The sequence below is a fragment of the Scyliorhinus torazame genome, chromosome 12 (genome assembly GCF_047496885.1).
Source record: "Scyliorhinus torazame isolate Kashiwa2021f chromosome 12, sScyTor2.1, whole genome shotgun sequence".
Taxonomy (NCBI): Eukaryota; Metazoa; Chordata; class Chondrichthyes; order Carcharhiniformes; family Scyliorhinidae; genus Scyliorhinus; species Scyliorhinus torazame.
In genome coordinates, this window is record NC_092718.1 from 78,956,822 (window position 1) to 79,083,478 (window position 126,657).

At 52.4% G+C, this 126,657-nt stretch overlaps 1 protein-coding gene and 1 long non-coding RNA gene across 3 annotated transcripts; one reads left to right on the plus strand and one right to left on the minus strand.

The window, feature by feature from the left end:
- Positions 1-8,188: 8,188 nt before the first annotated feature.
- On the minus strand, positions 8,189-119,929 carry LOC140386504 (high affinity cGMP-specific 3',5'-cyclic phosphodiesterase 9A-like). 2 transcript variants are annotated; one of them, XM_072468897.1, is made up of 17 exons: positions 119,585-119,927; positions 87,356-87,426; positions 85,924-86,001; positions 82,953-82,993; positions 77,843-77,897; positions 76,327-76,397; positions 75,308-75,365; positions 73,168-73,249; positions 45,310-45,384; positions 44,801-44,887; positions 32,400-32,504; positions 31,094-31,176; positions 29,926-30,082; positions 28,738-28,851; positions 20,096-20,200; positions 17,680-17,808; positions 8,189-9,203 (listed from the first exon to the last, which is right to left on the minus strand). In XM_072468897.1, the coding sequence occupies exons 1-17, from the start codon at positions 119,651-119,653 to the stop codon at positions 9,069-9,071; spliced, it is 1,515 nt and encodes a 504-aa protein (XP_072324998.1). In that variant the 5' UTR covers positions 119,654-119,927; the 3' UTR covers positions 8,189-9,068. The 2 variants fall into 2 exon arrangements, with proteins under 2 accessions (XP_072324998.1, XP_072324999.1); XM_072468898.1 differs by lacking the exon at positions 20,096-20,200 and having other exon boundaries at positions 119,585-119,929.
- Positions 9,067-21,264, plus strand: LOC140386505 (uncharacterized). The gene is made up of 2 exons (XR_011933627.1): positions 9,067-9,223; positions 20,376-21,264. It is a non-coding gene; the product is annotated as an uncharacterized lncRNA (long non-coding RNA).
- Positions 119,930-126,657: the final 6,728 nt, after the last annotated feature.

Sequence of the window (126,657 nt, forward strand, 5' to 3'; positions counted from 1 at the left end):
ATTTTGGTTTCTTGGATTTTGTGTCACGTGAGAATACCTTTAAGAAATGGGTGTTTTTATTGAATAGCTGTAGTGGGTGTACCTTTAAGAAATGGGTGTTTATTAGATAGCTGCAGTGATGTCAGAGAGTGGGTGGAGCTAGGCTGTCTGTCTGCATTTACTTTCGCTTTGGCTGTTTTGCTATAGGGTGTGTTTTAGTTTCGTTTTGAGAGCTGGATAGCTGCAGGCAAAGCAAACAGCTGTATGAGGATCTCTCTCTGCAAACTAAAGACTGTCTACAGATCAATTGGACGATTTCAAAGTGCTGACTGCTCTCAGTAATGAATTTAAACCTGATCTGTGTTCAAAAGGGTCTTTTGTCTAATGGATGTTAATAAGGAAAGATTAAGGTTTACTTATAGAATCTTGTATCTGAGGGGATTTATTGGTGTTGATAGTTGTTAAGATGTTTCCTGTGGGTTTATAAAGTGTTAACTGGTTTCATAAATAAACATTGTTTTAATTTAAATGTACTTTAATGCTCTGTTGCACCACTCCTGTAAAGTAGGCCCGGGTGCTCCCCATAACCACAATCTATTAAAAGTTGTGGGTCAGGTAAACTCCATGATACACTTGGGGTTCTCTAAACCCTGACCCATAACATTTGTTATTGAATTGGAACAGCTAAGGGGGAATTCATTAAGTATTATGCATAGACTACTGTAGCTGTGAGATGTCTTTATGTTTGTAATTGATAAAAATTCTTGCTGTGTTCATATATATATATATGTATGTTAACTACATTCTTAGAATAAACCTTGTTTTGATTAAAGTGTCTCGGAAGTCTGATGAATCACACCTGCAGTGAAGGCTCTTGTGTTCATCCCAGCCAAATTCAACATAAAGGTTGTAGGTCACGTGAACTTCATAATATACTTTGGAGTTTCTAAGCCCCGCCCATAACAATAGTCAGTTACATTTTCTGTCCATTTAATTCCAATACAGCATATAATAAAAGATTACTTGCGGTGACTGTAGTTTATTGGTCTCAACCAAGTACCTTGGCAATTTTAAATAAAATCGAATTTGACCTATGTTACGACTCTTGTTCAAGTGGGACTAGAATTAACCGCACACTAGCCATCACACATCAAATACTCCCAGGACAGTTACTACATTGAGTTAGATGCAGAGTAAAGCTCTCTCTACACTGTCCCCAACAAATACTCCCAGGACAGGTACAGCACGGGGTTAGATACAGAGTAAAGCTCCCTCTACGCTGTCCCCATCAAACAGTCCCAGGACAGGTATAACACGGGGTTAGATACAGAGTAAAGCTCCCTCTACACTGTCCCCATCAAATACACCCAGGATAGGTTGAGCTTTGGGTGAGATACAGAGTAAAGCTCCCTCTACACTGTCCCCATCAAACACGCCCAGGACCGGTACAACATGGGGTAAGATACAGAGAAAAGCTCCCTCTACACTGTCCCCATCAAACACACCTCGGACAGGTTCAGCACGGGATTAGGTACAGAGTAAAGCTCCTTCTACAGGGACTGAGTTGTAAAGATTGCGATAGGTTCTTGGGAATCAATAGCTTTTTGCTATGGCAGAGTTTTTAAATCCATGTGTTGCAATCAAATAATATAAGAGCAGGACAGCAATGGGACATCGGCTCCTCTTGCAAATTCAGGAAGGAGATATTTACAGAGCTCTAAAGAAGGATATGGAGACCCGGAACTGTGCACAGTGCTCCAAGTATGATCTAACCAAGGGATATGGAGACCGGAACTGTGCACAGTGCTCCAAGCGTGTTTAATCTGAGGGATATGGAGACCGGAACTGTGCACAGTGCTCCAAGTGTGATCTAACTGAGGGATATGGAGACCGGAACTGTGCACAGTGCTCCAAGTGTGGTCTAACTGATGGATATGGAGACAGGAATCGTGCCCAGTGCTCCAAGTGTGGTCTAACCAATGGAAATGGAGACAGGAACTGTGTACAGTGCTCCAAGTGTGGCCTAACCAAGGGAACTGGAGACAGGAACTGTGCACAGTCTCCAAGTGTGGACTAAACGAGGAAACTGGAGACAGGAACTGTGCACAGTGCTCCCAGTGTGGTCCAACCAAGGAAAATTGAGACCAAAACTGTACACAGTTTCTGCAGATGTTACACTCAATTTCCCTGCTAGACAATTTGAGAAATGCTCGCAGCTGTGTCGAATTTGGTAATTTTCCTGATTAAACGATCATTTTACTCCTCGTGATCTGGGTCTCTGTATCCACAGATCGCTCTGTCCCTCCAGCTCACACACAAATCTCTTTTATCAAAGCCACCGTACGCTTCCCACCTGGGCACTCTGTTTTCTGCCCTCCCCTAATCGATGGGCTAGTGTGCGGTCAATACCCGCCCCAAGTGCCCCAGAGTCACAACATACATGAATCAACCAATAAGCCTTATAAAAATACCCAAGGTCTTTGGCCCTTGCTTGTAATAATCGCAGTCACCAGGGGCGTCATTCTCCGCCGGCGGGAGTCTCCGTTTTGTCGGTGCCCGGGGGTTTCCCGACGGCGTGGGGCTGCCCCACAATGGGAAACCCCATTGACCGGCCGGTGTTACGGAGACTCCCGCCGGCGGGTCGGGGCAGAAATGTGGTGGGGTGGGATGGAGAATTTCGCTCCAGGTTTGTAAATGTAAATACAATTACGGTTTATTTGTAACAAGAACTATAATAAATTATGCAATAATTACAAGTGGTGAACGAGAATACTAATTTAACTTGCCCCCACCCTCTACACACACACACACACACACACACACAAGACAGACAAACACAGGTGTGCAAAGGGATGAAGAAAAGCCTAAGTGGTGGGAATATAGGGCGGGATTCTCCGAAGCCCCACAAGGCCAGAGAATGGCTGGGGGGGCGGCATGAATCCCACCCTACCGCCCCGACGTCGGCTGCCGGATTCTCCTGCGGTGGTTTTTCAGCGGGGGCGGGAATCGCGTCGCGCTGGTCAGGGGCCGAGTGGCTGCCCGTTTTTGGCCAGTCTCGCTGGCGTAAATCAAACAAGGTCCTTGTCGGCAGGACTTGGCTCTGCGGAGTCCTCGGGATGGGAGGGGGGCGTGCGGGGGGGGGACCTGGCCCCGGGGGGTGGGGTGGGGGGGGTGCCTACACGGTGGTCTGGCCCGCGATCGGGGCCCACCGACCTGCGGGCGGGCCAGTGCCATGGGGGCACTCTTTCCCTCTGTGCCGGCCGCTGTAATGGTCCGCCATGGCTGGCGCGGAGAAGAACCCCCCTGTGCTTGCGCTGGGATAACGCCAGAACACGCTGGCGCTCCCGCGCATGCGCCAAATCGCGCCGGCTGGCGGAGGCCCTTCGGCGCCAACCCCACTGATGCCGGCCTAGCCCCTGAAGGTGCAGAAGATTCCGCACCTTCCGGGCGGCCCGACGTCGGAGTAGTTCACACCACTCCTCGCCGCCGGTACGGCCCGCCCCACCGGATAGCGGAGAATCCCGGCCATAGTCTTTCCACAGGATTCTCCAATGGCAAGATTCTCCTTTGTGCCGGCAACGCACCCATGCCTACGTGCTTCGCAGTGGAGTGGGGTGGCCACAATACGAAATCCCATTGGCAGGAATGGAGAATCCTGCTTTTGCGAGGGCATGAGAATCCCCCACTTTGTTCCAGATGATGGTCCTTAATAGACTTTTCTTCGCATCAAACAAGCAGATTACAGTCTTTGGGTTACAAACCGTAATGATCTTCTTTGTCGATCAATTCATTCATTAAGGTTTAAACGTACAGCACTCACAAGTTTGTGGTTTGTTATCAGTCCTCATTAGTCGAAGGAACTCAGCCCCCACAGGCTTTCTGAAGAGAGAATCAGCGTTTACACTGGCCTTCCGGAGAGAGTAAGCGGGATATTTTTCTCACCCTTTATCGGAACCAAAGCTGAAACCAAAGTCAAGCCTTGGGACTCTTGAAAACATCCCAGTGGAATGGGATCCAATCACCACCTGTCAACCATGCTTGACAAATCTACTAGAATTCTTTAAAGATGTACCTCGTAGACTTGGCCATGGAGAACTGGTGGATGTGGTTTATTGAGACTATCAGAAGACTTTCGACATGATCTCACATAGCAGATAACTATGTATAGTTAAAACACATGGGATAATGGGTAATGTCTTGAGATGGATAGAAAGCTGGTTAGCAAAAGGTTGGAATAAATGGGTCTTTTTCTGATTGGCAGGTAATGACTAGTGGGGTACCGGAGGGATCTGTGCTGGGACCCCAACTGTTCACATTACATAGTAATGATTTGGACGAGGAAATTAAATGTATTATCTCCAAACTTGCAAATGATACAAAGTTGGGTGGGAGGGTGAGCTGTGAGGAGGATGCAGAGATGCTTCAGCGGGATTTGAACAGGCTGAGTGAGTGGGTATATGTGTGGCAGATGCTGTATAATGTGGATAAATGTGAGGTTGTCTGCTTTGGTAGCAAAGCTAGGAAGGCAGATTATTATTGAAATGGGTGTAAATTGAGAGAGGTGGATACTCAACGAGACCTTAGTGTCCTCTTGCATCAGTCACTGAAAGTAAGTGCACAGGTACAACAAGCAGTAAAGAGGGCAAATGGTATTTTGGTCTTCATAGCGAGAGGATTTGAGTATAGGAATAGGGATGCTTTACTGAAATTGTATAGGGCATTGTTGAGGCCACACCTGGAGTATTGTGTGTAGTTTTGGTGTCCTTATCTGAGCAAGGATGGTCTTGCTATGGAGTCTTCCTCAAAAAGACATACCTGAGGGAGAAGGACCGACTGTGGGTAAAAAGGGCTGGGTGAGACAGACATACAATTCGTGCTATGGGACAAGAGGTGGGAATTAGCCATATTGCTTCATAAGAGGAATGCATTCATAGTGAAGAGGATGGTTGTGGACCCAGGGGGACGATATGTCATGGTCAGCGGTGTCCTGGATGGGAAACCAGTGGTCCTTGTTAATGTGTAAACTCCCAACTGGGATGACACAGAGTTTACAATGAAAACTATGGCAGAAATCCCCGACATAGACACACACCGACTGATCATGGAGAAAGACTTCAACCATGTAGAGAACCCATGGAGAGACAAACCAAACACCATATCGGGGAAGACCTCAGATATGGTAAAAGAACTGAACACATTTATGGAGCAGATGGGCGCAGTTGACCCATGGAGGGTCACACATCCAGAGGAGAAGGAGTTCTCCTTCTTCTCTCAGGTACACCAGGTATACTTGCGCATCAACTTATTTGTAGTGGGGATAGGGGAGCTTCCAGATATCATAAGAGCGGAATACTCCGCGATCGTAATCTCCAATCACGCTCCACACCACATGGATTTTGGTTGGAGACGGGTTGTGCCCAATGCCCCCCCCCCATGGATGTTGGACACAGCCCTCCTTGCCGACAAGGACTTTTGCGAGAAAATATCACAGGCCATAGACGGGTATATTACCAACAACCAGAACAGGGAAGTCTTACCCTCCATGTTGAAAGGTGTGATTAGGGGTGAGTATATTGCCTATAAAGTACGCAGAGACAGGCTAGAGAGGATGGCTAGGCAACAACAGGTCGGCTCCATACTGGAGGTGGACCAGCGATATTCTGAGGCCCCAACTGTCGAGCTTCTGATGGAGAGAAAAAAGTTACAAATGGACTTTGAACTACTCTCCACTAGGAAGACAATACACCAGCTCCACCAGATACAGGGGAACCTTTATATACATGGAGACAAAGCCTGTTGGCTCACCAGCTGAGAAGGCAGAGAGCCACGAGGGAAATGGCCCAGATTAGGGAGAACAACAGCAGACTAGTAATCGAGCCAGAAAAGGCCAATGAAGCATTTGATGCCTTCTACCAGGGATTGTACATCTCCGAGCTCCCCGAAGAGGAGTTCCTCATTGGACTGGATATGCCAGTCGTGGGGGAGAATAGAAAACGGGGGCTGGAAGTACCATTTGAACTGGCAGAAGTCATAGAGAGCAAGAACTCCTTGCAGGCGGGGAAGGGAAGACCAGGCCGATTCCCAGCAGACTTCTATAAAACATTTGCGGCAGCTCTGGTCTCGAACTTGTGTGAGATGTTCACAAACTTGTTACCAAGGGGCACACTGCCACCAATGGTAGCACAAGCCTCAATCTCGCTGAGACCCAAAGAAAGACAAAGACCCGACTGAATGCATGTCTCACATGCCCATTTCGCGGCTCAATGTAGACGCAATAATGCTGGCCAAGTTTCTGGCTAGGCGACTGGAGAACTCCGTACCAGACATGGTCGCAGAGGATCAGACAGACTTGCAGCTAACATCCAAAATCAGGTGCCTGGAGAACGTGATAATGACCCCCCCCCCCCCCCCCCCCCCCCCACCCGGGAGAAAACACATGGGGCGATCCTCTCCTGGATGCAGGAAAGGCTTTCGGATAGACATGCCTCATAGTACTGGAGCGGTTTGGGGTCAGACCAGGTTTCACCATGTGGGTGAAAACTCCTGTACAACACTCCAACAGTGAGCTTGCGGACCAACACCACCAGCTCTCAATATTTCCAGCTGCACAGGGGACACAAGGCAGGGATGCCTGCTGTCCCCACTCCTCCTTGCCCTGACAATCAAAGCACTGGCGATCGCCCAAAGAACGGCGAAAATTTGGAAGGGGATCCAGAGAGGGGACAGAGAGGGGTGGCTGGAGACCCCACGGATTCCCCCAAAAGTTCAGCAGAGAAAAATAAATTTTGGCCTGACCGAAATGTGCACCATTGCCCCCATTTGCAGCAATCACATAGAACATACAGTGCAGAAGGAGGCCATTCGACCCATCGGGTCTGCACCGGCCCACTTCAGCCCACACTTCCACCCTATCCCCGTAGCCCAATAACCCCCCATAACCGTTTTGCTCACTAAGGGCAATTTAGCATGGCCAATCCACCTGACCTGCACGTCTTTGGATTATTCACAGATTTGCAGCAGTTACAATGGGTGTCATCTTTAAAAGATGGAGACAGGACGGGAGAGGGGTCACTGACAGTTAGGAACTTCGACACGTATGGCAAACTAGCAACGTTAGAGGAGCTGTCGGCGAGGCTGCAACTGCCCAAAGGGAATGAACTACAACATTTACAAATCAAAAACGTCCTCCGTAAAGAAGCAATAACATACCCACGGATGCCGGGACACTCACTAATAGAGGAGCTGTTGGACCTGGGTGACTTAGGAATGGAGAACTGCAGGGATCTGTATGGACGATTGTTTGAAGAGGCACACTCCCCACTGGACAAGACAAGGAAAAAAATGGAAGGAAGAACTAGGGACAGAAATAAGGTGCGGACTCTGGAGCGAACGGCAAACTCCACCTCCGCATGTGCAAGACTAAGCCCAATGCAACTGAAAGTGGTGCACAGAGCATCTAACCAGAACCCCACTGAGCAGGAGATGGAGGACACATGTGAACGGTGCCAAGGCGGCCCGGCCAACCACACCCACATGTTCTGGGTATGTCCCTGACGTGCTGTGTTCTGGACAGCCTTGAGTTACAGGTGTCGCATCACCTGTAATGTCAATGTCCAAGGTTGTGGGGGTGAGAGTGGAGCCAAGCCAGAAAGTGGCGGTCTTCGGGGCCAGAATACTTCATGTGCAGGGGGGACTGATGCCCTTGCCTTTTCCACGCTAATCACCCACCGGAGAATCCTGCTCGGTTGGCGGTCAGCAGCACCACCCAAAGCTGCAGACTGGCTGTCCGACCTGTCAGAATTTCTACCAATAGGGAAAATCAAATTCGCCATCCGGGGGTTGGAAGAGGGCTACCACAAGACGTGAAAGCCACTGACCAACTTGTTCCAAGACCTGTTTGTAGCCAACAGAGCTGTAGGGCTGGGGTTGGGGGTGTGTGTGTGGGGGGGGGAGGGGGGGGGGGGGGGAGCACAGGCGAGCCACTGACAGCAAAGATACAGGAGAGGTAAGGGGGAGGGGGGTAAAAACACACAAGAAGATCGTGAAACACAAGGGGCACAGCCAACAGGGTGGCAGACCCAAGGGCAAAAGGAGGAGCAGAGGGAGTAGGAACAAGCTAGGGCCAACAGCTGGCAGGGCAGCAGAGGCAGACCGACCAAATAAGGACCACGGCCACCGAAGGAAGCTGAAGCAGGAAAATGCAAATATGTACAGCAAACTTCGCCTGTTTGTACTCAGGCTGACTTTTTAATTTTCTCTCTTGTATAAACCAGAACTACATCCTGATTGCCTTTGTAAAATACTACACCATATCATGGAATTTACCGTGCAGAAAGAGGCCATTCGGCCCATCGAGTCTGCACCAGCTCTACTAAACCCACGCCTACACCCTACCCCCATTAACCCAGTAACCCAACCTCACCTTTTGGACACTAAGGGGCAATTCAGCATGACCAATCCACCTACCCTGCACATCTTTGGACTGTGGAAGGAAACCGGAGCACCCGGAGGAAACCCACGCAGACACGGGGAGAATGTGCAAACTCCAGACACACAGTCAACCGAGGCCGAAATTGAACCTGGGTCTGTGGAGTTGTGAGGCAGCAGTGCTAACCGCTGTGCCACAGTGCTGCCCAATGCGGATATGACACCTGTAACTCAACATTCAAATAAAAATATGCAATATGAAATGTGAAAATCAATAAAAATATATGTTTTTAAATAATGAATGGTGGAGCAGGTTCGAAGGGCCGAATGGCCTCCTCCTGATTCTATTTTCGATGAATGTTTCTATGTACAGGGCAGATCACAGCCTTTTGGGCTAATTCATTGACCACCAGTCAAATCAATCAAACCGAGTCCCAACCCCATCTCTCTGTCACTGATGCCAGCCAGTCTGCAGCTTCTAGTTTAAACCAGCTCAGCCGTCCGGATTCTTCCTGCTTGATTTAAAGATGCAGGCTTCCTGCCTTAAAGACAGAGGTCCAATAATCGTCCATGGATCAAAAATGTAAAGGCAAAAATAAAAGAAAGGGGCAATAATGTAAGTAACAGGAAGGACCCTGACAGACAATTTACTGGATTGAGAATCACGCCACTCTAGTCCGTGGGCTGAAGTCCGTCATTACTTCATTCATGGCGTCTTCGGATTGCTTCAGTTCCTCATATCGATCTCTGGATTCCCTCAAAGGTTGAAGCATCACCTCATTGAGCTGTGTGAATAACTGAAATGAAAAAACAGCAGGTGGGTTAGTCATCATTTCCACCCCCCCCCCCCACTTTGATATTCCTCTCGGAAACCAGGAGCATATCGAACCACATCGGGATAAAAAAGCATTGCAAACCTTCCATCGCCTTCTGCGAGCACATTTTCCAGGAAACTGCGACCACGACTCGCATCAGATATATTCGGGACAGGCGCAAAAACTCAGGCAGAGAGGGGGCATTTTAAGAGCGTCTAGTAGGAGGAGAGACAGAGAGAGTGGGGGTGGGGGGGGGGGGGGGGGGGGGGGGGGGGGGGGGGGGGGGGGGGGGGGGGGGGGAAGAAGCGAAAGAGACAACGGGAGAGAAAGAGATATAGACAGCAAGAGTGGGAGGCGGAGAGGCTTAAGCAGCAAATACCAGAGCTGAGGGCCCCCCCAGGCAGCTGGGAACACGGCCGTCAATTATGGAGCAATGGGAATTGGGGGGATGGTCAAGAGGCCGGAATTGGAAGAGCGCAGAGATCTCAGAGGGTTGTGGAGCCTGGAGGAGGTTAAAGAGATAGGGAGGGTTTAGGGCTAACCCTCTGACAGTGCAGCACTCCTTTAGTACCAACTCTCTGACAGTATGGCGCTTCCCTCAGTACTAACCCTCTAACAATGCAGCACTCCCTTTGTCCTAACCCTCTGACAGTGCAGAACTTCTTTAGTACTCACCCTCGGAGTGTGCAGTGCCCCCGAAGTACTTGGTGGTGTTGCAGGAGGTTGAGAATTTTCTCCCGCATTGAGTGGGCTTTTGGGGGTTGAAAGTGCCTAAATTTGAGCTTCTAGGAGGTGAGCCACCTTTCGTGCATCAGCTCAGCACATACCCATCACCGGAAGTCCCACTGGGCGCACTCCCTCAGTACTGCCTCTCCCGCTGATATATGGATCCATGCAGCGCTTTTGTTTTTATTCATTCATGGACCTGGATGTTGCAGGCTGTGCCAGCATTTATTGCTCATCCGTAATTGCCCTTGAGGCGACAGTTAAGAGTCAACCACAATGCTGTGGGTCTGGAGTCTTGGGCGAAATTCTCCGTTATCGGCGGAAACTCCGCCGATCGGCGCAAAAAACGGCGCAAATCCCACTTGCGTCACGTCATAAAAATGGGCCGATAGTCTGCGGCCCGAAATGGGCTAGCAGCGACGTAACGGGATCCGCGCTTGCGCAGTGGTTCACGCCGTGCAGCGTCATACGCGCTGCACGGCGTGACGGCTCATAAGGCCGCGCAGCTCCCCCCCCCACCCGACCGGAACAGCCGACCGCAACACCCGACTTGATGGCCGGCCGTCGCTCAGCCCCCGAGGTTCGAGTCACGCGATGTGGAGGCGCTCCTGGATGCGGTGGAGCAGAGGAGGGACGCCCTGTATCCCGGGCACGGCCGCAGAGTTGCCCCACGCCACAGCCGGCGTCTGTGGAGGGAGGTGGCAGAGGCCGTCACCCCGCTGTGGCCCTGACACCACGGACAGGCACCCCAGTGCCACAAGAAGGTGAACGACCTCGTCAGAGCAGGCAGGGTGAGCGTCCCCCATATCCCCCATATCCCCTCCTCCCCCAAATCCCCCCCCTCCCCCATATCCCCCATATCCCCCCCTCCCCCATATCCCCCATATTCCCCCCTCCCCCATATCCCCCCCTCCCCCATATCCCCCATATTCCCCCCCTCCCCCATATCCCCATATCCCCCCTCCCCCATATCCCCCCCTCCCCCATATCCCCCCCTCCCACATATCCACCCTCCCCCATATCCCCCCTCCCCCATATCCCCCATATCCCCCCTCCCCCATATCCCCCCCTCCCCCATATCCCCCCTCCCCCATATCCCCCATATTCCCCCCCTCCCCCATATCCCCCCTCCCCCATATCCCCCCCTCCCCCATATCCCCCATATCCCCCCTCCCCCATATCCCCCCTCCCCCATATCCCCCCCCTCCCACATATCCACCCTCCCCCATATCCCCCCCTCCCCCATATCCCCCCCCATATCCCCCCCTCCCCCATATCCCCCCCCTCCCCCATATCCCCCCTCCCCCATATCCCCCATATTCCCCCCTCCCCCCATATCCCCCCCTCCCCCATATCCCCCTCCCCCATATCCCCATATCCCCCCTCCCCCATATCCCCCCTCCCACATATCCCCCATATCCCCCCTCCCCCATATCCCCCATATCCCCCCCTCCCCCATATCCCCCCTCCCCCATATCCCCCCTCCCACATATCCCCCATATTCCCCCCTCCCCCATATCCCCCCTCCCCCATATCCCCCATATCCCCCCTCCCCCATATCCCCCATATCCCCCCCTCCCCCATATCCCCCATATCCCCCCTCCCCCATATCCCCCCTCCCCCATATCCCCCATATCCCCAAGTGAATCCAGCCCTAACCTTAACCTCTGCAATGCACGCGCAACCGATGGCGTGCATTCATATACCTGCCTAACACTGTTGCCTTTTACCCCCTGCCACCACCCCCCCCCCCCCCCCCCCCCAGGAGAAGCGCGCACACAACAATAGGGAGCATGTGAGGACTGGAGGAGGGCCCCGCTGATGAGAGGCCACTGACCGTACACGAGGAAAGGGCCCTGGAACTGGCTGGCGGACCTGACGACCGGGAGGTTGCTGATGCAGAGGTCGGGGCCCCACGAGCAAGTGAGCCACCAACAGCCCGTCCCCATATCCCCCCTCCCCTATATCCCCCTCTCCCCGTATCACCTGATCACTGCCTGATGTCTAACCATGCATGCTTCATTGTGTATCGCAGGACCAAACGTCCAGGCACCCATCCCCGCAGATGCAGACCGCCCGCAGGATGCCCCTCGGAGACCACGGAGACGGAGAGACCCGAACCCTCCAGCATGCGACGCCCGCAGGATGCCCCTCGGGAGACCACGGGAGACGGAGAGACCCGAACCCTCCAGCATGCGACGCCCGCAGGATGCCCCTCGGAGACCACGGGAGACGGAGAGACCTGGAGCAACAGGGAGACGACACCCCCGTCACGTGCGGGAGCGACCACCCAGCGATGAGGGGGGCAGCCACAGGCCCCCGTCACATCCGAGCCAGGACACCACTACCCAGGACACCACTATCCAGGACACCCCTACCCGGGACACCCACTACCCGGGACAGCACTACCCGGGACAGCACTACCCCGGGACAGCACTACCCAGGACACCCCTACCCGGGAAGACGAAATACCGGACAGTGACTCAGAGTGGATGGGTGGAGACGAACCCCCACCCCCAAAGTGCCATGGACTCAGAGTGGGACGAAGAGCACGACACAACGCCACTGCTGTCACCAACACCCTCCACCATCGCAGAAACACTCACCACGGTTGGGCACTTTAGTGATGAGGCGTCTGGTACACTCACTGGTGCGCACAACACAGCCGTCCCGGTACAGCAGGTGGAGGTAGGAGCAGCAGAGGGACCGGGCGGTCGGAGGGCAGCCCAGGCCAAGCGAACATCTGCCGCCCAGATGGATCCCGGGTTCCTGCAGTTACCACACCCACACATAGATCCGATGCAACCACCGACACGGAGACGAGCGAATAGGGTGACGGGTGGCTTGCGGCGGCTGCGGTCGCAGGTGGAGGAGTCCACCCGCGTCCAGGAGCTGGGAGTGGTCCCGGTCATGCGTGCCACCCAGGCTGACACCGCACGGGTGGCGTCCGCGGTGGAGGCAATGGGTGCGACGGTGTCAGACATGGGGAACGGTTTGCGAGGCCTGGGGCCTTCCGTGCAGGCGGCGTCTGTGGCCCAGGAAATGGCTGCCCTCTCACAGGAGGCCATGAGCCAGTGCCAGCGCCAGATGGCAGAGGCGCTCAACGCCATAGCCCAGTCTCAGCAGGCCATGGCCCAGTCTCAGCAGGCCATAGCCCAGTCTCTGCAGGCCATGGCCCAGTCTCTGCAGGCCATGGCCCAGTCTCAGCAGGCCATCGCTGAGGGCATCGGCGCCAGTGGCCATGTGCGAGCTGGCGTCGCACTGTCGCAGACAGGGTTCGACAACCCCCTGGGCTCCATGGCTGCAAACCTGCAGACCCCTGTCGATACCAGCACGGGCCTCCAGGACTGGCAGCGCCAGATGTCGGGGGCGCGTCGGATGGCCAGTCCGTTCGCATCCCCCACCCATGTAGAGGCCTGGGGGCCATCGGGCACCCCGAGGGAGGAGGAGGTGGTGTGGTCCATCCCGGCTCCCTCTGTAGGGGAGGTCCCGGTACACCGCGACACCTCGGACTCCCCCCCTTCCGTCCCAGGTGCATCGGGTGGGCAACGGGCAGGACAGGCTGGCAGCTCGCCATCCCAGTCGCCCGGGCCGCAGCCTGGCCCATCTAGGCCAGGACGCCCCAGGAAACGGCCGCCAAAGGGATCCAGTGTCAGAGGGCAGGAATCACAGGAGTCCACCTCCAGTTCTGCTGTACCGTCTGGGGAACCACGTAGACGTAGTCAAAGGGCCCGTAAGGCCAAACAATTAGACACTGAGTAAGTTGGCACGGGTGCAGGGCACAGATGAGTTTTAGGCGCTAGGGCACGTGCATGAACTCCTTTGGTTATTAAAGTCAATGTTACACCTACCGAAGCTGCCTTTATGCTCTGTCCAAAGTGTGCGGGGGTGTCATGTACGTTGAGCGCAAGTGTGTGTGTGAGGGGTGGTCTTACCTCAGCCCCAGGTGAGTCTGCCCCCTTCCCCCTGGGCCGCCATCAACATCCCCCGGGCAGAGGACGGGACCGTGCGCTGCAGTATCACAGCCGCATGCAGGGATGGTCCGGGTGGATGGTGGTACTGTGGCCATGGGTCAGACATAGTCCAACGATGTAGAGCCAGGAGCTCATCGGAGGCGGGCTGTCATCATTCTCCATGGCCTGCGATAGACACGCGTCCACCCGCAACTGGGTGAGCCCGGCCCGTTGTGCCGCGGGTGGATCGGCAATTGGGAGTGGGGGGGTGGTGTGCATGCGGGTGGGGTGTGTGGGGTTGGGGAGGGGGGTGATGGTGCTGGGTGGATGGATGGGTGGGGGGTGTGGGTGGTCGGCTGTTGTCATGGTGTGCGGTCTGTGGCCATACTACCCGATTCCCACGCCCATCTAGTCAGTGAAGCGGGCGTCTATCAGTCTGTCCCGTGCCCGCTGGGCCAGCCGGTAACGGTGGACAGCCACCCGTCTGTGTCTACCCCGTCTGCCCTGACCATTGCCCCCATCCCCCTCATCTGGGGAGGACTGGGCCTCTTCCTGCTGCTCCTCCACTCCGCCCTCCTCTGCCTGCGGCACATCGCCCCTCTGCTGGGCTATGTTGTGCAGGACGCAGCACACCACAATGATGCGGCCGACCCTATCTGACCGATACTGGAGGGCGCCCCCAGAGAGGTCCAGGCACCTGAAACGCATCTTCAGCACGCCAAAGCACCTCTCGATCACTCCCCTTGTCGCTACATGGGCATCATTGTAGCGGTTCTCCGCCTCATTGCGTGGCCTCCGTATAGGCGTCATCAGCCACGATCGCAATGGGTAGCCCCTGTCGCCCAGCAACCAGCCCCTCAGCCGGGGATGGCGTCCCTCGTACATGCCGGGGATGGATGACCGCGACAACACGAATGAGTCGTGTACACTGCCTGGGTAACGGGCGCAGACGTGCAGGATCATCATGCGGTGGTCGCAGACCACCTGTACGTTCATCGAATAGGTCCCCTTCCTATTAGTGAACACGGCCCTGTTATCTGCAGGTGGCCGCACGGCGACGTGCATCCCATCGATCGCGCCCTGGACCATGGGGAACCCGGCAATGGCAGAGAAGCCCACGGCCCGGGCATCTTGGCTGGCCCGGTCCACGGGGAAGCGGATGTAGCGGTGCGCCATGGCATAAAGGGCATCTGTCACTGCCCGGATGCACCGATGCACCGATGTCTGCGATATGCCGGACAGGTCCCCACTCGGTGCCTGGAATGACCCCGTTGCATAAAAGTTCAGGGCCACCGTAACCTTGACGGACACGGGGAGAGGGTGTCCCCCGCCAGTGCCACGCGGTGACAGGTGTGCCAGCAGGTGGCAGATGTGTGCCACGGTTTCCCGGCTCATCCGGAGTCTCCTCCTGCATTCCCGGTCCGTGAGGTCCTGGTATGACTGCCGGGGCCGGTACACACGGGGCGCCCTCGGGTGCCTCCGTTGCCGTGGGGCCGCGACGTCCTCCTCCCCCTCCTCGTCCTGTCGGTCAGGTGTCCCTCCAGCCTGGGCGGCTGCCGCCTGCCCCTCTGCGGCAGCCTGCGCCGCCTCTCTGGCACGCTCCTCCTCCTCCTCCTCCTCCTCCTCCTCCTCATCCAGGGCAACATAGACATGAGCGGCTGCCACCACGGCGGCCAACATCGCTGGATGATCTGAAAACATGACGACCTGGTGGGGGGGAGGGGAACGACGACATGTCATCATTGCCCATATCCCCTCCTCCCCCCAGCCAGGTGGCATGGACCGCATGGGTCCAACTGTTGGAGGCTGGCACCTGGCCAGGTGGACCAACTCATTTGCCCTCCCATCACCCACCCCGGCACGGACCCCCCCCCCCCCAACCTCCACCCCGGCACGGACCCCCTCCACAACCCCCAACCTCCACCCCGGCACGGACCCCCCCCCCCCAACCTCCACCCCGGCACGGACCCCCTCCACAACCCCCAACCTCCACCCCGGCACGGACCCCCTCCACAACCTCCACCCCGGCACGGACCCCCTCCACAACCCCCAACCTCCACCCCAGCACGGACCCCCCCCCCCCAACCTCCACCCCGGCACGGACCCCCTCCACAACCCCCAACCTCCACCCCGGCACGGACCCCCTCCACAACCCCCAACCTCCACCCCGGCACGGACCCCCTCCACAACCTCCACCCCGGCACGGACCCCCTCCACAACCCCCAACCTCCACCCCAGCACGGACCCCCCCCCCCCAACCTCCACCCCGGCACGGACCCCCTCCACAACCCCCAACCTCCACCCCGGCACGGACCCCCTCCACAACCCCCAACCTCCACCCCGGCACGGACCCCCTCCACAACCCCCAACCTCCACCCCAGCACGGACCCCCCCCCCCCCAACCTCCACCCCGGCACGGACCCCCCTCCACAACCCCCAACCTCCACCCCGGCACGGACCCCCTCCACAACCTCCACCCCGGCACGGACCCCCTCCCGGCACTCCCCCGGAGCCCAGCCTACTCTAACCACCCCCCCCCCCCCCCGCCGCACACACACACAAGCCGAGACACACCTCTTCTCAGGCAATCAGTCTGCGGCCACGCCATTTCCTGCCCAGAGCCAACCCCCCAGGCCGTCACTCACCTCCTCGCTGGTCGGCGTGAGCCTGGAGCACCGGGTCACGCCGATGAAAAGGAGGTTTGATTGACGTCGACGTGAACGGTCATCACGTCGACGGGACTTCGGCCCATCCGGAAGGGAGAATATCGGCAGGCCGAAAATCGGCTGCCTTGCGCAGGCCCGTGACATTCTCCGCGGCAGCGGCGCCATTAACGCCCCGCCGACTTTTCTCCCTTCGGAGACTTCGGCGGGGGCGGGGGCGGGATTCACGGCGGCCAACGGCCATTCTCCGACCCGGCGGGGGGTCGGAGAATGACGCCCCTTATGTAGGCCGGAAGAGGCAAGGACAACTGGGGCGAGATTCTCCGACCCTCCGCCGGGTCGGAGAATCGCCGGGGGCTGGCGTGAATCCCGCCCCCGCCGGTTGCCGAAGTCTCCGGCACCGGATATTCGGCGGGGGCGGGAATCACGGCGCGCCGGTTGGCGGACCTCCCCGCTCGATTCTCCGGTCCGGATGGGCCGAAATCCCGCCGATAAATTGCCTGTCCCGCCGGCGTAAATTAAATTACCTACCTTACCGGCGGGACAATGCGGCGCGGGCGGGCTCCGGGGTCCTGGGGGGGGCGCGGGGCGATCTGACCCCGGGGGGTGCCCCCACGGTGGCCTGGCCCGCAATCGGGGCCCACCGATCCGCGGGCGGGCCTGTGCCGTGGGGGCACTCTTTCCCTTCCGCCTCCGCCACGGTCTCCACCATGGCGGAGGTGGAAGAGACTCCCTCCACTGCGCATGCGTGGGAAACTGTCAGCGGCCGCTGACGCTCCCACGCATGCGCCGCCCGGAGATGTCATTTCCGCGCCAGCTGGCGGGGCAACAAAGGCCGTTTCCGCCAGCTGGCGGGGCGGAAATTCCTCCGGCGTCGGCCTAGCCCCTCAATGTTGGGGCTCGGCCCCCAAAGATGCGGAGCATTCCGCACCTTTGGGGCGGCGCGATGCCTGTCTGATTGGCGCCGTTTTGGGTGCCAGTCGGCGGACATCACGCCGTTTCCGGAGAATTTCGCCCCTTATTTCCTTCACTAAAGGAAATTAGTGAACCAGATGGGTTTCTACGACAATCGACAATGGTTTCATGGTCATCATTGGACCTGTTTTCATTATTTACCTTTACCATTGCTTCGAACATGGGAATTAGAATCAATTGGATGAATCCAATTTGTATTTTCGGTTTGGTCACGATGTCTCTGTCCATGAATGTGGACACGGGCAGACCCTCAGATTTCTCTCTCTCACTCTGTAGAAAAAGCACATAAATTACCATAAAGAAGAAGTAATAGTGTGATGGAGCTGTGTTACTGACCCTCTGAGTGCAAGATTCAACTTTCTTTAAACCCTCCTTTCCTATGTCCAATCAATACTGACCACCCGACATTGCTGCACTCCCTCAGCACTGAACCTCCCGACATTCACAGTTGCTAGCACTGTTGTTTCACAGTGCCAGGGTCCCAGGTTCGATTCCCGGCTTGGGTCACTGTCTGCGTGGAGTCTGTACATTCTCCCCTTGTCCGCATGGTTTTCCTCAAACAAGTCCTGAAAGATGTGCTGTTGAGTCAATTGGACATTCTGAATTCTCCCTCAGTGCACCCGAATAGGCGACTGGGGGATTTTCGCCGTATCCTCATTGCAATGTTAATGTAAGCCTACTTGTTACAATGATACAGATTATTATTATATTATTGTTGTAGTACTCCCTCAGTACTGACCTTCTGACAGATGCAGTACTCCCTCAGCACTGACCCTCTGACAGATGCCAAGCTCCTTCAGTAATGACCCTCTGACAATGCAGCACTCCCTCAGCACTGCCCCTCTGACAGTGCAGCACTCCCTCAGTACTGACCGTGTGACAGTGCAGCACTCCCTCAGTACTGACCTTCTGACAGATGCAGTACTCCCTCAGCACTGACCCTCTGACAGATGCCAAGCTCCTTCAGTAATGACCCTCTGACAATGCAGCACTCCCTCAGCACTGCCCCTCTGACAGTGCAGCACTCCCTCAGTACTGACCCTCTGACAGTGCAGCATTCCCTCAGTACTGACCTTCTGACAGTGCAGCACTCCCTCCGTACTGACACTCTGACAGTGCAGCTCTCCCTCAGTACTGACCTTCTGACAGTGTAGCACTCCCTCAGTACTGACCTTCTGACAGTGCAGCACTCCCTCAGTGCTGACCCTCTGACAGATGCAGTACTCCCTCAGCACTGACCCTCTGACAGATGCCAAGCTCCTTCAGTAATGACCCTCTGACAATGCAGCACTCCCTCAGAACTGCCCCTCTGACAGTGCAGCACTCCCTCAGCACTGACCCTCTGACAGTGCAGCATTCCCTCAGTACTGACCTTCTGACAATGCAACATTCCCTCAGCACTGACCCTCTGACAGATGCCAATCTCCTTCAGTAATGACCCTCTGAGACAATTGGACATTCTGAATTCTTCCTTAGTGTACCCGAATAGGCGCCGGAATGTGGACACTGGGGGATTTGCGCCGTATCCTCATTGCAATGTTAATGTAAGCCTACTTGTGACAATGATACAGATTATTATTATATTATTGTTGTAGTACTCCCTCAGCACTGACCTTCTGACAGTGTAGCACTCCCTCAGTACTGACCCTCCCACAGTGCAGCACTCCCTCAGTACTGACCCTCTGACAGATGCCAAGCTCCTTCAGTACTGTCACTGGCGAGTAATTGCTTTGATCATGAAGCTCAAATCCCTGAAATGAGAATCAAACCTACAGCCTTCTGACTCTCAGGTTATGGGCTGTCTGTCTAGAAAAGGACTAATGGGTCCTGTCTCACTCCCTGCCACAAACTGCCTCCTTCCCTGTACAATGCAGCTTTGAAACAGCATACACGATACCTGCTCAACCAGAGTCATCACTTAGTTAGAAATACAAGCAAAGATGGTACCTCTCTCTCAGCAAATCGCAACATTTGTACATACCTCTTATAGTTTTGCTTGGTCAATTCCATAGAATTCCTCCAGCACAGAAGGAGGCCATTCGGCCCATCAAGTCTGCACCAACCCTTTGAAAGAGCATGCTCCCTGGGTCCACTCTCCTGCCCTAATTCCTATAAACCATGTAACCCCACCTAACCGGCACATCTTTGGCCTGTGGGGGGAAACCAGAGAACCCGAAGTAAACCCACGCAGACACGGGAAGAATGTGCAGACTCACACAGACAGTCACCCGAGGCCAGAATCAAACCCGGGTCCCTGGTGCAGTGAGGCAACTGTGTGAACTACTAGGCCACCATGCGGCTGTTCCGTGTTTATTTATGTGAGTCTGGTAACTGATCTATGCTCACTGCGCTTGACTGCTTCAGCCTAGTTAATGGTTCCCTGCAAAGGAAGCAGAGAAGCTGCTCTAAGCCGGGCTGCAGCAGGTTGAGATAGCTGCTATTTTGTGACTGGCGAGACATTTCAAAACTCTTCTCAACACAAACGCTTCGACACTTTGAAAGCCCTCTCATCACTGACCTGTGAGCCAAATGCATAAAATAGACAACGTCCCCATACCTGCATAAAATACTCCTGCAGGAGGCAGTCCACCCAGGGTTCCGAAACCTCCATCGGCCTCACCTCATTTGAGATATCGCAGCATTTTATCAGCATCTGTTTCAACTGATGAAGAAATCTCAGTCAGAGGCGGTGAAGGAGTGACCTTGTAAGATGGAAGTGGAAACATGTTGAGCATCGCGGTCACTGTGTGTGTGTGTGTGGGGGGGGGGGGGGGGATTTGGAGATTGTTCTCTGTAGTGCCACGAGCCTGAGTCTTGATGGCTGTGTTTCCTGCCAGGTCCCAGTACATCTGCACAGAGCTGGAGAGGAACCTGTGATCCGAGGCAGGGAAATCAGTGATGGTAGTGGTCCATGTAGTCACTGAGGGCACAGACAGGACAGGTAAAGAGCTTCTGCTTCGGGAGAACGAGTGAGATAAATGCTGGAATTCCGGATGTATTGTATTATTGGGATTTGGCACATTAAGGGTTAAAAGTCTGGGTTAGAGTGTATTTGACTGCTGCAGTCATGTTTCAAAAGAATCCTAGTTTGAAAGACAACAAAGGTTTTGGGAGCTAGAGGTGCAATTAAACCACCATAAAAACTTTGGTCGAATGCAGTTTTATTTGGATTAAGGGGATTCCCTGTGGAGTTAATTTGACTTCAGCTTTGTAAGATGATGTCATTAATGGGTGGAGCTAAGTTATCAGGCATTTTGCAGAAAGCAGTTCTGATCTGAATGAAGCTGTGACCAGATGTCAAACAGTCTTGTTCCCACTGCAGTTCTGTTAAGAGATTGACAGTCTTCAAAGCAGTGCAGACTTATCTGAGAACAAAGCAGAGCTGAAACAAGCTGAGAAACATCATCTGAAGACATACAGCCAGAGTCTCTGCATGGGTCTGGCAGGAGTCAGATCTTTTTTTTAAAGCAGTGGAACAAGAATGAACTCTCTTTCTCAAAGAACATCTCAGTACAGTGGGTATTCCTGCGTGCTAAAGGTACTGAAAGTGGATTGAGAGCTGAGGTGGATTCTTGTTGTTTGAGCGGGAATAAAAGCAGCAGTTAGGGTTATTATATTCACTGTATTGACCAGCATTGTCTAAGGGATAATTGTAAGATATTTTCTGGTGTGGTGTTCAAGATTTCAATATTCTGACGGTAATAAAGTTTTTTTGAATAAACCATATCCCTAAATTTTTTGTGCAATTACTCCCAAATCGAGGTATCCTTTCCTCATTGTCTTACAAAATCAAAATAAAATAGTAGGGTTTCTGTTCAATATCCTAGCCACTGTTGTGGGCTAGTCTGGGATCATAATAATGAGGAGCTGGACATTAATAGGCAGAACCTCAAATGTAATCATCTCTGGATTTTATTATTTGTTCACGGGATGAGGGCGTCGCCAGCCAGCCCAGCATTTATTGCCCATTCCTAATTGCCCTTTGACCTGAGCGTCTTGCTCGACCGTTCCAGAGGAGCAGGTAGGAGTCAACCCCATCCCAATGGAGTCACATGTAGGTCAGACCAGGACAAGGGTGGCAGATTTCTCTCCATCTTTTGAATTCTTATTGAATTGAAATTTCACCTACTGACAAGGTGGGATTCGAAACTGGGTCCCCAGGGGTTAAAAAGAAAAAATGCTGGAAAAATACTCAGCAGCTCTGACAGCGTCTGTGGAGACAGAATACAGAGTTGACGTTTGGAGTCCGCATGACTCTTCTTCAGAGCTGAAGAGAGGGGGAGGAATGTGATGGATTGCAAAAAGGGGTGGAGCTGTTGGAGAAGAGGTGAAGGTCATCTGATGAGCTGCTCGCTCTGATGAACTGCTCGTGGGAGCTTGGGGAGGTTGAAACAAAGATGTGAGGGTCACGAGACAGCAGGCACGTTATTGGGAGTGTGAAGGGCTGGAGTAGGTGCCGATAGTGGCATACAGGAAAGATGATAGATTGTGTTGATGGGAGAACCAAAGTCCTTACTCAGTGAAAGCAAAACTAAAGAACAAGTGACGGATATCCCAGTGGGGGAGGGGAGGGAGGTGGCGCGGGTTTCGGTTTGGAGCAAAAGATGTTTTGGATAATCGCAGTATTATCCTGGCTCTCAGGTTTACTAGTCTAGCGACCACTCCAATATGCCATCGTCACCCCCACAAGGAGCCATGAGCCGTGAGCAAATTGGATTCGGGTAAGTAAGATTAGAGAGAAGAACGCGCGGCTCAAAGGTCGTTGTGGGATTCAATTTTGGGGCGATGACACTGGGGAAAGGAGGGAGCAGTACAGGTGGGACATTCCACACTTGAACCCGTGCTGGGGTTGCTCTTCCAATGCGTCATAAAACTAGGGAAGTAGAGAGGGCTTTAAACCAACTAGAGGAGTTAAGTGATTACGTAGGGGAAGATGGAGTAAATCAAAGGGAAACGACGAGGCAATAGTTCAAGGTAGTATTAATTCCATTCCATTACGACTCTCTTCCCGCACCTAGTGGCACACTAAGGCAGACTTTTGCCTGTCCCCATAGCCGGTTGTTTGCCGGAACTGGTCACTAGCCTGTTGCCAAGAGCTTAAAACTTGAGGGGGCTCCCTCCCCACCCCCCCCCCCCCCCCCCCCCACATCAAACATAACTAAACAAGAGTCTCTCCTGCCATCACCACCAGCCAAAGGCATGTTTGGAAGGATTTTGCAGGTTGACACACTCAACCTGTTTTGCCTCGTTTCGAATGCACCTTCCCTTGGCCACCAAGCCCTGGGGTGGGACTCGAACCCGGAGTTTCGTGGCTTAGAGGTAGCCCACCAGACCTCCTATTGTGGCAATAAAGGTAATGATAATTGGAGGGCAACTGGAAGGGAGAGTGATTGCAAACCTAAGAGCGAGCCAACAAACAGGGTCAACGTTTACAAAAGCGGGGAGGAGTGGCACATTGGTATGCTCACTGGGCTAATAATCCCCAGACCCAGAGTAAATGCTCTGGAGACCCTGGGCTTAAATCCCACCATGGCAGATGGTGAAGTTTGAATCTTGGAAAAGAAATCTGGAATTAAAAGTCTAACGATGACCATGAAACTGTTGCCGATTGTCGTAAAATAACATCTGGTACACTGAAACCCTCTTTCGGGAATCTGCCGTCTTCACCTTGGTCTGGCCTAAATGTGACTCCAGACCCACAGCACTGTAGTTGACTCTTCATTGCCCCTCTGGAATGGGAAATACTGAATTAAGGGCCCTAAACCACAGGATTCACAGTGGAACAGGTGAAATATCAACTGAAACAGAAAATGATATGCATGACCTGATATCCGTTACAGAGGCAGGTCTACAAGGAAACAAAAATTAGGACCTGAGTATCCAAAGGTACGTGACACTCAGGAAGGACAGGAAGCTGAGAAAAGGTGGTGGGGTAGCTCTGTTAATTAAAGGCAGCATTAGTGCAGCAATGAGAGATGACTTTCTCTCTGAAGATCAAGACACAGAATTAGTTTGGGTGGAACTAAGAAATGGCAAATGGGCAAAAACCATGGGAGTTGTTTATCGGCACAGCAGTGATAATGTAAATCATTGTGTATATATCAGGGAATTAGAGGTGTTTGCAAAAAAGGGTAATGCAATATTCGTGGGGCATTTAAATCTACATGTAGACTGGGTAAATCTAATCACTACTAACATAATGGTGGACAAATTCTTGGAATGTACACAAAATGGTTTTATAGAGCGATATGTTGTGGAACAGGCTATTTCAGATCTAGTAGGTTGAGGACTAATTAATATTCTTCTTGGAAAGGAGCTTTTAGGAAAGAGTGACTATAATATGTAAGTGTGAGGGGGAGGCCTCTCATCCAGAGTCTTGAACCTATACAAAGGAAATTACGAAGACATGAGGGGAAAATTGGGCATGGTAGACTGGGGAGTATTGTTAAAAGACATGATGGTAGACAGGCGAAGGCTAACATTCGAAAGAACAAATACATAGTTTGGAAAGAAAATATATTAGAGTGCAAAAACATTGCAAAGAGAGTGGTCCAACCATGGCTAACAAAATAAATCAAGGATTGTATTCGATCATAGGGAGGGGTGTAGAAAGTTGCCAAAAGAAATGCTGAGCCTGAGAATTGTGAGTTGTGCAAAAGGAACAATGCAAGATATTATTATTGGTAAAATCGGAATGATACGAGAGAAATTGATGGAACTTTGAATAGAGAAATCCCTTGAACCCAATGATCGACATCTCAGAGAAAGAGATTGCTATGGAGGTAGTTGGTGATCATCTTCCAAAATTCTATAGACTCTAGAATGGTTGCTGAAGATTGGAAGGTAGCAAATGTCATGCCACTATTTAAGAAGGGAGAGAGAGAGAAAAGGGGGAAGTATGGAGCTTTTAACCTCACACCAGTAGTAGGAAAGGTGCTAGAGTTTATTCTAAAGGATGTGATAACTAGGCACATAGGAAATAATGGTTGGATTGGGCTGAATCAACATGGGTTTATGAAAAGGGAAGTCATGTTCAAGAAATCTGCTGGGGATTTCTAAGGGAGCAACCAGCAGAATAGATAAGGGAGGACCAGTGGATGTGATGTATTTAGATTTTCAGAAAGCTTTTAATAATGTTTCAGACAAGAGGTTCGTGAACAAAATCAGAGCACATGGGATTGGGGGAATTGTGGATACTGTGGTTGAGAATTGGTCAACGGGGAGAAATCAGAGAGCGGGAGGAAATGGATAATTTTCAAGGTGGCACGGGGTCAGTGCTTGGGCCCCAACTATTCATGATATATCAATGGTTTTGATGTGGGGATTAAATGTAATATTTCCAAGTTCGCGGATGATAAAAGACGAGGTGGGAGTGTGAGATGTGAAAGGCCGAAAGACACTTCAATGGGACTTGCAGAGGCTTAGAGAGTGGGCAAAAAATATTTGCTGATGGAATCCAATCCACTTTGTTAAGAAAAACAGAAATACAGAGTACTTCTTAAATAGGGAGAGGCTGGGAAGTGTTGAAGTTCAAAAGGATCTGGGTGCTCTTGTTCATGCGTCACTGACAACTAACATGCAGATGCAGCGAGTAATCAGGAAGGCAAATGGCACTTTGGTCTTGATTACAGGCAGGTTTGAGTATAGGAGTAACGGAATATTATTGCAATTCAATAGAGTTTTCGTAAGATTGCACCTGGAGCATCGTGCACAGTTTTGGTCCCCTGGCCAAAGGAAAGATATACTTACCACCGAGTGAGCAAAATGAAAGTTAACCGGACAAAACTCTTTGAGGGCTCGACAGGGTAGATTCAGGAAAGGTGTTTCCCCTTGGCTGAGGGGGGAGGCGTCGAGAGTCAAGGGACACAGTCGCAGAATAACAGGCACATCATTTAGGATTGAGATGGGGAGGCATTTCTTCACCCAGAAGGTGGTGAATCTTTGCAATTCACTGACCTAAAGGGGGTTGCAGAGGCGCAGAACGCGAGTATGTTGGAGACTGAGATCGGAGGGTTTCCACAGATTAAAAACACCGATGGGTATGCGGACAGTACAGGAAAACGGTGTGGAAGTAGAGGACCAGGCATGATGTGATTGGATAGATAGTCAGGGAGGAGACTCGAGGGGCTGAATGGCTGACTCATAGAATCATAGATGTTTACAGCATGGAAACAGGCCCTTCGGCCCAACCAGTCCATGCCGCCCAGTTTTTACCATTAAGCTAGTCCCAGTTGCCCGCACTTGGCCCATAACCCTCTATACCCATCTTACCCATGTAACCATCTAAATGCTTTTTGAAAGACACAATTGTACCCGCTTCTACTACTACCTCTGGCAGCCCATTCCAGACACTCACTACCCTCTGAGTGAAGAAATTGCCCCTCTGGGCCCTTCTGAATCTCTCCCCTCTCACCTTAAACCTATGCCCTCTAGTTTTAGACTCCCCTACCTTTGGGAAAAGATGTTGACTATCTACCTTATCTATGCCCCTCATTATTTTATAGACCTCTATAAGATCACCCCTAAGCCTCCTACGCTCCAGGGAAAAAAGTCCCAGTCTATCCAGCCTCTCCTTATAACTCAAACCATCAAGTCCCGGCAACATCCTAGTAAATCTTTTCTGCACTCTTTCTAGTTTAATAATATCCTTTCTATAATAGGGTGACCAGAACTGCACACAGTATTCCAAGTGTGGCCGTACCAATGTCTTGTACAACTTCAACAAGACGTCCCAACTCCTATATTCAATGTTCTGACCAATGAAACCAAGCATGCCGAATGCCTTCTTCACCACCCTGTCCACCTGCGACTCCACCTTCAAGGAGCTATGAACCTGTACTCCTAGATCTCTTTGTTCTATAACTCTCCCCAACGCCATACCATTAACTGAGTAGGTCCTGGCCTGATTCGATCTGCCAAAATGCATCACCTCACATTTATCTAAATTAAACTCCATCTGCCATTCGTCGGCCCACTGGCCTAATTGATCAAGATCCCGTTGCAATCCTAGATAACCTTCTTCACTATCCACTGTGCCACCAATCTTGGTGTCATCTGCAAACTTACTAACCATGCCTCCTAAATTCTCATCCAAATCATTAATATAAATCACAAATAACAGTGGACCCAGCACCGATCCCTGAGGCACACCACTGGTCACAGGCCTCCAGTTTGAAAAACAACCCTCTACAACCACCCTCTGCCTTCTGTTGTCCAGCCAATTTTGAATCCAATTGGCAACCTCACCCTGGATCCCGTGAGCTTTAACCTTCTGCAACAACCTACCATGCGGTACCTTGTCAAAGGCTTTGCTAAAGTCCATGTAGACAACGTCTACTGCACTGCCCTCATCTACCTTCTTGGTCACTCCCTCAAAAAACTCAATCAAATTTGTGAGACATGATTTTCCACGCACAAAGCCATGCTGACTGCCCCGAATCAGTCCTTGCCTCTCTAAATGCTTGTAGATCCTGTCTCTCAGAATACCTTCTAGCAACTTACCTACTACAGACGTTAGGCTCCCGGTCTGTAGTTCCCAGGCTTTTCCCTGCTGCCCTTCTTAAACAAGGGCACAACATTCGCCACTCTCCAATCTTCAGGCACCTCACCTGTGGCTGCCGATGATTCAAATATCTCGGTTAGGGGACCCGCAATTTCCTCCCTAGCCTCCCACAACATCCTGGGATACATTTCATCAGGTCCCGGGGATTTATCTACCTTGATGCGCTTTAAGACTTCCAGCACCTCCTCCTCTGTAATATGCACACTTCTCAAGACATCACTATTTATTTCCCTTAGTTTCCTAACCTCCATGCCTTTCTCCACCGTGAATACCGATGAGAAATATTCATTCAGGATCTCACCCAACTCTTGTGGCTCTGCACATAGATGCCCTTGTTGATCCTTAAGAGGCCCTACTCTGTCCCTAGTTACTCTTTTCCCCTTTATGTATCTGTAGAATCTCTTTGGATTCTCCCTTGCATTATTTGCCAAAGCAATTTCATGTCCCCTTTTTGCCCTCCTGATTTCCCTCTTAACTCTATTTCGACAATCTCTATACTCTTCAAGGGATCTACTTAATCCCAGTTGCTTATGTACGTCATATGCCTCCTTCTTCTTTTTGACCAGAGTCTCAATATCTCGAGTCATCCAGGGTTCCCTACTTCTACCAGCCTTGCCCTTCACTCTAAAGGGAATGTGCTTACCCTGCACCCTGGTTAACACATTTTTAAAAGCCTCCCATTTACCAGCCGTCCCTTTGTCTGCCAATAGTCTCCCCCAATCTACCTCTGCAAGTTCCTGTCTGATACCATCAAAATTGGCCTTGCCCCAATTAAGAATTTTAACTCTTGGGCCAGACCTATCATTCTCCATAGCTATCTTAAAACTAATGGAATTATGGTCACTTGTCCCAAAGTGATCCCTCACTAGCACTTCTATCACTTGCCCTTCCTTATTTCCCAAGACGAGGTCAAGTTTTGCCCCCTCTCTAGTCGGTCCATCCACATACTGAATGAGAAATTCCTCCTGAATACACTCAACAAATTTCCCTTCATCCAAGCCCCTAATGCTATGGCTGTCCCAGTCAATGTTGGGAAAGTTAAAGTCCCCTACTACTACCACCCTATTATACTTGCAGCTATCTGTAATCTCCTTACATATTTGCTCCTCAATTTCCCGCTGACTATTTGGGGGCCTGTAGTACAGTCCTACCAAGGTGATCTCTCCCTTCTTATTTTTCAGTTCCACCCATATAGACTCAGTGGGCGAACCCTCGGATATATCCCCTCTAAGTACTGCCGTGATGTTCTCCCTAATCAAAAACGCCACTCCCCCTCCTCTCTTACCTCCTGTTCTATCCTTTCTATAGCATCTGTACCCCGGAACATTGAGCTGCCAGTCCTGCCCCTCCCTTAGCCATGTTTCAGTCATAGCTATAATATCCCAGTCCCATGTGCCCGTCCATGCCCTGAGTTCATCCGCTTTGCCCGTCAGGCCCCTTGCATTGAAATAAATGCAGTTTAATGTAGACCTCCTGGTCCTTTTTCTCACATTATTATGTTGCAGGCGAGCAGATTTGTGAAACAACAAGAGGTTATTGTTTGAGGTTCAGATGGATGACAGGTGATCCAAATAAAAAGGACAAAATTCTCAGCGGGTTGGACAGGCTCAATGCCAGGAGGCTGCAGCCTCACTTACTGATCGGAGATGATCCCTGTTCTCGTAATCAAAGTTGTCGACACACTGAGTGAATTCCTGCATGATTCCCCCATGAATGGCCATGTCCGTTGCCAGAATCAGCTCAATCATTCCCTAGATCAGGAGAGAGAGCCAGGTATCAGTTGACTCATCACATAAACAGAGAGTCAGAATACGATAAGAGGGTTTGATATGTCAGTGAACTCGGTGGTGTTACACTCAGGTAAAGAGGAACTTTTCCCGTGTCACGGGCTCAAGGGCCTGAATGAGTCTGCACCTATTCCTCTGTACCAGGCTCGAGGGGGTTGAATGGACAATCTCCTGTTCCTCTGTAACAGGCTCGAGTGGCCTGAATGGGCCTCCTCCTGTTCCTCAGTAACAGGCTCGACGGGGTTGAATGGGCCTCCTCCTGTTCCTGTATAACAGGCTCAAGAGGGTTGAAGGGTCTTCCTCCTGTTTCTGTGCAACAGGCTGTAGGAGACTGAAGGGACCTCCACCCGCTCCTGTGGAACAGGCTCAAGGGGACTGAATGTACCTCCTCCTGTATGACACACTCAAGTGGGCTGTATAGGCCTCCTCCTGTGCCTGTGTAACAGGTTCAAGAGGGCTATAGGGTCCTCCTCCTTTTCCTGTGTAACAGGCTCGAGGGGACTGAAGGGGCCTCCATCTATACCTTTGAAACAGGCTCGGTCCTGCTCCTGTTCCTGTATAACAGGCTCCAGGCGGCTGAAGGGGCCTCCTCCTGGTCTTGTCTAACAGGCGCAAGGGGACTAAAGTGGCCTCGACCTGTTCACGCTTAATAAATTGTAGCGCACAAAGACTCCATGAGACGAATAGAGTGAAGTCGATGAGGCTTTATTAAGCGTGTCTGTTCCCCAGCAGCTCGATAGTAAACTGGCCTGCGGGGGAAGACTCCGGCTTCTTATACTCCGCCTTCAGGGCGGAGCTTGAGGTCAACGGCAACCAGGACCCGGGATCTGTCAGACAATGACATTAGGGCTTCCAGTCCCACATGACCCCCAATACATACTACCACACTGTGTAACAGGCTCGAGGGTGCTGAATGGCACCTCCGTCTGTGTCTTTCTTCTCTAAGCATGTTTTTTAGGACAGGCTGTTGGTAAACTGTGACAATAAGAAGTGTCCTCCATCACCACCTCGAAATCTTATGAATGAACCCCGACTTACCTCCCGAATCTGTCTGAAGAGCTCAGTGTCTGTGTTTCCAAAGATGTTACTCTCTGGGTTGGAGAGGATTTGAAAGGCGACAGCACAGTGATGGTTCTCCAGTGGGGAAATGTTGTTGTAGCGAATTGCGAGTTCAGTGTGGGCGTTAATTTGGTATCTGTCCGAGAGAGTGAACGGTGTTTTAGTGCTGAGTTAATTTCTCTGTATTATAGAAGCATTGAAATATAGAAAATAAGACCAGGAGTTGGCCATTCGGCCCTTCGAGCCTGCGCCAACATTCAATATGATCATGGCCAATCCTCTCTCTCAACACCATACTTGCCGCACTCTCCCCATACACATTGACACCTTTATCTATCTTTCTTCAATATATTCAGTGACTTGGCCTCCACATTCACTGGTAGAGAATTCCACAGTTCATCACTGTCTGAGTGAAGAGATTTCTGCTGAGACTGTGACCTCTTGTTCCAGACCGACTCCCGCCCGCCAGAAGAAACATCACCCCAGCATCTGGTCTCCCCAACCCTGTCAGAATTTAATACGTTTCAATTCGATCCCCTCTCATTCTTCTAAACTCCAGTGAAAATAGTCCCAGTTGACCCAATCTCTCCTCATACGGCAATCCTGCCATCTCAGGAATCAGTCTGGTGAACAATTGCTTCACTCTCTCATGAATAGTGTTTTTGGATATCATACCGTCTTTAAGAACATATCAGCAGAAAATATAAGCCATGCGAGCAGCTCCATTCAACCCCCACAGACCTGAAACACAGCAACAGGAGGAGGCCCATTCAGCCCCCTTGAGCCTGTTACTCTGGAACAGGAGGAGGCCCATTCAGCCTCTTTGTGCCTGCACTCCCAGTCAAGAAAATTACGTACTGACCCTCTGACAGTGCTGCACTCTCTCAGTACTGACCTTCTGACAGTGCAGCACTCCCTCAGTACTGACCCTCTGACAGTGCAGCACTCCCTCAGTACTGACCCTCTGACAGTGCGGCACTCCCTCAGTACTGACCCTCTGACAGAGCAGCACTCCCTCAGTACTGAAGAGCGGTGGGAATCAACTACATTCAGAAGACCAGAGTATCCCCCTTGACTTTGCCTCAGCATTCCAGGTTATGGCATCAGCCTCTGCTCGCACATCGGAACGCCACAGAATTGAACTCACGTGTTGTTGTAGCCGGGATGGTCCAGGTCGTGACACACCGCTGCCGTCATCAGGACTGCGATGTCCGCCATGCTAAGCAGGTCCTGCAAACAGAGAACCAAATGTCAACTTTTGCAAACGGCTATACTGAACTCGAGGACGACTGAAACAGGAGACGTGTTGCCCGCTTTGTTCTATCTTCCTCTCCCCAGGAAGATTCATGTGGGCTGTACGACCCAAAGGCTGGCAGAGATCATGAACACCACGCCCCTTTGACCTTCCTGCAATGGCCAGTATTGGCCGTATCCGCACCCTCTCCAACTAGCCCATGCCCGTATGTCAGATGTGGTTCCGTGATCGGACAGCACTCACTGAACAATACCGAGTGTGCTCAGAAATACACCAACATCCAGTTTTAGATTATCGCAGTGTGGCTCACTTGCACTTCAGAACACAATAAAATAAGAACTAGCAGCAACAGTTGGCCATTCAGCCCCTCAAGCCCACTCCGCCTTTCAGTATTATTGTGGCTGATCTCTTCTCGGCCTCAACTTCACTGTCCTGCCCGTTCTCCATAACCCTTCTACCCATTACTAACTAAAAATTTGTCTATCTCTTCCTTCAATTTACTCAATGTCCCGGCATCCACCGCACTCTGGGGTAGTGAATTCCACAGATTCATGACCCTTTGAGAGAAGTAATTTCTCCTCATCTCTGTTTTAAATCTGCTGCCCCTTATCCTAAAACTATGACCCCTCATTCTAGATTGCCCCACATGAGGAAGCATCCGTTCTATGTCTACTTTATCCATACCTTTTTTTATCTTATATACCTCAATTAATTCTCCTCTCATTCTTTTAAACTCAAGAGAGTATAGGCCTAAACTGCTCAATCTCCCATCACAAGACAAACTCGCTAGAAACCACAAATATTCCAACGCAGGGACCCACTCCACTGCAAGGAAAAGGAATTTGCCCAGGCATTGTGCCATTTTGAATTCGACAAAAACGTGAGGATGGGGGTCAGTAATTCCTTGGGTGTATTCTCCACGGCAACGTCTCGGCCAATCAGCCAACTTGGCAACAACTCGGCATCCTTTTCTTGGGCAGCGTGCTCCCGTAGAAATGAGGCGTTCTTGCGTTCGTCCCGATGAGGAAAACATTCGACAAATATACCTCTTTATGCAGCGTGACAGCAATCAGCTTTGTTGCACTTGTTGAGGTGCGCAGCTCAGCTGGCTCCCCCCCGCCCCCTGATAGTCTCAGCTTTACTGGGCTGAAATGACAGCACGGGACCATCACCTCTCACCTGACCCTGCCCGACTCACCTTCAGGTTGCACAGGTGGATCATCCCATGCATCATCTGCGTCACACAGAAACAGTGTCTGAAATTGTGAAACGGGTTGTCCCTGTAATTCTCCTGGATGCACAACTGCAGGAGAAAGAAAGACAAGATTGAGTCTGCAGGATGGGAAGCAGGCCATTTGGCCCATCTGCTCTATGCTAATTTACCTGGTCCACATGAATGTCTTCCCCACTGTAGAGGAAACAATACTTCATACTTTCATAGAAGTGAATTATTTTAGCAAGCAGTTGAATAAGAATTGCCAGAATCTTAAGTGAATTATGTGAAATGACGTGCATTTGTGAACAATAGAAATTTCATGACATCAGTTAGACGTGATGGTCAGCATGGTAGCACAAGTGGATAGCACTGTGGCTTCACAGCGCCAAGGTCCCAGCTTCGATTCCCCGCTGGTTCATTGTCTGTGCGGAGTCTGTGCGTGTCTGCATGGGTTTCCTCCGGGTGCTCCGGTTTCCTCCCACAGTCCACAGACATGCAGGTTAGGTGGATTGGCTATGTTAATTTGCCCTTAGTGTCCAAAAAGGTGAGGAGGGGTTATTGGGTTACAGGGATCGGGTGGAAGTGAGGGCTTAAGTGGGTCGGTGCAGACTCGATTGCCTGAAACGCCTCCTTCTGCACTGTATGTTCTATTAAAAAAAAGTGGATGTCTGGAGATAATGGTTGAGTCTACGAAGGCATAAATTTACACCAAGCAGGAATCAGTTTAAACACGACGAGAACCGAATGTACCACTCCTCTAAGATTTGACAAGCATCAAAGCATTTTTTACCAATGCTTATCATTGAAACATCAAATAAAATGTAACCAACACGGCTGTGAGAAGGGTAATAAATATCCTGGATCGCGAACAGCCAGCATCATTTCCAGCTCTCAGGGTTACTTCAGTCGATGGGAATGACTGAATGCAGGAACTGAACAGGGGATCAAAGTTACTGAGAGCACCCAGAGATAAGAAGAGAGGTTGTCAAGGGGGCCACGAAGGTCTGAACAACCGGAACGGAAAATCCAGAAGCAAGGGGCAAGATTCTCCGACCCCCCACCGGGTCGAAGAATCGCCGTGGGCCGTCGTGAATTCCGCCCCCGCCACCCGCCGTATTCTCCGAAGGGAGAAAGGTCGGCGGGGCGTCAATCGCTCCGCACGCCTCGGAGAAGAGCACGGGTGAGCAAGGATAATCCCTGGAACTACAGGCCGGTGAGCCTTACTTCAGTGGTAGGGAAATTACTGGAGAGAATTCTTCGAGACAGGATCTACTCCCATTTGGAAGCAAATGGACGTATTAGTGAGAGGCAGCACGGTTTTGTGAAGAGGAGGTCGTGTCTCACTAACTTGATAAGAGTTTTTCGAGGCAGTCACTAAGATGATTGATGCAGGTAGGGCAGTAGATGTTGTCTATATGGACTTCAGTAAGGCCTTTGACAAGGTCCCTCATGGTAGACTAGTACAAAAGGTGAAGTCACACGGGATCAGGGGTGAGCTGGCAAGGTGGATACAGAACTGGCTAGGCCATAGAAGGCAGAGAGTAGCAATGGAGGGATGCTTTTCTAATTGGAGGGCTGTGACCAGTGGTGTTCCACAGGGATCAGTGCTGGGACCTTTGCTCTTTGTAGTATATATAAATGATTTGGAGAAAAATGTAACTGGTCTGATTAGTAAGTTTGCAGACGACACAAAGGTTGGTGGAATTGCGGATAGCGATGAGGACTGTCGGAGGATACAGCAGGATTTAGATTGTCTGGAGACTTGGGCGGAGAGATGGCAGATGGAGTTTAATCCGGACAAATGTGAGGTAATGCATTTTGGAAGGTCTAATGCAAGTAGGGAATATACAGTGAATGGTAGAACCCTCAAGAGTATTGAAAGTCAAAGAGATCTATGAGTACAGGTCCACAGGTCATTGAAAGGGGCAACACAGGTGGAGAAGGTAGTCAAGAAGGCATACGGCATGCTTGCCTTCATTGGCCGGGGCATTGAGTATAGGAATTGGCAAGTCATGTTGCAGCTGTATAGAACCTTAGTTAGGCCACACTTGGAGTATAGTGTTCAATTCTGGTCGCCAGACTACCAGAAGGATGTGGAGGCTTTAGAGAGGGTGCAGAAGAGATTTACCAGAATGTTGCCTGGTATGGAGGGCATTAGCTATGAGGAGCGGTTGAATAAACTTGGTTTGTTCTCACTGGAACGAAGGAGGTTGAGGGGAGAACTGATAGAGGTATACAAAAGTATGAGGGGCATAGACAGAGTGGATAGTCAGAGGCTTTTCCCCAGGGTAGAGGGGTCAATTACTAGGGGGCATAGGTTTAAGGTGAGAGGGGCAAGGTTTAGAGTAGATGTACGAGGCAAGTTTTTTACACAGAGGGTAGTGGGTGCCTGGAACTCGCTACCGGAGGAGGTAGTGGAAGCAGGGACGATAGGGACATTTAAGGGGCATCTTGACAAATATATGAATAGGATGGGAATAGAAGGATACGGACCCAGGAAGTGTAGAAGATTGTAGTTTAGTCGGGCAGTATGGTCGGCACGGGCTTGGAGGGCCGAAGGGCCTGTTCCTGTGCTGTACATTTCTTTGTTCTTTGTTCTTTGTTGGCGTGAGGCAATGGATTTCGGGGCTGCCGATATTCACCCTTCCGGATGGGCCGAAGTCCCGCCGACGTGACCACGGGTCACGTCGGCGTAAATCAAACCACCTTTCAATCGGCGTTAACCTGTGCTCAAGGTTTACGCCGGCCAGCGTGGAGGTGGGTGACGGCCTGGGGGGTTGGCCGCTGGAGAGGCGATGGCGTAGCCGCAGTCTGAATGTGTGGGTAGAGGTATGTGTAGGGTTGTGTGTGTGTGTGTGGCGGGGGGGTGGTTAGAGTGGGCTGGGCTCCGGGGGAGTGCCGGGAGGGGGGTTGAGTGCCGGGGAGGGGGAATGAGTGCCGGGGACGGGAGGATGACTGCCGGGGAGGGGGACGGGGTCCGTACCAGGGAGGGGGACGGGGGGACGGGATCCGTGCTGGGGAGGGGGACGGGGGACGGGGGTCCGTGCCGGGGAGAGGGACGGGGGGACGGGGTCCATGCCGGGGAGGGGGACGGGGTCCGTGCCGGGGAGGGGGACGGGGTCCGTGCCGGGGAGAGGGACGGGGGGACGGGGTCCGTGCCGGGGATGGGGGGACGGGGTCCATGCCGGGAAGGGGGATGGGGGGACAGGGTCCATGCCAGGGAGGGGGATGGGGGGACGGGGTCCGTGCTGGGGAGGGGGAGGGGGACGGGGGGGTGGGTCCGTGCCGGGGAGGGGGACGGGGTCCGTGCCGGGGAGGGGGATGGGGGGACGGGGTCCGTGCCGGGGGGGACGGGGTCCGTGCCGGGGAGGGGGATGGGGTCCGTGCCGGGGAGGGGGATGGGGTCCGTGCCGGGGGGGACGGGGTCCGTGCCGGGGAGGGGGATGGGGGGACGGGGTCCGTGCCGGGGAGGGGGATGGGGGGACGGGGTCCGTGCCGGGGAGGGGGATGGGGGGACGGGGTCCGTGCCGGGGAGAGGGACGGGAGGGACGGGGTCCGTGCTGGGGAGGGGGGGGGGTGGTCCGTGCCGGGGAGGGGGTGGGGGGAAGGGGTCCATGCCGGGGAGGGGTATGGGGGGACTGGGTCCGTGCCGGGGAGGGGGATGGGGGACGGGGGTCCGTGCCGGGGAGGGGGGTGCGAGGGCAAGTGAGTTGGTCCACCTGGCCAGGTGCCAGCCTCCAACAGTCGGACCCATGCGGTCCATGCCACCTGGCTCGGGGGAGGAGGGGGTATGGGCAATGATGACATGTCGTCGTTCCCCCCCCCACAGGCCGTCATGTTTTCCGGTAATCCAGCGATGTTGGCCGCCGTGGCGGCAGCCGCTAATGTCCATGTTGCCCTGGATGAGGAGGAGGAGGAGGAGCGTGCCAGAGAGGCGGCGCAGGCTGCCGCAGAGGGGCAGGCGGCAGCCGACCAGGCTGGAAGGACACCTGACCGTCAGGACGACGAGGGGGAGGAGGACGCCGCGGCCCCACGGCAACGGAGGCACCCGAGGGCGCCCCGTGTGTACCGGACCCGGCTGTCATACCAGGACCTCATGGACCGGGAATGCAGGAGGAGACTCCGGATGATCCGGGAAACCGTGGCACACATCTGCCACCTGCTGGCACACCTGTCACCGCGTGGCACTGGTGGGGGACACCCTCTCCCCGTTTCCGTCAAGGTTACGGTGGCCCTGAACTTTTATGCAACGGTGTCATTCCAGGCACCGAGTGGGGACCTGTCCGGCATATCGCAGACATCGGTGCACCGGTGCATCCGGGCAGTGACAGACGCCCTATATGCCATGGCGCACAGCTACATCCGCTTCCCTGTGGACCGGGCCAGCCAAGATGCCCGGGCCGTGGGCTTCTCTGCCGTGGCCGGGTTCCCCATGGTCCAGGGCGGATTGATGGGATGCACGTCGCCGTGCGGCCACCTGCAGATAACAGGGCCGTGTTCACCAATAGGAAGGGGACCTATTCGCTGAACATACAGGTAGTCTGCGACCACCGCATGATGATCCTGCACGTCTGCGCCCGGTACCCGGGCAGTGTACACAACTCATACATGTTGTCGCGGTCATACATCCACGGCATGTACGAGGGACGCCATCCCCGGCTGAGGGGCTGGTTGCTGGGCGACAGGGGCTACCCATTGCGATCGTGGCTGATGACGCCTATACGGAGGCCACGCAATGAGGCGGAGAACCGCTACAATGATGCCCATGTAGCGACAAGGGGTGCTTTGACGTGCTGAAGATGCGTTTCAGGTGCCTGGATCTCTCTGGGGGCGCCCTCCAGTATCGGCCAGATAGGGTCGGCCGCATCATTGTGGTGTGCTGCGTCCTGCACAATATAGCCCAGCAGAGGGGCGATGTTCCGCAGGCAGAGGACGGCGGAGTGGAGGAGCAGCAGGAAGAGGCGCAGTCCTCCCCAGATGAGGGGGATGGGGTAATGGTCAGGGCAGACGGGCTAGACACGGGCGGGTGGCTGTCCACCGTTACCGGCTGGGCCAGCGGGCACGGGACAGGCTGATAGCCGCCCGCTTCACTGACGAGATGGGCGTGGGAATCGGGTAGTATGGCCACAGACCGCACACCATGGCAACACCCGACCACCCACACCCCCCACCCATCCACCCACCCAGCACCCTCACACCCCTCCCCAAACCCACCCACCCCACCCGCATGCACATCACCCCCCCATTGCCGATCCATCCGCGGCACAACGGCCGGGCTCACACAGTTGCCGGTGGACGCGTGTCTATTGCAGGCCATGGAGGATGATGACAACCCGCCCTGCGATGAGCTCCTGGCTCCACATCGTTGGACTATGTCTGATCCATGGCCACAGTACTACCATCCACCCGGACCATCCCTGCATGCGGCTGTGACACTGCAGCGCACGGTCCCATCCTCTGCCCGGGGGGATGTTGATGGTGGCCCAGGGGGAAGGGGGCAGACTCACCTGGGGCTGAGGTAAGACCACCCCTCACACACACACTTGCGCTCAACGTACATGACACCCCCGCACGCTTTGGACAGAGCACAAAGGCAGCTTCTGTAGGTGTAACATTGACTTTAATAACGAACGGAGTTCATGCACGTGCCCTAGCCCCTAAAACTCATCTGTGCCCTGCACCCGTGCCAACTTACTCAGTGTCTAATTGTTTGGCCTTACGGGCCCTTTGACTACGTCTACGTGATTCCCCAGACGGGACAGCAGAACTGGAGGTGGACTCCTGTGATTCCTGCCCTCTGACACGGGATCCCTTTGGCGGCCGTTTCCTGGGGCGTCCTGGCCTAGATGGGCCAGGCTGCGGCCCGGGCGACTGGGATGGCGAGCTGCCAGCCTGTCCTGCCCGTTGCCCACCCGATGCACCTGGGACGGAAGGGGGGGAGTCCGAGGTGTTGAGGTGTTCTGGGACCTCCCCTACAATGGGATCCGGAACAGGCCCCAGCAACTCCTCCTCCCTCGGAGTGCCCAATGGCCCCCAGGCCTCTACATGGGTGGGGGATGCGAACGGACTGGCCATCCGACGCCCCCCCGACATCTGGCGCTGCCAGTCCTGGAGGACAATGCTGGTATCGACAAGGATCTGCAGGTTTGCAGCCATGGAGCTCAGGGAGTTGGCCATCCCTGTCTGTGTCTGGGCGACGCCGGCTAGCACATGGGCAATGGCGTCGATGCCCTCAGCGATGGCCTGCTGAGACTGGGCCATGGCCTGCTGAGACTGGGCCATGGCGTTGAGCGCCTCTGCCATCTGCCGCTGGCGCTGGCTCATGGCCTCCTGTGAGAGGGCAGCCATGTCCTGGGCCACAGATGCCGCCTGCACGGAAAGCCCCATGTCTGACACCGTCGCACCCATTGCCTCCACCGCGGACGCCACCCGTGCGGTGTTGGCCTGGGTGGCACGCATGACCGACACCACTGCCAGCTCCTGGACGCGGGTGGACTCCTCCACCTGCGACTGCAGCCGCCGCAAGCCGGCCGTCACCCTCTTCGCTCGTCTCATGTTCGGTGGTTGCATCGGACCTTTGGGTGGGTGTAGTAACTCCAGGAACCCAGGATCCATCTGGGTGGCAGACGTTCGCTTGGGCTGGGCTGCCCTCCGACCGCCCGGCCCCTCTGCTGCTCCTACCTCCGCCTGCTGTACAGGGACGGCTGTGTTGTGCGCACCAGTGAGTGTACCAGACGCCTCATCCCTAAAGTGCCCAACCGAGGTGAGTGTTTCTGCGATGGTGGAGGATGTTGGTGACAGCAGTGGCGTTGTGTCGTGCGCATCGTCCGACTCTGAGTCCATGGCACTTTGGGCTGGCGGTTCGTCTCCGCCCATCCAATCTGTGTCACTGTTCTGTATTTCAGTTTCCTGGGTAGTGGTGTCCTGGGTAGTGGTGCCCTGGGTAGGGTGTCCTGGGTAGGGGTGTCCTGGGTAGGGGTGTCCTGGGTTGTGGTTTCATGGCTCGGCTGTGACGGGGGCCTGTGGTTGCCCCTCTCGTCGCTGGGTGGCACACGCCTGCGTCGTCGCACCCGCACAAGACAGGGGCATCGTCTCCCTGTTGCTCCAGGGCTCTCCGTCTCCCATGGTCTCCGAGGGGCATCGTGCGGGCGTCGCATGCCAGAGGGTCCGGGTCTCTCCACCTCCAGTGGTCTCCGAGGGGCATCCTGCGGGCGTCGCATGCCAGAGGGTCCGGGTCTCTCCATCTCCAGTGGTCTCCGAGGGGCATCATGCGGGCAGTCTGCATCTGCGGGGATGGGTGCCTCGACGTTTGCTCCTGCGATACACAATGAAGCATGCATGGTTAGTCACGCAGGCAGTGATCAGGTGATCTGGGGGAGGGGGATATGGGGGAGGGGGGATATGGGGAGGGGGGATATGGGGGAGGTGGGATATGGGGGATATGGGGGAGGGGGGATATGTGGGATATGGGGAGGGGGGATATCGGGGAGGGGGATATGGGGGAGGGGGATATGGAGGCGGGGAGATATGGGGAGGGGGATATGGGGGATATGGGGAGGGGGAGATGGGGGAGAGGGGATATGGGGGAGGGGGGATATGGGGGATATGGATATCGGGCAGGGGGGGAGGCTCACCCTGCCTGCTCTGACGAGGTCGTTCACCTTCTTGTGGCACTGGGTGCCTGTCCGTGGTGTCAGGGCCACAGCGGTGACGGCCTCTGCCACTTCCCTCCACAGACGCCGGCTGTGGCGTGGGGCGACTCTGCAGCTGTGTCCGGGATACAGGGCCTCCCTCCTCTGCTCCACTGCGTCCAGGAGCGCCTCCACATCCCGTGACTGGAACCTTGGGGCTGAGCGGCGGGCGGCCATCCGGTCGGGTGTTCCTGTCGGGTGGGGGGGGAGCAGCGAGTCCTGATGAGCCGTCACGCCGCGACGCCGCACGGCGTGAACCACGTGAGCCAGCGCGGGTCCCGTCACGTCGCTGCTAGCCCATTCCGGGCCGGAGACTTTGCGACGTTTGGGGCGGCGTGATGCAGGTGGGATTTGCACCGTTTTTGGCGCCATTCGGCGACATCGCGCCAATAACAGAGAATTTTGCCCAAGATCTTTTTTACTTGTTGCAAAGACAGTTATGTTATCTTTTGAAGCAAAATAAAGTAATTTAAAAATTAACCGGAACCTGAAACAGTGGTTATTACAAAAATATCGATAAGTCGACTATACTTTCTCAGCAAGGCGGGACCCAGGATCAAAGCTACTGAGTGGTAAGTAGATAAAATCTTCTTTGAAGATATAGGTTAGACCGGGGATTATCATAGATTATCATAGAATTTACAGTGCAGAAGGAGGCCATTCGGCCCATCGAGTCTGCACCGGCTCTTAGATTGAGCACCTACCCAAGGTCAACACTGCCACCCCATTCCCATAACCCCACCCAACATTAAGGGCAATTTTGGACACTAAGGGCGATTTATCATGGCCAATCCACCTAACCTGCACATCTTTGGACTGTGGGAGGAAACCGGGGCACCCGGAGGAAACCCACGCACACGCGGGGAGGATGTGCGGACTCCGCACAGACAGTGACCCAAGCCGGAATCGAACCTGGGACCCTGGAGCTGTGAAGCAATTGTGCTATCCACAAGGCTACCGTGCTGCCTAGACAAGGCTACCGTGCTGCCCAGGGGATAGCTTGAAACATTAGTTTGACCCGAATAGCACCTACTTAAGTCTGCAAAGGAGTCAAGGAGTGAAAATCCTTGTGCACTATTTAGAAGATCATTTTTGACCCTTTTTGCTCTTGGGGGAGATTTCTAAGAATAGTGGTGATTTAACTTCACCACCCCCCTTTTCATCTCTCCCCATCACCATATCTCTACTTCTCTCTTCCTCATGTGTTTATCCAGCTACCCCTTTAAATACATCAACACTATTCACCTCAACCACTCCCTATGGGAGTGAGTCTAACATTCTCCCCAATTCCTGTGGGAGTGAGTCCCACATTCTCCCTCCTTCCTGTGGGAGTGAGATCCACATTCTCCCCACTCTCTGTGTGAGCGAATCCCACATTCTAACCATTCCCTGTGGGAGTGAGACCCACATTCTCCCCATTCTCTGTGTGAGCAAATCCCACATTCAAACCACTCCCTGTGGGAGTGAGTACCACATTCTCCTCACTCCCTATGGGAGCAAGTTCCACATTCTCCCCACTCCCCATAACCTCCTCCAGCCCCTACAGCCCACCCTATCTCTGTAACCTCCTCCAGCCCCTACAACCCTCCCTATATCTGTAACCTCCTCTAGCCCTTACAACACTCTTTATCTCTGTAACCTCCTCTAGCCCCTACAGTTCTCCCTATCTCTGAAACGTCCTCCAGCCCCTACAACCCTCCCTATCAATGTAACTTTCTCCAGCCCCTGCAACCCACACTATCTCTGTATCCTCCTCCAGCCCCCCATATCTCTCTGAGATCTCTGCACTCCTCCAATTCTGGCCTCCTGAGCATCGCCCCATTCCCATCGGTTTCCCATTGGCGACTGTGCCTTCAGTTGACTTGGGGGGGGGGGGGGGCCTAAACCTCTCTGCCTCTCTCTCTCTATATATATATCTCCCCTCCTTTATTATTCTGCGTAAAACATTACGTCTTTGACTGACATTTTGATCACCTGTCACTAATATCCCCTCATGTTTCTCGATGCCAATTTATTTTGATAATCGCTCCTCTGAAGAACTTGGCATGTTTTGATATGCTGTAGGTGCTATTTCAATGAAGGTTGTTGTTATACATGAACAAAGAGAGAGAGAAAGTAAGGGGAAATGGAAACATGATTGGGGGATAGCGAGAAAAAACAGAGTCAACAGACACAGAGAGCAAAACTAGAGAGATAAAGGAATGGAGAGAGAGAAAATGGAGAGGGTATACTTGGGGAGAGAGTTGGATGAACGCGAGGGAGGGAACTCAGGAAAAAGAGAGGCGGTGAAGCAAGGAGTAATATGCCTCTTACAAACTAGCCAGCCTTTCAGAGTTAGGGTCAGGGTTTAATTTAAGGTTAGGATTGCAGTTCAGGTCCAGGGTTAATGTTTTACTGTTGGTTTTAGTGTTAGAGTTAGAGACTTCAAATTCGAGTTTTAGGGTTAGGACCTTAGGGTTAAGTTTTTGTGTTTAAGGTTTGGGATTGCAGTTTAGGATTAGGATTAATGTTTTAGAGTTAGGGTTTTAGTGTTAGAGTTAGAGACATAGAATTCAAATTTTAGGGTTAGGATTTTCGAGTTAGGGTTTTATGTTTAAGGTTTGGGTTAGAGTTAGAGATTTAGTGTTAGGGTTAGTGTTAGGCATGGATTTAGGGTTTTGGGGATTAAGATTTTCGGGTTAGGGTGAGAGTTAGGATTAGGGCTATAGGTTTGTGTTCGGGTTTTAGGGTTCGGACTATGGTTTTACGGTGATGGCTGAAAGGTTTTTGGGTTAGGGTTAGAGATTTCTGGTTAGGTTTAGCATTAAGGGTTTATGGTTAAAGTAGGCTCTTTGGGGTAGGGTAAAGGTAACTGGTTTGCATTTCAGTGTTAGGGTGAGTGTTAGGGTTAAGGTTAGAGTTAGGTCTAGAGTGAGCAGTTAGGGTTAGGGTTGTGCCTTCAGGGGTAGGATGTAATGTTAGAGTTAGAGTTTTAGAGTTAGAGTTGGAGTTGTTGGTTTCGGGGTTGAGTTTTAGAATTAGGTTTAGGGTTCGGATTTTAGGGTCAGGAGTAGACTAGGGTGAGTGTTATGGCTGAGGTTCGGGTCACCTTTAGGGTAATGTTTAGAATTAGTGTTTGTGTTGGGTTTGGGGTAACTGATTTATACCAGCCAGCATTTCAGGATTAGTGTTAGGTATTGGGTTTTACGGTTAAGGTTAGAGTTAGGGTTATGGTTAGTGCCAGGGCTAGTGTTCAGATTAGAGTTAGGGTTACTGTTTTATGGTTTGTGGTGGTTTAGGGTTAGGATTAGGGTTAGATTTTACAATTAGGGTTAGAGTTAGAGATATAGGATTTTGGTTACGGTTCTTGGACTCGGCTAAGTGTTCGGGTCAGGCTAACTAATATGTACTAGTCAGCATTTCAGAGTTAGAGTCAGGGTTAGGGTTAGGGTTAAGCTTTTATGGTTCGGGGTGGTTTAAGGTTTCTGGGTTTGTGTTAAGGTAAGGGTTAGGTTTTGGGTTTTAAAGTTAATGTTAGATATAGGGATATAGGGTTTGGGTTACGGTTTTAGGGTTTGGGAAAGTGTTCGGGTTAGGGTTACTGTTACGTACCAGCAAGTGATGTTAGAATTACTGGTAGATAGCTGATGAAGGAACTAAACTCCGAAAACTTGTGATTCCAAATACACATGTTGGACTTGAACCTGGTGTTGTAAGACTTCTTACTGTGCCAGCAAGTGTTTCAGGATTAGGTTCAGGATTACTGTTAGTGTTAGTGTTAGGGTTAGGGTGAGAGTTCACTTCCGGGTAAGGGTTAAGGTTCCTGATGTGTACCAGCCAGTGTTTCAGTGTTCGGGTTAGAGTGAGGGTTAGGGTTAGATTTAAGGTAAGGGATGGTATTACTAATATGTACCAGCCAGCATTTCAGGGTTAGAGTTAGGGTGAGGGTTTGGCCTCTGGTTAAGGTTAGAGTCAGTGTTAGGGTTCAGATTAGCATAGGGTTAGATTGAGGGTTCATTTTAGGATTAAGGTTACTGATTTGCACTAGCCAGCATTTAAGGTTTAGGGTTCGTTTCAGAGTCAGGATCAGCATTAGACTTCAGGTTAGGTTTTGGATTAGGGTTAGGGTTAGGGTTAGGGTTAGGGTTAGGTTCAGGGTTAATGTCATGTGTAGGGTTAGGTTTTACAGTTCGGGTTAGAGTTAGGGTTAGGGTTAGGGTCAGGGTTAATGTCATGTGTAGGGTTAGGTTTTACAGTTCGGGTTAGAGTTAGGTTTAGGTTCGGGCCAGCGTTAGTATTGGGCTCAGGGTTAGGTTTAGGGTTTTAAAGTTAGGGTTAGGGGCAGGGTTAGTATAGGTTTGGGGTTAGGTTTAAGTTTTTGCAGTTTGGGTTAGGTTTAGGGTTTATGGTTAGGATTGGGGTTGGGGTTTGGCTTAAGGTCAGAGTTTGTGTTAGGCTTCGGACTAAGTCAAGGGTTAGGGTTAGCGTTTTAGGGTTAGGGGCAGGTTGAGTGTTAGGAGTAGGATTTTTCCAGTTAAGGTTAGGGTCAGGGTTCGGTTTAGGTTAGGGTTAAGGGTAGGGTTAGTGTTAGTGTTAAGCTTAGGGTTAGGCTTAGGACCTCACAGTTAGGGTTAGAATTACTGGTATATACCAGCCTGCATTTCAGGGTGATGGCGTTAATGTTTGGTTAGGATTAGAGTTACTGATACGTACCAGCCAGCGTTTTAGGGTGATGCTGTTGATGTTGAACTCCTGGACCAGTCCAAGGTCGTGGTACATGTATTCAATGCAACTGAGCATCTGTGGGAGAGAAGGATAAAAATGTTAGTGCCTATCCATGATCCTTCAATGGGTGATACATCCCATTAGAAGGCACTAATGACTGATTCCTGGGATGTAGGGATTGTCCCACGAGGCGAGATTGAGGAGAATGAGTCGATATTCTCTGGAATTTAGACAAATGAGGGGGGATCTCATTGAAACGTCTCAAATTCTCAGAGGGTTTGAAAGGCTCAATGCTGAGAGGCTGTTTCCCACCTAACTCTCACTGTCTGCCCTCGGGGCACGGGCTGGGGAGTCTAGAACCAATTCTACACCAATTAGCATTGAAAACCCTGCTTTGTTTAGGTCCCATTTTAGTAGAGGTTCTGAGCTAAGCGGGTGCATCAACTTTTACAGTGATAGATCTCACTTTGTGAAGCAGGTGTTGTCTTACCCCTTACCTCATTAGGAGCCCATTGCCAGATATCAAATGTTGGTTGCTTGAGGGCTTCGATCGTTTCCTCCGACAGGGTATACTGTGGAAAAGATGGATCTCAGATCAATACACAAGAGGCGCCTGTCAGGTCAAATCTATTCTGACCCCCAGTAAAAGGAAGACAGTGCAATGCTACCTCAGTACTGACCCTCCAACAGAGCAGCACTCCCTCAGCACTGACCCCCTGACAGTGCAGCACTCTCTCAGTACTGACCCTCCAACACAGCAGCACTCCCTCAGTACTGACCCGCCGACAGAGCAGCACTCCATCAGTACTGACCCTCGGACAGTGCAGTACTCCCTCAGTACTGATACTCTGAATGTGCAGCACTCCCTCTGTACTGACCCTCTGACAGTGCAGCATCCCCTCAGTACTGACCCTCTGAAAGTGCATCACTTCCTCAGGACTAATCCTCTGACAATACAGCACTCCCTCAGTACTGACCCTCTGACAGTGCAGCACTCCCGCCGTACTGACCCTCTGACAATGCAGCACTCCCTCAGTACTGATCATAGAACATAGAACATAGAACATAGAAAATACAGCACAGAACAGGCCCTTCGGCCCACGATGTTGTGCCGAACCTTTGTCCTAGATTAATCATAGATTATCATTGAATTTACAGTGCAGAAGGAGGCCATTCGGCCCTTTGAGTCTGCACCAGCTCTTGGAAAGAGCACCCTACCCAAACTCAACACCTTCACCCAACACCAAGGGCAATTTGGACATTAAGGGCAATTTATCATTGGCCAATTCACCTAACCTGCACATCTTTGGATTGTGGGAGGAAACCGGAGCACCCGGAGGAAACCCACGCAGACACGGGGAGGACGTGCAGACTCCGCACAGTCAGTGACCCAAGCCGGAATCGAACCTGGGACCCTGGAGCTGTGAAGCAATTGTGCTATCCACAATGCTACCGTGCTGCCCTTGAGAACAAATAAATCTACACTATATCATTTAACCGTAATCCATGTACCTATCCAATAGCTGCTTGAAGGTCCCTAATGTTTCCGACTCAACTACTTCCACAGGCAGTGCATTCCATGCCCCCACTACTCTCTGGGTAAAGAACCTACCTCTGATATCCCTCCTATATCTTCCACCTTTCACCTTAAATTTATGTCCCCTTGTAATGGTTTGTTCCACCCGGGGAAAAAGTCTCTGACTGTCTACTCTATCTATTCCCCTGATCATCTTATAAACCTCTATCAAGTCGCCCCTCATCCTTCTCCGTTCTAATGAGAAAAGGCCTAGCACCCTCAACCTTTCCTCGTAAGACCTACTCTCCATTCCAGGCAACATCCTGGTAAATCTTCTTTGCACCTTTTCCAAAGCTTCCACATCCTTCCTAAAATGAGGCGACCAGAACTGTACACAGTACTCCAAATGTGGCCTTACCAAAGTTTTGTACAGCTGCATCATCACCTCACGGCTCTTAAATTCAATCCCTCTGTTAATGAACGCGAGCACACCATAGGCCTTCTTCACAGCTCTATCCACTTGAGTGGCAACTTTCAAAGATGTATGAACATAGACCCCAAGATCTCTCTGCTCCTCCACATTGCCAAGAACTCTACCGTTAACCCTGTATTCCGCATTCATATTTGTCCTTCCAAAATGGACAACCTCACACTTTTCAGGGTTAAACTCCATCTGCCACTTCTCAGCCCAGCTCTGCATCCTATCTATGTCTCTTTGCAGCCGACAACAGCCCTCCTTACTATCCACAACTCCACCAATCTTCGTATCATCTGCAAATTTACTGACCCACCCTTCAACTCCCTCATCCAAGTCATTAATGAAAATCACAAACAGCAGAGGACCCAGAACTGATCCCTGCGGTACACCACTGGTAACTGGGATCCAGGCTGAATATTTGCCATCCACCACCACTCTCTGACTTCTATCGGTTAGCCAGTTTGTTATCCAACTGGCCAAATTTCCCACTATCCCATGCCTCCTTACTTTCTGCATAAGCCTACCATGGGGAACGTTATCAAATGCCTTACTAAAATCCATGTACACTACATCCACTGCTTTACCTTCATCCACATGCTTGGTCACCTCCTCAAAGAATTCAATAAGATTTGTAAGGCAAGACCTACCCCTCACAAATCCGTGCTGACTATCCCTAATCAAGCAGTGTCTTTCCAGATGCTCAGAAATCCTATCCTTCAGTACCCTTTCCATTACTTTGCCTACCACCGAAGTAAGACTAACTGGCCTGTAATTCCCAGGGTTATCCCTAGTCCCTTTTTTGAACAGGGGCACGACATTCGCCACTCTCCAATCCCCTGGTACCACCCCTGTTGACAGTGAGGACGAAAAGATCATTGCCAACGGCTCTGCAATTTCATCTCTTGCTTCCCATAGAATCCTTGGATATATCCCGTCAGGCCCGGGGGACTTGTCTATCCTCAAGTTTTTCAAAATGCCCAACACATCTTCCTTCCTAACAAGTATTTCCTCGAGCTTACCAATCTGTTTCACACTGTCCTCTCCAACAATATCGCCCCTCTCATTTGTAAATACAGAAGAAAAGTACTCGTTCAAGACCTCTCCTATCTCTTCAGACTCAATACACAATCTCCCGCTACTGTCCTTGATCGGACCTACCCTCGCTCTAGTCATTCTCATATTTCTCACATATGTGTAAAAGGCCTTGGGGTTTTCCTTGATCCTACCCGCCAAAGATCCTCTGACAGTGCAGCACTCCCTCAGTACTGATCCTCTGACAGTGCAGCACTCCCTCAGTACTGACCCTCCAACAGTGCAGCACTCCCTCAGCACTGACCCTCCAACAGTGCAGCACTCCCTCAGCACTGACCCTCTGAAAAGTGCAGCACTCACTCAATATTGACCCTCTGACAGTACTGACCCTCGAGTCTGCACCAACACATGAACAACACCTGACCTACCTACCTAATCTACCACCACGTGGTCCATAGGCTTGAATGTTATGCCGTGCCAAGTGCTCATCCAGATACTTTTTAAAGGATGTGAGGCAACCCAGTTCTACCTCGCTCCCAGCCATGCATTCCAGGCCGTCACCACCATTTGGGTAAAAAGGATTTCTCTTGTATCCCCCCTAAAATCCCTGCCTCTCACCTTGAACTTGTAACCCCTCATAACTGACCCTTCAACTAAGGGGAACAGCTGTTCCCTCTGCACCCTGTCCATGCCCCTCATCATTTTGTACACATCAATCAGGTCACCCCTCAGTCTTCCTTGCTCCAGAGAAAACAACACAAGCCTACCCAACCTCTCTTCATAACTTAACTGTTCCACCCCAGGCAACATCCTGGTGAATCGCCTCCTGTTGCTGCTAACTTTAGCCTTAGTTTAATTGCTCTGTTCTATCACCTTTGCTCTTGAGTCGCCAGGTATCTTTCTGATACCACCACGTGGTTCAGGTCCGAGTAATGATCAATAATCCAACACACCGCTTAGTAAGAGTTAAATCAACGCACATTTATTATATACAGTAATCAATACTCATGCATAAATTCTACGTCTAAGCTACTTCCTACAACTAACAGGCCAATACTTAACTTGGAAATGGCCCAGCAGGTGAGGGAAACGAATGGCCTTTCGTTTGGGTTCTGAGCCTGCGGGATTCGAAGCTGGTACAGATCGATAGCTAGGAGCGCCTATCTCGTAGCGAGCGTTGAAGTAAGACTTACGATATGAGCGGCTGTTGCAGAAGGCTAGCAGAAAGGTCGCAGGAGGGTGGCAGAAGGGGTAGCAGAAGGGTCGATTTGAACTTGGACTCTATTCTTATAGTCCCCAGGGGCTTCCCGCCTTTCGGGGCGGACCCTGTACCTGGTTCCAAGTGATTGGACTTTGTCCCAATCACTTGGTTCGATATTCTCCAATGCTGGAGCGATTCCTTGATCGATGGGCGGTCTTGGGGTGATCGTTCACCTCCCTTTGTGTAGGCTCCTGTTGGCGCCAAAGAGTCTGGGTTGGCTTTGTGTGCCTAAATTGTTGCACATTGTTCCCGGGGATTGCTCATTAGTATTCAGATGGCTGGTGTTTTGTTGTGCTGATGGCTGCAGGTATCGATCTTGTCTGGCCTTCCCAGAGGTGAATACACAGTTTACCTGCAGCTGCTTGTTTTAGTCCTGTTGGCTGATTTTCTCATCAGCCTTTTCCATTCGCCATTTTAAATCGGGGTTAGCCATTCTAAATCGGGAGTTAGCCATTTTAGCTGGCTACACACTCTCCTTGTGATCCTAACGTGAAGCGTGAAGGATCACATCACTATGTTGCTTTCCATTCCCTGACCTGGGGGGGGTCGGGGGTCTGGTCGTAACCGAACATAGGGGATCTGATCTTATATACCGGGGTTCGAGCGTGGTAGGCTCTCCTTCTCCATTTCCGTAGACGCATAGTCTGCACGATGCAGCAGAGTAACGCCAATGCTAGTAGTGTTTTGATCACATAGGACAGGGAGTACCAGGTTATGAACCTGGCACACCAAGATGGTGTGGTATCGCTGGTGACTGGGCTCTGGGTACTGCGGGAAAGTGAAACATTAATGGCTGGGGGTCTTGAAGTCATGGGGTTCGTGTTCACGCGCAACCAAATGTCCAATAGCACAAGGGCGATCCACTTGAAGGAAGTCCTCATGGCTGTTCTCTTTCCTTTTCTTTCTTTGTTTTCTCCGGTCCTGGAGCTTCTGGAGTTCTGTAGAAAGAAGCATAGTGTCTGTAACAATCTTTGTTTAATATCTGGTACGCTAGTGTGTCTGTCCTGTAGTGCCAATTACTCCCTTTATAATTGGTCACTATGTGTGACTCCCTCATTTTTTTTTCAAAAAAACAAATTTTAGGACACGGCACACTTCCCAATAATGAACCAGTGCTGATTTACCATCCAAATGTTCCAGGATGTAAATAGCAGATGGCCGGAAACCTAAAGGTTACCTAAACAAAACAAAACTTTTTGAACTGAAAAATACCAAAATGAGGTGCGTATGGGCCACGACGGGTACGATTTGGATGGAGTCGCCGAGTAGGACGGCTACCAATGCCGTGTCTCTCCTACCCGAGCGTAATTGACCAGAGGGGGGGTTCCCAGGCAGGGCGGGTCTCAAGCTGTTTCTCCATTGCCTGAGCAACCGACAAGGATGGGCAAAAATGTAGTCATCGTGGTGGGGCTGCCGTAGTGGTTCTATCCTTCGAACCAGAAGGGCAGTTACGAACAGGCGCCTGGTTGCGTAACCAGTCTCTGCAGACAAGTCCCCAGAGGTTTCAGCCGAACTGGTGTCTGGCAATGGTGAGTCTCTGTAGGCAAGTCCTCAGAGGTTTCAGCCGAATAGGCGTGGGGCAGTGAGAAAAAAATTCTCCTGTCGGACATACAACATTTAAGAAACGTACACACAACATAAAACAGTCTGCAGGTTCCATCAGAAAGGACACCACGTCTCCCAAGCGGTTCCTTTTAAAACATCATCTGGACACCTCAGTTCTCGGTTGTGAACAGGGTCGCAAAGGGGTTGTCGGTTTGGGAGTCAGACCCAAGGTCGTCCTCTTCTCCCGGGTGCCAAACTCTGGAGTGGATTAGGGCTGAAAGGGCTGCATGGTGTGAGGTGGGGTCGCTCTCGTGGTTGCGGACGAGTCAGTATGAGTTGTCATGGTGCCAGTAATTGGTGTCTAGTTTTGTGGGGACAAAATCGGGGTCGTCAGTGTGGTTCGGTGGTCAGTGGTGGAGCTTGTTCAGGAAAGTGATCATGAAGGGATCACTTGGATCGTAGTCGGAGTCGCTGGGTGTGGGTCCTGTTGCATGGGGATAGGAGGGAGGCGTGCTGTGGCTATCGTCCGAGTCACAGTCGCTGTCTCTGCTGCTGCAGTCTGAGGGCGTTCCGGGGCGGAGTGTATATTTCGGGGATGGAGTCGAGGTCGAGTCCGTGGCTGGGCTGGACGTGGTGGGGGTTGGTAGGGTTACGTTGGCTGTGGGCGGGGTGCTGCATCGAGCATGACGTGGTGTGCTTGGTTCGACTGTGTTCCATATGCCTTCAGCTGGTTAATATGAAACCACGCATTCTTACCATTGGGGTACTTTATTTTATAAACGGAAGGGCTTACTTTATCCACAATGGAATACGGACCCGAGTATTTTGGTGACAGGAATGTGCTGGGGTTATATACAGAAAGCATCACTTGCTGTCCGATACTATACTCAGTCGCATGCACTGTCTTGTCGAAACAAGCCTTGCTCTGTTTCTTTCTGGAGCCCAATTTTACTGCGGCTGCTAGCTGAGCCATTTTAACATTTGCAACTAATTGCTCCATGGCTTTCTCGTGTGTGAGGGCCGTGACTTTGGAGCTGGTCAGGTCCAAGCCGAACAAATATTCTGTGCCTTTCATGGGGCGTCCGGTCATGAGGGTGTGTGGGGTGTAACCTGTGGAAGTAAAAATAGTGTTACACAAAAACATCAGCGCAAAAGGGAGGACTGAGTCCCAAGTGGTGTTGTTCTGCTGGACCATTTTTCTGAGGGTGGATTTTAGGGTCCGATTCATGCGCTCCGCGATACCACTCGACTGTGGGTGGTATGCTATGTGGAATTTTTGGGTGATGCCAAATATCGTGAGGACGTTCTGCATGACACGTCCCGTAAAATGGGAACCTTGGTCAGATTCAATACTGCGGGGGTGTCCCCATCTTGTAAAGATGTGGTGGGTCAAAATCTTGGCTGTGGTTTTTGCAGTGTTTGTGCGGGCTGGGAATGCTTCCACCCATTTGGTAAATGTGTCAATTACCACAAGTACATATTTATAGCCATTCCTGCAAGGGGGCAATGGTCCTATAAAATCGATCTGGAGGTTAGTCCAGGGGCCATTAACGGGTCGGGTGTGGCTGAGTTGGGCCTTCTTGGCATATCTGTCCGGATTATTCTGGGCACAGATAAGACAATTTTCCATGTAATGGTTTACATCTTCCTTTAAATTCGGCCACCAACAAAGCTGCTTGAGATGGGCTGTAGTGGGATTGATTCCCTGATGTCCATGACCGTCATGGAATAAACAAATCAATTGATTCCTTTCCTGTTCAGGAACCACATAAACGGTGTCTTTTAACAGAACACCGTCATGTGTGGTCAGTGTATTTCTAAACCTCTCGTAGGATGCTGGATACTTCCCTTTTAAAATCTCCGTGAGATTGCTGTCCTGCTTCTGGGCTTCCACTAGATCCTCGATCTTTGTCTGTGAGACCTGAACTGCACTCACTGGCGCGCTTTCGGGGGGTGTCCAAAAATACCCATGTCTGGAACCTGCTTTAGCCAGTGCATCGGCTCTTACATTTCCAGGGGGGGAGGAACTATGGTGGCTGCGGACTTTGATGATCCCAAAAGTCCTGTTCTGGGCTCTTTCTAAAATATGACGGAGCAATGGGGCTGAGGGGAGGGGTTTTCCGTCTGCGGAAACAAATTCTCTTGCTTCCCACAGGGGCAGAAATTCCATAAGGCTGTTACAGACATAGAGGCTGTCCGAGTATATATCTGCTGGGCTGGGGAAGGAATCAGGGTGTTTCACTATATACGCAATGGTCGCGAGCTCTGCTGCCTGCGCGCCTAGTGTCCGGGTAGTTTTAACGATATTTCCTCGAGGGCGTGTCCCTGCGCGTCCTCGACATATATACCGCAACCTGTTATGCGCTTGTGGTGTGGAGAGATAATCTCACATTCATGGGGGGTTCCGGGGTACTGTAAATTGTCGGCTAAATAGGTGTGTGTCTTTGTCCTTTTAACAGTGATGTCCCGTCCCTGCAAGGGAAGGGTCCATCTAGCTGCTCGAATCTGACTAACTGTACCGTCCTTGAGTCGTCCGTCCAGTAAAAGTTGGGTGGGGGTGTGTTCTGTGAGAATTGTGATGGGGTTCAGTCCGGTAATGTACGAAAAATACTGGACTGCCCCAAATACTGCGAGCAGGTGCCTCTTACAGGCTGAAATTCCGTGCTCTACAGCATCTAAAAGTCTGTAGGCGTAAGCTACGGGCCTTAACTGGTCGTGCCGTTCCTGGAGGAGCACGGCTGAAAGGGTGCGGTCTGTGGTCGCTGTGGTGTTGGGTGTTCTAACACACAGAAGAGCCAACACAGTTGCATATGGTACAACGCTTGTTTATTTAAACTCACTATTTACAACTTGGTCTTTGCACTCTGCACGTGGGGGGCTCCCTGCTTGTGGTGTTTCAACAGCTCTTTCATGCTTCCTTCTCCCCAGACCTACTGACCTCCAGGTGTCGTGCTCGTGCTTTTTATGTGGTTGGTGTTCTTGTCTGTGATTGGTTGTGGTGTTGTGTACTCTGATTTGCCTGTTAGTGTGTCCATCATGATGTGTGTGTTTGAATATCATGACATCCCCCCTTTTTACAAAGATATGTGCCTACGTGGTAATAAATATGATCGTGACGTGAGTGCATCTAAGAGTGTGTGTGTGTCGTGTGCAGCATGTGTCTATGACGGAACTATGTACATGGGGCGATGTCGAGTGCGTCACATGAATCCAGTTGTACCATAACATAACAGAAATGCGAACGAGAGAAGAAGAAAAAAAATTTTGAACAGTTGTCCAGTCAGACGACATCTGGAACGATAAACAACAACAGGTTATCATGTAAAATTGTCCAACTTATTAAACATATGAACTGTATTATAAGTCCATTCTAATGGGTTTGCGACGAATTCGGGTTGACCGCCTTAAGGGTGGATCAAGAACCACCGGCTGCTGTGCAGGCATGGCCATGGGTGGCGATGGAAAGGGCGTGATGTGCGGCAGCTCCACAAAGTCATCCTCGGAAGCCTGTTGAGGATCTGGCGTGTTGTGTGGCTGTGAACGTGGAAGTCGGCGAAGGGCGCGCCGATTGCGGCGACGCACGGAACCATCCGGCATGCGAACCAGGAACGAGCGGGGAGCCACTTGTCGGAGGACTTCGGCCGGTGCTGACCAGCCACCATACGGTTGATGGACGCGTACTTTGTCTCCGGAGGACAGGGGGGGCAGGTCCGTCGCTCGTGTGTCGTACCGACCTTTCTGGCGATCACGCTGCAGTTGCATGTCCCGAAGAACCGCCTCATGGTCTGTTGTCGGTGCCAGGACGGAAGGTACCGTCGTCCTGAGGGAGCGACCCATTAGTAGCTGCGCTGGCGAGAGGCCCGTGGATAACGGGGCCGATCGATAGGCCAGCAAGGCAAGGTTAAAGTCCGATCCGGCATCAGCCGCCTTGCACAGGAGCCGCTTTGCGATGTGGACACCCTTTTCAGCCTTCCCGTTCGATTGTGGATGCAGAGGGCTGGATGTCACATGAGTGAAACCATATGCTGCGGCAAAGGACGACCATTCACGGCTGGCAAAACAAGGTCCATTGTCTGACATGACAGTCCTTGGAATGCCATGGCGAGCAAACGTTTCCTTGCAGGCCCCAATGACTGCGGACGACGTCAGATCATGGAGAGGCATGACTTCCGGGTAGTTTGAGAAGTAGTCTATAATAACAATGTAATCTCTGCCGAGCGCGTGAAATAGGTCAACACCCACCTTCGCCCAGGGGGACGTCACCATCTCGTGTGGTAGAAGTGTTTCCGGAGGTTGCGCCGGCTGAAACCTCTGACAGGTTGTGCAGTTGAGCACCATGTTGGCTATGTCTTCATTAATACCCGGCCAATATACCGCCGCCCGGGCCCTTCGTCTGCATTTTTCGACACCCAAGTGGCCTTCGTGTAGTTGACGAAGAATCATCTGGCGCACACTGTGTGGAATGACGATCCTATGCGATTTCATAAGGACCCCGTCTATATTGGTGAGATCATCTCGCACATTATAAAACTGGGGGCACTGCCCTTTTAGCCACCCTTCCGTCATGTGGCGCATCACTCGCTGCAGCAGAGGGTCAGTCGCCGTCTCTGCGCGTATGTGGGCCAGACAAGGATCATCAGCTGGCATATTTGCTGCTGTCAGAGTCACGTGTGCCTCAATTTGACGCACGAACCCCTCCGCATCTGGTGGTGTGCTCACTGCTCGGGAAAGAGTGTCCGCCACTATGAGTTCCTTCCCCGGAGTGTAGATCAGTTCAAAATCGTACCTCCTGAGTTTGAGTAAGATGCGCTGGAGGCGAGGAGTCATGTCGTTCAGGTCTTTGTTAATGATGTTGACCAGGGGGCGGTGGTCAGTTTCGACCGTGAATCGTGGCAGGCCATACACATAGTCGTGGAACTTGTCCAGTCCAGTTAACAAGCCCAGGCATTCTTTTTCGATTTGCGCGTAGCGCTGTTCGGTAGGGGTCATGGCTCGTGAGGCATACGCAACCGGGGCCCATGATGACGTGCTGTCTTTTTGCAGGAGTACCGCTCCAATACCAGATTGGCTGGCGTCTGTTGAGATCTTTGTAGGGCGAGTCGCGTCAAAGAAGGCCAGCACTGGTGCCGTGACCAGTTTGTGCTTGAGCTCCTCCCATTCCTGCTGATGCGACTGGTGCCAGTTGAATTCCGTCGATTTTTTTACGAGATGGCGCATGTTTGTTGTATGAGAAGCCAGGTTGGGAATGAACTTCCCAAGGAAGTTGACCATGCCCAGGAATCTTAAGACAGCCTTCTTGTCAGCCGGTCGTGGCATGGCTGTGATGGCGCTAACCTTGTCTGCATCGGGACGGACCCCGGACCTTGAGATGTGGTCCCCGAGGAATTTCAGCTCCGTCTGGCCGAAAGCACACTTCGCACGGTTGAGACGCAGGCCATTTTGCCGTATGCGGGTGAAGACACGTCGAAGACGATGCATGTGTTCCTGCGGAGTGGTGGACCAAATGATGATATCGTCCACATATACACGTACCCCTTCGATGCCTTCCATCATCTGCTCCATAATGCGGTGGAATACTTCAGATGCCGAAATGATGCCGAATGGCATCCGGTTGTAGCAGAATCTGCCAAAAGGGGTGTTGAATGTGCATAGTCTTCGGCTGGCCGGGTCCAGTTGGATCTGCCAGAATCCTTTGGACGCATCCAATTTAGTGAATATGTTGGCTCGCGCCATCTCGCTGGTGAGGTCTTCTCGTTTCGGGATGGGATAGTGTTCCCGCATGATGTTGTTGTTCAGATCTTTTGGATCTATACATATACGGAGCTCGCCAGAGGGCTTCTTTACACAGACCATGGAGCTGACCCATGGCGTGGGCTCCGTGACCTTGGATAGGACCCCTTGGTCCTGAAGAATCTGCAGTTGTGCCTTGAGGCGGTCTTTGAGAGGCGCAGGAACCCTGCGAGGTGCGTGAACGACAGGGATGGCGTCCGGTCTGAGTCGAATCTTGTACGTGTGTGGCAATGTCCCCATGCCTTCAAAAACCTCCTGGTTGTGAGCGAGGAGGGAATGGAGATTCGCGTGGAACTCAGCATCCGGGAAGTCGGATATCTCATCTGGAGAGAGAGACATGATGCGCTGTACCAGGTGAAGGACCTTACACGCTTGTGCGCCCAGTAACGAGTCCTTTGATGAGCCCACAACTTCGAAGGGGAGTGTGGCCGTGTACCTCTTGTGAGTCACCTGTAGCTGGCAAGATCCTACGGACGGGATAACGTTCCCGTTATAGTCAACCATCTTAAGCCGGGATGGTGTGATGAGTGGTTTGACCTTCATGGCCTGGACTGCAGAGTAAGCAATCAGGTTGGCGGATGCGCCGGTGTCCAGACGGAAGGCGACGCGCGATCGGTTGACCGTCAGGGTGGCACACCACTCATCGTCTGGATTGATGGCATTGACCTTGTTGACATCAATGACGGCAACTCTGAAGTCATCCTGGTCATCTGCATCACTTAACTGGAAGTCTTGATGCGTGGGCTGGACGGTCCTGACTCGTGTGCGAGGTTGTCGAGGATGCGCCGGATCCATGGGTTGAGCCGCACGACAGCGGGCTGCGTAGTGGCCTATCATGGCACATCTGTTGCACTGTTGGTATTTTGCAGGACATTGCCCTTTTAAGTGTAGACCTCCACACTTGCTGCACGTCATGACGTCACGGCGTTCGTTGCGCCACTGCGCATGCGCAGTGCGATCTTGCGGTGGGCGCGCCTGCGCAGTGCGTCCCTCGTTGTGGCCGTTATTCTTGGCGCGCACCTGCGCGGGAGACCGCGAAAAGCGCGGGAAGCGGCCGCTGTCGTCCGGGCCGTGGGGCGGGAAGAAATCGACGGCCTGGATGCGTTCAACGTCGTGGGCGGCCTGGCTTGCCGATTCGACGGCTGGGGACCCCCTCCGTGCCAACTCGGACGCCTGAAATCGGGCAAAACGGCAGGCAGCATTCTCATGGAGGACACAGGCTTCCACAGCAGACGCTAAGGTGAGGCTCTTTATTTTAAGAAGCTGCTGGCGTAGGCCACTGGAGGCAACGCCAAAAACAATCTGGTCCCTGATCATGGACTCTGTGGTGGTGCCGTAACCGCAGGACTGCGCCAGAATCCGGAGGTGCGTCAAAAAGGGTTGAAAAAGCTCCTCCTTACCTTGCAGGCGTTGCTGAAAGATGTATCTTTCGAAAGTTTCGTTTACTTCAGTTTGAAAGTGCTGGTCCATTTTGAGGATGACCGTGTCATATTTGGCCTGGTTTTCGCCTTCCTCGAACACCAGTGAATTAAAGACATCATTTGGGTGGGGGCCTGCGTAGAAGAGGAGCATTGCAATCTTCGAATCATCCGAGACATTCTGTTTTTCGGTGGCACGGATGTACAGGTCAAATCGCTGCCTGTAGAGCTTCCAGTTGGTGCCTAGGTTCCCCGTGACTTGCATCGGCTGCGGTTTGCCGGTGTGGTCCATGTCCAGAATGGCAGGTTGGTAGGCAGGTATCGATCCACTCCTGTACCATGTGGTGTTGGGTGTTCTAACACACAGAAGAGCCAACACAGTTGCATATGGTACAACGCTTGTTTATTTAAACTCACTATTTACAACTTGGTCTTTGCACTCTGCACGTGGGGGGCTCCCTGCTTGTGGTGTTTCAACAGCTCTTTCATGCTTCCTTCTCCCCAGACCTACTGACCTCCAGGTGTCGTGCTCGTGCTTTTTATGTGGTTGGTGTTCTTGTCTGTGATTGGTTGTGGTGTTGTGTACTCTGATTTGCCTGTTAGTGTGTCCATCATGATGTGTGTGTTTGAATATCATGACAGTCGCTACCTCTATGGCGTAAGGGGAAAGTGGGTCTGGACCTTGTAGTGCGGGGGCTACTATGAGTGCCTGTTTTAAAGAGTCCACAGCATCCGTATGCTGCGGAAGCCATTCCCAGGGGGCTCCCTTCTTTAGGAGGTCTGAGAGGGGTGCTGTCTTGCTGGCGAAACCGTCAATGTGGTTTCGGTAGTAGCCAACCAGTCCTAAAAACGACTGGAGGGCTGAAACGTTCTGGGGAAGGGGCAATTTAGCAATCGAGTCAATCCTTTTATGCTCGATCTCACGTTTACCGTGCGTGATAACTGTTCCCAAATATATCACCTTTTCTTCCAAAATCTGGGCCTTTTTGGGGTTGACTTTACAACCAATTGAGTGTAATAGTTCAGGAGTTCAGACAGAAGCTTAATGTGCTCTTCCTTGGTGTCTGTCTGCAGTAGTAGGTCGTCTATGTACTGAACCAGACATTCGGGGCGAGAGAATTTGGCTAATCCATTTGCCAGCTGTCGGTGGAAAATGGAGGGGGAGTTGTGGAATCCTTGTGGCAGGCATGTCCACATGTACTGCTGTGCTTTAAAGGTGAAGGCAAATTTGTACTGGCACGCCTTTGCCAATGGAATGGACCAGAATCCATTACTGACGTCCAAAACCGTAAAGAATCGGGAATTGAGTCCCTGCTTGAGCATGGTCTCGGGGCTTGTTGCTACGGTGGGGCTGCTGCGGGGGTGACTTTGTTGAGTTCCCGATAATCGATGGTCAGTCGCCATGATCCATCGGGCTTTCTCACTGGCCAAATCGGGGCATTATTAGTGGAGGCTACTGATCTAAGTACGTCCTGCTCTAATAAGCTTTCTATTACTTTCGCGATTTCTCCCTCTGCCTCTTGGGGAAATCCGTACTGTTTCTGGGGTCTCGGGTCAGGTCCTGTTACTTGTACGGAGCCAGTCATCCGTCCACAGTCGTGCTTGTGGGTCACGAATGCTGCCCTGTTCTTTTGCAGGACTGCCATAACCTGCTTGTCCGTGCTAAGTGTGGTCGGGTTGAACCAAAATTCGCCTACGGCGCTAATTTTATTCATGTATTCCCCTATGTTGAGCGTAGCGGGGACTCTTGCGGATTTTGCCATCTTCCAGACACACTGGTTGACTGGATCGAATGAAAGGTGGTGGGAATTCATGAAATCAATTCCCAGAATGTGTTCTGCTGTGTGGGGCAGGTCAACTAAAACTACGGGGTGCTTGGTGGTGATGTTGCCGATTTGAATGGGTACAGGGGCTGTGATGTGTCCCTGCTGTGAGTGGCCTGTAAAGCCGCTGAGGGTGATAGTGGCTGTAGTGGGCCACGTGTCTTTTTGAAACAGGGTGGAGGAATTTATTGTGGTGCGGGACCCTCCTGTGTCCCAGAGAAACTCGATGGCTGTCCCCGAATTTTTGCTGCAACTATCGGTCGTCCTGACCTATCCCAAAGGGTGTCGCAGACCCAACTGGGGGAGCCTGTACACCGTCAGTCCGTTCCAGTCAAGTCCGTCTGATCCAAACGGGTGCTAACGCTATGAATGGGCACTGTCTTTTTCTTAATCAGAGTGCCCATCGGCTGGGCTCTCTGTGACTTTTTAGAGGCATTGCACTCTTTTGCGAAGTGTCCTAAATGTCCGCAGTTGTAACACTCTTGTGACTTGGGTGGGGGGCTGTTCTTTCCCTCATTCACCCATGCGGGGTTCTGGTGTGTTGTTTTTACTGCCTGCATATCTGTGCCGGCCTGCTTTCCCTCGCTATTCTTAACTGTGGGTTTACTTTGAACAGATTGTTCCCAAACGCGGGACAATCTTTTCACTACCCACTTCTCGTTATGGGCCTCCTCTGAGGGATCATAACTCGTACAAGCTTTCTGTCCTGTTTCTGTGGCATGGGAGATAAGGGTGCGGGTCCATTTGGCCATGCTGTCTGGGGACAAATGGGCACGGTCTACGTCTCCAAAGACTGCTGCAAAGTGAATCCACAGGCGTCCAGCGAGCGCTGTGGGGTGCTCAGATTTCCTCTGACTACATTTATTGAGGCCATCTACGGGGTCACCCCGGTTACACCCGATCGCATCCAAGATGCATTTCTGCAAGGGTGCCTCTTCCTACATTCTGTGGGTCGGGAAGGGCTGCTGCTACTGACGGATCTAAACTTAAAACTGTGAGCTTTACATGCTCTCGCTCATCCAGGCCGTACATGTGCGCCTGATGTCTAACTGTGGCAAAGAAATGGTGGGGTTCTGAGGTAGGGAGGAAAGGTGTGATCTTCTCGCACGCGTCCCCTAATTGGGTCACTGTTAAGGGGGTGGAATATAGATATTCCGCATCGTCCGGTGTGGCCGTGCGGTGGGTGGTTACAGGGTTCATTGGAGCCTGAACTATCTGCTGTGTGGGAGGTTGGGGTGCTTTTCACTTTTGGGGCTTTCCCTGGCCACATGTTCCCTGAACATATCTCTGCGCTGTTTCGTTCAATTCTTCCCAATCAGGGCCATCTTCCTGATCTAACTTTTCCCCAAAGGTTTCCTGAAAACCTTTTTGAACAGAAAGCAGCGATTGCAGCTCTGCAATCTGCTTCCGGCACTTTGCGTGATCTAAGGTGCTTTGTCTTTGTTCTGTGGTGGCAGCATGGAGTGCTCTTAATGCTGCCTTGAGATCACTACACTGTTTCTGTAATGTCTCTACCTGTTTTTCCGTTTCTTCACGTACCAGGACTGCACGTTGCGTGTCCTGATAGGCCTTTTCGTACTGAGACTGGAAGCTGCTTAAATGCGCCAGACAAGACTGGAGAGCCCGTTTGGCGTCATCCACCTCTCCATCTTTTGCTGCCAATTTCCTTCTCAATTCCATATTCTCTCTTTCTACTTCACTTACATCAACCTTACTCATCTGATGTATGCCCTCAACTTCTTTGCGGAGCGTCTTAATGGCCTCCTCTATGCCTCGCAATTGTGCCAAACAGGACACGATTGCCATCGGCTTGCGAGCTTTTCCCAAGCTCTTTTAGTGGATCTCACTCAGGTTCTCCCACCAAGTATGTCCTATACTCCCGGGACCTGATTCCTCATTATCACACAAAATCATTCCAAAGGGGGCATCCTTTCCCTTTGAGATATTTCCTGATCTCTTCCTCCCAAATGGGACATTGTCCCACTCTACTGCTGCTGGTCGCTGCGACCGCAAATTCCTCAGAGTTCATGAGGCGCTGCATTGCCTGCATTGCCATCTTGCCTATCCGAATGCCTCTTCTAAATTTGGAACAGGGGAGCTAAGGAGGTGCTGTAAATACGGGTACGGCGTTCGCTACTTTCCGATATACAAACTTCCGACAGTTTTGACGCAACAAAAATCTATCAGTTTTACCTTATAGTCCTGTTAGTTACGCATGCATACACACACTTCCGAATTATGAGTATTGATCAGAACTGCTTGAACACTTGTGGTTTTCTGTTTCCAATTGGATTTCTAATTCAAATTCTTGGGTTCTCCCGGAGTGGTTTTCCACTTCTAGATCGGGTCCCGGCGGAGTCGCCAAATGTTGCTGCTAACTTTAACCTTAGTTTAATTGCTCTGTTCTATCACCTTTGCTCTTGAGTCGCCAGGTATCTTTCTGATACCGCCACGTGGTTCAAGTCCGAATAATGATCAATAATCCAACACACCGCTTAGTAAGAGTTAAATCAACGCACATTTATTATATACAGTAATCAATACTCATGCATAAATTCTACGTCTAAGCTACTTCCTACAACTAACAGGCCAATTACTTAACTTGGAAATGGCCCAGCAGGTCAGGGGAACAAATGGCCTTTCGTTTGGGTTCTGAGCCTGCGGGATTCGAAACTGGTACAGATCGATAGCTAGGAGTGCCTATCTCGTAGCGAGCGTTGAAGTAAGACTTACGATATGAGCAGCTGTTGCAGAAGGCTAGCAGAAGGGTCGCAGGAGGGTAGCAGAAGGGGTAGCAGAAGGGTCGATTTGAACTTGGACTCTATTCTTATAGTCCCCAGGGGCTTCCCGCCTTTCGGGGCGGACCCTGTACCTGGTTCCAAGTGATTGGACTTTGTCCCAATCACTTGGTTCGATATTCTCCAATGCTGGAGCGATTCCTTGATCGATGGGCGGTCTTGAGGTGATCGTTCACCTCCCTTTGTGTAGGCTCCTGTTGGCGCCGAAGAGTCTGGGTTGGCTTTGTGTGTCTAAATTGTTGCAAATTGTTCCCGGGGATTGCTCATTAGTATTCAGATGGCTGGCGTTTTGTTGTGTTGATGGCTGCAGGTATTGATCTTGTCTGGCCTTCCCAGAGGTGAATACACAGTTTACCTGCAGCTGCTTGTTTTAGTCCTGTTGGCTGATTTTCCCATCAGCCTTTTCCGTTCGCCATTTTAAATCGGGGTTAGCCATTCTACATCGTGAGTTAGCCATTTTAACTGGCTACACTCTGCGCCCCCTCCAGTGCAGTCACATCCTTCCTACAATGTGACGGCCAGAATTGCACACAGTACTCCAGTTGCGGGCTCACCAAAGTTCTGTACAACTCCATCATGACCTCCCTGCTTTTGTAATCTATGCCTAAATTAATAATGGCAAGTGTCCCATGTGCCTTTTTCACCACCCCATTAACCTGCCCTTTTGCCTTTAGAGATCTATGGACAAACACACCAAGGTCCCTTTGTTCTTCGGAACTTCCCAGTGTCAGGCCATTCATTGACTACTCCCAGGTCACATTATTCCTTCCAAAGTGGATCACCTCACACTTTTCAGGATTAAATTCCAGCTGTCACTTTTCTGCCCATTTGACCATCCTGTCTATATCTTTCTGTAATCCAAGGCACTCAACCTCACCGTTAACCACCCGGCCAATCTTTGTGTCATCCACAAAAATACTGATCCTACCCCCCACATAGCTATCTATGTCGTTTATATAAATGACAATCAGGGACCCAGCACAGATCCCTGTGGTACACCACTGGACACTGGCTGCCAGACACTAAAGCAGCCGTCTGTCATCACTTAGGTGAATCGGCCATGTTAAAATTGCCCCTCAGTGTCCAGGTTAGGTACGGTTACGGGGATAGGGCGAGGGGAGTGGGCCTAGGGATGGTGTTCTTTCAGGTGGTCGGTGCAGACCCGATGGCCTGAATGGCCTCCTTCTGCATTGTAGGGATTATATGTTCCATACTTTAAGAAACGTGTTGCTTTGATGTCCCTGTGGCAGAATCACGGTTGATATGATGTAATTCATGGGGCTTTCTTTATTAGTTCAACAGACAGCTTAATAATCACAATCTTTGTCACAATATTTGGACTATATTATGGGTGCTACACAAATGAAAGCTGCTGTTGTTTACCATGACCGCTTCCTCCAACCTTACGGACACTAACATGCGATGAATTGTGCGACTGCTCCCAGATTACTGAGCCATTGTCATCAGAGGGATATCAACAAGACTGAATCTCACTCGAGATTGCAGATTCAAAGGTGATCAGAATGTGAAGGGCCCTGGTTGCACTTCCATACGAGCAGTCAACACTGGTGCAGCAGCAGTCCATTCGGCCCCTCGAGCCTTTCTGCTGTTCAAAAAGATCTGCTTAGTGCTTTGAGCGCTGTAGCACTGTCAGAGAAGAGAGAGAAGAGGGAGAAGTGGGAGAAGAGGGAGAGGGGAGTGGAAGAGTGGAGGAGTGGAGGAGGGGAGAAGTGGAGGAGTGGAGGAGTGGAAGAAGGGAAGATAGATAGATAGATAGAAAGGGAACAGGAGAGAAGAGAAGAGAAGATATAACGGGAGAGAGAGGGACAGAGAGACAGAAAGAGAGGTTTAGGGAGGGTATTCCAGAGTTTAGAGGCCCCCCAGGCTGCTGAAGGCCACCACTAGTAGAGCGATGGGAATCGGGGGATGCTCAAGAGGTTGGAATTGAAGTAGATAGGAAGGGTTATCGGGGCTGGAGGAGGTTACAGAGATAGGAAGTGTTATCGGGGCTGGAGGAGGTTACAGAGATAGGAAGGGTTATCAGGGCTGGAGGAGGTTACAGAGATAGGGAGTTGTAAGAGCTGGAGAAGGTTACAGAGATTTTTTTTCTTTTTTTTTTTGAATTTTAAGAGTACCCAATTATTTTTTCCAATTAAGGGGAAATTTAGCATGGCCAATCCACCAAGCCTGCACATCTTTGGGTTGTGGGGGTGAAACCCACGCAGACACGGGGAGAATGTGTAAACTCCACACCGACAGTGACCCAGGGCCGGGATTTGAACCCGCATCCTCAGCGCCATAGGCAGCAATGCTAACCATTGTGCCACCGTGCTGCCCGAAAGTTACAGAGATAGGCAGTGTTTTAAGGGCTGGAGGAGGTTACAGAGCTAGGGAGGGTGTAGGGATTGGAAACAGTTACAGAGATAGGGAGGATATTAGGGATTAGAAGAAGTTACAGAGGTAGGGAGGATATTAGGGGCTGGAAGAGGTTACAGAGATAGGGAGGGTTTCAGGGCTGGAGGAGGTTACAGAGATAGGGAGAATGTTAGGGGCTGGAGGAGGTTACACAGACAGGACAGCTCGCATTCTGGAAATCTAAGTACACTGTGTCCCAGTTTAACTTCCTTAATAATAGATTCTAGAATTTCCCCTGTAACAGATGTTAGAATAACCGGCCGGTAGTTTCCTGTGTTAGGGCCCTTCCTGTTTAACACTATTTCCCTTTTAATTATTTTTCCATTACTATTTTTGATCCATGGATTAATGGACAAGTATCTTTAAGACAAGCAGCAGAATTCAGAAGTTACAGGACAGATCACTCTGCAAGTTTCTGCTGGTTTGAACAAGAGCTTCAGACTTGTCATCACCAGAGAGAGAGATGGAGTGGGACCCGGTTTGATTGATTGGCTGATGGCCAATGAATTGGTCCAAGAGGCCATGTTCTGCCGGTAACAGGTGGTGATTGGATCCTATTTTCAGAATCCCAAGGAGTTCCAGTTTTGATCCTGGCAGCATAGAGACAAGGTCCTGTTGTTCTCTTTCCGCCATATTTTCACCTGAAAAGCTGTGAGTGCTGTATTTCTGAATTTGAGAGAACCTGAATGACATGATATTCAGGTAAACATCATGGTGCAAACACACATACACACTGATGGACAGATCAACGGACCAATCAATACACACACAACACCACAGCCAATCACAGGCAAGAGCATACACACTATAAAACGGGGAACACGACACTTCCCGCGGATTCCAGCAGGAGACAGCTCAGGGCACAGAACTCACAGCAAGCCACTCAGACATCCACCATGTGCTGAGTGCCACTCCAAGATAGTGTTAGAAATAGGTCCACAGATTCAAGGGCTATGATCGAACCACAGTAACCAGTTTACCACTGTAACTATATGTCAGTAATAAAACTGAGTTGTACCATCCACAACCGTGTTGGTTCGTCTGTGCAGCAGAGCACCCAACACATCATAGTACCCGGTAACTGTGAGACCTACCTACGAATCCTCAGGAATCTGCCATCCTGCGCCATGGACACCGTCAGCACGCCGCAGCCGCTACAAATCGCTGGAAACCTCGGCGTCAATTGGAAGCTGTTCCAACAGCGCTTCCAGCTCTTCCTGGAAGCCAATGAAAAGGACAGCGCTTCGGACACCAGGAAAATCGCCATCCTCCTCTCCACGGCAGGTCACCACGCCATCCATGTCTACAACTCCCTGGTGTTCGCGGAAGGTGAGGACAAGGCCAAGTACAAGACGGTCCTTCCCAAACTCGACCAACACTTCAGCTTCGAGGTAAACAAGAGTTTCGAGAGGTATCTCTTCCAGCAGCACCTGCAGGGTAAGGATGAGCCCTTTCAATCTTTCCTTACACACCTCCATATCCTCGCGCAGTCCTGCGGTAACGACACCACCTCCAATTCAATGATTCGGGATCAGATTGTTTTTGGGGTCACCTCGGGCACCCTACGCCAGCAGTTCCTCAAAATTAAAGGCCTCACCCTAGCCTCCGCAATCGAAGCCTGTGTCCTTCATGAAAACGCGACCAGCCGCTACTCCCAATTTCAAGCTGCCGAATCGGTGCGGTAGGGGTCCTACGCGGCCGGATCGGCAAGGCGGGCGTCCTACGAGGCCGAACGGATCCAGGTGATCGAGTTCCTCCCGGCCTGCGGCCCGGATGAGGACGGCCATTTTGTGCGCTTTCCGCGGACTCCCGCGTTTGTGCGCGCCAAAAAAGACGTCGACACAGAGGGACGTGATGTGCAGGCACGCTTGACGCAAGACCAAACTGCGCATACGCGGTGGCGCAACGAACGCCGTGACGTCACGACGTGCAGCAACTGCAGAGCCGCACATTTAAAGCGGCAATGTCCGGCAAGAAACCGACAATGCCTCCGCTGTGGCAAGATGGGCCACTACGCTGCCTGCTGTCGAGCAGCTCAACCTATCAATGTTCCCCAATTCCGACAACCTCACAGGGACGTACGGACCATTCAGCCTCCTGACTACGAGTCGTGCCCAGACGATATCCAGACTAGTGACACAGACGACCGGGACGCCTTCCGTGTTGCGGTCATTGATAGGAACCGGATGTCTACAGCCAGGACACACCAGCCGTTGCAAGTGAACAGTGTCAATCCGGGTGATGAATGGTGTGCCACCCTAACGGTCAACCGATCACCGATAACATTCCGTCTGGACACTGGCGTCTCCGCCAACCTCATAGCATGGTTAGCCTTCAACGCCATGAAGGTCAGACCACAAATTAGGCCATCCCGTTGCAAGATGGTCGACTACAATGGAACCGTTATCCCGGCCATGGGATCCTGCCAGCTCCAGGTGACACACAACATATACACGGCCACACTCTCATTCGAAATAGTCGGATCATCAAAGGACTCCCTGCTAGGCGCACAGGCATGCAAAATTCTCCACCTCGTGCAGCGGGTCCAGGCTCTGTCTCCAGAAGGCACATCAGACTTCCCGGATGCAGAATTTAGGGCACAGCTTCAATCGCTCCTCGCCCACAACCAGGAGGCATTCGAGGGTATGGGCACACTGCCCTATACCTACAGAATACGGCTCAAACCGGACGCCAACCCGGTCATTCACGCACCTCGCAGGGTCCCAGCGCCACTCAAAGACTGCCTCAAGCAGCAGTTGCAGGATCTCCAGGACCAAGGGGTGCTGTCCCGGGTCACGGAGCCCACGCCATGGGTCAGCTCCATGGTGTGCGTTAAGAAGCCCTCTGGCGAGCTCCAGATCTGCATTGATCCAAAAGACCTCAACAACAACAGAATGAGGGAACACTACCCCATACCCAAACGGGAAGAGATCACGAGCGAAATGGCCCGGGCTAAAATCTTTACAAAACTGGATGCCTCAAAGGGTTTTTGGCAGATCCAACTGGACCAGTCCAGCAGGAAGCTGTGCACCTTCAACACTCCTTTCGGCAGGTTCTGCTATAACAGAATGCCATTTGGCATCATCTTGGCAACCGAGGTCTTTCACAGGATCATGGAACAGTTGATGGAGGGCATCGAAGGGGTGCACGTCTACGTTGACGACGTCATCATCTGGTCCACCACACCACAGGAGCACATCAATCGTCTCCAGCGCGTCTTTGGGGGGGATACGGGAAAACGGCCTGCACCTCAACCGAGCCAAGTGTTCTTTCGGCCAAACCGAGCTGAAGTTTCTGGGGGACCACATATCCCGGTCAGGGGTGATCCGGATGCAGACAAGGTGAGCGCCATTCCAGCCATGCCGCAGCTGGCAGACAAGAAAGCAGTGCTACGCTTCCTAGGCATGGTCAACTTCCTGGGGAAGTTCATTCCCAACCTTGCCTACTACATGACGGCTCTTCGCCACCTAGTCAAGAAGTCCACGGATTTCCAGTGGCTGCCCACACACCAGAAGGAATGGGAGGAGCTCAAAATTAAACTCACCACAGCCCCGGTATTGGCGTTTTTCGACACATCTCGTGACACTAAAATTTCGATTGATGCCAGCCAGTCCGGCATTGGGGCGGTACTCCTACAGCGGGATGACACTGCGTCATGGGCCCCGGTCGCCTATGCCTCGCGGACCATGACCCCCACAGAACAGCGCTACGCGCAGATCGAAAAGGAGTGCCTGGATTTGCTAACCGGAATAGACAAGTTCCATGACTATGTGTATGGTCTCCCCCAGTTTACCGTTGAGACTGACCATCGCCCCCTGGTCAGCATCATACACAAGGACCTGAACGAAATGACCCCTCGCCTCCAGCGCATCCTACTTAAACTCAAGAGGTACGACTTCGAACTGGTCTACACCCCGGAAAAGGACCTTATCATTGAGGGTGCCCTATCTGGAGCAGTGAGCACACCGCCTGACTCGGAGGGGTTTGTCTGTCAGGTTGAAGCGCAGGTGGCCTTCACATCAGTAAATCTGCCAGCCGACGACTCTAGTCTGGCCCGTATTCGCCGGGAGACTGCGGCTGACCCCCTTCTACAACGGGTGATGCGCCACATGACAGGAGGGTAGCTCAAAGGACAGTGCCTGCAGTTCTACAATGTCCGAGACGACTTGGCCGTCATTGATGGTGTCCTCCTAAAGCTGGATCGGATTGTGATTCCGCACAGCGTGCACAAGCTGGTCCTCGACCAACTACGCGAAGGCCATCTGGGGCTCGAGAAGTGCAGACGGAGGGCCCGAGAGGCGGTTACTGGCCGGGCATCATTGATGACATTGCCAATATGGTGCTCAACTGCCCCACCTGCCAAAGGTTTCAGCCGGCGCAACCTCGTCAGACGCTTCAGCCCCATGAGCTGATGACGTCCCCCTGGGTGAAGGTGGGTGTAGACTTTTTTCACGCGCTCTGCAGGGACAATGTAATCGTCATTGATTACTTTTCAAACTATCCAGAGGTCATACGCCTGCACGATTTGACATCGTCTGCTGTCAAAAGGGCCTGCAAAGACACCTTCGCTCGCCACGGCATTCCGAATACTGTCATGTCGGACAATGGGCCCTGTTTTGCCAGCCAGGAATGGTCGTCCTTTGCTGCTTCGTATGGCTTCACACACGTGATGTCCAGCCCTCTGCATCCCCAGTCCAATGGAAAGGCGGAGAAGGGCGTTCACATCGTCAAGCGGCTCCTCTGCAAGGATGCTGCTGCCGGATCGGATTTCTGCCTAGCCCTGCTAGCCTATCGCTCGGCCCCACTAGCCACTGGCCTCTCACCAGCCCAGCTGTTGATGGGTCGCCCCCTCAGGACCACTGTGCCATCCATTCTGGTACCCACAAGCAACCATGCTCCGTTACTGCACAGGATGCAACAGCAGCGCGTTCGCCAGAAGATGGCATATGACACACGGGCAACTGATCTTCCCGCCCTGGCGCCTGGAGACGACGTCTGCATCCAACTACCAGAAGGTGGCTGGTCAGCACCTGCCGAAGTTCTCCGACGCGTGGCTCCCCGCTCGTTCCTGGTTGGCATGCCTGATGGCTCCATTCGCAGGCGCAATCGCCGGGCTCTTCGCCTGCTTCCACGCTTGATACGGGAACTTACACCGGTACCACGCCCTCCTGTTGTTCCTGATGCCGACTTCGTGGAGCTTCCTGCCACCATGCCCATTCCGTCGTCGCCCGTGGCCAGGCCCATTCCTCAGCCGGTGGATCCTGACCCACCCTTGAGGCGGTCAAGCCAAATTCGTCGCCCATAACAGACTGGACTCATGAGCCTACTAGACTGGACTTATGAGCCTGTTTGAACATTGAACTCATAATACCACTGTGTTAATATGTTTCTATTTTTCCTTGTCGTTACAGGAGTTCATTTTTATGTTCAACATTTCCCCGTCTTTTGTTTATGGTACAACCTCGTTGCTATGTCGCACCTGCCATCGCCCCTTGTATGTAGTTTAGCCTCATGTACATGCTGTAGATATTGCACACACACACATCCAGCTGCACTCAGTACACATCTCTGTTTTTAACCATATCAGCACATGTTCTTGTAAAAAAAGGGGGATGTCATTATTTTCAGGTAAACATCATGGTGCAAACATACATACATACTGATGGACAGATCAACGGACCAATCAATACACACACAACACCACAGCCAATCACAGGCAAGAGCATACACACTATAAAACGGGGAACACGACACTTCCCGCTGATTCCAGCAGGAGACAGCTCAGGGCACAGAGCTCACAGCAAGCCACTCAGACATCCACCATGTGCTGAGTGCCACTCCAATATAGTGTTCGGAATAGGTACACAGATTCAAGGGTTATGATCGAACCACAGTAAGCAGTTTACCACTGTAAATATATGTCAGTAATAAAACTGAGTTGTACCATCCGCAACCGTGTTGGTTCGTCTGTGTAGCAGAGCACCCAACACATCACTGAATGAATCTATCTGCAGGGAAACCATTACAGGCTGCAAACAGAGACCAGAACCTGTTATTTCTTTCCAGAAAGACCTGTGAGTGCTGTATTCCTGAAACTACTGAAATGAACCTAGAATAACATCATAAACTGAAAGCAAAGTTTGGTGCTAAAAACACCATCTGAAACAAAGACCCTTTTTCCTTTTACTTGTGATTTTTACCCCTTTCCACCCCTCTGTGTTTGTCTGTCTTGTGCGTGTAGAGGGCGGGGGAAAGTTAAAATTGGGGATTAGGAATTAGATAATAGTTAACCAGTTGTATTTGCTGCATAAAAGCAAATTACTGCGGATGCTGGAGTCTGAAACCAAAGAGAAAATGCTGGGAAATCTCAGCAGGTCTGGCAGCATCTGTGGGGAGAGAAAAGAGCAAACGTTCATCTGGACTCAAAACGTTAGCTCTTTTCTCTCCCTACAGATGCTGCCAGACCTGCTGAGATTTTCCAGCATTTTCTCTTTGGTAATTGCTGCATATTTCATCATAGTTCTTGTTATAAATAAACAGTAATTGGATTTACATTTACAAACCTGGTGACTGTAATTATTGGGCAGCCAAGGGCCAAAAGCTTCGGTTATTTTTTCTGGAATTATTGGTTAACTCACTTGTGTTGCGACTCCGGATCACCCAGGAAGTCGTATCATCTGTTTTCTGTCCCCTTTCTTTCTTGAATAGAGGAGTCACGTGCATCATTTTTCACCATTGCAGATGGTGAAATTTGAGAATTCAGCAATGACCACAAATCCATTGTTTTAAAAGTCACCCGGTTCACTAATGTTCCTTGAGGAAGGAAATCTGCCAGTCCTTACCTTGGTCTGGTCTACATATGATTCCAACATAGTTGACTCCTAAATGCCCCCTGAAATGGTCTCACAAGTCATTCATAGAACCATACAATAATTAAAGCTCAGAAGGATGCCATTTGGCCCACCTTTTCCATACCATCCTGAGGACATCCAGGTGCCCTTCTAATCCCACCTTCCTGCTCCCGGTCCATAGCTCTAGCTTACTAGCACTTAAGGTGCTGATCCAAGTACTTATTAATAGAGTTTAGTGTCTCTGCCTCCACCAGCAACTCAGGCATTGAATTCCAGACACCCGTTACCCTCTGCGTAAAAAAAGTTCTTCCTCATGTCCCCTCTACACCTTCTGCCACTTATCTTGAAACTTTTTCCTGGTTCTAGGATTGTCCACCGAGGAAAAAAAAATTATCCTGTCCACTCTATCTTTTCCCCTCATAATTTTGTACACCTCAATTAAGTACACCTCAGCCTCCTTCGTTCGAAGAAAATAACCCCAACCTATCCAATCTCCCCTCGTAGCTAAACTTTTCTAGTCCCGGCAACATTCTTGTAAACCTCCTCTGCACTCTCTCCAGAGCAATAACATCCTGCCTGTAATGTGGTGACCAGAACTGCACACATTACTCCAGTTGTGGCCTCACCAGCGTTTATTATTCATTTCCAACATTACATCATTACTTTTATATTCTATACCTCTGGCAATGAAGGGGAGCATTCCATATGCTTTCTTTACAACCTTGTCTACTAGGGGCCTGTGTACTTGTACACCAAGATCTCTCACTTCAGCTATCCCTCTTGGTATATTCCCATTATTGTGTATTCAGTTCAAAGTCAATTTGGGATGCACAACAAATGATGGCCTTGCCCAGCAATACCCACATCCCATGAACAAATTTTAAAAAAGATCTCCCTCCAGCCATAACGATTCTGTGATACTCGGACTCAGGACCTGGGGACTTGTCCGTTTTTCAAATAATTTTCTCAGTACCCTGGTGACTGTAATTGCTTGGAGTTTCCTCCCTGTCTATCACCTCCAGAGATTTGTATCCTCTACTATGAAGACCCCAAATATCTGTTCAATTCATCTGTATTTCCTCATTTTCCACCATTAATTCCTCATTCTCACTCTCGTGAAGATCAATACTCACTTTACTAACCTTTTAAATACCTATAGAAACTCTTACTGTCTGCTTTATATTTCTCGTACGCTTTCTCTCATACTCTAATTTCTCCCTCTTATTGGTTCTTTCTTGTTTTTAAAAAATAATCTGCCAAACTTTCTGACCAACCACTGATCTCTGCCAATTATACACATTTTCTTTCAGTGGACACTATCTTTGACTTCCATAGCCAGCCATAGATGATGTATTCTTCCATCCCTTTGCTCTGCTTTATCCTGGTTTTTAGATCGGGGCAAAGGGCTAATAAAGGAGGGGCACATACCTTAGGATAAGTAGGGATATCGCGTCTCGGAGTCAACCTTTTGCTACTGGCTGGTGTGACACAGCCGCACACATAACCCAACCTGTGGGACAACCAAAGACAGAGAGAGACGCAGATGTTAATATATCCCGTCAGAAAGACTAAGGCAAAACTTCTTCTTCTCAAAAGTGGTATCTCATTATGAAACTCACATCTCTGCAATGGGGGATTCAAAACCCACACAGATGCAAATGAGAGAAGGAGTGAGATAGAGGGGAATAGAAAAAGAGCAATAGAGAGAGCGAGAGAGAGGCAGAAAAGTAGAGAGAGTGTGAGAGAGAGTGAAAGAGAGAGCGAGAGAGATGCAGAGAGAGAGAGTGAGAGAGTGAGAGAACAAAAGAGAGCATGAGAGAGAGAGAAAAAAAGAGAGTGAGAGGGGTAGAGCGACAGCAAGCAAGAAAGAGCACAAAACAGATAATGAGAGCGCGATTGGCAGAGACCAAGAGAGAGAGAGAGGTTAGGTGAATTGGTCATGCTAAATTGCCCCTTAGTGTCTAAGGATGTGCAGGTTAGGTGGGGCTATGGGGATAGGGTGGGGGAGTAGGCCTTTCGGAGGGTCAGTACAGACTCGATGGGTTGAATGGCCTCCTTCTGCACAGTAGGGATTCTATAAATTCCATGGAGAATGAAAGACTGAGAGACAGAGAGAGAGAGAGAGAAAAAGAGAAAGAGAGAGAGAAAAAGAGAATGAGAGAGTGTGAGATAGAGAACAAGAGAGTGAGAGAGAAAGGGAGAGAGCAAAGGAGGGGGTGAGAGACAGTAAATGAGAGAGTGTGTGAGGGAGAGAGCAGAAGAGGAAGGGAGAGCAAGGGAGGGAGAGTGAGAGAAAGAGAGAGAGAGGGCGAGAGAGAGTGTGTGACAGAGAGAGTGTGCTAGAGAGAGAGAGCAAAAGAGTGTGAGAGAGAGAGCAAAGAGAGAGAGTGAGGGAGAAATATCGAGAGAGAGGGGGACTGAAAGAGTGAGAGAGAGAGAGCAAGCGAAAGAGGAGGCAAGAGAGAGTAAAAGAGAGAGCGAGAGAGTGTGTGACAGAGAGAGAGCAAAGGAGGGAATGAGAGAAAGTAAAAGAGAGAGTGAGAGAGTGTGTGAGAGAGAGCAAAGTAGGGAGAAAGAGAGCAAGGGAGGGCAAAAGAGAGAGAAAGAGAAAGAGGGAAAGAGAGAGAAAGAGGGAAAGAGATAGAAAGAGAAAGAGGGAGAGAGATAGAGCAAGAGAGAGTGAGGGAGAGAGAGTGGACGTGGAGAGGATGCTTCCACTAGTAGGAGAAATGAGAACCGAGGGCACAGCCTCAGACTGAAGGGTGGTGAATCTGTGGAACTCATTGCTGCAGAAGGCTGTGGAGGCCAAGTTACTGAGTGTCTTTAAAACAGAGATGGATGTATTCTTGATCAATACGGGGATCAGGGATTATGGGGAGAAGGCAGGGGAATGGAGATGAGAAACATATCAGTCACAATTTGTGGGCAGCACGGTAGCACAAGTGATTAGCACTGTGGCTTCACAGTGCCAGGGTCCCAGGTTCGATTCCCCACTGGGTCACTGTCTGTGCTGAGTCTGCACGTTCTCCCCGTGTCTGCGTGGGTTTCCTCTGGGTGCTCCGGCTTCCTCCCACAGTCCAAAGATGTGCAGGTTAGCTGGATTGGCCATGATAAATTGCCCATAGTGACCAAAAAATGGTTAGGAAGAGTTATTCGGTTACGGGGAGAGGGTGGAAGTGGGGGCTTAAGTGGATCGGTGCAGACTCGATGGGCCGAATGGCCTCCTTCTGCACTCTATGTTCTTTGTTCTATGTTCTATGATCAATTGGCGAAGCAGGCTCGATGGACCGAAAGGCCTAATTCTGTTCCTATATCTTTTGGAGAAGGGGAAAGAGAGAGAAAAAAAGCGAGACGAAGAAAGCGAGAAAGAGAGAAAGAGAGAAAGAAAGGAAGAAAGAGAGAGAGAGAGAAAAAGAGAGAGAGCGAGAGAAACCCACTGAGCCATGGGTAATACCTAAACTGCAAAGGTCTGATTTCACCATAAAAATCCATCGGTCCTGCTATTGTCCACGCGGACCCACGGATACCCGAGCGGTGTCGCTGCATCTTACATTCTCATATTGCTTACCGCAGCTTCTTGATGTCCTCGGTGCACCTCGCGATCTCTGTCGCCCTCAGGCGATCGGCTGCGAAGACAAAAGAATCCTGGTGAGACACAAGAAGCAATGCGGCAGATTCCACATCTCCGCGACCGTCGGCTCCCAGGGTGGGGTACGGGGGACTCAGGGATAACCCACCGAACCATTCAGTTCTGCCCCAAGGCAGAAAGGTGGTTGAGACCTGGATGCATCCCCCCCCGCCCCGCCCCCCCCCCCCCCCCCCCCGCTCCCCCCCCCCCCCCGCCTTAACCTAGCCCACGGCAACCTTAAAATCTTTTTACCCACCCAGTGTTAGTTGAGGTGAAACGCTCCGGGGGATCCCACCATCTCTTGTATAGGCTGCAGAGTTTCACACCCAGGATTAAGGCACGGCCATTTTGGATCCAGATATGGAGAGAGGGCTTCTTTGGGTGGGGAGACAATCTTTAACTTCTCTGGTTCAGAGAGCCGAGATTCTCCTTAGTCAGGTATATTCCAGACCTTTGAAAGGTGGGGTTGGGAAGCCGAAGGATTATTGGGCGAGTCAATGAGGAGAAAGTGTTTCCCAGTGGCAGGAGCCTCAGTAACCAGAGGGGACACGAGTTGAAAAGAATCAGGCAAAGAACCAGAGGGGGGCGGAGAGGAGGAGATTTTTTATTTCACACACAGCGAGTTGTTGTGATCCGGAAGGTGTCGCCTGAAAGGGCGGTGGAAGCAGATTCAACAGGAACTTTCAAAAGGAGGAGTTGCGGAAACACTGGATGTGGGAAAAATCCGCAGGAATATTGGGGGAAAGGGAGCGGGGGGGAGGGAGGGAAGAGTGTGGGAACTAACACAACTAATCTCTCAAAGAGCCAGCACAGGAGCGATGGGTTGAACAGTTTCATCCTGTACAGCTGCTCTCCGATGGGCCGGACTACTGGGACCTTTGAGTTTCCAGTGGCTTCGCGCAAGTGGAAGACACGATTCACGCAGAAGACTAAGATGCCTGGGATTAGCTCCTGCTCACCATCCATTCTCCGTTCCAGAACGTCCAACTTGGCCGAGAGCTCCTCCTTGAAATCATTAATTCCCAAAACTCTGAAAAAAACATGACGACATGAGAAAGGCTTCATCTCTCTCTTGCTCTGCCGCAGTCTCTTTCTCTGTCTGTCTCTCTCTCAATGTCTGTCTGTGTCTCTCTCTCTGCCTCTCTCGCTCTGCATCTGCCTCTGCCTCTCTCTCTACTTCTGCCACTCTCTACCACTGCCACTCTCTACTTCTGGCTCACCCTCTGTCTGCCTCTCTTGTTCTCTTTACCTCTGTCTTTCTCTCTCTCCCACTGTTTCTGCTTCTCTCTCTCTGTCTCCCTCACTCTCTGTCGCCCTCGCTCTCTGACTCCCACTGTCTCTCCCTCTATCTCTCTCACTCACGCTGTCTCTCCCTCTCTTTGTCGCTCATTCTCTGGGCGGAATTCTCCGACCCCCCCACCGGGTCAGAGAATCCCCGGGGGGCGGCGTGAATCATGCCCCGCCGCTCCGATGCCGGCTGCCGTATTCTCCGGTCCCTGTTTTCGGGCAGGGCGGGGATCACGCCGCGCCAGTCGAGGGCCGTTGGTAGGGGTCCTCCCGGCAATTCTCCGGGCCCCGATGGGCCGAGCGGCCGTCGTTTTTTGGCCAGTCCCGCCGGCGTGAAATGGACATGGTCCCACATGGTGGGACCTGGCTGGAAAGCTGGCTGGTGCGGTCCTCGGCGGGGGGGGGGGGGGGGGGGGGGGGGGGGGATCCGGCCACGGGGGGGGGGGGGGCACGGAGGCACAGCCCGCGATTGGGGCCCACCGATCTGCGGGCGAGCCTATGCCGTGGGGGCACTACTTCCTCAGCCATTTTGGGCTGAGCTGAGGGGGAATGTCTTCACTAGGAGGATGACAAATCTCTGGGATTCTCGAGCCCAGAGAGGTGGGGGCTCCCTGGCATTGAGTATAGTCCAGACTAGGGTGGGGTGGGGTGTGGGGGGATTAGTGTGGACTGATTGTTGGGGGTGCCGAGGGACTGGCCAGGAATATGGGGCTCTGAGGTCAGAGACCGGCCATGATTGTATCTGAATGGGCTATCATGCCTGAGGGGCAGAATGGCCTCCTTTCAACTCCGGTCGCTGATCTTCGTTGATGTAAGTGTATCCATGATGCCTTTCTCCACCCCCCTCTATGAGCACCCTCACCCTGATCGAGAAAGGGTGCACAGGAATGGTGGGGTTGGGGGCACGCTCAGGCCGGGGAGTGTTGATGAGATATTCGATCAGGGAATGCTTCATAGCCGTACAGCCCTCGTCCACCCCGCGGCCCACTCTTAGGCAAGAGCTCACCAAGTCCAGATGTCCTTGGGCTTGGGCCACAGGGAGTCCGTGGACGAAAGGCTCTGGAACCCAGTGAATGGAGGTCTCAAACTGTGTATTCAACAGGGGACAAGGACACTCCAGGGAGCTTGGAGCCCCAGGTGACAATGTTCCCCCATGTTGGATGGCCCTGCTATGCCCAGTATCCTTACCTGGAAAGGTGCTGGGCTATCTCCACGAAGACATTTTGCAGATGTTTCTCTTGGCCTGTGACGGTGAGAGATTAAAAATGCGTGTGGTTAGTAAAAGGAGAGAGCGGAGAAAGCAAGCTCTCTAAATAGGAAGCTAACGTCAAGCAGAAAACTAATGTGGTCTTGGGTGAAAATCACAGTGGTGAGAAATCACAGAACCAGGCCATATGTCCCCGGTGCTCTGTGCTTCCCCTTAAATACAGCAGCATGAAGCTCTCTCAGTACTGACCCTCTGACAGTGCAGCACTCCCTCAGTACTGACTCTCTGACAGTGCAGCACAACCTCAGCACTGACCCTCTGACAGTGCAGCACTCCCTCAGTACTGACACTCTGGCAGTGCAGCACTCCCTCAGTACTGACCCTCTGACAGTGCAGCCCTCCCTCAGTACTGACACTCTGGCAGTGCAGCACTCCCTCAGTACAGACCCTCTGACAGTGCAGCACTCCCTCAGTACTGACACTCTGGCAGTGCAGCACTCCCTCAGTACTGACCCTCTGACAGTGCAGCCCTCCCTCAGTACTGACACTCTGGCAGTGCAGCACTCCCTCAGTACAGACCCTCTGACAGTGCAGCACTCCCTCAGTACTGACTCCCCGACAGTCAATGTCACTCAGTACTGACCCTCTGATGTGCAGTACTCCCCCAGGACAAACCCTCTGACAGTGCAGCACTCCCTCAGTATGACCGTCTGACAGTGCAGCACTCCCTCAGTACAGACCCTCTGACAGTGCAGCACTCCCTCAGTACTGACCCTCTGACAGTGCAGCACTCCCTCAGTACAGACCCTGTGACAGCGCAGCACTCCCTCAGTGCTGACCCTCTGACAGTGCAGCACTCCCTCAGTACAGACCCTCTGACAGTGCAGCACTCCCTCAGTACTGACCCTCTGACAGTGCAACACTACCTCAGTACTGATCCTCTGACAGTGCAGCACTCCCCCAGTACTGACCCTCTGACAGGGCAGCACTCTCTCAGTACTGACACTCTGACAGTGCAGCACTCCCTCAGTACTGACCCTCTGACAGTGCAGCACGCCCTCAGTACTGACACTCTGACAGTGCAACACTACCTCAGTACTGACCCTCTGACAGTGCAGCACTCCCTCAGTACTGACCCTCTGACAATGCAACTCTCCCTCAGTACTTACCCTCTGACAGTGCAGCACTCCCTCAGTACTGATCCTCTGACAGTGCAGCACTCCCTCAGTACTGACCCTCTGACAGTGCAGCACTCCCTCAGTACTTTCCCTCTGACAGTGCAACTCTACCTCAGTACTGACCCTGTGACAGTGCAGCACTCCCTCAGTACTGACCCTCTGACAGTGCAACACTACCTCAGTACTGACCCTGTGACAGTGCAGCACTCCCTCAGTAGTGACCCTCTGACAGTGCAGCACTCCCTCAGTACTGACCCTGTGACAGTGCAGCATTCCCTCAGTACTTTCCCTCTGACAGTGCAACTCTACCTCAGTACTGACCCTGTGACAGTGCAGCACTCCCTCAGTAGTGACCCTCAGACAGTGCAGCACTCACTCAGTACTGACCCTCTGACAGTGCAGCACTCCCTCAGTACTGACCCTCTGACAGTGCAGCACTCCCTCAGTACTAACCCTCTGACATTGCAGCACTTCCTCAGTACTGACCCTCTGACAGTGCAGCACTTCCTCAGTACTGACCCTCTGACAGTGCAGCACTCCCTCAGTACAGACCCTCTGACAGTGCAGCACTCCCTCAGTACTGACCCTCTGACAGTGCAGCACTCCCTCAGTACAGACCCTGTGACAGCGCAGCACTCCCTCAGTGCTGACCCTCTGACAGTGCAGCACTCCCTCAGTACAGACCCTCTGACAGTGCAGCACTCCCTCAGTACTGACCCTCTGACAGTGCAGCACTCCCTCAGTACTGACCCTCTGACAGTGCAACTCTCCCTCAGTACTGACCCTCTGACAGTGCAACTCTCCCTCAGTACTTACCCTCTGACAGTGCAGCACTCCCTCAGTACTGATCCTCTGACAGTGCAGCACTCCCTCAGTACTGACCCTCTGACAGTGCAGCACTCCCTCAGTACTGACTCTCCGACAGTCAATGTCACTCAGTACTGACCCTCTGATGTGCAGTACTCCCCCAGGACAAACCCTCTGACAGTGCAGCACTCCCTCAGTACTGACCCTCTGACAGTGCAGCACTCCCTCAGTACAGACCCTCTGAGAGTGCAGCACTCCCTCAGTACTGACCCTCTGACAGTGCAGCACTCCCTCAGTACAGACCCTGTGACAGCGCAGCACTCCCTCAGTGCTGACCCTCTGACAGTGCAGCACTCCCTCAGTACAGACCCTCTGACAGTGCAGCACTCCCTCAGTACTGACCCTCTGACAGTGCAACACTACCTCAGTACTGACCCTCTGACAGTGCAGCACTCCCCCAGTACTGACCCTCTGACAGTGCAGCACTCCCTCAGTACTGACACTCTGACAGTGCAGCACTCCCTCAGTACTGACCCTCTGACAGTGCAGCACTCCCTCAGTACTGACACTCTGACAGTGCAACACTACCTCAGTACTGACCCTCTGACAGTGCAGCACTCCCTCAGTACTGACCCTCTGACAGTGCAACTCTCCCTCAGTACTTACCCTCTGACAGTGCAGCACTCCCTCAGTACTGATCCTCTGACAGTGCAGCACTCCCTCAGTACTGACCCTCTGACAGTGCAGCACTCCCTCAGTACTTTCCCTCTGACAGTGGAACTCTACCTCAGTACTGACCCTGTGACAGTGCAGCACTCCCTCAGTACTGACCCTCTGACAGTGCAACACTACCTCAGTACTGACCCTGTGACAGTGCAGCACTCCCTCAGTAGTGACCCTCTGACAGTGCAGCACTCCCTCAGTACTGACCCTGTGACAGTGCAGCATTCCCTCAGTACTTTCCCTCTGACAGTGCAATTCTACCTCAGTACTGACCCTGTGACAGTGCAGCACTCCCTCAGTAGTGACCCTCAGACAGTGCAGCACTCCCTCAGTACTGACCCTCTGACAGTGCAGCACTCCCTCAGTACTGACCCTCTGACAGTGCAGCACTCCCTCAGTACTAACCTTCTGACATTGCAGCACTTCCTCAGTACTGACCCTCTGACAGTGCAGCACTCCCTCAGTACTGACCCTCTGACAGTGCAGCACTCACTCAGTACTGACCCTCTGACAGTGCAGCACTCCCTCAGTACTGACCCTCTGACAGTGCAGCACTCCCTCAGTACAGACCCTGTGACAGCGCAGCACTCCCTCAGTGCTGACCCTCTGACAGTGCAGCACTCCCTCAGTACAGACCCTCTGACAGTGCAGCACTCCCTCAGTACTGACCCTCTGACAGTGCAACACTACCTCAGTACTGACCCTCTGACAGTGCAGCACTCCCCAGTACTGACCCTCTGACAGTGCAGCACTCCCTCAGTACTGACACTCTGACAGTGCAGCACTCCCTCAGTACTGACCCTCTGACAGTGCAGCACTCCCTCAGTACTGACACTCTGACAGTGCAACACTACCTCAGTACTGACCCTCTGACAGTGCAGCACTCCCTCAGTACTGACCCTCTGACAGTGCAACTCTCCCTCAGTACTTACCCACTGACAGTGCAGCACTCCCTCAGTACTGATCCTCTGACAGTGCAGCACTCCCTCAGTACTGACCCTCTGACAGTGCAGCACTCCCTCAGTACTAACCCTCTGACATTGCAGCACTTCCTCAGTACTGACACTCTGACAGTGCAGCACTCCCTCAGTACTGACCCTCAGACAGTGCAGCACTCCCTCAGTACTGACCCTCTGACAGTGCAGCAGTTCCTCAGTACTGACACTCTGACAGTGCAGCACTCTCTCAGTACTGACCCTCTGACAGTGCAGCACTTCCTCAGTACTGACACTCTGACAGTGCAGCACTCCCTCAGTACAGACCCTCTGACAGTGCAGCACTCCCTCAGTACTGACCCTCTGACAGTGCAGCGCTCCCTCAGTACTGATGCTCTCTTTCGTACCATTCATTTGAAAGTTGGTGGGTGGGATTCTCTAATCCCACGGCAGTCTGTCCATGCCTTCGTAAACGCCGTCGCGTTTAACAACGGCATGAATGGGCCAACCCCACAAATAATTCTTGCCCCTAAAGGGGGCCAGCACGGCACTGGAGAGGTTAACCCCACTCCAGCTGCTGATCCCGGCACAAACTGGGCGTCACGGGATCCGCACATGCACAGTGGCTTCCTTCAATGCGCCGGCCCCGACGCATCGTGGCGCAGGACTACGGGGGCCAGCGCGTATGAAAGGAGGCCCCCAGCCAGAGAGGCCGGTCCGCCGATTGGTGGGCCCCAATCGTGGGCCAGGCCACATCGGAGGACACCCCCCCCGGGGTCGGAACCCCCCTTCCCCCCCACAGGCCGACCCCGACCCTCCACACCGAGGTCCTGCCGGCTGCGAGCAGGTGTGGCCGGCGCCGGCGGGACTCGCCGGTTTCACGACAGCTGCTCGGCGCATCCCAGGCCGAGAATCGGCGGGCCAACCGTGTAGAGAGGCCCACGACCGGCGCCGCACCAACCATGCCGGCGCCAATAGCGCCGATTATCTGCTCTGCGGTGAATCGCGTGCCGGCGTCGGGGGCGGCGTGCCGTCATTCGTGCTGGTGGTGGGGATTCTCTGGCCAGGCCCCGGGCTGAGAGAATCCCGCCCAGTGTGTTTTGTGGCATATAGTAACAATAAAATAATAATCTTTATTGTCACAAGTAGGCTGACATGAACACTGCAATGAAGTTACTGTGAAAAGCACCTAGTTGCCACATTGCAGCGTCTGTTCGAGTTCATGTCTAACCCTGACTCAAGGGAGTCATTGGGCCAGTTTGGGACTCATTCTCTCTCAGTCAATGCACAATCTGTACACATTCCCGTACCAGCCTCCCCGAACAGGCGCCGGATTGTGGCGACTAGGGGCTTTTCACAGTAACTTCATTTGAAGCCTACTTGTGACAATAAGCGATTTTCATTTTCATTTCATTCCAGCAATTGAAAGGATGTTGAATATCTCTTACCAGGTTCTTCGTCAGTCACGACAATAACTTTGTACGGAAAACTGCAAAAAGGTGCAGAATTAGTGCTGCCACAAATATAAACAATTAACTATTGCTCATTTAATCCTCTCCCACGGCCCCATGTACACTCTGTCCCCTATCACCAACTCCACCCACCCATTTAATCCCTGTGGTGGTATGTATTAGGGGTAGTACGGTACCTGTGATGCCGAGAGGCCATTGGTAGACAGAGACTGGGCCTGGTTGGATCTGTCCAGTAAGGCGGAGTATAAGAGCCCGGGTTCTCCCAGCAGCCACATATTGTGACTTCATCACTTCTCGACTCGTGAGTAATTGATTGTGCTACAATCCCCTCCCACACCCTCAAGTACAGTCTCCCCATCACAGACTCCACCCACCCATTTAATCCTCTCCCACATCCCCATGTAGACTCTGTCCACTATCACTGACTCCAGCCACCTATTTAATCTCCTCCCACACCCCCATGTACACTCTCCCCTATCACTGACACTACCCACCCATTTAATCCCCTCCCACACCCCTATGTACACTCTCCCCTATCACTGACTCTACCCACCCATTTAATCCCCTCCCACAACCCCATGTACACTCTCTCCTATCATTGACTCTACCCACCCATTTAATCCCCTCCCACATCCCCATGTACACACTCCCCTATCACTGACTCTACGCACCCATTTAATCCCCTCCCACATCCCCATGTACACACTCCCCTATCACTGACTCTGCCCACCCATTTAATCCCCTCCTACATCCCCATGTACACACTCCTCTATCACTGACTCTACCCACCCATTTAATCCCCTCCCACATCCCCATGTACACTCTCCCCTATCGCTGACTCTACCCACCCATTTAATCCCCTCCCACACCCCCGTACACTCTCCCCTATCACTGACTCTACCCACCCATTTAATCCCCTCCCACATCCCCATGTACACTCTCCCCTATCACTGACTCTACCCACCCATTTAATCCCCTCCCACATTCCCATGTACACTCTCTCCTATCATTGACTCTACCCACCCATTTAATCCCCTCCCACACCCCCATGTACACTCTCCCCTATCGCTGACTCTAGCCACCCATTTAATCCCCTCCCACACCCCCATGCACACTCTGTCCCCTATCACTGACTCTACCCACCCATTTAATCCCCTCCCACACCCCCATGTACACTCTCCCCTATCGCTGACTCTAGCCACCCATTTAATCCCCTCCCACACCCCCATGCACACTCTGTCCCCTATCACTGACTCTACCCACCCATTTAATCCCCTCCCACATCCCCATGTACACTCTCCGCTATCACTGACTCTACCCACCCATTTAATCCCCTCCCACATCCCCATGTGCACTCTCTCCTATCATTGACCCTCCCCACCCATTAATCCCCTCCCACATCCCCATGTACACTCTGTCCCCTATCACTGACTCTACCCACCCATTTAATCCCCTCCCACATCCCAATGTACACACTCCCCTATCACTGACTCTACCCACCCATTTAATCCCCTCCCACAGCCCATGTACACTCTCCCCTATCACTGAGTCTACCCAACCATTTAATCCCCTCCCACATCCCAATGTACACACTCCCCTATCACTGACTCTACCCACCCATTTAATCCCCTCCCACAGCCCATGTACACTCTCCCCTATCACTGACTCTACCCACCCATTTAATCCCCTCCCACAGCCCATGTACACTGTCCCCTATCACTGACTCTACCCACCCATTTAATCCCCTCCCACACCCCCCATACACTCTCCCCTATCATTGACTCTACCCACCCATTTAATCCCCTCCCAAATCCCCATGTACACTCTCCCCTATCATTGACCCTAATCACCCATTTAATCCCCTCCCACATCCACATGTACACTCTGTCCCCTATCACTGACTCTACCCATCCATTTAATCCCCTCCCACATCCCCATGTACACTCTCTCCTATCATTGACTCTACCCACCCATTTAATCCCCTCCCACATCCCCATGTACACTCTCCCCTATCACTGACTCTACCCACCCATTTAATCCCCTCCCACATCCCCATGTACACACTCCCCTATCACTGACTCTACCCACCCATTTAATCCCCTCCCACATCCCCATGTACACACTCCCCTATCACTGACTCTACCCACCCATTTAATCCCCTCCCACATCCCCATGTACACACTCCCCTATCACTGACTCTACCCACCCATTTAATCCCCGCCCACATCCCCATGTACACTCTCCCCTATCGCTGACTCTACCCACCCATTTAATCCCCTCCCACATCCCCGTACACTCTCCCCTATCACTGACTCTACCCACCCATTTAATCCCCTCCCACATCCACGTGTACACACTCCCCTATCACTGACTCTACCCACCCATTTAATCCCCTCCCACATCCCCATGTACACTCTCCCCTATCACTGACACTATCCACCCATTTAATCCCCTCCCACATCCCCATGTACACTCTCTCCTATCATTGACTCTACCCACCCATTTAATCCCCTCCCACAGCCCGTGTACACTCTCCGCTATCACTGACTCTACCCACCCATTTCAGCCCCTCCCACATCCCCATGTACACTCTCCCCTATCACTGACTCTACCCACCCATTTAATCCCCTCCCACATCCCCATGTACACTCTCCCCTATCACTGACTCCACCCACTTATTTAATCCCGTCCCACATCCCACGTACAACCTCCCACTATCTTTGATTCTACCCACCGGTTTTATGTCTTCCACTTTTTTTTTCTGCACACATAATTCCCCTCTGTCTCCCCTATAAGATTGTCAACCATTGAGCTCGATGCTCCTTCCTGATACAGACAATCACCAAGACTCTCTTTTGGCGAACACCCCTTGAGTGCATCACTAGATATCTTGAATGGTGCTTTAGCAGGCTGGTCAATGCTGCGTTATCCATCTGGAAGCGCTCACCTCTCCGAGTTGGCTGGCATCTTGGGATTTATGCCAACTGGGTTGCCAACTTGATCAACCAACGTGACCACCTCCCCTCTGTGAAGACAAATGAGAATTTAGAGACAGCCTGCATTTCCCTAGCTTCCACCTCCCCCTCAGAATGTCCCAAAGCCATGCACAGACAACAAAGGACTTGCTTTGATGTGAGATCTCTGTTGTAATGTAGTAAAAACAACAGCCAGGTCTCACACAGCAAGTTCCCACTTGTTTCTTTCAGTGATGTGGGTTGAGGGATCAGTGTTGCTCCCAGGACAGCGGGGAGATCTCCCGTCAGAACACACTTCTGCCAGGTAGTGACTGCAGGTTCTTTTGCATCCACCCGAGAGGGCAGACGGGACCTTGGTTTGATGTCTCATCAGAAAGTCAGCAACAGGGACAGTGCGGCACTCCCTCAGTACGTGTGGTGTTCTTTCTGTTGCCAATACTCAGGATGGATTCAGAGTGTACATAAAGACCACAAAAAGCTCAGTCAAATAAACAAAGCTAAAATTTATTACACGACTTATTTGAGCTACTTATTATTTATTTCTAAAGCAAACAATATTATAACTATAACTACAATCTACACAATACTAACAGCTGTGTCATTTGCACTATCTCAAATAGTTTTCTGCTCTGCTTCTAATCTCTCTAACCTTCACCCAACTTCTCTACATTCTCCTACACTCTCTCAGTAGTCTGAGAGGCATTTATTTTTATAGCTCTACTCTCCAGCTCCATCTAGTGGTCAGCTAGATTATTACATTAACCCGTAATGTGCTAGATATTATACATAATGTCACAGTATTGACCCTCCGGCAGTGCGGCTCTCCCGCAGTACTGATCTTCCTCTGTACTGACGCTCCAACAGTGCGCGCTCCCTCAGTACTGACCTTCCTCAGTACTGACCCTCCAACTGTGCGGCACTCTCTTGGTACTGAACCTCCAACAGTTTCGCACTCCCTCAGTACTGACCCTACAACAGTGCAGCACTCCCTCAGTACTGACCCTCCAACAGTGCGGCACTCCCTCAGTACTGACCCTCCAACAGTACAGCACTTCATCAGTACTGACCCTCTGACAGTGCAGCACTCCCTCAGTACTGACCCTCCAACAGTACAGCACTTCATCAGGACTGACACTCTGACTGTGCAGAGCTCCCTCAGTGGTGCCCCTCCGACAGTGCAGCACACCCTCAATGGTGGCTGGAGGAGGTTACAGAGATCTGAAAGAGCAGGACATGAATTTTTAATAACAATGCAGTGAGGGCCCGGTATCCAGTTTAGGTCCCTGAGCAAGAGTGGGGCTAGAGTTGAAGTTAGCACACTATGCCCCACAGAATATGTCACCTGACTGCTCACAGCTCCGGAATGCTCTATGCTTTAGTACTATTGTTGGAAGCTGGACTGACCTCAATGCTCCAGCTGCTACAGACAGTGCCTCCCGCACATCGGAGGGGCTTGAGAGGTGACTGAAGATCACCTGTAACAAATGCAGAAAAATATACTGGAAAAATTCACCAGAGAAACCATCTCACATTCCAATATCCTGGGCCTCGCTGCCTGGCTCCATCCAGTGATTTATCTATTTCTTTTTCTGGTCATGGGTTGTGAGCATTGCTAGCTGGGCCAGCTTTTATTATCCATTCCTAATTGCCCCTCGAGAAGGTGGTGGTGAGCTGCCTCCTTGAACCGATACAGTCCGTGCGGTGTAGATACATCCTCCATGCTGTTCGGGAGGGTGTTCCAGGATGTTGTCCCAGCGATTGTGAAGAAACGGCCAATATATTTCCAAGTGATGGCAAGTGACTTGGACGGGAACCTCCAGGTGTTGGGGTTCCCAGGTATCTGCTGCTCTTGTCCTTCTAGATGGTATCATTCATGGTCTAGGAAGGTGATATCTGAGGAACCTTGGTGAGTTCCTGCAGTGCATCTTGTAGATGGTACACACGGCTGCCGCTGTGCTCGGTGGTGGAGGGTGTGAATGATGAACGTGGTGGATAGGGTGCCAAACAACTTGTCCCAGATGATGTTTAACCTCTTGGACGGTGACGTGGTGATTGTGTCACTGGACTCATATTCTACTGGCCCAGCCTAATGTGATGGGGACATGGGTGCAAATCCCACCTTGGGAGCTGGGGAAATGTAAATTTAATAGTAAAACATGGAGCATGAACCTACCATTGATTGTCATTAAAATCCCATCTGGTTCAATAATGTCCCCTTTAGGGCAAAAAATCAGAGTAATACGCCCATCAGGTTGTCCCATAAATCGTGTGCTGTCCCTGTCCTGGGAGTGTTTGACGGGGACAGTGTAGAGGGATTAAACGCCGATTTTAAACTCTATGTCCTCCCCCATCTCTGCGCTCCTCTCTTGGTAGGACTGGATTTCCAGTGCAACCTCAGAAGCCTGACCCTAAAGTTCGGCGGACCCCTACCCCCTCTCACCGTATGTAGCCTCGCGACCCTTAAGGTCACCCCTCCCTCACTCTTCGCGAACCTCACCTCCAACTGTAAACCCGTCGCCACCAGGAGCAGGCGGTACAGTGCCCAGGACAGGACTTTTATCAAGTCAGAGGTCCAGCGGCTCTTGAGGAGGGGATCATCGAGGCCAGTAATAGCCCCTGCAGAGCCCAAGTGGTGGTCGTCAGGACTGGGGAAAAGAACCGGATGGTTGTAGACTACAGCCAGACCATAAATCGTTACACGCAACTCGATGCGTACCCGTTCCCCGGATAGCGGACGTGGTGAATCAGATCGCACACTACCGGGTTTTCTCCACAGTAGATCTGAAGTCCACATACCACCAGCTCCCGCCCCGCCCGGAATACCGCCACTACATGGCCTTTGAGGCAGACGGCCGCCTCTTCCACTTCCTCAGGGTCCCCTTCGGCGTCACCAATGGGGTCTCAGTATTCCACAGAACGATGGACCGAATGGTTGACCAGTACGGGCTGCGGGCCACATTCCCGTACTTGGATAACATCACCATCTGCGGCCATGATCAGCAGGACCACGACGCTAACCTTCAGAAGTTCCTCCAAACCGCCCAAGCCCTCAATCTCACCTACAACAAGGAGAAATGCGTTTTCCGCACAACCCGACTGGCCATCCTCGGCTATTTCATGGAAAACGGAGTCCTAGGGCCCGACCCTGACTGCATGCGCCCCCTCCTGCAACTTCCCCTTCCCCACTGCCCCAAGGCCCTGAAAAGATGCCTGGGGTTCTTTTCATATTATGCCCAGTGGGTCCCCAACTATGCGGACAAAGCCCGCCCACTTATCAAAGCTACCATCTTTCCCCTTCAGCCGCATCAAGGCAGACATTACCAAGGCCGCGATGCATGCGGTGGACGAGTCCATCCCCTTCCAGATGGAGAGCGACGCGTCAGTGTCACCCTGGCCGCTAACCTTAACCAGGCAGGCAGGCCCGTGGCCTTCTTTTCCCGTACCCTCAACGCCTCCGAAATTCAACACTCCTCTGTCGAAAGGAAGCTCAAGCCATTGTGGAAGCCGTGCAGCATTGGAGGCACTACCTGGCAGGTAGGAGGTTTACCCTTGTCACCGACCAACGATCGGTAGCCTTTATGTTCAACAACACACAGCGGAGCAAGATCAAGAATGATAAAATTTTGAGGTGGAGGATCAAACTTTCCACCTATAATTACGATATTGTATATCGTCCTGGGAAGCTCAATGAGCCCCCAGATGCCCTGTCCCGCGGCACATGCGCCAGTGCGCAAGATGACTGTCTTCGGGCCATCCACAACGGCCTCTGTCACCCGGCTTCTCCACTTCATCAAGGCCCGCAACCTGCCCTACTCCACCGAGGAGGTCAGGGTCATGACCAGGGACTGCCAAGTCTGCGCGGAGTGCAAACCGCACTTCTATCGGCCAGACAAGGCTCATCTGGTGAAGGCATCCCACCCCTTTGAGTGCCTCAGCGTCGATTTCAGAGGGCCCCTCCCCTCCACTGACCACAACGTGTATTTTCTCAACGTCGTTGACGAGTACTCCCATTTCCCCTTTGCTATCCCATGCCCCGACATGACCATGGCCAATGTCATTAAGGCCCTGCACAGCATCTTCACCCTGTTCGGTTTCCCCACTTACGTCCACAGTAACCGGGGCTCCTCGTTTATGAGCAATGAGCTGTGTCAGTATCTGCTCGGTAAGTGCTTTGCCTCGAGCAGGACTACCAGCTACAACCCCCGGGCAAACGGACAGGAGGAGAGGGAGAATGCAATGGTATGGAAGGCCGTCCTTCTGGCCCTATGGTCTAGAAGTCTCCTGGTTTCCCGCTGGCAGGAGGTCCTCCCCGATGCGCTCCACTCCATTTGGTTGCTCCTCTGCACAGCCACGAACGAGACCCGTCACGACCGTCTATTTGTCTTCCCCAGAAAATCCACCTCTGGGGTCTCACTTCCATCCTGGCTGACAACACCAGGGCCTGTCCTCCCCCGGAAGCACGTGAGGAGCCATAAGTCCGACCCCCTGGTCGAGAGGGTCCAGCTCCTACATGCCAACCCTCAGTATGCATACGTGGCGCACCACGACGGCCAACAAGATATAGTCTCCCTCCGGGATCTGGCACCTGCCGGTTCCCCAGCGACCATCACCTACGACCCCCCCCCCTACACCGAACACCGCCCCCACCCGGCCTACACCCCCCACCCCCATCGCCGACCCACCGCGATGAAGCTCCAGACGACACGCTCCTGGAGTCAAAAAGCCCAACACCTGTGCCCGCAGCAAAGCCGGAGCTGAGGCGATCACAGAGAATGATCAAGGCGCCGGACAGACTCGATCTGTGAGCCCACTTCACCCCCGCTGGACTTCAGTTTTTTAACAGGGGATGAATGTGGTGAACGTATTGCTGCTACAATTCATTACTGTATTGTATTGTATTATGTTGATGCCCCTGTGGGCTCCGCCCCCTCGGGGGTGGTATATAGATCTGCAGCCAGTGGCGGCTCTCAGTACAGAGCAGTCCCAGGCAGACACAGATCTAGCTTATTAAAACCACTGTACACTTCTACTAATCGTCCCGCTTGAATTGATGGTCGCATCAGGAGCTTAATTTAACCCTGTACTTTATCGTAGGAGTGTTGATGGTGTAGCGGGAGATTTACTCTGCATTGAATCCCGTGCTTCTAATCCAGTGCTGTACTATCCTGGGAATGTTTGATTGGGACAGTGTGGAGGGAGTTTTACTCTGTATCTAATCCCGTGCTGTACCTGTCCTGGGAATGTTTAACGGGGACAGTGTAGAGGAAGCTTTACTCTGTGTCTAACCCCGTGCTGTACCTGTCCTGGGAGTGTTTGATGGGGTCAGCTTAGAGTGAGCTTAACTCTGTATCTAACCCTGTGCTGTACCTGGCCTGGGAGTGTTGATGGGGACAGTGTAGAGGGAGCTTTACTCTGTATCGAACACTGTGCTGTACCTGTCCTGGGAGTGTTTGATGGGGACAGTGTAGAGGGAGCTTTACTTTGTATCTAACCCCGTGCTGTACCTGTCCTGGGAGTGTTTGATGGGGACAGTGTACAGTGATCTGTATCTAACCCTGTGCTGTAACTGTTCTGGGACTGTTTGATGGGGACAGCGTAGAGTGAGCTAAACTCTGTATCTAACCCCATGCTGTACCTGGCCCGGGAGTGTTTGATGGGGTCAGCTTAGAGTGAGCTTAACTCTGTATCTAACTCCGTGCTGTACCTGTTCTGGGAGTATTTGATGGGGACAGGGGAGAGGGATCTGTATCTAACCCGTGCTGTACCTGTCCTGGGAGTGTTTGATGGGGCAACGTAGAGTGAACTTAACTCGGCATGTAACCCCATGCTGGACCTGTCCTGGGAGTGTTTGATGGGGACAGTGTAGAGGGAGCTTTATTCTGTATCTAACCATGTGCTGTACCTGTCCTGGGAGTGTTTGATGGGGACAGTGTAGAGGGAGCTTTATTCTGTATCTAACCATGTGCTGTACCTGTCCTGGGAGTGTTTGATGGGGACAGCGTAGAGTGAGCTTAACTCTGTATCTAACCCCGTGCTGTATCTGTCCTGGGTGTGTTTGATGGGGATGGTGTAGACGGAGCTTTACTCTGTATCTAACCCCGTGCTTTACCTGTCCTGGGAGTGTTTGATGGGGACAGTGTAGAGTGAGCTTAACTCTGTATCTAATCCCGTGCTGTACCTGTCCTGGGAGTGTTTGATGGGGACAGTGTAGAGGAAGCTTTATTTTGTATCTAACCTTCTGCTGTACTTGGCAGGGAATGTTTGATGGGGACAGGATAGAGTGAGCTTAACTCTCTATCTAACCCCGTGCTGTACCTGTCCTGGGAGTGTTTGATGGGGGCAGTGTAGAGGGAACTTTATTCTGTATCTAACCCCGTGCTGTATCTGTCCTGGGAGTGTTTGATGGCAACAATGTAGAGAGAGCTTTACTCTGTATCTAACCCCGTGCTGTACCTGTCCTGGGAGTGTTTGATGGGGATGGTGTAGAGGGAGCTTTACTCTGTATCTAACCCCCTGCTGGGCCTGTCCTGGGAGTGTTTAATGCAGACAGTGTAGAGAGAGCTTTACTCTGTATCTAACCCCGTGCTGTACCTGTCCTGGGAGTGTTTGATGGGGACAGTGTAGAGGAAGCTTTATTTTGTATCTAACCTTCTGCTGTACTTGAGCTGGGAGTGTTTGATGGGGACAGGGTAGAGTGAGCTTAACTCTCTATCTAACCCTGTGCTGGACCTGTCCTGGGAGTGTTTGATGGGGACAGTGTAGAGGAAGCTTTATTTTGTATCTAACCTTCTGCTGTACTTGAGCTGGGAGTGTTTGATGGGGACCGGGTAGAGTGAGCTTAACTCTGTATCTAACTCCGTGCTGTACCTGTTCTGGGAGTATTTGATGGGGAGAGTGTAGAGGGAGTTTTACTCTGTATCTAACCCTGTGCTGTACCTGTCCTGGGAGTGTTTGATTGGGCAACGTAGAGTGAGCTGAACCCGGCATGTAACCCCATGCTGGACCTGTCCTGGAAGTGTATGATGGGGACAGTGTAGCAGGAGCTTTATACCGTATCTAACCATGTGCTGTTCCTGTCCTGGGAGTGTTTGATGGGGACAGCATCGAGTGAGCTTAACTCCCTATCTAAGCCCGTGCTGTACATGTCCTGCGAGTGTTTGATGGGGACAGTGTAGAGTGAGCTGAACTCTGTACCTAACCCCATGCTGCGCCTGGCCTGGGAGTGTTTGATGGGACAGTGTAGAGGGAGCTTTACTCTGTATTTAACTCCGTGCTGGACCTGTTCTGGGAGTATTTGGTGGGGACAGTGTAGAGGGATCTGTATCTAACCCTGTGCTGTACCTGTCCTGCGAGTGTTTGTTGGGGCAAAGTAAAGTGAGCTTTACTCGGCATGTGACCCCATGCTGGACCTGTCCTGGGAGTGTATGATGGGTCAGTGTAGAGGAAGCTTTACTCTGTATCTAACCCCGTTCTGTACCGGTCCTGGGAGTGTTTGATGGGGACAGTGTAGAGGAAGCTTTACTCTGTATCTAACCCCGTGCTGTACCTGTCCTGGGAGTGTATGATGGGGACAGCGTAGAGTGAGCTTAATTCTGTATCTAACCCCGTGCTGTACCGTCCTGGGAGTGTTTGATGGGGACAGTGAAGAGGGAACTTTATTCTGTATCTAACCCCGTGCTGTATCTGTCCTGGGAGTGTTTGATAGCAACAATGTAGAGAGAGCTTTACTCTGTATCTAACCCCGTGCTGTACCTGTCCTGGGAGTGTTTGATGGGGATGGTGTAGAGGGAGCTTTACTCTGTATCTAACCCCCTGCAGGGCCTGTCCTGGGAGTGTTTAATGCAGACAGTGTAGAGAGAGCTTTACTCTGTATCTAACCCCGTGCTGTACCTGTCCTGGGAGTGTTTGATGGGGACAGTGTAGAGGAAGCTTTATTTTGTATCTAACCTTCTGCTGTACTTGAGCTGGGAGTGTTTGATGGGGACAGGGTAGAGTGAGCTTAACTCTCTATCTAACCCTGTGCTGGACCTGTCCTGGGAGTGTTTGATGGGAACAGTGTAGAGGAAGCTTTATTTTGTATCTAACCTTCTGCTGTACTTGAGCTGGGAGTGTTTGATGGGGACCGGGTAGAGTGAGCTTAACTCTGTATCTAACTCCGTGCTGTACCTGTTCTGGGAGTATTTGATGGGGAGAGTGTAGAGGGAGTTTTACTCTGTATCTAACCCTGTGCTGTACCTGTCCTGGGAGTGTTTGATTGGGCAACGTAGAGTGAGCTGAACCAGGCATGTAACCCCATGCTGGACCTGTCCTGGAAGTGTATGATGGGGACAGTGTAGCAGGAGCTTTATACCGTATCTAACCATGTGCTGTTCCTGTCCTGGGAGTGTTTGATGGGGACAGCATCGAGTGAGCTTAACTCCCTATCTAAGCCCGTGCTGTACATGTCCTGCGAGTGTTTGATGGGGACAGTGTAGAGTGAGCTGAACTCTGTACCTAACCCCATGCTGCGCCTGGCCTGGGAGTGTTTGATGGGACAGTGTAGAGGGAGCTTTACTCTGTATTTAACTCCGTGCTGGACCTGTTCTGGGAGTATTTAGTGGGGACAGTGTAGAGGGATCTGTATCTAACCCTGTGCTGTACCTGTCCTGGGAGTGTTTGTTGGGGCAAAGTAAAGTGAGCTTTACTCGGCATGTGACCCCATGCTGGACCTGTCCTGGGAGTGTATGATGGGTCAGTGTAGAGGGAGCTTTACTCTGTATCTAACCCCGTGCTGTACCTGCCCTGGGAGTGTATGATGGGGACAGCGTAGAGTGAGCTTAATTCTGTATCTAACCCCATGCTGTACCGTCCTGGGAGTGTTTGATGGGGACAGTGAAGAGGGAACTTTATTCTGTATCTAACCCCGTGCTGTATCTGTCCTGGGAGTGTTTGATGGCAACAATGTAGAGAGAGCTTTACTCTGTATCTAACCCCGTGCTGTACCTGTCTTGTAAGTGTTGATGTGGAAAGTGAAGAGGGAGCTTTACTCTATTTCTAACCCCGTGCAGTACCTGTCCTGGGAGTGTTTGATGGAGACAGTTTAGAGGGAACTTTACTCTGTGTCTAACCCTGTGCTGTATCTGTCCGGGGAGAGTTTGATGGGAACAGCGTAGAGTGAGCTTTACTCTGTATCTAACCCTGTTCTGGACCTGTCCTGGGAGTGTTTGATGGGGACAGTGTAGAGAGAGCTTTACTATGTATCTAACCCTGTGCTGTTCCTTTCCTGGGAGTGTTTGATGGGGACAGTGTATAAGGAGCTTTACTCTGTATCTAACCCCGTGCTGTACCTGCCTTGTAAGTGTTGGATGTGGACAGTTAAGAGGGAGCTTTACTCTGTGTCTAACCCCGTGCTGTATCTGTCCGGGGAGTGTTTGATGAGGACAGTGTAGAGGAAGCTTTATTCTGTATCTAACCTTGTGCTGTAATTGAGCTGGGAGTGTTTGATGGGGACAGCATAGAGTGAGCTTAACTCTCTATCTAACCCCGTGCTGTACCTGTCCTGGGAGTGTTTGATGGGGACAGTGTAGAGGGAGGTTTACTCTGTATCTAACCCCGCGCTGTACCTGTCCTGGGAGTGTTTGATGGGGACAGTGCAGAGGGAGCTTAACTCTCTATCTAACCCCGTGCTGTACCTGTCCTGGGAGTGTTTGATGGGGACAGTGGAGAGGGAACTTTATTCTGTACCTAACCCCGTGCTGTATCTGTCCTGGGAGTGTTTGATGGCAACAATGTGGAGAGCTTTACTCTGTATCTATCCCCGTGCTATACCTGTCCTGGGAATGTTTGATGGGTGTGGTAATACCAGGTATTGCGGTACCTGAGTGGTGGATGACCATTGGCTAGACCCAGGAGTCTACCATTGGCTGATGTACATAGCTCCGCCCTGAGAGGCGGAGCATAAGAACCGATGCCGTCCCAGCAGCCTTCACTTTCTGTATCGAAGCTGCTGGGGAACAGTTCTAGCAGATTGAAGCCTATTAGTTATGACTCACCTTGTCTCGAGAGTAATTGATTGCGCATCGATTTAATGTGCTACAACTTTAGTTGAAAGGATGGATCTCCGTATCAAACCGGAGTGCCTTCAGCTCAGCCCCCACGCGGACACCTCTGCTGCTATCTTCAAACATTGGCTGGCGTGCTTTAAGGGCTAACTCGACACGACCACCGACACCCCCACGGAAAGACAAAAGATGCACCTTCTACACTCGCGGGTGAGCCCTGGGATCTACCCTGATCGAGGAGGTGGAGAATTATGCTGCAGCGATTGAGCTGCTAGAAGGACACTATATCTGCCCTGTGAACCAGGTCTATACTCGTCACCTGCTGGCGACTAGGAGGCAAAGCCCCGAGGAAACGTTGGAAGACTTCTACCGAGCGCTGCTGGTGCTGGGCCGAAGCTATGGCTGCCCGCCAGTTTCGGGGAACGAGCACACGGAACTTTTGATCAGGGATGCTTTCGTGGCAGGTATGACCGCCCCCGATATCCGCCGAAGGCTCCTAGAAATGGACACTCTGGGATTTACTGAGGCACAGGCCCTGGTGGGGTCCATGGATGCATATAAAAACGCACTGGCTTTTGCTCCCGGATGTGCGGCGGCCCCCTGGGCTGTGTGGCACCCCGTTGCGGCAGCCCCTCAGACCTTCCCCCTGACCCCGCAAGCCTGCGCGGCGAGACGGCCCGCTACCGCCGCCGGACAACGTTGTTTCTTCTGCGGGCAGGCGAATCATCCCCGCCCGCGCTGCCCGGCCCGCACCGCCACCTGCAAAGGGTGTGGCAAGAAAGGCCACTATGTCGGGGTCTGCCAGGCCCGCGCCGTGGCCGCGGTCTCCAGTGACTATCGGCAGCCCCCCTTTCAGGCCCCGGCCACCCAGCTCCCACCGCCACCCCCCTATCCTCAGACCGCGTGCGACCCTCGGGCGCTGCCATTTGGCCCCCCTGGCCACCACGCTAGGCGGGTGGGCGCGCCATTTTGTCCCTCGCCGCCGCCATCTTCTTCATCCCCGGACTCCATGTGCGACCCATGGCTGACGCCATCTTGGATGGGGCCCCAGGCCCCCAGCACAGCCGACTACATGCTGCCCGACCAGAACTCTCCATTGCTGCAGCTGGCCTCGGTGACTCTGGGCCAGAGTCGGCCCCGGACGCTTGCGAAAGCTAACACGACGATCTCCATCAATGGCCACGTGACGTCGTGCTTGATCGACTCTGGGAGCACGGAAAGCTTTGTTCACCCCAACACGGTAAGGCGCTGTTCTCTTGTCACCCATCCCGTAAACCAAAGGATCTCCCTGGCCTCCGGGTCAAACGCGATGGAGATAAAGGGGTTCTGCCTAGCGAACCTCACTGTCCAAGGCAGGGAATTCCACAATTTCCGCCTATACGTCCTGCCACTCCTCTGCGCAGCCACCCTTCTTGGGCTGGATTTCCAGTGCCACCTGCAAAGCCTGACCTTTAAATTTGGCGGCCCTATACCCCCCCTTACTGTCTGCGGCCTCGCGACGCTTAGGGTCGACCCGCCTTCCCTGTTTGCGAACCTCACCCCGGATTGCAAACCCGTCGCCACCAGGAGCAGACAGTACAGTGCCCAGGACAGAACCTTCATCAGGTCGGAGGTCCAAAGGCTGCTGAGGGAAGGGGTCATCGAAGCGAACAACAGCCCCTGGAGGGCTCAAGTAGTGGTGGTAAAGACCGGGGAGAAACATAGGATGGTCATTGACTACAGCCAGACCATCAACAGGTTTACGCAGCTGGATGCGTACTCTCTCCCCCGTATAGCTGATCTGGTGAACAGGATTGCGCAATACAAGGTTTTCTCCACGGTGGATCTCAAGTCTGCCTACCACCAGCTACCCCTCCGTAATGGTGACCGCCAGTACACTGCCTTCGAAGCAGATGGGTGGCTCTATCTCTTTTAAAGGGTTCCCTTCGGTGTCACGAACGGAGTCTCGGTCTTCCAACGAGAGATGGACCGAATGGTTGACCAGTACGGCTTACGCGCAACGTTCCCGTATCTTGATAACGTCACCATCTGCGGCCATGACCAGCATGACCACGACACCAACCTCCGAAAATTTCTCCGGACTGCGAATATCCTTAATCTGGCTTACAATAAGGATAAATGCGTGTTTAGCACCGACCGTCTAGCCATTCTGGGCTACGTAGTGCGAAGTGGAGTCATAGGCCCCGACCCTGAACATGCGCCCCCTGATGGAGTTCCCCCTCCCTCACTGCCCCAAGGCCCTAAAGCGCTGCCTCGGCTTCTTCAGCTATTATGCACAGTGGGTCTCCAATTATGCAGACAAGGCTCGACCCCTGATCTAGTCCACAACCTTCCCCCTGTCGACGGAGGCCCGCCAGGCCTTCTGCCGCATCAAAGCAGACATTGCTAAAGCCACGATGCGCGCCATCGATGAGTCCCTCCCCTTCCATGTCGAAAGCGTTGCGTCCGACGTAGCTCTGGCGGCCACCCTCAACCAAGTGGGCAGGCCTGTGGCTTTCTTCTCCCGTACCCTCCATGCCTCCGAAATTCGCCACTCCTCGGTCGAAAAGGAGGCCCAGGCCATAGTAGAAGCTGTGCGACACTGGAGGCATTACCTGGCCGGCAGGAGATTCACTCTCCTCACGGACCAACGGTCGGTTGCCTTCATGTCCGATAATGCACAGCGGGCAAGATTAAGAACGACAAGATCTTGCGGTGGAGGATCGAACTCTCCACCTACAATTACGAGATCTTGTACCGTCCGGGGAAGCTGAACGAGCCTCCTGATGCCCTGTCCCGCGGCACTTGTGCCACCGCACAAGTGGACCACCTCCGATCCCTCCACAAGGACCTTTGCCAGCCGGGGGTCACTCGTCTCTTTCATTTTATCAAGACCCGCAACCTGCCCTACTCCATCGAGGAGGTCAGAACCGTCACCAGGGACTGCCAAATCTGCGCGGAGTGCAAACCGCACTTCTACCAGCCAGAGAGGGCGCACCTGATAAAGGCTTCCCGTCCCTTTGAACGCCTCAGCATGGATTTCAAAGGCCCCCTCCCCTCCACCGACCGCAACACGTACTTCCTGAATGTGATTGACGAGTACTCCCGGTTCCCATTCACTATCCCCTGCCCCGACATGACCACAACCAACGTTATCAAGGCCCTCCAGGGTATCTTTACACTGTTCGGTTTCCCCGCATACATTCACAGTCATAGGGGGTCCTCCTTTATGAGTGACGAACTGCGTCAATTCCTGCTCAGCAAAGGCACCGCCTCGAGCAGGATGACCAGTTACAACCCCCGGGGAAACGGATAGGTAGAGAGGGAGAACGGCACGGTCTGGAAGACCGTCCTGCTGGCCCTACGGTCCAGGAATCTCCCAATCTCCCGCTGGCAGGAAGTCCTCCCGGTGGCCCTTTACTCCATCCGGTCGCTGCTCTGTACTACCAAAAATCAGACACCTCATGAACGTCTCCTTGTTTTCCCCAGGAAGTCCTCCTCCGGGACCTCGCTCCCAACCTGGCTAGCGACACCCAGACCCATCCTGCTTTGGAAACATGTGAGGGTGCACAAGTCGGACCCGTTGGTCGAGAGGGTCCACCTGCTGCACGCCAACCCCCAGTACGCCTATGTAGCGTTCCCTGATGGTCGCCATGACACGGTCTCCCTTCGGTACCTGGCGCCCGCCGGAGCCCCACACGCACCCGCACCAGTGCCCCCATCCCCACCCTCCTCGCAGCACCTGACCGGAGGGTCAGTACTCCCGCCGCCCCTGCCTAGACCCGAACAAGCACCGACGCCCCCTAAAGGCGCCCCCCCCTGCCCACATTTCGTCCCAACAGCGCCGCCTAGGGTGACGAAGCTGCCTGGGAGGACGACACCACGTTCCCGGAATCGCAACCGCCGGGACCCCCATCAGGATCACCGGCGAAGCCCAGACGCTCCAGAAGGACGACCAGGCCACCCGATCGACTGATTGCTGCACCATGAACACTTTGCTATTACCCTCGACATCACGGCACCTCAATACCTGGTCCTACCATGCGAAAGGCGACATTAACGCTGGCCATCAGCCCGCCGGGCTCTTTTTTTAACAGGGGGTGAATGTGGTAATACTAGGTATTGCGGTACCTGAGAGGTGACTGACCATTGGGTAGATCCAGGAGTCTACCATTGGCTCATGAGAGGCGGACCCATCCCAGCAGCCGTCACTTTCTGTATCGAAGCTGCTGGGGAACAGTTCTAGCAGATTAAAGCCTATTAGTTATACCTCACCTTGTCTCGAGAGTAATTGATTGCACATCATTATCAATGGGGACAATGTAGAGGGAGCATTACTCTGTATCTAGCCCCGTGCTGTACCTGTCCTGGGAGTGTTTGATGGGGACAGTGTAGAGGGAGCTTTACTCTGCATCTAACGCCGTGCTGTACCTGTCCTGGGAGTGTTTGATGGGGACAGTGTAGAGGGAGCTTTACCCTGTATCTAGCCCCGTGCTGTACCTGTCCTGTGAGTGTTTGATGGGGACAGTGTAGAGGAAGCTTTACTCTGTATCTAGCCCCGTGCTGTATCTGTCCTGTGAGTGTTTGATGGGGACAGTGTAGAGGAAGCTTTACTCTGTATCTAACTCCGTGCTGTACCTGCCCTGGGAGTGTTTGATGGAGACAGTGGAGAGGGAACTTTACTCTGTGTCTAACCCTGTGCTGTATCTGTCCGGGGAGTGTTTAATGGGGGCATTGAAGAGGGAGCTTTCCTCTGTGTCTAATCAGTGCACTTATGGCAAGCGTGTGGCTGTTAATTGATCAAATCTTCAGGATTTGCAGTGATGTGTTCATCAATAGCGGCCGAGTCGACTTTGGATGTGGAATAAGCTTTCATCCGAACTCAGTTTTGGTTTGTGGCAAATCAAAGTGAAATTTCATGAACTGATTAGAACCTGCAATTCGTGAGCATCAAGTGTTTGGAAACTGCTGATACCTGAGATACTGCCTGAAGACACAGTGTCACAGAGGATCAGCATTATTGTCATTCAACTCAGCAAAGGTCAACGAGCTTTAAGTGAATCAATGAATCACTTTTTCCATTTGTGGATAGAAATAATACCCGCAAACATTAACCCCTGAAAGCTCCCTCAATACTGCCCCCATCAAACATTCCCAGGACAGTACAGCATGGAGTTAGATAGAGAGTAAAGCTCCCTCTACTCTGTCCCCATCAAACACTCCCAGGACAGCTACAGCACGGGGTTAGATACAGAGTAAAGCTCCCTCTACACTGTCCCCATCAAACACTCCCAGGACAGGTACAGCACAGGGTTAGATACAGAGTAAAGCTCCCTCTACACTGTCCCCATCAAACACTCCCAGGACAGATACAGCACAGGGTTAGATACAAAGTAAAGCTCCCTCCACATTGTCCCCATCAAACACTCCCAGGACAGTACAGCATGGAGTTAGATAGAGAGTAAAGCTCCCTCTACTCTGTCCCCATCAAACACTCCCAGGACAGGTACAGCATGGGGTTAGATACAGAGTAAAGCTCCCTCTACACTGTCCCCATCAAACACTCCCAGGACAGGTACAGCACGGGGTTAGATACAGAATAAAGCTCCCTCTACACTGTCCCATTAAACACTCCCACGACAGTTCAGCAAGGGGTTAGATAGAGACTGAAGCTCCCTTTACTCTGTCCCCTTCAAACACTTGCAGGACAGGTACAGCACAGGGTTAGATGCAGAGAAAAGCTCCATCTACCTGTCCCCGTCAATCACTCCCAGGACAAGATCAGCTCAGGGTTCGATTCAGAGTAAAACTCTCCACAATATACATATCAAACATTGCCAGGACCGGATCAGCATGGGTTGGATTCAGAGTAATGCTCCCTCTACACTGTCCCTATCAAACACTCCCAGGATAGGTACAGCACGGGGTTAGATACTGATGTGTTGGGTACTCTGGATCTGTGGAGACTGCGTTTACCTCAGCATAACATAGACAGCTTTAGTAGAATTCCATCTGCCACCGCCAGGTCATCTTTAATAGTACAACTCTATTTTATTGAACTAAGAGCTGTTTAACATACTTGCGCTGTGGGTCGACACTATGTTAGATTGACTGAAGACCTATGCCTAACCTGACCAGCCTATACTGCTAGCACATGGTGGATGTTTGTGCTACTGACTGCGGGCTCTGTCTCTCTCAGAGGCTGCATCCCGAATGAGCGGGAAAACTAGTGCCCTCTGTCTTTATAGTGACCGTGCCCGAACTGGTGATTGGCTGCTGTGTTGTGTGTGTTGATTGGTCTTGTAGTGTGTCAGTCAGTGTGTGTCTCTGCACCACCATATACTGATGTGTATATTATGACATCCTACCTTAACTAAAAAAAAGTGCGTTCGTGGCAATAAATAATGTAGTACGCGAATGTTCCTAACTATGTGTGGCACATGCGAGCATATTTACAGGACAATGTACAGAAACTCTAAGATATTTACATTGGAAGGTGTCTAGTGCAGATGGACAGTATGTAACACAAAATATAACTAGAACAACAGTATGTACAAACCAGTGAGTTAATCAAACAGGGTAATGAAACAATCAGTTCATGAGTTCAAAGAGTCCATGAATTCAGGCAGTTCATAAATTCAGTCTCTGAGGTGGGCGATGAATTCTGGTTGACCGCCTCAAGGGTGGGTCAGGGGCCGCCTGTTCTGGAATGGGCGGGACTGTGTCAGACTCAGAGGGTGGCAGAGCGAAAGGGAGATCTGCAAAGTCCGTGACGGGTTCGTCGTGACGGCGGGGCAGGACATGATGATCTGGTGGCGAGCGAGGAAGGAGTCGTAGTGCCCGCCTATTTCGGCGAAGAAGAGAGCCATCTTGTAGACAAACCAAAAATGACCTGGGGGCCACTTGTCTGAGCACCACAGCAGTGGCAGACCAACCACCATCGGGAAGTTGGACACGGACCTCGTCATCAGGAGCCAGAGCAGGGAGATCCGTGGCGTGGCCGTCGTACGCCGATTTGTGTTGGGCCCGAGACAACTGCATTCGACGAAGGACCGGAAGGTTGTCCAAGTCCGGGACATGAATGGCCAGCACCGTCGTCCGCAGCGTGCGATTCATCAACAATTGAGCCGGTGACAGGCCGGTGGACAATGGAGCTGACCTGTAAACAAGCAGGGCGAGGTGAAAATCGGATCCTGCATCGGCCGCCTTGCTCAGGACTCGTTTGACAATGTGCACCCCTTTTCAGCTTTGCCGTTGGATTGGGGGTTGTGGTAGTATATATTGGGGGTCATGTGGGACTGGAAGCCCTAATGTCATTGGCTGACAGATCCCGGGTCCTGGTTGGCCGTTGACCTCAAGCTCCGCCCTGAAGGCGGAGTATAAGAAGCCGGAGTCTTCCCCCGCAGGCCAGTTTACTATCGAGCTGCGGGGGAACAGACACGCTTAATAAAGCCTCATCGACTTCACTCTATTCGTCTCATGGAGTCTTTGTGCGCTACAATTTATTAAGCATGCCTAAAAAGGACTATGGAGCTCAGGATCATTCCGGAATGCCTGAGGATCAGCCCCCATGCAGTGAACGCGGCAGCAGCCTTCAAGCACTGGCAGACTTGCTTCGAGGCCTACCTCAGAACGACCACCGGCCGAGTCTCAGAAGACCAAAAACTGCAGGTCCTGCACTCGAGGGTGAGCACGGAGATTTTCTCCCTCATCGAAGACTCGGACGATTTCCAGACGGCGTTCGCAGCACTGAGAAGTCTCTACGTTCGCCCAGTTAACCAAATCTACGCTCGCTACCAGCTCGCGACGAGACGGCAAGCTCCCGGAGAATCGATGGACGAGTTCTACGCCCGCTGCTGATTTTGGGACGAGCCTGCAGCTGCCCGTCGGTGAACGCAAACGAACACACGGACATGTTAAGGCGCGATGCTTTTGTGGCAGGTATGCAATCCTCCCAAATCCGCCAAAGACTTCTAGAAAAAGGGTCGCTAGGACTCTCAGAGGCACGGGCCTTAGCAGCCTACCTAGACGTGGCCGCGCGTAATACCCACACCTACGGCCCCGACCGCGCGGCAACCCATTGGGCCCCGTACGTACCCCCCCCCCCCCCCCCCCGCCGGACACCCCACAGGCTTGCGCGGTCCAAACGCCGAGTCGCACCGGGGGCACCCGCTGTTATTTCTGCGGCCAGGCGAAACACCCCCGACAGCGCTGCCCGGCCCGCGCAGCTATCTGCAAAAGCTGCGGGAAGAAGGGCCATTATACGGTTGTGTGCCGGTCCCGCGTGGTCGCCGCCGTCCCGGGAGCACAGGGAGCCCTGCAAGCAGTTTACGCGCCCCAAACCCCCCAGCACGCCATGTACGACCCGCAGGCGCAGCCGCTCTGGGTCCCGAGATAACTGGGAGCCCTGCACGCCGCCTACGCTCCCCAACCCCCCTCCCCGCAGCCCATGCATGACCCGCCGCCGGCGCTACCGCTTTGGTTCCCGGCCAACACTCTCCACGGAGAGGAGGGAGTTTTCCGCGTCCCTAACGCCACCCTAATCCACACCCCGCGCCCCACGCCTGACCCGCCGGCGCCACCTACTTGGGCCCCGACCACCGCTGTCCCCGGCGAGGGAGCTCCGCACGGTCCCAGCGCTCGCGGCCCCACGCCTGACCCGCCGGCGCCGCCGACTTGGGCCCCGACCACCGCTGTCCCCGGTGAGGGAGATCCGCGCGGTCCTAGCGCTCGCGGTCCTAGTGCTCGCGGTGAGGGAGCTCCGCGCGATCCTAGCGCTCGCAGTCCTACCGCTCCCCAGCCCCCCCAGCACACCATGTGCGACCCGCAGACGCCGCCATTTTGGATCCCGGCCACCACGAGGGGAGGAGGGGCGCCGATGTGCGACCCGCAGACGCCGCCATTTTGGGTCCCGGCCACCACGAGGGGAGGAGGGGCGCCGCCATCTTGCACCGCCCCAGACCTGTACGACGCATGGGGGCGGCCATTTTGTCCACCCCCGCCGCCATCTTGTGACCCCCCAGCCACGTGCGATGTATGGGGGCGGCCATTTTGTTCATCCCCGCCGCCATCTTGGACGGCAACAACGGACCCCACTCCACTACTACAACCATGGCTCGCTTCGATTACGCTCGATCAAGCCCGGCCCCGGACACTCCAGATGACGACGACAACGGTACTAATAAACGGCCACGAGACGCCATGCCTAGTCGACTCCGGGAGCACGGAAAGCTTTATACACCCCGACACGGTAAGACACTGTTCCTTGACCACCTATCCCAGCGCACAAAAGATTTGCCTAGCTACAGGATCCCACTCCGTACAGATCCGGGGATTCTGCATAGTTACCCTAACGGTGCAGGGGAGGGAGTTCAAAAACTACAAACTAAACGTCCTTCCCCAACTCTGTGCCCCCACCTTGCTGGGATTAGATTTCCAATGCAATCTACAGAGCCTTACGTTCAAATTCGGCGGCACCATACCCCCATTCACTATCTGCGGCCTCGCAACCCTCAAGGTGCAACCCCCGTCCTTGTTTGCGAACCTCACCCCGGATTGCAAACCCGTCGCCGCTAGGAGCAGACGGTACAGCGCCCAGGACCGGACCTTCATTCGGTCCGAAGTCCAGCGGCTACTAAAGGAGGGCATAATCCAGGCCAGTAATAGTCCCTGGAGAGCGCAGGTGAAGACAGGGGAGAAACAAAGGATGGTCATTGACTATAGCCAGACCATCAACAGGTACACACAACTAGACGCGTACCCTCTCCCCCGCTTATCCGACATGGTCAATCGGATTGCCCAATATAAAGTCTTCTCCACCGTGGACCTCAAGTCCGCCTACCATCAGCTCCCCATCCGACCAAGTGACCGCAAATACACAGCCTTCGAGGCAGACGGGCGATTATACCATTTCCTACGGGTCCCTTTTGGCGTCACAAACGGGGTCTCGGTCTTCCAACGGGAGATGGACCGAATGGTTGATCAACATGGGTTGCGGGCCACGTTCCCGTATCTCGACAATGTAACCATCTGCGGCCACGATCAGCAGGACCACGACGCCAACCTCCAAAATTTCCTCCAGACCGCCAAAGCCTTGAACCTCACGTACAACGAGGACAAGTGCGTTTTTAGCACCGACCGGCTAGCCATTCTGGGCTACGTAGTGCGCAATGGGATAATAGGCCCCGACCCCGAACGTATGCGCGCACTCATGGAATTTCCCCTCCCACACTGCCCAAAAGCCCTGAAACGCTGCTTGGGGTTCTTTTCGTACTACGCCCAGTGGGTCCCCCAGTACGCAGACAAGGCCCGCCCTCTAATACAGACCACGACCTTCCCTCTGTCGACAGAGGCTTGCCAGGCCTTCAGCCGCATCAAAGCGGATATCGCAAAGGCCACGATGCGCGCCATCGACGAGTCCTCCCCTTCCAGGTCGAGAGCGACGCCTCCGACTCAGCTCTAGCGGCCACCCTTAACCAAGCGGGCAGACCCGTGGCCTTTTCCTCCCGGACCCTCCACGCCTCAGAAATCCGCCACTCTTCAGTAGAAAAGGAAGCCCAAGCCATAGTGGAAGCTGTGCGACATTGGAGGCATTACCTGGCCGGCAGGAGATTCACTCTCCTCACCGACCAACGGTCGGTAGCCTTCATGTTCGATAGTGCACAGCGGGGCAAAATCAAAAACGACAAAATCGTAAGGTGGAGGACCGAGCTCTCCATCTTCAACTATGAGATTTTGTATCGTCCCGGAAAGCTGAACGAGCCGTCCGATGCCCTATCCCGCGGCACATGTGCCAACGCACAAATTAACCGCCTCCAAACCCTCCACGAGGACCTCTGCCACCCGGGGGTCACTCGGTTTTACCACTTCATCAAGTCCCGCAATCTCCCATACTCTTTGGAGGAGGTCCGTACAGTCACAAGGGACTGCCACATCTGCGCGGAATGCAAGCCGCATTTTTTCAGGCCAGATGGAGCGCACCTGATTAAGGCTTCCCGCCCCTTTGAACGCCTCAGTCTCGATTTCAAAGGGCCCCTCCCCTCCACCGACCGCAACGCATATTTTCTTAATGTAGTGGACGAATACTCCCGCTTCCCTTTTGCCATTCCCTGCTCTGACATGACCGCGGCCACAGTCATTAAAGCCCTGAACAGCATCATCACACTGTTCGGTTACCCCGCATACGTCCAGAGCGACAGGGGGTCCTCTTTCATGAGTGACGAGCTGCGCCAGTTCCTGCTCAGCAAGGGCATAGCCTCAAGTAGGACGACCAGCTACAACCCCCGGGGGAACGGGCAAGTAGAAAGTGAGAACGGCACGGTCTGGAAGGCCGTCCTACTGGCCCTACGGTCCAGGGACCTCCCAGTTTCAAGGTGGCAGGAGGTCCTCCCGGACGCTCTCCATTCCATCCGGTCGTTATTATGTACGAGCACTAATCAAACGCCTCATGAGCGTCTCCTTGTCTTCCCTAGGAGGTCCTCCTCTGGAACGTCGCTGCCGACCTGGCTGGCGGCCCCAGGACCCATCCTGCTCCGAAAGCACGTGCGGGCACATAAGGCGGACCCGTTGGTCGAAAGGGTTCACCTCCTCCACGCGAACCCCCAGTACGCCTACGTGGAGTACCCTGACGGCCGACAGGACACGGTCTCCCTGCGGGATCGGGCGCCCGCCGGCAACACACACACCCCCCCGACACCATCAACCCAACCCCCGCCCTTCCTGCCACCGCCGCACCCCGCGACCGCCCCCTTCCCAGGAGGATCGGTTCCCCTCCCCTCAGCACCGACCCGAGCTGAAACCGTACGGCTCCTGGAGGCGACAACACTAGTACAAGCACCACCACCACCGCCGGGGCCGAGGCGATCGACACGGACGACCAGACCGCCCGACCGACTCGTGGCGTCGATGTAAAACAAATATGGACTGTTCACAAGAACATTTTGCTTTTCTACCTATACCCTCTGTAAATAGTTGCAACAGGACGAAATTGTCCAATACTGTATTGCCATGTGAATGTTTTGTCCTCCCAGGACCAGCCCTGTAAACCCTTACCACCATACGAAGCATCACCCCGCCGGGTTCATTTTGACAAGGGGTGAATGTGGTAGTATATATTGGGGGTCATGTGGGACTGGAAGCCCTAATGTCATTGGCTGACAGATCCCGGGTCCTGGTTGGCCGTTGACCTCAAGCTCCGCCCTGAAGGCGGAGTATAAGAAGCCGGAGTCTTCCCCCGCAGGCCAGTTTACTATCGAGCTGCGGGGGAACAGACACGCTTAATAAAGCCTCATCAACTTCACTCTATTCGTCTCATGGAGTCTTTGTGCGCTACAGGGGTAATGGGGACTGGATGTGATATGTGTGAAGTTGTATCGTTTGGCAAAATTGGACCACTCCTGACTGGCAAAACAGGGGCCATTGTCGGACATGACCGTGAGCGGGATGTCATGGCGAACGAAGGTTTCCTTGCACGCCCGAATGACTGCAGTTGAGGTGAGGTCGTGTAGCCTAACTACCTCTGGGTAGTTTGAGAAATAGTCCACTATGAGGACCTAGTCCCGGCCAAGTGCATGGAACAGGTCGGTGCCCACTTAGGTCCAGGGGGACGTGACCAACTCATGGGGTTGCAAGGTCTCCTTTGGCTGAGCAGGCTGGAAACGCTGGCATGTTGGGCTGTTAAGAACGGCGTTGGCAATGTCCTCATTGATTCCATGCCAGTACACTGCCTCACAGGCCCATCGGCGGCATTTCTCCACTCCCAGGTGGCCCTCAGGAAGCTGCTCAAGGACGAGGTTCCGCATGCTGTGCGGAATGACGATCCTGTCCAGCTTCAGTAGAATTCCATCTACCACCGCCAGGTCATCTTTAATGTTATAGAATTGAGGGCATTGGCACTTGAGCCACCGTCTGTCAGGTGGCGCATGACACGTTGGAGCAGGGGACCGTTGGCCGTCTCACGACGAATCTGGATGAGTCGTTCGTCCATGGCGGGCAGATTGGATGTGGCGAATGCCACCTGAGCATCAATTTGGCACAAGAAGCCCGCTGGGTCGCAGGGTGTGGTGACAGTTCTGGAGAGTGCATCGGCGACAATGAGCTCCTTACCCGGGGTGTAGACGAGTTCGAAGCCTGAGTTTAAGGAGAATGCGCTGCAGGCGCGGCGTCATGTCGTTAAGGTCTTTTTGAATGATATTGACCAGTGGCCTGTGCTCTGTCTCGACTGTGAACTTTGGGAGTCCATAGACATAGCCATGGAATTTGACGACTCCGGTAAGAAGGCCCAGGCACTCTTTTTCAATTTGAGCATAGTGCTGTTCGGTGGGCGTCATAGCACGTGACGCGTATGCGACAGGAGCCCATGAGGAGGCGTTGTCACGTTGAAGGAGCTCTGCTCCAATGCCGGACTGACTGGCATCCGTGGAGAGCTTTGTTTCTTTGGCCGAATCGAAAAATGCCAACACCGGGGCCTTGGTCAGCTTCGCCCTGAGTTCCCACCATTCTTGTTCGTGGGCGGGGAGCCATTGGAACTCGGTCGTCTTCTTAACCAGGTTCCTGAGAGCCGTGGTGTGGGAGGCGAGGTTAGGGATGAATTTCCCCAGGAAATCGACCATGCCCAGGAAGCGGAGGACCGCCTTCTTGTCCTCCGATGTCTTCATGGCCTTAATGGCAGATACCTTGTCAGCATCCGGCTGCACGCCAAACTGTGAAATGTGGTCGCCGAGGAATTTAAGTTCTGTTTGACCAAAGGAGCATTTGGCCCTGTTGAGGCAGAGGCCATGCTCATGGATTCGTCGGAAGACGCGTTGGAGGCGATCAGTGTGCTCCTGCGGGGTGGTAGACCAGACGATGATGTCGTCCACATATACGCGAATCCTTTTGATACCTTCCGTCATCTGCTCCATTATTCTGTGGAACACTTCCGATGCAGAGATGATGCCAAACGGCATCCGTTTGTAGCAATACCGGCCAAATGGAGTGTTAAAGGTGCAGAGCTTCCGATTGGATGCGTCGAGTTGGATCTGCCAGAACCCCGTGGATGCTTCTAGCTTGGTGAAAACTTTGGCGCGAGCCATCTCGCAGGTGAGTTCTTCGTGCTTTGGAATGGGATAGTGTTCTCTCATAATATTGCGGTTGAGGTCCTTGGGATCAATACATATGCGTAATTCGCTGGATGGGTTTTTCACGCACACCATAGAGCTGACCCAGTCAGTCGGTTCTGTAACTTTCGAAATTACGCCCTGGTCCTGGAGGTCCTGCAGCTGCTGCTTGAGGCGGTACTTGAGGGGTGCTGGTACCCTGCGAGGTGCGTACACCACAGGCGTGGCTTTTGGTTTTAACAAGATTTTATAAGTGTAAGGGAGTGTGCCCATGCCCTCGAATACACCGTGGTATCGGGTGATGATGGCGTTCAGCTGTGTCCGAAAGTCAGCGTCCTGAGATGCGGAAGCGTCAGCGGGTGACAGAGAGTGAACTCTCTGGACAAGGTTTAGAAGTTTGCACGCCTGAGCACCAACAGGGAGGCTTTAGTGGATCCCACTATTTCAAATGGCAGGTTAGCCTTTAATGACCGGTGCGACACTTCAAGCTGGCAAGAGCCACTGGCAGCAATGGCCTTACCATTATAGTCCAGAAGCTGGCAGGTGGATGGCAGGATGGTAGGCTTGACATGGAGGCTTTCGAGGTCAGACCGCGCAATGAGGTTGGCTGAAGCGCCGGTGTCTAGGCGGAATCGGATGCGGGATCGGTTGACTGTGAAGGTGGCACACCTGCGCAGTGCGGTCTTCGGCCTCGTCGTCCCCTCGGTCAGTGCGCGCATGCGCGAGAGCCGGCGAAAAGCGCGCAAAATGGCCGCCCTCATCCAGGCTTAGGCCCTGGAGTTGTTTAATGGTTTGCACCCGCTCTGCCTCGTGGGGACCTTGCCGCGCTGTTTCAGCCGCTTGAATGTGCGAGTATCGGTTAGTGGCGTGTTCATGCAGAACACAGATCTCGTTGGCTATCGCAAGGGTGAGATGTTTAACCCTGAGGAGCTGCTGGCGTCGGGGGTCCGATTGCACACCGAAAACGATCTGGTCACAGATCATCGAGTCGGAGGTGGAGCCGTAATTGCAGGACTGCGCGAGGATGCGAAGGTGGGTGAGGAAAGATTGAAAAGGTTCATCCTTACCCTGCAGACGCTGTTGAAAGACATCGCGCTCAAAACTTTCATTTACCTCGATGTCACAGTGACTGTCGAATTTGAGCAGGACTGTCTTGAACTTGGACTTGTCTTCACCTTCAGCGAAAGTGAGAGAGTTGAAGATACGGATGGGGTGGTCCCCGGCCGTGGAAAGGAAGAGAGCAAGCTTCCTGGCGTCTGAGGCAGCTTCCAGGTCTGTAGCTTTGAGGTATAGCTGGAATTGTTGTTTAAAGATTTTCCAGTTCGCACCGAGGTTGCCGGTGATGCGGAGCGGCGGGGAGGGCGGACGCTATCCATACTACCGGATGGCTGATTGCTGGTCGAAGGCAGATTACTTGAAGGTAGGTCTATTAAACTCTAACATCACATACTGCGACCATAATGTGTTGGGTACTCTGGATCTGTGGAGACTGCATTTACCTTCGCAGTAACATAGACAGGCTACCAACACTTGTAATAGTACAACTCTATTTTATTTAACTGAGAGCCGTTAAACATACTTGCACTGTGGGTCGACACTATGTTAGATTGACTGAAGACCTATGTCTAACCTGACCAGCCTATACTGCTAGCACATGGTGGATATTTGTGCTACTGACTGCGGGCTCTGTCTGTCTCAGAGGCTGCATCCCGAATGAGCGGGAAAACTAGTGCCCTCTGTCTTTATAGTGACCGTGCCCTAACTGGTGATTGGCTGCTGTGTTGTGTGTGTTGATTGGTTTTGCAGTGTGTCAGTCAGTGTGTGTCTCTGCACCATCATATACTGATGTGTATATTATGACAGACACAGAGTAAATCTCGCTCTACACTGTCCCCTTCAAACACTCCCAGGACAGGTACAGCACGGGGTTAGATACAGAGTAAAGCTCCCTCTACACTGTCGCCATCAAACACTCCCAGGACAGGTACAGCACGGGGTTAGATACAGAGTAAAGCTCCCTCTACACTGTCGCCATCAAACACTCCCAGGACAGGTACAGCATGGGGTTAGATACAGAGTAAAGCTGCCTCTCCACTGTCTCCATCAAACACTCCCAGGACAGGTACAGCACGGGGTTAGATACAGAGTAAAGCTCCCTCTACACTGTCCCCATCAAACACTCCCATAATAGGCACAGCACAAGGGTTAGAAACAGAGTAAAGCTCCCTTTACACTGTTGTCATCAAACACTTACAGGACAGCTGCAGGATGGGATAAGATACAGAGCAAAGCTCTCTTGACAATGTTCCCATCAAGCACTCCCGGGACAGCTACAGCACGGGGTTAGATACAGAGTGTGGTAGTCGGTATTAGAGGTATTAATGCTGTAAGACCATTGGTGGAGGAGGTACTGTTTTCATTGGTTAAGCCTGCCTGCTGGTTCCGCCCAGTAAGGCGGAGTATAAGAGACCCTGTCTCCCCAGCAGCTGCCTTCTGTACCTGCGCTGCTGGGGGAAACGTCTAGTGTGATAAAGCCCTCAATTGTCTCCAATCTCGCTTCTGGAGTTATTGATCGAGCATCAATTTATTACACTAGATTTTAAAGAATGGAGCTCCGAATCAAGCCGGAGTGTCTGCAACTCAGTCCCCACGCAGCAAACTCAGCGGCAACCTTCAAGCACTGGCTGGCGTGCTTCAATGGATATCTCAGGACGGCCACAATTACACCCACGGAGGACCAGAAAATGCAAGTTCTGCACTCGAGAGTGAGCCCAGAGATCTCATCGAGGACGATTTTGAGGCCGCAATGAATCTGCTGAAAGGACACTATATTCGCACTGTAAACCAGGTCAACGCCCGACATCTATTGCGACAAGGCGACAAATCCCTGGGGAATCATTGGAGGAGTTCTACCGTGCACTCCTGGTGTTGGGGCGGAACTGTAACTGCCTGCAAGTTTCGGCCAGCGACCACACAGAACGTTTGATCTGGCACGCATTTGTTGCAGGTATGCTGTCCTTCCAAATCCGCCAGCGATTGCTGGAGACACTAGGCCTCAAGGAGGCACGGGCCCTTGCTAGCTCCCTGGATGTGGCCTCCCGAAATGCCCGCGCTTACGCCCCCGACCGCGCGGCAGCCCCGTGGGCAGCGTGGAACCCCCCGCGACCGACTCCGATGCATCCCCAACCCCCCACAAGCTTGTGCTGCGAGACTGCCAGGCAACCCCGGGAGGACCCGCTGTTATTTTTGCAGGGAAACCAAGCACCCCCGACAGCGCTGTCCGGCCCGCTCATCCCTCTGCAAAGGATGCGCCAAAAAGGGCCACTTCGTGGCGGTATGCCATGCCCAGGCGATCGCTGCGGTCTCCGGAGGCGAATCGGGACCGCCACCACAACTCTCTCCACGGGCCATGTGCGGCCAGCGGACGCCGCCATCTTCCTCCTTCAGGGCCACGTGTGGCCTCCGGGCGCCGCCATCTTGTCTCTCGGACACCACGTGTGATGGATGGGCGCCGCCATCTTGTGCACCCCCAGCCTCTGCGACCAGTGGGCGCCGCCATCTTGGCTGGACTCTCAGGACCCCGACTCGGATGACCACACACCGCCCGAAGAGAACAGCCAACGTCTGCCACAACTAGCCTCGGTGACCCTGGACCAGTCTCGGCCCCGAACACTCGACTGCAACAACGACCATGCTCATCAATGGGCATGAAATATCCTGTCTGATCGACTCTGGGAGCACAGAGAGCTTCATACACCCCAACACGGTAAGGCGCTGTTCTCTCCCCGTTCACCCAGTTAACCAAAAAATCTCCCTGGACTCAGAGTCTCATTCAGTGGAGATCAAGGAGTTCTGCATAGCAAACCTCAGTGTCCAGGGAAGGGAGTTTAAAAATTACCGGCTCTACGTCCTTCCCCACCTCTGTGCTGCCACACTCCTCGGGTTAGATTTTCAATGCAACCTCCAAAGCTTAACCTTTAAATTCGGCGGCCCTGTACCCCCCTCACTGTCTGCAGTCTCGCGACCCTCAAATTCGATCCACCTTCCCTGTTTGCGAACCTCACCCCGGATTGCAAACCCGTCGCCACCAGGAGCAGACGGTGCAGTTCCCAGGACCGGATCTTTATTAGGTCGGAAGTCCAGCGATTACTGAGGGAAGGTGTCATTGAGGCTAGAAACAGTTCCTGGAGAGCTCAAGTAGTGGTTGTAAAGACCGGGGAGAAGCATAGGATGGTCATCGATTATAGCCAGAACATCAACAAGTATACGCAGCTTGACGCGTACCCTCTCCCCCGCATATCCGATCTGGTCAACAGGATCGCGCAATACAAGGTCTTTTCCACGGTGGATCTAAAATCCGCCTACCACCAGCACCCCATCCGCCCTAACGACCGCAAATACACTGCATTCGAAGCAGATGGGCGGCTCTACCACTTCCTAAGGGTTCCCTTCGGTGTCACGAATGGAGTCTCGGCCTTCCAACGAGAGATGGACCGAATGGTTGACCGGTACGGTTTGCGGGCCACGTTTCCGTACCTCGATAATGTCACCTTCTGCGGCCACGACCAGCAGGACCATGACACCAACCTCCGAAAATTCCTCCATACCGCAAAAATCCTTAATCTCACATATAAGGATAAATGCGTGTTCAGCACCGACCTTCCCGCCATCCTCTGCTACGTAGTGCATGATGGAGTTATAGGCCCAGACGCTGAACGCATGCGCCCCCTCATGGAGTTCCCCCTCCCTCACTGCTCCAAGGCCTTGAAACGCTGCCTGGGATTTTTCTCTTATTATGCCCAGTGGGTCCCCAACTATGCAGACAAGGTCCGCCCGCTAATCCAATTGGTTTTTCCCCTGTCGACAGAGGCCCACCAGGCCTTCAGCCGCATCAAAGCGGACTCACAAAGGCCTCAATGCACGCCATCAACGAGTCCCTCCCCTTCCAAGATGAGAGCGATGCGTCCAACGTAGCTTTGGCGGCCACCCTCAACCAAGCGGGCAGACCCGTGGCCTTCTTCTCACGCACCCTCCACGCTTCAGAAATCCGCCATTCCTCAGTTGAAAAAGAGGCCCAGGCCATAGTAGAAGCTGTGTGGCACTGGAGGCATTACCTGGCCGGCAGGAGATTCACTCTCCTCACTGACCAACGGTCGGTGGCTTTCATGTTCGATAATGCACAGCGGGGCAAGATAAAGAACGGCAAGATCTTACGGTGGAGGCTCGAACTCTCCACCTACAACTATGAGATCTTATATCGTCCCGGGAAGCTAAACGAGCCTCCTGATGCCCTATCCCGTGGCACATGTGCCAACGCACAAGTGGACCGTCTCCAAGCCCTCCACGAGGACCTCTGCCACCCGGGGGTCACTCGATTCTTCCATTTCATGAAAAGCCGCAACCTGCCCTACTCCATCGAGGAGGTCAGGACAGCCACCAGGAACTGCCAAATCTGCGCGGAGTGCAAGCCACACTTCTACAGGCCAGAGAAAGCGCACCTGATAAAGGCTTCCCGTCCCTTTGACCGCCTCAGTATGGACTTCAAAGGGCCCCTCCCCTCCACCGACCGCAACACGTACTTCCTGAACGTGATTGACGAGTACTCCCGGTTCCTATTCGCCATTCCCTGCCCTGACATGACCGCAGCCACCGTCATAAAAGCCCTCCACAGTATCTTTACGCTGTTCGGTTTCCCCGCCTACATACACAGCGATAGGGGGTCCTCCTTTATGAGCGACGAACTGCGTCAATTCCTGCTCAGCAGGGGCATCGCCTCAAGCAGGACGACCAGTTACAACCCCCGGGAAACGGACAGGTAGAGAGGGAGAACGGAATGGTCTGGAAGACTGTCCTACTGGCCCTACGGTCCAGGAATCTCCCAGCCTCCCGCTGGCAGGAGGTCCTCCCGGATGGCCTCCACTCCATCCGGTCACTGCTGTGTACCATGACCAACCAAACACCTCACAAACGTCTCCTTGTCTTCCCTAGGAAGTCCTCCTCCGGGACCTCGCTCCCAACCTGGCTGGCAGCTCCTGGACCCATCCTGCTCCGCAAACATGTGCGGGCGCACAAGTCGGACCCATTGGTCGAGAGGGTCCATCTCCTCCACGCTAACCCTCAGTACTCCTACGTGGCGTACCCCGACGGCCGACAGCATACGGTCTCCCTACGGGACCTGGTGCCCGCTGGATCCCCATACACACCCCCACCACCAGTCCCATCCTCCCTCCCATCGGCACACCCCACCAGACGGTCCTCCCACTGGTCCCATCTCGGGGTGATGAAACTGCCGAAGAAGCCGAAGCCACGCTCCCGGAGCCACAGATGCCCGAGCCGGCGCCTGCATCACCACCGAAGTTACGATGATCGCAGAGGACGACCAGGGCCCCCAATCGACTAATTGCTTCATTCTGAACTGTAAATAAATTTTGTAAATAGTTGCGATGTAATGAGGCAAAACCACTGTACTGATGTATACCGGGTACCTCCATAACCTTAACCTCTACCACTGTGTAATGCGAAGTCACCACCCCTGCCGGACTCTTTTTTTAACAAGGGGCGAATGTGGTAGTCGGTATTAGAGGTATTATGGTACACTGTAATGCTGTAAGACCATTGGTGTAGGAGGTACTGTTTTCATTGGTTAAGCCTGCCTGCTGGTTCCGCCCAGTAAGGCGGAGTATAAGAGCCCATGTCTCCCCAGCAGCTGCCTTCTGTACCTGCGCTGCTGGGGGAAACATCTAGTGTAATAAAGCCTTCAATTGTCTCCAGTCTCGCTTCTGGAGTTATTGATCGAGCATCACAGAGTAAAGGTCCCTCTACACTGTCCCCATCAAACACTCCCAGGACCGGTACAGCACAGGGTTAGATACAGAGTAAAGCTCCCTCTACCCTGCCCCCATCAAACACTCCCAGGACAGGAACAGCACAGGGTTAGACACAGGGTAAAGATCATTCTGCACTGTCCCCATCAAATACTCCCAGGACAGGTGCAGCACAGGGTTAGATACAGAGTAAAGCTCCCTCTACACTGTCCCCATCAACACTCCCAGGACAGGTACAGCACGGGGTTAGATACAGAGTAAAGCTCCCTCTACACTGTCCCCATCAAACACTCCCAGGACAGGTACAGCACAGGGTTAGACACAGGGTAAAGATCATTCTGCATTGTCCTAATCAAACACTCCCAAAGACAGCTACAGCACAGGGTTACATGCAGAGTAAAGCTCTCTGTACAACGTGAGCATCTACCACTCCCAGGTCAGCTATTGCACGGGGTTAGATCCGGAGTAAGGGACTGGATTCTCCATAGCCTGATGCCAAAATCGTGATCGGCGCTCGGGCGGAAAATGGATACCGACACCAGAATCGGGGCATGCACCGGATTGATGCTCGTCTGCCCTTCCAAACCGGCATCATTCGGCTGCGCACCGCGTTCCGTTGCAACACAGTTGCCACATTATCGGCTGGCATACCCTTGATGCTCTGCCCCCAATCGACCGAGTTCCCAACGGCCCGGGCCATGTGTGGTCCCAGCGGCCAGGAACCGGTGTGCCGACTGCGGACCGTGTCCAGCGCCGCCACACTCGTCCGGGATACGTGACGCTGGCTGGGAGAGCTTCTGCTAGGGCTGGGGGGCTGGTGGGGGGTGGTCAGAGTTTGGGCTATGGGGCCGCGGATGATGGGTTAGGGTTCGAGCATGGCCGGCGCCATGTTTAACGCTGCGACCGGTGCTTGTCGTCAGCCCTGGGCATGTGCGGCCCTGGACCCAATGATTCTCTGGCCATTTTCGGTGCGATTTGTGGGCGTTTCACATGGCGCTGGTGCTAGGCCCTCACCGGAATCGGTGAGGTGTTCATGCCAATTTGCCTGTCGTGAAACTCCCACTGATTCTCCATTCACACCAGCACTTAGCCTCAGGAAGAGAGAATTCAGCCCGAGATCTTTCTACACTGTCCTCATCATCACTCACAGGACAGGTACAGCACGGGGTTAGATACAGAGTAAAGCTCCCTCTACACTGTCCTCATCATCACTCACAGGACAGGTACAGCACGGGGTTAGATACAGAGTAAAGCTCCCTCTACACTGTCCCCATCAAACACTCCCAGGACAGGTACAGCACGGGGTTAGATACAGAGTAAAGCTCCCTCTACACTGTCCCCATCAAACACTCCCAGGACAGGGACAGCACGGGGTTAGATACAGGGTAAAGCTCCCTCTACACTGTCCCCATCAAACACTCCCAGGACAGGGACAGCACAGGGTTAGATACAGAGTAAAGCTCTCTCTGCACTGTCCCCATCAAACACTCCCAGGACAGGTACAGCACAGGGTTAGATACAGAGTAAAGCTCCCTCTACACTGTCCCCATCAAACACTCCCAGGACAGATACAGCACGGGGTTAGATACAGAGTAAAGCTCCCTCTACACTGTCCCCATCAAACACTCCCAGGACAGGTACAGCACAGGGTTAGATACAGAGTAAAGCTTCCTCTACACTGTCCCCATCAAACACTCCCAGGACAGGAACAGCACGGGGTTAGATACAGAGTAAAGCTCCCTCTACCCCATCCCCATCAACCACTCCCAGACAGGTACAGCACGGGGTTAGATACAGAGTAAAGCTCTCTCTACACTGTCCCCATCAAACACTCCCAGGACAGATACAGCACAGGGTTAGATACAGAGTAAAGCTCCCTCTACACTGTCCCCATCAAACACTCCCAGGACAGGTACAGCACAGGGTTAGATACAGAGTAAAGCTCTCTCTGCACTGTCCCCATCAAACACTCCCAGGACAGGTACAGCACAGGGTTAGATACAGAGTAAAGCTCCCTCTACACTGTCCCCATCAAACACTCCCAGGACAGATACAGCATGGACTTAGGTACAGAGTAAAGCTCCCTCTACACTGTCCCATCAAACACTCCCATGGCAGATGCAGCACGGACTTAGCTACAGAGTAAAGCTCCCTCTACACTGTCCGCATCAAACACTCCCAGGACAGGTACAGCACGGGGTTAGATACAGAGTAAAGTTTCCTCTACACTGTCCCCATCAAACACTCCCAGGACAGGTACAGCACGGGGTTAGATACAGGGTAAAGCTCCCTCTACATTGTCCCATCAAACACTCCCAGGACAGGTACAGCACGGGGTTAGATACAGAGTAAAGCTTCCTCTACACTGTCCCCATCAAACACTCCCAGGACAGGTACAGCACGGCTTTAGATACAGAGAAAAGCTCCCTACATAATGTGCTCATCGAACTCTCCTAAAATGGGCAGTGTTCCAATCTACGTATGTCTGTGTCCTTCTGGGGCTCTGGGAAGCTGAACGATACAAACATCCCTCAGCTGCATGAAGAGGGTTGATTGTTTGTTCGAACAATGGAAGCATTAACGTACGTCCTTCCCCCTTGACAATCATTAACCCACGTGGCTGTGGTCAGGCCAGCCTGGAGGGCAGGGAGGAAGAGAGAGAGTTACATGGAGCGAACTGCAGACAGAACTCACCTTCTGGATCTTTCCCTCGACGTCCAGGTGAATGGCCTTTGTGTGAACTGTCGAGGAAGCCGTGCCCATGACGCCGAACACAAGGCTGGGATTTGTGATTGTCAGATTGTCGAGCGGGCAGTTGAGAGAATGGACGAGAGCAGAATGATCGTGTGTGTGTCTCTCTCAATCTCTCCCGCACTCTCTCTCAAGCACACACAACATCAGAGTGGCTCAGCACGGTTTCCTCAGTAACATCACCATCACTGCAATGGGGAGGAGGCAATTAGTCCAGTCTCTCCAGTTTGAACAGACTGTTCGAATGTTGGCTCCTCTGCTCAAGGGCTGGGTGTTCCTTTCGACACGGATAGCAATCAATAACTTGCGAAAACCAGTGTAACTATTATACATCAGGGAGATTATAATTTATTACTGAACAACATGACACTGGAGGTTGAGTCCCATGTTTAATTAATTGCTGGGATGTGGTCATCACCGCCTCGGCCAACAATTGGTGACCGTCCCTAATTGCCCTTGAGAAGGTGGTGATGGTGAGCTGCCTTCTTGAACCGCTGCCCTCTGTGCAGTGTGGGCACACCAAAACCCCTGTTCGGGAGGGAGTTCCAGGAACTTGGATCCAGTGACAGTGAAGTGGGGCGAGGGGGAGTTAATTTAAACTGCCCTGATTTCCCAGCTCACTACCCGTCTGGAAAAGGAAAGGTGCCTTTTTCTTCATCCTGATTTCCCTCTTTGTAAATGGTGGTGTATTTTTCCAACTCTTAGATTTGGAGTTGCCCAAATCCTCTCTTTACAACTTACGCAGCAGACTCGGAGTAAGATGAAAATAAAAAGGGGTTGGTTTATTTTTACACACGTGTGTGCACACACACACACACGAGAGGGGTTTCACAACATGCACCCCCTTTATTACACTCACATAGTAAATGGGGCATAAGGAGAACATGAAGACTGTTTAGGGCATGATGACCACAATAAAAATACAAGTATCGGTTTTCCGTGGGTCCGGAGTCTGGAATCGTGTGTTGCCGGATTGACCCTCCCGAGGACAGGTTGGCTAATTTCAGAGTGACCTGTTTTTCTTTTCCTCGAGCGAGGCCTGTGCCACAGGAGCAGGAAAGCGGAATGGGTCAATCGGGAGTTCTGTTCTGAGGTGCCAGTAGTTTGCAGTTTTCACGAGGTTTCGAGTTCTTTCGCTTGACAGTGGACAGTGCAAGCTGTTGCCTGGAGTCTGGTACGCACTGGGGGCTTGTTCAGTAACAGCCCAAATTCAGTTCCAGCAGACAGTGTCACCCTGCAGCTTTTGGGGGTGTGGGGGTGGCGTAGGACATGTGACATACGTCCTCCATGTTGGACACAGGATGAAGGAATGTCTGAGGTATCGTTGGAGTCGGGACTCTTTTTTGTGGGCCGCGAGTTGTAAAACAGTCTTTCTCTGGTTGGTACCATTGGGTCAGGATTGCTGATGTTTTGGCCATTAGCACCACTGTGGGAGTTTTCCTTTGTGTGCAGGAACCTGAGACAAGACTCCGTGTCACCATGGCCACTGTTACCTCGCAATTGCTGCAAGGCATCAGCTGACTGGCTGAGGTCTTTGTTCGCTCAGTGGTTCTCTATTTTTACCAGCACAGAACTAAAAAAAGACTTATAAAATAGTCCAGGCGATTAATGCAAAGATTTTTTTTATCTTGCACCATGACAGAAGAAATGGTGATATTTTCCAAGTCAAGATGGTTTGTTGGCTGCAGGGGAAATTGCAAGTGGTGGTGTTCCCATGTGTCTGCTGCCCATGCCCTTCTAGAAGGTAGAGGTTGCGGGTGTGAAAGGGGCTGCCTGAGGAACCTTGGTGAGTTGCTGCAGTGCATCTCGTAGATGGTACACATGGTTGCCACTGTGCATCGGTGGTTGGGTAAATGGTTAATCTGGTGGAATGGGTGGCGGGTGGCTTTGTCCTGGGTGGTGTCCGGTTCTCGAGTGTTGTTGGAGCTGCTCTCATCCAGGTAAGTGAGGAGTATTTTTTAAAAAGAATGTATTTTATTACAAACATGTATCAAAACATGTACCGCTTTGGATACTTGTGGGGGGGGGGGGGGGGCGGGGTACGGGCCTCTGGCACGGAGTCTGTCCCTGTTGCTCAGAAGGGAAGGGGGGAGAAGAGCAGAGCATTAGTAATTGGGGACTCTATAGTCAGGGGCACAGATAGGAGATTTTGTGGGAGCGTGAGAGACTCACGTTTGGTATGTTGCCTCCCAGGTGCAAGGGTACGTGATGTCTCAGATCGTGTTTTCCGGGTCCTTAGGGGGGAGGGGGAGCAGCCCCAAGTCGTGGTCCACATTGGCACTAACGACATAGGTAGGAAAGGGGACAAGGATGTCAGGCAGGCTTTCAGGGAGCTAGGATGGAAGCTCAGAACTAGAACAAACAGAGTTGTTATCTCTGGGTTGTTGCCCGTGCCACGTGATAGTGAGATGAGGAATAGGGAGGGAGAGCATTTAAACACGTGGCTACAGGGATGGTGCAGGCGGGAGGGATTCAGATTTCTGGATAACTGGGGCTCTTTCTGGGGAAGGTGGGACCTCTACAGACAGGATGGTCTACATCTGAACCTGAGGGGCACAAATATCCTGGGGGGGAGATTTGTTAGTGCTCTTTGGGGGGGTTTAAACTAATGCAGCAGGGGCATGGGAACCTGGATTGTAGTTTTAGGGTAAGGGAGAATGAGAGTATAGAGGTCAGGAGCACAGATTTGACGTCGCAGGAGGGGGCCAATGTTCAGGTAGGTGGTTTGAAGTGTGTCTACTTCAATGCCAGGAGTATACGAAACAAGGTAGGGGGACTGGCAGCATGGGTTGGTACCTGGGACTTCGATGTTGTAGCCATTTCGGAGACATGGATAGAGCAGGGACAGGAATGGATGTTGCAGGTTCCGGGGTTTAGGTGTTTTAGTAAGCTCAGAGAAGGAGGAAAAAGAGGGGGAGGTGTGGCGCTGCTAGTCAAGAGCAGTATTACGGTGGCGGAGAGGATGCTAGATGGGGACTCTTCTTCCGAGGTAGTATGGGCTGAAGTTAGAAACAGGAAAGGAGAGGTCACCCTGTTGGGAGTTTTTTATAGGCCTCCTAATAGTTCTAGGGATGTAGAGGAAAGGATGGCGAAGATGATTCTGGATAAGAGCGAAAGTAACAGGGTAGTTATTATGGGAGACTTTAACTTTCCAAATATTGACTGGAAAAGATATAGTTCGAGTACAATAGATGGGTCGTTTTTTGTACAGTGTGTGCAGGAGGGTTTCCTGAAACAATATGTTGACAGGCCAACAAGAGGCGAGGCCACGTTGGATTTGGTTTTGGGTAATGAACCAGGCCAGGTGTTGGATTTGGAGGTAGGAGAGCACTTTGGGGTCAGTGACCACAATTCGGTGACGTTTACGTTAATGATGGAAAGGGATAAGTATACACCGCAGGGCAAGAGTTATAGCTGGGGGAAGGACAATTATGATGCCATTAGACGTGACTTGGGGGGGATAAGGTGGAGAAGTAGGCTGCAAGTGTTGGGCACACTGGATAAGTGGGGCTTGTTCAAGGATCAGCTACTGCGTGTTCTTGATAAGTATGTACCGGTCAGGCAGGGAGGAAGGCGTCGAGCGAGGGAACCGTGGTTTACCAAGGAAGTGGAATCTCTTGTTAAGAGGAAGAAGGAGGCCTATGTGAAGATGAGGTGTGAAGTTTCAGTTGGGGCGATGGATAGTTACAAGGTGGCGAGGAAGGATCTAAAGAGAGAGCTAAGACGAGCAAGGAGGGGACATGAGAAGTATTTGGCAGGAAGGATCAAGGAAAACCCAAAAGCTTTCTATAGGTATGTCAGGAATAAGCGAATGACTAGGGAAAGAGTAGGACCAGTCAAGGACAGGGATGGGAAATTGTGTGTGGAGTCTGAAGAGATAGGCGAGATACTAAATGAATATTTTTCGTCAGTATTCACTCAGGAAAAAGATAATGTTGTGGAGGAGAATGCTGAGCCCCAGGCTAATAGAATAGATGGCATTGAGGTACGTAGGGAAGAGGTGTTGGCAATTCTGGACAGGCTGAAAATAGATAAGTCCCCGGGACCTGATGGGATTTATCCTAGGATTCTCTGGGAGGCCAGGGAAGAGATTGCTGGACCTTTGGCTTTGATTTTTATGTCATCATTGGCTACAGGAATAGTGCCAGAGGACTGGAGGACAGCAAATGTGGTCCCTTTGTTCAAAAAGGGGAGCAGAGACAACCCCGGCAACTATAGACCGGTGAGCCTCACGTCTGTAGTGGGTAAAGTCTTGGAGATTATAAGAGACAAGATTTATAATCATCTAGATAGGAATAATATGATCAGGAATAGTCAGCATGGCTTTGTGAAGGGTAGGTCATGCCTCACAAACCTTATTGAGTTCTTTGAGAAGGTGACTGAACAGGTAGACGAGGGTAGAGCAGTTGATGTGGTGTATATGGATTTCAGCAAAGCGTTTCATAAGGTTCCCCACGGTAGGCTATTGCAGAAAATACGGAAGCTGGGGATTGAGGGTTATTTAGAGATGTGGATCAGAAATTGGCTAGCTGAAAGAAGACAGAGGGTGGTGGTTGATTGGAAATGTTCAGAATGGAGTCGAGTCACAAGTGGAGTACCACAAGGATCTGTTCTGGGCCCGTTGCTGTTTGTCATTTTTATCAATGACCTAGAGGAAGGCACAGAAGGGTGGGTGAGTAAATTTGCAGACGATACTAAAGTCGGTGGTGTTGTCAATAGTGTGGAAGGATGTAGCAGGTTACAGAGGGATATAGATAAGCTGCAGAGCTGGGCTGAGAGGTGGCAAATGGAGTTTAATGTAGAGAAGTGTGAGGTGATTCACTTTGGAAGGAATAACAGGAATGCGGAATATTTGGCTAATGGTAAAGTTCTTGAAAGTGTGGATGAGCAGAGGGATCTAGGTGTCCATGTACATAGATCCCTGAAAGTTGCCACCCAGGTTGATAGGGTTGTGAAGAAGGCCTATGGAGTGTTGGCCTTTATTGGTAGAGGGATTGAGTTCCGGAGTCGGGATGTCATGTTGCAGCTGTACAGAACTCTGGTACGGCCGCATTTGGAGTATTGCGTATAGTTCTGGTCACCGCATTATAGGAAGGACGTGGAGGCTTTGGAGCGGGTGCAGAGGAGATTTACCAGGATGTTGCCTGGTATGGAGGGAAAATCTTATGAGGAAAGGCTGATGGACTTGAGGTTGTTTTCGTTGGAGAGAAGAAGGTTAAGAGGAGACTTAATAGAGGCATACAAAATGATCAGGGGGTTGGATAGGGTGGACAGTGAGAGCCTTCTCCCGCGGATGGAAATGGCTAGCACGAGGGGACATAACTTTAAACTGAGGGGTAATAGATATAGGACAGAGGTCAGAGGTAGGTTCTTTACGCAAAGAGTAGTGAGGCCGTGGAATGCCCTACCTGCTACAGTAGTGAACTCGCCAACATTGAGGGCATTTAAAAGTTTATTGGATAAACATATGGATGATAATGGCATAGTGTAGGTTAGATGGCTTTTGTTTCGGTGCAACATCGTGGGCCGAAGGGCCTGTACTGCGCTGTATTGTTCTATGTTCTATGTTCTAAAACAGGTTACAACACATAAACACCCCAGGAAACATACTTCCAAGCAATCAACTATACACTCTGTACAAATTTTTGCCTTTTTCCGCCGCCGTGCAATCAGAGAGGCGAAGGCCACGACATCGGCCTTCCTCCTCTCCATGAGCTCCGGCTTCTCTGAAACCCCAAATATCGCCACCAAAGGGTCCGTGTCCTCCACCTCCTCCACTATCCTGGCTAAAACCGCGAACACTGCCACCCAGAATCTTCCCAATTTTTCGCAACCCCAAAACATGTGCGCGTGATTCGCTGGCCCCTGCCCACACCTCTCACCTCATCTGCTACCCCCTGAATGAACCCACTCATTCTCACCCGAGTCATATGCAGCCTGTGCACCACCTTAAACTGTATCAGGCTCATCCTTGCACAGGAGGACGTCCCGTTTACCCTTCACAGTGCCTCACTCCATACTCCCCAATTGATCTCCCCTCCTAACTGCGTCTCCTAACTGCACAAAGACCACCCCCGCTTTCAAACTCCTGAGGTGCGCGAACATCTGGGACCTTTTAACCGGCCCATTAAGTCCCCGGACGTTCCACGTTAACAGCCTTGTCAGAGGCTTACGCCTCCAATCCCCTCTACCGTCTGTCATCTTCCCCACTTAACTCCCACCCTCTTAATTCCACCCTATACCAAGCCCATCCATGATGGCCCCCTTCTCTGCCCCTGACCATCTCTCACACCCTGCCACGTCGCAACAACCTCCCCGCCTCCCCCAAAAGCAAACAAAGAAATGCTAAACACAAACAGTCCCATAAAACAGGAGGTGGGGATGGGAACATCCACCCTCACATACACGTTTCACTCCTTACAATCCATACAGTAAACAACAAACCCCAAAAAGGACCCCCTCCAAACCGGAGGGGACGAAAATACCTACCCCCACTTCGAACATGTTCCCAACCATTCCGAAATGCCAGCACCCGGGTTCCCAAGCATTGTCTACTCAGTTCTGTGCTCCTTAATGAAGTCTTCAGACACTTCTGGGGTCTTGAAATAATACTCCTGGTCTCCGAACGTCACCCAAAATTTTGCCGGATTGAGCACCCCAAACCTGATCTCCCATCGGTACAGCACCGCCTTGGCCTTGTTGAACAGCACGGTAGCATAGTGGTTAGCACAGTTACTTCACAACTCCAGGGTTCCAGGCATGATTCCCAGCCGGGTCACTGTCTGTGCGGAGTCTGCACGTTCTCCCTGTGTCTGCATGGGTTTCCTCCGGGTGCTGCGGTTTCCTCCCACAGTCCAAAGTTGTGCGGGTTAGGTGGACTGGCCATGCTAAATTGCCCTTAGTGTCCAAAAAATGTTAAATGGGGGTTACGGGGATAGGGTAGATACATGGGCTTGAGCAGGGTGCTCTTTGCAAGGGCTGGTGCAGACTCGATGGGCCGAATGTCCTCCTTCTGC

Bases quoted from the DNA above. Each gene is read 5' to 3' on its own strand.
- LOC140386504 (XM_072468897.1), bottom strand. From the start codon at position 119,653: ATGGGCACGGCTTCCTCGACAGTTCACACAAAGGCCATTCACCTGGAC. The intron at 86,002-87,355 runs GTCAGTCCAGCT...TTGTCTTCACAG, and splicing joins GTAGCAGCTGGAGCATTGAG to AGGGGAGGTGGTCACGTTGG. The intron at 17,809-20,095 runs GTATGGGGACGT...CTTTTTCTACAG, and splicing joins TGCAGGAGTATTTTATGCAG to AGTGAGAGAGAGAAATCTGA.